Here is a 113,723-nt window from a genome sequence, read left to right on the forward strand (position 1 = left end):
ACCATTAATAAAACATATCTCAGGAGCAGCAGCCTGGCTCATCATTTCATTCTCACCACCCTGAAATTCACCTTTGCCTATTTATGTTCCCACCTCTGGCCTCACAGCCGCCCGTTAGGTAAACGCACTTTTAAAGTTGTAATGTCACTTGACAGTCCCGGAACACAGCCTGACGGGTCACATTGCTGGGTCATTAAAAGCAATTTTTGATTACGTGACGTTCCAGCCCTCACGAGACTGCAGTTCAAACACACCTTTGACACCGGGCACCACAGTGCGAGAACTGCCGTTGACAAAGATTGGCTGAATTAGCCTGTTTGATAGTCCCTTAGACAGCTTTTCCTCATTCATCAACAAATCATCCAACATAACAGACAAGGGTCAATGTGTCGGACATATCACAACATTTTTTTCTGTACCCCTGCGCAACACCGCACATTTGATAAACGGTCATCCACTGACGGCCCAACCGTAACCGATAGCCGTCAGCGGATCATACAAACACAGGCACGACAGACGACGGTATTGCCGACGATCACGCGTCAGCCTTGCTTCCAGGTCATTACGAAAACAAAGAGTCAATGTTCAGCACCGCGCACGCATCCAGCAATTACTGAAAGAGGCAAACCATTTACCGAGCGTCACCGATAGCAGACGATAACCGACCAATCAACCATTGTCATATCTCAAAAAATGCCTGACCCCAGCAGCACAACGCCGCCTGAACGAGCCCATGCCCACTGTTCTCCAACGGTGATACCCGGATTACGTCACATGAGCATTCTTTGAGGTTCATTTAACTCGCGAGCTTGGTCAACACAATATACACGATCAACGTAAATCTTCATTTTTTTCGAAAAAAATAATATGTATAGAGCAGAAGCATACCGCCAGCGAGTACGGTCATGGGGAAGATGCCGAAGATTACCGTCATTCTGGCCTGAAGAATACAATTGCAGTACAGCAGACCAGCAATCACGCTAGTCGTCATATTCACATACAGCAGCGTCATGGCTGACCGTGCCCCTAAGCTCAACAGCGTCGCCTCGTCGAGCGTTAAACAACTTTACCGATGAAAGAAATATGAAGTGTTGTCAGCGAGATCCAACGAGCCAGTTTGCAGAACAGGAATGGTTTCGACAGCGTATAGCAGGCCATATCAAAGCTCGGTCATTCCCTACCCAACCAGTCCAGCAACAACAGCCAGTCCGCTGTTTCATCGATCCGGTACTTCGAACATATTGGCAAATGCCAAGATTTATAATCAGGCGCGATCGCTGATGACGGTTGCCGGCAGTCCACAACGAAGCCAACACCCGCAACCGCAGCCGGGCCCGCTGACCCACGCAGCGACCAATCCCCGGTCACATCGTAACGGATAGCACCACCACGGCCGTCGATGGGACCTGGCGAGCAGGTCTCAAGCGAGCCACAACCAGAGATCCCACCACCATGCCGAGCAACCACATGGGTCAAACCCCATACTTTCTCATCTCACTGCTGATCATCTGTCGTTCAATCTCCACCATAAGCTCAATAAAGAGTTGCTGAAATCTGTTATCTATCCATCGTCTCAGTACAAAATCTTTCAAAACGTTAGCTATTGCAGGCCAGCCAGTCCCAATTGTCATCAATATCCACGTATCGAGAAGTTTCAATCTGGTCAGTCCCCATGACCACCTTTCATTTGATATCGGCCCAGCCTGAAGCCTGAACGCGATGGCTTGCAGTTCAGAGTGAAGCAAAACCACACCCTAATGAACCTGAGCTCAATACAACGAAGAATAAATGAACAGTCCAGATCCAAACCGTTGCGAGCCTGAGCGACGACTGAGGCCAAACAAGAAGGCTGAAGACATGCTGTGGCAGCACCACTGAACCTCTGTCCACCCATGTGGCCTTGAAGTTGTGTTGATTATTAATTTTTAAAAACATGCATCGGCAAACAGCATGAAGATCTTCCCGGCGACAGCTGTTATTCCACAACCCGCTTTGTATTAACAAACCAGCTGTTTACCGGTGTGACCATGTCCTCTCTTTCCATAAAGAGAGGTCTGGCGCGCAATACTGTTGGTCTAACAGCAGAATGCCATCGCCACCGCTGAGTGACGGGTTCACACGGCCCCGTGCCTGCGCCGAACAGCAATACGCTCCTCGCAGGCGTTCAAAACTTAATCTGTCGATCAACTATTGCAACGAATACAGCCGTAATCCCAGGCAGGCCATCCAGCCCATCAGGTTACCATGGGGCTCATAGAAAGATTATCGCCACACGCGCGCAACAACAGGGCAGAAGGAAGAATAGGCGGGTCCTCAGCCTGTCTTCTGTTTGAAAATGACGGAATGATGAGGTCCAGCTAGTTGGGAGCCTCAACAAAGCTTACACAGCCTCACGGTGCCAGCGCTGGAATACTGATGACAAACAGGTCCTCATCTAACTGGTCGGTCATCTACCCCGGCTCATTTCCTCACTCTCTCAATAACCCGGAAAATGGCGACTGCACTGGCTCAGCTCAAAAATTTCACCCATTTCACCTCAGAAACCCTCATTATTTTACTGGACAACATGAACACGAATATTTTGTCCATCGTCATCCGGGGCCAGTGGCCCGAGCCTCGATTCCTGCCGACTCTGGCAACTGCAAACAGCAGCCCTTCAACACAACGAACCTCAATACCCCCACACCCATATAGGGGTTGTGGTTATAACTAATTTTCATATCTACGATTATTTAGTCTATTAGTATCTGGCCTCTTACGTAGAGTAGTTGTATCTTTGCCAAAAAAATTAGTTCAAGTCTCAGCTCATTCAGAAAAAGAATACAGGGGAATTGAAATATTAACTCTCTATTTGTGTGTCCATGCATCTTCTTGATGTGATTTTTTCTTTTGTTAAAACATAAACCAGCTACCTTGCAATGAAAGAGTTGACATTTCATTCTTCAAATCAAAAGTGATGGTTAATATATACAAACCAACATAAAGATCCTTGTAATTATTTTTATTACTCCTTTCAAAGAAATAAACAAAAATAACGTAAACTAGAAAAAGATGGTAAAAAGTCAAATAAAAATTAAGTGGCATGTTGGTTTCGATTAAGACATGGGAAGCCTTTTCATTTATAGCTTGAACCCTTACCAAAATGAGTTGATTAGGGAAGGTCCTTGATGGGAAACAATTGAAGTATTATTTGTTTGTCTCTATGCAAACCAAAGAAAATAGGTAAGTCCTTGATGGAAATTAAAGTTATTAAATTTCCATCTTGCTTTCTTTTCAATATAAATTTTCATTATTTCTTTAGAAATTAACTCAATTTCAATAGTATATATAAAAGTGAATAACATTAAGGTACCCTCGTAAAAAATCATACCACTTGTATACTATTACAAATGCTTTATCTAAAAATAATTTATGCCTATTATCAAAAATATAGTTTGATTGAGACAAGGAGAGGCTTGAAGTTAATTTTTAATTGAAGTTGTATAAAAATAATTATAAATAATTTATAGAAGTATATCGATAAATATCAGTCCAAGCAACCAAAACAAAAGTAGACTATATAAATAATATATTATTTTTGAAGGCAAATATGGAAAGAGAAAGAGAGAACATCTACTTTGCCACCTTTCAATATTAAAATGGAGGTGATGTAATATTATTATAATAATTATTATTATTATTATATTTTTTACTTTTGTGTTTAACTTTGATCTATTTGTTTTGTTTTACTAGTTAGCTTTGTTTTTGTTATTTATTTGTTTGTTTTTTTTAATGGTTAACATGTTGCATTGCTTCAGCTTGCAGTCTGACATTGCCTACCCTTTCAGTATTATTTTTATTCATCATTCATCTTTCTTGTGTTGTTATTTTTTTAATGTGTCATTATTTTTGTGATATTGCTATTATAACTTTGGTTTTATGATTTGATTATATATACTCTTTCATATATATATATATATATATATATATATATATATATATAATTATTTGTGCATATAACCTAGAGTCAAAGATTCAACTTTTTTATCTTTTAATTTCTTTTTTCCAAAAAAATTTAAGTTGAATCTTGATTAACTATCAAAATATATAAACAAATATTTTTTCCATAACATAACCATCAACATTGACTTTTTCTGTAAATTTTGACACATGTAAACATTATTAAATTTGGTCTAAAAGACTTAAGTTTAGATAAAATCACTTGGTAAAAAAAATTTAATAAATTTATTTTGTTCATTTTAACATTAGTCTTGGGTGAACCAGTGGAAAATATGGTTGAATAAAAAAGGGGCTTTTGCAGGTGTACCCCTAAAAAATTTTGAAATTACATATTTGCCCCTGAATAAAAGTTAATTGCATACATACCCTTGAATAATATACATAATTGCGTATATACCCTTGGGATTCAAATTAGTTGAAAAACCATCTATTAACAAACAACAAATATATAAAATTACCATTATACCATTGCATATATACCCTTGAAAAGTTTTTTTTAAGTTGTACAAGGGTTATTTTGGACCTTTTGTATATCTTAATCCAAGTTATAACCATAGTTAATCAAGTTTGATTATCCGAATCTAACAGTAAGGGCATATCCGCAATTACCTATATTTTTCAGGGGTATATATACAATTATGTTTTTTCGGAGGATAAATATGCAATTATAGAACTTTTGAGGGGTTTATAACCAATTCTCCCAATAAAAAAGTAAATGGAGGTTAGAGAGTGGGTAAATGGTAAATAGTGGATAGATCTAGGGGGGAAGTTTGATGTGATAGTAAATGGACCCATAATGGCAAGTGGATTGGACCCAATAACCTACACCAAACCACCAAATCAACTTATTCAATACCCTAATCTCGTCTCCTTCTACCAACCTCTCATGCTCCAAATCCATCATTTCATATCAATAACTCACAGGGTGACATCTGTAAATTCTCTGTTTTTTTTCTTTTCCATATTTGCCCTTCAAAAATAATATATTATTTATATAGTCTACTTTTGTTTTGGTTGCTTGGACTGATATTTATCGATATACTTCTATAAATTATTTATAATTATTTTTATACAACTTCAATTAAAAATTAACTTCAAGCCTCTCCTTGTCTCAATCAAACTATATTTTTGATAATAGGCATAAATTATTTTTAGATAAAGCATTTTGTAATGGTATACAAGTGAGTATGATTTTTACGAGGGTACCTTAGTAATTATTCACTTTTTTTTGCTTTATATACTATTGAAATTGAGTTAATTTCTAAAGAAATAATGAAAATTTATATTGAAAAGAAAGCAAGATGGAAATTTTAATGCTTCTTTAATTTCCCATCAAGGACTTGCACCTATTTTTCTTTGGTTTGCATAGAGACAAACATAAATGTGCTTCAATTGTTTCCCATCAAGGACCTTCCCTAATCCAACTCATTTTGGTAAGGGGACAAACATAAATGAAAGGCTTCCCATGTCTTAATCAAAAGCCAACATACCCTTAATTTTTATTTGACTTTTTACCATCTTTTTCTAGTTTACGTTATTTTTTTATTTTATTTCTTTAGAAAGATATGTTAAAAATAATTACAAGGATCTTTATGTTGGTTTGTATATATTAACCATCCTCTTTGATTTAGAAGAAGAATGAAATATCAGCTCTTTCATTGCAAAGGTAGCTGGTTTATGTTTTTTTTTTAACAAAATAAAAAAATCACATCAAGAAGATGCATGGACACACAAATAGAGAGTTAATATTTCAATTCCCCTGTATTCTTTTTCTGAATGAGCTGAGACTTGAACTAATTTTTTTGGCAAAGATACAACTACTCTACGTAAGAGGCCAGATACTAATAGACTAAATAATCGTAGATATGGTTAGTTTATGTTATTTTTTTCTATTTTTTATATGGGTGTAAATTTATTGAGAGTTTTTCATTTAATATTTGAAAAAAAATAATATATATATATATTTTACAATTACCAAGTCAAACATTCAAGTGAGTTGTCAGTTTTTTCTTGGATGAACTTGATAGTTAAAATATTCATTTACTGTATTTCATAATTTATTATTAAAAATAATAAAATTTCTAAGGTAAAATTCTAAAATTAGAAATTTTTTGTAAACTGAATTAATTTGCAAATTAACAATCAAGGTATGAATTGAAATGAGAAAAAAAATTAAAAAGAAATAAATACCAGGAATGATTAGGTGGAGAAATGACCCATTGATTTAAGATGGGACCTATAACATCCAATCATGGTTGTTAACACAACCAGAGACATGACGTGAAGAAGGTGTCATAAACTTTTGTTGGGGGTCCAATGGCAAAAATACAAGTTTATTATCATCCGATTTCAGTCATTTTCCAAACCAAATTTAAGGTTTGGTTGCCCTTAAACAACCATACAACATGTTTAATCACTTATTAATAACTCCCCATTTTTTTAATAATCTTTCCTATATAAAATTTATAAATAACCAATCGATAGATATACTAATATACACAAGTTTTACAGTATATTCATTTTAATAAAAAAAAAATTATTGATCGATGGTGTGAGGGACCTACAAAAGAGTTTTGGACATATAAAATTTGAGAGCGTACATTGAGATTAATTATTTAATCTTCAATGTTTTGAATTGTTAATGTAGACCCATCCTTCAATGATTGGCATTGGACTAATACATTCTACTAATTTAAGTTAATAGTTGTTACTTGTCCTTAGATCTCTCTTTATAGAGAGAAAGAAAGAAAGAAAGAGGACATGATTCACACCTATGGAGATAAGCTAAGCTAGTTTCACTTTGTTAATACAAAGCTTTTAAGGTTCATGATTGGATGGCAAGCTTATAAGCATGTCCTTAATTGGGAGAAGGAGATCTTCATGTTGCTTGTTTGCATAGAATGCATGTTTTTTTAAAAAAAAATTAATAATCAAGCTTTTTGTTTAATTAACATGCACTTACCTACATGATGGGATGAGTTTGAATAATTACTACCTAGCATGCTCTTGTAACTACTACTTCTATTTTTTATTTTAAGCTTTACCTCAATCACATCCTTCAAACTCACTTTTTATCATAAAGTTTCTTTCTTCCTTTCTTTTAACAAGTTTGGATCTAAAGACTTGTTCATTTGTTCTTATTTTGTTGTGAAAGTTGCTTGTGAGTTGTAAAGTACTTCAAAGGTTCATTTAAAAGGACAATTAGTTAGATTTCTTTACTTCACATTATACACTCTCTATGACTATACTAAACCATCTTGTTTCAAACTTCAAACTTGATACATTATAAAAATAAAAAAGAATCTAAGTTGACTAGTCATAGGGACTATTAAACAAAATTAAAAACTTCTCAGTGTTCAATGGATAGTTAATTAATAATTAAGAGACTAGCTAGCTCTAGCTAGATACATACTTCTTGTTTGCTTTCATATGTTAAAGATTTTGTACTAGAGTGTGGATAGATATATAGGTTTGTAACTCTTTGTACTAAACTTATAGTAGAGAGGTAAACAATGAATGAATCAATAAATGAATTGAAAAAAATAGGGTTTATTACTCTATGTAGATCTACTCAACTTTCAAAACCTAACAAGGACACATAAAAGCAATGAAACAATAAGATACCTAACCATGTTGCTTAACAACCACTTAGAAAGGGATAGATATGCAATACCAAACCACCAAATTCCATATCAATGTTGCTTGGCTTCTAAATGGTGGTATATATCCATTACAATGTAATGCTTCCAAGAGCCTTATCTCTGTTAGGATTGATCCTTTCTCATCAATATTAGTCCTTGTTTTTATTTTAACTCTAGTTGATTAACTACTCAAGTGGTACTATATGTTTAACTTCATTGTGACTTCACCATGCAAGCTCAATCAAAGTCAAATACATGATCATACAATTATAAATCTTGTATTTATAATATATATTCAAGTGTTACGGATCGATAGAGATCTAGCACACGTTTGGGTTTGTATTTATTTATAAGATAAGATTTGGAGTATCTGAAGAATTTATTCCGAAACTTACAGTGTAATGCATATATACATATCAAAGTACATTTGCAGATCCTATTTCTGCAAACTTCAACTAATGCAGTAAAAATTTGGATCTCATACACTACAATGTACTTCACTTCATAACAAACTCATCAAGAACAGTGCAATCTAAAAATTTAATTTTATACGAATTAGCATTCAAATCTCCACTCGACAAGGAATAATATATAAGCCCGACGCTTTTATTATTGCCATCGGTATGTTGAACTAAAATTTTTGGGCCAATTTCATTATATTTATATATATATATATATATATGGAGATATGACATCTAACAAACTAAGGTTTGTGGTTTATATATGGTCCTACTGCAAGTACTACTAATTAAGGTGCTATTCTTGTTAAAGAATGTCACTTCAATCTTCAATCTTCAATCTTCATCTTCTTCCCCACTTGTTCGATGTGCCATTGTAGTCTCGTCTTTGAAGCTAATTATTGGTATAAGCTCTTATACAAAAATATACATATTAATTTTTTTTTTTCAAGAAAAGAAAATGAGATTTACATTGATCATTAAATATATTGTGTTAGCCAAAACCACTTAGTTAAAATGGTTAGTGGCACCAAAAATAAAAGTGTCCTCATGTGACGTGTGAGTGACTGAGCTGTTCAATCCTCATCGAGAAATCAACTTTACCGACGATGTCACAATTAACTCACGCGCCATAAAGACAGACGTTTGTCATTCAAGCAACATTAATTATATATCTTTAAAAATTCAAACTTAGCATTTTTTTTAAAGATAATAATAAGTTGGTATTGAAAATTCGAAGTTATATAATCAATCTACTATCAATTTTGTATAATTAAATAGGTTGTCTTTTCAAAATAATTAGTATTTACTTTGGTTACATTAAAAAAACTTTTGGTGCAATACTAATAAAACTTATTAACTATGTAGCTCCTTTTATTTTCATAATAATATAAACAAAACATGCTAATGGTCATCAACTACAATACAATCATCTGTTTTCATCTGTCAATATATATATTTGTATATTAATCCACTGTGAAAATAACTATCAATTCTGATTTGATGTATCAAGTGGATGTGAAAAAAGTACCATTTTTATATAAAATTAATGCAATGTTGCACCACATAAGAATTTTAAGAAAAAAAATAATATTTGTAATATATGGCACTAAGTAGTATCTCCATTTTTGTGTACTATTTATCACTGAAAATATATTTAAGATTAATTTCTTATGTTATTTTATTGAATGAAAAAAGAAACTATCTAAAAAGGTTCTCAAATGTTAGAGTACAAATCTATTAATCTTTTATCTTTGCTTGAATCTCATTGATCAAATACTTATTGCTTCACTATTAATTATTTATTTTAATTATATCTAAAAAATTAATATTTGACTCTGATCTCATGAATAAATTTATCCATATCAAAAATTACTTTTTTTAATATTATAATATATATTATCAAATATATTTATATTTCCGTTCTCAAATGACGCATTACAACTAAAATTAATTTCATTTGCTTAACACCACCACACCAAACATTCTTGGAGCAATAGCAATTAGAATGAACATAAGAGGCAGCTAATTGTAAACAAGATAAATAAAAATAAAAAAAATGTTAAATTTCAAAGGTATATTTAAAAATTAGAATGATAAAAACTAAACACTTTCTCACAAGGTAAATATTTTTATGAAAAATTCAAAAAGTATAAAAACCAAGAGAACAGCACAATAATTTTTTTAAAATAATAAAATAAAAGTTGGGCTTTTTGATTGGGCCCCAACTAGGCACATAACCAATCAATAGCCCATTACAATGTCTTCCAAGGCTCAAATCTTATAAACTACATATTATAATGTTTGTTTTGTTTTCTAGATTGTCATCTATTATATCGGAATTTTTAAAAAAAAATCTATAAATCTAGAGAACCTCACTCGTGTAGATTTAGAATTAACTTCAATTTTTTATATAAAATGAATTGTTTAATTGACTGTTGTCGGAGAAATTTCATTGAGAATTTATAAACTGCTCTATTAGATTAAACTAGATAATGACTCACAGAAAGTCGCATATGATAAGTGCTTTGAAAAAGTTAAACATCCTGGTTGCCCTGTAACTCAATCTTTTAAAAAAAATTAATTATTTTTATAAAACCACATTCATACCTTTCTTTCATCTCCTGTTACGCCCCAAAGACGACTCGCAGGACCTAGTGCATCGACAAATAGCGCGACACCCATAGTGCAAGACAGAATATATAATTTATCATAACTGTAAATTCTAGAAGTCAAAATCTGAAATATACAAAATTTACTAAATACAAGGTCAAAGTTTACAATAAAGGCAAAAATTAGAGCTCAAACAACACAAGGGGTAGATTTACTACTTGTTCACTCCTAATAAGCTATTATACTCCAAATCTGAAAAATATTAACAACCAGATTGGCTCGACAACCCAGTAAGTAACTCACTAAAAATATTAGGATCATGTAAAATTTCAAGAATTCAAAAACAGAAGCAAAAACACATCAGCTATACAAATATTTATCAAAATATAGTTCACAAAATCAAAGCTGTTCAACAAAATACAATTTAATAACAGACAAAAATATGTCTCCAAATCACTATAGCCAAAACAAAATATCAGAGATCATTTGTTTACCCTGTATGACCCGAGCCAAAATATCAGAGTTCATCTATTTACCCTAGATGACCCGAGCCAGAATATTAGAGGCCGTTATTCTCCAATGATGGGACGGTGCAAAACTATAGTTTCTTATCAGAGTCGGATGTTTATGTCGACATGGTCAGTATTTAACCAAAGTGATAGGGTTAGTGCCTAGTTAATTGGAGACTAAATGTATTTATATCAAAATAACCTTGTTATCTAAAAACCATACAAAATATCAGAATTTTCAGACAGATTATAATTTGTAGAATGGTTTGCCAAGAAAAACTATCAACATACGCTGATCCCATTTCTTTTATAATAAAAATAATCCAATTATATTCAAAATGATTTACAAACATAATAGTTCAAAGTGTAACTATATATGATCAAAATGTGGGAATTAATGTTTTCGAGGGAAAGAAAAAGTATATAAAAAATTTAATAATAAGTATATAATAACAAAAATTGAATCAAAGCCCAACAAACGTTTTAATATTATATAAGCAACCTATTAAAAAACAAAAAGCTTAATAAAATAAAGAAATAATTCACAATTGTCGATAATCGTAATATATGTATACATACATATATATATATATATATATATATATATATATATATATATATATATATATATATATATATATATATATATACATCTATATGTGATGTTACTTACTTGATTAATGGCCAAACCTCCAAATCCCACACTAAATCAAGTTCGTCAGAATACCCTATATTTAAGAATAAATTCCAAGGACATTAAAAACTCCCTCAACATAAGCATTACTTAAATCTATCTATTTTACACATTCGTAGTACTTAAAAAAAGAAAGGATTTCAAAAGGCCGGTGATTCTACAAAGGTTAAGAGGCTAATAACTAATAGTAATAGAGATTTCAGAAGGGTATAAGTGCAAAAATATAAAAGCTAATAGTCTACACTCCTAAATATTGATTCTCTGAGAAGTACAATAGCAATTATGCGCTCTAGAAGGCATATGAATAATTCCACCAAGACCATTGAGCACTAAACCCCTCATAATTTTACAAATACTATTCAAAGTCACAAATTTCAAGATTATGAGAAAAATAGACACATAAGACTATGACATATCCAAAATTCACCTTGCACTACTCAATTTAAAACATTTAATTGAATCTCCAACTATTTCTGCAGACTTGTAATTCAGACATATCCCTTTCAAATATGTATATCTCTCAATCTACAACTTCAATAGCGTGCCGCCAGATTAATGCATCACTTTATTATTTTACAATTTACCAGATACAACATCTAAGACCATGAAAATCACCAAACAAACTTCGGATTCTGCACTATAATATCATTTGGCACAACTACACTAATAATGCTATAACTTTTAAACTATGGATCTAAAGAATCTGAATTTTTGTAGGTATTTAGAGACCATCAAACTCTATAACTTTCATATTTCACTCTTTTCTAAATTCCACCTATAAGACCATGAAATTGTCTAACCAAACTTCATGCTTTCTCCAGAAATATCATTTGAATACAGGTATAGTAATGTGGCTATAACTCAACCATTACAAAAGCATAAATTCTGAAATTTTACAGATCCACTTATGATGTCAATTTCTACAACTTTTAATATAATTCAATATCTATTTCAAACTCTAAAGTCATAAAACAAATCAATAACTATTCAAGGTCTGCCCAAAAGTCTTATCCGAGGCACCTGAATTTAAAAGCTATAATTTATAGCATGCATATGCAGAAAATCTAAAATTTCGAAGTAAACTAGCAATGGGGGTGGGGCGGGGAATCCCCGTTTCCCGCGGGGTCCCGCCCCGACGGGGCGGAGATTCCCCGAACATCCTCTCGCGGGCGGAGCGGGGAAAATTCCTCCCCAGCGAGGCGGGCAGGGGGAATGGTCTCCCCGCCCCACGGGGATCCCGGCCCCACGGGGATCCCCGCCCCGCTCCCCGCGGGGAACCCCGTGGGGAATCCTCGCGGGGATTCCCCAAAAAAATATATTATATATTTTTAATATATTTATTAAAGATTATTTCAACATTAACATAATATTATATTATATATATATATAATCAATAAATATTTATTTGTTAATATTTTTAGTTATTATTATGGAACTCACAATTATTTCATACAACTTATTAACTATTTAAATTTATATATTTCATTAAAACATATTTATTTAATAAAATCTTAAATAATTTTAATAAAATTATTATATAATATATCTACAAAATTAAAATTCAAACTTCTAATTTTCAAATTTCTAATATTCATAAAAACTAATTATTTATTTAATTTAAAACGAATTGGATAATTAGGTAATTGTAATTTGTCTAGATATTCAAATATCCATGTGTTGCTACATATAAAGCATTATATTTTTTTATTTAAATATCCATTTGTCTCAGATTTTTTTCCCTCATACATTATATTTTTTTATTTTTCAATCAGATATAGGATCTTTAAGACGCAGTAATATAAACGCATTGAAATATTATAGTTATTTATAGTAAAAATTTTTATATTAATGTTTTGGGCGGGGCGGGGATTCCTCGTGGGACGGGGATCCCCGCGGGGGAGGATTTTTCCCCATGGGAATTTTTAACGGGAATCCCGCCCGTGGAGAGCGGGGATGGGGACGGGATCCCATTCCCCGCCCTCGCCCTGCCCCACCCCGCCCCCACCCCCATTCCTACAAGAAACTAATTAAGATCAAGATCTACAAATTTCGTGATTTTGATCTCCTCCAAATTTGGTCTCTAGGTCTTTCAAACTTAAAAGAGGGATCCCTCGCTATGCTAATGTAAATTTCTTAATCTTATCCTCAAATAAATCCAATCCTTCACATAAGAAGCATGGATGGTTCAAACATTTCCTCTAATCCGAGTTGATATCAATTTAAAAAAGATCAGACTAAAATCAGGGATCAAAATTTTTTTATAAAATTAACCTAAACTATGAGAGAAAGAGAGTCAAATCAAGAATATTCTCACCAAACCCTAACCCTATTAGCATCACATCAACGCCTAAAAAAACAACAAAGAGTGTAACAACCTACCGAATAACTCGTGACAAGAAGATCTTCTTGTCCTCACCATCGGCACCATCATTAATAAAGTAGAAGAAGTTAGGTTTTTGTCCTAAGTTTTTTTTAAACAACGTCGGGATTATGGGTAACGGGAGATTTGGTGACCACTGAGGATAAAAGCAAGATTTAAATAAATTTAGAATCAAAGGCTATGATTAAATATGACATCAACGGTTAGGATTAAACAAGGGTGGTTCTCCCATCTCCCTTCTCCATTCTCCTTCTTTTACTTGGGAGTACACCCCAATACGGATGGGTCACACGGACCGATGTGGGTTTGCTCTACCTTTCAGAGGTTCTCAATATATAAAACTTCAAATTATTGTGTTCATTTTTATATTTTCAAAAATATAATCATAAACTATTTTTATTTGTAAAATAATAGTTGAATTATCCCTGTTGTGCCTATAAAAAAAAATCATATATAAAAAATTAAAATGGAAAACATGTTAAGAAAGCAAAATAGAGAAATGACACTGGCAAGAATTATAAGCTAGCCAACAAACACTATTAATGTTGGAATGCCCCATATTGGAATGCCCCATATTAATGTTATACTTTTTAAAATATTTTTATATATTATTAAAAAATATATATTATATCAACAACTAGTATATACTACCTCCAATCCTATTTATTTCCCCTTCTAGAAGTTTTTTTATATGCCTATTTATAATATCTACGAAGTATTAAATAATTTGTTTTCTAAATTTATTCTTTACCTTTAATGTATTTGTTACATTTTTTTAATATTTTTTTAGAAAATATAAAACACTATGAAAGAGAGAATAAAATATATAATTAAAATGGAAAGAGAAATTAATGGAATTTAAATAACCATAATTTTGAAAAGCTGATATTATATATATATATATATATGTTTAAAGCTAACTACTAATTAATTTTAACCGATTATTTAATAATGACTAATTAGTTAAAATGAACATATAAGAGGATATCTTTTTCATTTTAGTTCATTTTAATAAAAAAAACTAATTTAAGTTATTAAATAATTGAGATTAATAAAGTTATTTTAATATGTATCATAAAAAAAAGTGGAAATTGCCAAAAAAACCCTACAACTTTGCTTAAATCGCCAAACAAACCCCCATAGTTTTGAATACCCAAAACCCCTTCATTTTCAACTCCATGATTTTTGAAACCCCCAAAGCACGTGAACGGCATTAAACGGAGTGTATTTAAAAATTTTATGGACGAAAATGCCCTTGTACGAAGTCGTGAGTCGCACCCATTTCGTGCGTGCGAGAGGAAGTGGGTGGGTTTTTTTCTTAGCATTACAAATGCTTGTCTTCTCTCAACTCACGACTACCAACTCGCTCGCCTTCGCCTCTTCTCTTCCCACCGCACTCTTCCCTTTCCACCGGCTGCCTCAAGAAGAAGTCCCTGCAAGTATTCTAAGATCGTCACTTTGCGCCCTAAGGTATTCATTATGGTTTTTGTTAACTATTCCGTTACGAAGAGACATTTTTTTCGCTTTTTGGTTTGTGATTTTGTTTTTGCTGGAAGACATCAAGCTTTCGTGGGGATTAATCGACCGGGGTTTTGTTAGTCTCGCAGGAGACTGTCTCTGCTAGGGTTTTTTGTTTTTTGCTTTTACATTTTCGCTCACGTATACGATCGAAATGGTTTTCCCATTGTTGTGCTTTGTGTAATGTTTATAATCTACGCCATCTGCTCGACTTGATATGGTTGCAGCTTGTAAAAAATGAGGTCTCCGCTTAAACAATAAGCTTTTACCGCTTAAGTTAGTTCGCCTCCGCTTAATTATTTGTATCTCTCGCTTAATAGTATACGCCATCGCTAAAAAAATGATATCGTTGTTTAAGAACCGAGTGTTTACCGCTTAACAAGTTACATTTCCGCTAACAATGTGCTATTATCGCCGCAGCTCGTGATTACGGGCGTCAATCTAGTTAATGGGCGATGCTACTGACACCGAGAGTGGAGACCGTGGGTCGAATTGAAAGTTCACATGATCCCTCGACATCGGGAGATCATCCGGCGACACCTGCTCACAAGATTTCATCGAGTTGGAAGTCAGATACCAAGAGCGGGCCCTTCGACTCTGCAGTAGATACGATAACCGCATCTAATAAATTCAGGATCGGGAAAGCATGCCGACTTTCGACTCAAGATGTGGCAATCGTTTCTGGCCTCAAGCTAGCGATGGGGGAGGCAACAGTGTTTCGAAAGAAGTAAAAACACGGTCACTTTCAAGAGAGTATTTATCGAAGACGTACGAGAGACACGTAGACTCCATCGAGCACTCTTCAAAGAACCTCGCTGGGACGAGGAGTGAAGAGGAGAATTTTGCAAAACCACTCGATGGTGTACTCTCCTCGGTACAATCCTCTTCCCAAATACCTCCCTCGCCGTTCCCTAAATCGGATCGCTGATTATGTCGACGATCTACCCGAATGGGGCGCCACGCATGGGCGCAAGCGACGCATTGCCGGCTTTATGGAGGACATACCACAAGCCGCTACCCGAGTGCAATCTAGATGCTGGGAAGCAGACTCAACACCGGTATGTTAAGGGTCAGCATCTGTAGCGCTTAACATCCGGGTTTTACGAAAGTCGACCCGGAACCGGAAAAGAAAGTCCGCTTTTGCAAGATCCCAAGGATGTCTGTCTACGGGAAAATACTTACCGAAGCAAGCGTACTGATAGAGACGAGTTTGTCATCTCTCGAAGGAAAAAGAGGTAATAATTCAAAAATATTTTTGTTTAACTCAGACGTTAACGCTTAACCATATCATTTACTCGCTTAACTTTTATTCATCTATCGCTTAAAAATTATAACTTTCACCGCTTAACTTTGTTCAACTACCGCTTAAACTTTTTAGTTTAATGTTTAATTTGTTTGTTTCATCGCTTTAACACAATAGGTTATAACGCTTTAAATATACGAGTTACATATGTAAATATAGTTTTAATTGTTTAAACTAAATAATTTTCGCTAAGATTGTTTGCTTTTACACATGCTAGTTTCTCGAAATGGGTTCCGCGAACGTCGATGAAGAAGTGATTTGTTCGCCAACCGCCTGTCGGATGCTATCGCTCCCTGAACCGCTGGCTCAAAGGCAAGATGAGAGGGCAACCTCTTCCCTTGCGCCTCGACGCCTGCTCTCCGCCTGTGTCAAAACGCATCTGCCGAGGCCGAGAAGCCCTCCCCACCCCGCCCGACCGTGGCTTCCCCGACCGTGTCGCCCTTCGAACGTGGCAGCCCCGCGCCAAGACTCAGGCGAGGATGTCACCGCAACTCTCACGCAGTCATGTATTTTTGACGACCGAGTTCCCGCTTTGTCGCCGTCAGTGAGGCATTGAAGGCCGGTCACAACACAATCGATCGCGCCTTCCCTTCAAACAAAATGAAGCACCCGGACGGATACGCCGCCGGAGTTCGACGACGAGGACATCATCGGGGTGGCCCTTCAAAGACGGCCCTCATTCAAGAAGCTTGCAAAAAGAGGAAAACAATAATGCTCTCCGTCTCCACCCGCGCTTACCGACGATGAAATAATAGCAAACGACTCATCGGCAGCAGCACTCATCGGGGCTACCGATGTTGTTAACGCTGATGACATGCCCATCACGCGGAGGAGATCAAGATGGCGCTCGAGTTTGCCGCGGTGGAAAAGATCGCCGACTGCTGTCGACGACATCACGCATACGGTGGAACCGCGCGCGATCAAGTGCATCAAAGATGGACACAATCCATGAAGAAGAACAACCGCATAACGCTGTGTCTCCCATCGATGCTCGCCGCCGTGGAACTCACTTGGTTGAGAAGGTCGCTGAGTCTATCCTCAACGAGTGGAATTCACTTGGAACTAACGGCCGACTCGCGCCGCATCGAGGCGCATACAATCCCACAAGAACAAGAAGTATGTAAAGAAGTGTCTCCCGCTGATGTCGCTGGCCGTGCCCCCATTAAAGGAAGCCAATAAAAAGTAGAAGAATCTCGAAAGTCTTCATTCAAGAAAAAATACGCTGGCCAATCCCTGCCTCAATAAGTACGAGCAGGAGTTGATAAGTGATCTTCCTCAACCGCCTCTATGGACAAGTAAGTTTGAAGTTTTTTTATGATATTGTTTAAACTGCTTTTTAGTTACCATTTAAGTAGGAGCGTTAACGCTTAAAAATTTACAGTATAACATTTAACTTATAAGTGATACCCTTTTAAATATTACTGCTATCAAGTTAACCATTCAATATAGAATTTAAAGTTTATACTTTAACGCTTAATTTTATACTTACAACATTGTTTTACATGTCTTTTGTTCCGCTCAACCACAAAGAGCCGCTGCAGTGGAAGAACGACTCGCCAAGACCACACGGGCCAATCTATTCGACCCGCCGAGGGAAGCGAGACGGTCACGCATTTACGTGATGGACGATTCAGCATGTATCTTGCAAAAAGACGCATGAGCGTAGTGCCATATCGTTATAAGAGGCGCGCCCATCACACGCGCCACCGGCCTTGTTCACTGCCAAAGCAGTGCTGACGACGCATACGAATCCACGACGGCTATGATCGAGATGCCGCCGAACTTGCATGAAGTGGACATCGCCATCCTCCCGATAATTATGAGTGGCCACTTCCATGTCGCCGCCCTCGACAATGAAAACAAGAATATAGTATTATTCTTCATGCCAAAGCGAAGAATACGATAAAAACGCTGCTAGAAATGGTAAGTGCTTTAATAATTTGTGTTTGTGTAATAGTGTCTCAGAATAATCTAAGATTCTAATATGAACTTGTATATCTCAACAATGAACCTATTCGACATCTCAGATCGACATGGAGTTGGGCGAGTCGGCGATCGCAGTACCCGCTTGTTCACCATTACATCGAAGCCCCACCTACGTAAAAAAGGAAGTGTCGACCGCAGCTGGCCTCATGTCATGCGGTTTATCGAGCGCCACTCACCGTGAGAAGCTACGGCACTCGCAGACCGACGTCCCCTTATCTCAGCGACAAGGTATGTTTCCCGTGATACTTAGGAGGGGAGGACACCCAAGCATCACACCAGAGGGGAGTCTTCGCAAGCTGTTCTTAGTCATTCTTTCTATATTTGTATACACCATTCTTTCTTTAATAATCCGTATTCATTGTTTAACATACACTTTCAGTTGTTTAAGCATATAGTTCATTGTGTAAATATCAACGTAATTAGTTTAAACTCCGCTTTTCACCGTAAAACGAACCGTAGGGGGAGTGTACGCAAGCTGGGTCATAGTCATCAGATAGGTGTAATAGTTTCAAATGTAAACCAGCTTTTAAATTCAATTCATCGTAAAAACATGACAAATTTTATCAATGTAAATGTACATGTATCTAAATTCAATTAAATTCATTCTGCTTCGCTTTGAGGTTCTCGTTTTCGTTGGATGATATTGTAGTCCGCAGTGGTACATTATCGGGTAGGGTTCTCGCTTTCATTTTCATTTTCATTATCTGGGCTAATATCAACATTCATTTTTAACAAAGATAATGATAACTTTTCGCCTCTTTAACTTTCGCTTTTCTCTCGCTTTTAAGTTTAGGTTTCTCCTGCTTAAATTTAATATTTTCTGCTTAAAAATATCCTTATTATTTAATAATATCAATGTAATTACAACAAAAATATACTTAATATTTTCTCGCTTAAAAATATCTTTATTACTTAATAATCTCTTATAGAGTGTAATGTAATGTTCCGATTTTTTTATGTGCGACGGGAGTGGAAACGCTGGGGAACCGAGCTGTATTAATTACGCTTGGGGAACCGCTTAGCACCATCTCGTTGTACATTTTTAAGCGGATACAAATTTATTTTAAACGATAAAAAATAATGAGCTAAACGTAGAATAAAAATATTTAAAACGTAAGAGATATATTTAAATATAAAGTTCAATATTTAAACAATAATAAGAAGTATATACACAATGCCTAGTCGAGCAATGTATTCATTCCACGATCCGCGATCATGACCAAACGCGGGCAATGGCTACAACGCAACTTCAGCGGACCTCTGACGCTCACGACTCGATCCTCTTCGCCTAGGACACCCAAAGTCGCCTTTCTCGTCACAAAGGTCGCAAAACGCAGTCATGATTTTCATCCATCGGCCTCGCTCATCGTCTCAGTATGGGGAATATAGCTTCCTTATACGCCATTTTTGAAGTCGAAGCTTCCTTCCACAACACCCTGTTTCTCGCTCTTCAAGAATTTGAAGTCAAAAATTCCTTTTGATCGCAAAAATTCCTAAGGGCGCCTCTCGAAATGTTCAACGCCTTCAAAACATTATCCAATATCCAACGACAACACTTCACCTTGATCGGATGAGGAAGGAAGGCACGCCACACCCTCAGCTCGCCATGATGTGGGAAATGTGTTACCGCCGATTCTCAATTCCCGCCAACACTTTAGTTTAAACGAACACCATCAATATTTAAACAGAGACACAAAAATATTTAAACGATAAACATAAATCTTAAACGTGAACATTAGCACTCGACACTGGAAATATCGAGACCCCATCGCCACATATTTCACCCTAACACTCGATTCCCAAGAAGTCGTCAGGAACATTAGCACTCGTCCCCTCCCCGTCAGATCTAGCAATAGCACAAAAACTTCCATAATTTAACTCCAAGAGCTAAAATTGAATACACCAAATGAGAAGAAGAAAAAGAAGAAGAAGAAGAACAAGAACAAGAACAAGAAGAACAAGATATGAGTCTTCTAAACTTTGTTTGAGAAAAAGCAAGCAGTGAGGCATTGAAAAACTATGCATAAAGAAAAGTTATGACTGGGCGCCATTTTTTTCCCACCTTTTCGCAAGGGCAAAAAGGAATTTCATATCGTGGACCCACTTCAACTTACCGCGGGGGTTAAAAAGGAATGTAAAATATAACCCTGAGGGTCAGTCCGAGTGTGCAAAAAGTCGAGGGGGTTTTTGGGAAGTTTTTGAAAATTACGACGGTGAACATGAATTTTCCCTATTATCTAAGATTTTCTCAAATGTTACACTGTGAAGAAATGAAATAATTTATATAAAAAAGTTTGTGAATGTCAAACCCAGAAAATTATATCATTAGCGCATAGTGCTTGTCCAACTGATCAAACGTGTATAACTAATAATTGTAAATATTTGTAGTTAGGAAAATTTTTAATTTATAAAATTATTTAAAAGTAATGAATAAAAGTTAAAATTTGTAATATTTAAATAATGAATAAAATCCATTTGGTAATTTTTATTATAACACATTTAATTTTTACATAAACATCAACAACATTCTTTTTCTACCTTTAGTCAAATTTGACATCGCTTAATGAATTGCTTTTATATATAATTAACCTTATCCATAAAAGGGGCAAACCATATTTGACTGGGTTTGTCAAACCAATTGTATATGACCTTCATTGAATTTATTATGTTAAATTTTTTTATTATAAATATATTCATTAATATATTTTTAATTATATAACCTATGGCGTGATCGCACCCAATAAACTCGGGCGCATTCGTGTCCAGCACCACGCGCCCTACGTGAGTTCGTAATTTCTAAACCACCTCCGAATCCAAACCCCCGAAATTTGCACCCCTCGCTACCGCTGAAGAGAGCATAACCACTAAAACAAACTTAAATGATAATGAATAGTACTATATATAAAGTGATGAATTCCTCAGTAGCTAAAAAGAATGCTAGATTAAACCTTTAGTATGAATGTTTCAAACAATATGGGCCTCAAAGAATATGGGCCCCTCAACAATCCCCCATTTCAAAAAAATATTCAGACAAGAGGAAAGAAACGAACAAAATGAAGATAATGCATCGTAACCAGTGCCTTGTGGGCTATAAACCAATTCCTAGAATATATAAGAAGCTGACTTTACGTGAACTTTGGTGAAATAAAATTTCTACGAACCAACATTCCTTGTTGTAAATCAATCGCCCTCATAAATCACATTACCTTCTTGAAAACCCGAAAGCAACTCTAATCGGGTTGGCACCTTTCGCCATGCGCCAAAAACCTCGAATTATAGTGCTCTAGAAAAACTTCGCTCTAAGTTTTTTTCATAGAAAGCGGTCCCACTTTCACACTTATATAGGTGAATCCATCGTGTGTAATATTACAATTAAATACACCATTCAAAAATTGAACTATGGAATTCATTAAGAATCAAATTCATCCTTTCTACATCTGCAATTACACTATACACCATAGGAAGGGATAAGAAATAAATAGTGTATCTCCAAACAACCAATGACTTGTTTTTACCCATATGAACCTATTTCTTGGATTTTACCAATCACACAGTTGGGTTACTATCATTGTTGAGTTTTTGTTATAGGCACAATCACATTCCCTCGATGTCTCACACACCAGCTTTTCACCTAGTGCTTTTAGTTAAAGGATCACCAGATTTACCTCCTCGATTTTACATAGCTTAGTGATATCACTCCATCTTCAAGCAATTGCCTAACAATATTATGTCTTAGACGATATGCCTACTCTTACCATTATATGACTTACCTTGGCTCCTACATAGCAGCCATGCTATCACAATGAATTGAAACCGAAGGGGTCGGTTTCTTCCAAAGGGGAACATCACGAGGAAATTCCTAATCCATTCTCGCTTTTAGTGCTCTGCTTTTCTCAAGTGCAACAAATTTCGACTCCATTGTTGATTTTGTTGTGCAAGTTTGTTTTTGAAGACTTCCAAGACACTCGCAGCCCTCCTAAAGTGAAAAATAAATCCACTTGTCGACTTTTGTTTCATCCTCGAATCAAAATCCAGCTTAGCATCACTATACCCTTTCAAGTATCGCAGATAACCGTAATACATTAGTCCAAAATCAATAGTTCCTTTCAAATATTTTAATATCCTCGATCAGTGGCAAATCCAATGATCCTTATTTGGACTATGTGTATATCTCGCTCAATCAGAAACCGCATAAGCAATGTCGTGATGAGTATAGCCCATCAAATACATTAAACTACCAATTACTTGTGCATATTCATTTTTGAGAAACACTAATCCCTTTATTCTTCCTTAAATGAAAAAGCACTATCATATGGAGTTGAGACAGACTTGCAATTAAATTGATTATATTTCTTTAATACCTTTTTCAACATAATTTTCTTTGTGAAAGCATTATTCCATCATCCGATGAAATTTTAATTCCAAGAATAAAATGTGCTTCACCCATGTCCTTCATGTCAAATTTAGATGCAAGAAAAATTCTTTTGTCTCAACTACTATTTCTAATCGTAGTACTCAAAAAATAAGCATGTCATCTACATATAAACAAATTATAACACCCATCATCGTTAGAAAATTTGTTGTAGATACATTTATCGATTCATTTATAAAAATAGCCATTGGAAACTAAAACATGATTAAATTTTTCATGCCATTGTTTTGGTGCTTGTTTGAGCCCATATAAAGATTTCATAAGTTTGCATACCTTATTCTTATTGTTAGAATCACATACCCTTCCGGGTTGATCCATAAAAAATTTCTTCTTCGAGATCTCCATTTAAGAAAGTCGCCTTAACATCCATTTGATGAATAATTAAATTGTTAATAGCAGACTAATGCAATTAAAAATTCAAATGGAAGAAATTCTAGTAACAGGAGCATAAGTATCAAAGTAGTCAATGTCTATCTTTTTGAGAATATCCTTTAGCTACTAATCTAGCTTTTTATATTTATCAATAGAGCCATCAGTTTAAGTTTTTTTCTTAAAAATCCATTTGCAACCTATAGTTTTTGAACCGGTGGAAGATCTACTAATTCCCAAGTATGATTAGATAAAATTGACTCTAATTCACTATTAATAGCTTCTTTTCCAAAACACAAAGATCAATAGAAGTGATAGCTTGAGAATAAGATTGAGGGTCATCCTCCACAAGAAATGTAATGAAGTCATTTCCAAAAACTATGTTCTTTCCTAGTCCTTTTACTCCTTCTTAATTCAAAAATCGTAGGCATTAACATTTACATCGAATCAAGATTAGAAGAAATATGAGGTGAATGTGCAATGTTATCAACACATGATTTCAAAGGAAAAATATGTTCGAAAAAATCTGCAATTTTAGATTCCATAATAGTATTAGGTTCCATAATATCACTCTTAACAACCATGAATCTATATGCAAAGACTATTTAGAGCATATCCAATTAACATACAATCAAAAAGTTTTGGGACCAATTTTCCTCTTTTTAGAATCGTAAAAGTACTTTTGCTAAGCAACCATAAACCTTAAGATATTTTTAAATTAGGTGCATATCCTTTCCATAATTCAAAAAGGAGTTTTACCGGTTTTCTTAAAAGGAATTCTATTTTTGAATATGACAAGTCGATAAAAATGGCTTCTCCCATAAATTATTAGGAGCGGCCCTGAACCAATTAACATAGCATTCATCATATCCTTAAGAGTTCTGCTTTTTCCTTTCAAATATTCCATTAGAAGCTGTGAGTAAGGTGAGTTATCTCATGTATTATACCATGGTTTTCACAAAAGGTTTTCAAAAATATTATCTTCATACTCTCCTCCTCTATCCGATCTAAGTCTTTTTGATTTTTCTTATTTAGTTGATTCTCAACTTCATTTTTATATTTCATAAACATTTCACATGCTTCATCTTTTGATCTAAGCAAGTATAAGACAAAGATATCTAGAGTAATCATCAACAAAGGTAATATAATATTTCTTTCCACCTCTAGTCATTGAATGTTTTAAATCACCTAAATCAGAATGAATTAAACCTATAATTAAGATTCCCTTCAATAGTCTTACAACATTTTTGGTAGATTTAGATTCTACACAAATCTCACATTTATCAATTTTTATTGAATTTGTCATGTTATGAATCAACCCTAGTTCTTTTCATTCTCTTGATGTATGAAAAATTCACATGTCCCAATCTAGCATGCCATAAATCAATTGAATTCACCATGTAAGCAGAAGAGGATGCTTTATTTCCATTGTTAACATTGAGTACATTGAGAATAAATAAACCTTGACTACAATACTCCCTTCCCAATGAAAAACCATTCTTAGACATTATTAATTTATCCGACTCAAAGGCCACTTTTTAATTCCAAACTTTTCCAAGCAAAGAGACGTATATTAGATTAGCACCAAGATCAGTGGGCATGCAACACATCATTCTAAATAAAGTCTTTCCTGAAGTAAGTTTTAGAAGTACCTTCCCTTTTCCAAGAACCGGAGAAGGAGATGAATCTCCCATGAATACTTGTTCCTCACCTTTGGCTAAAGGAATATAGGATTGGAAAAGCATTCCTATCGCCAGTAAATGTGCCTCGTGGCTCTGTAATCTACAATCCAGCCTTTTGCATCCGCCATCATAAGTGCTTTCGAGAAACAACACAAATGCTATGATATCATCATTGCTCCTTCCGTAGGTAGACTTTAGCAATTGTCTCCTTTGGTTCTTTTCTTGAAGTGACATCGAGATGCATAATGCCCTCGGTTTGCCACAAACATAACACGACCTTTCTTTTTGTTTGAAAAATTCGATTAAATTTGAAGCCATCCTTCTTGTCTCGTTGAATCTTTGCGCGAGCCTTTGAAATTATTTCTCGTTCCTTTGAATTTTTGGGATTCCCCGTTGAAATTTCGATTTTTGTTTTGATCCCCGCTTTCAATGAGATTCGCCTTTGATGAGAGTTCTTTAATCTTGTCTCGAGATTATCCCTTTGCCGATTCTTCTCTCGATCTCGGATATGTACAATGATGTCTTCAAGAGTCATGAGTTTCCTTTTATGCTTCATGTTGTTTTTGTAGTGCTTTCCAAGATCTCGGGAAGACGCTCAACGAGGAAGCTTCAAGAAATGAATGCATCGTGTAAGATGATTTCTTCATTCTTCGCATCATCGACCGTAATCACGATAATCATGAATTTGAGAAGATACATCCTTGTCTCTACCATTTGGAAATCGTAGAAATTTTCTATTACAGATTTCGATTCCCAGCATCTCAACCACGATTTCTTACGCAGTGAATCCCGCATTTCTTTTCACTGCCTTCGAGATCGCAGAGAGATGTCATACAATTCATTTCGAGAAAGTGCCGAGGATGGTATGACGATCTGCATCTTGTTTCCCTTTCTCAGATTGCAAGGTTTCCGTGATAAGCTTCCGGGCTGTCGGTCCGCTTTTGTCTCACCATGATACGATGCTAGGTTGAACATGTCTAGCGCCGAGAACACCTTCTCGCTACATCGCTCAAGAACGGCAAAATAATTGATCAATCTTCTAGACATCGTGAAGTGACTTAGCTGTGGTCATCGCATTATCCATAAATTGTTCTTAAGATTGTTGGAAATTATGATTTAATGTAAGTTACATATATGAATCTGGGAGCGGATCAGCACTCCAATAAACTGTGCATTCATGTCCGCACCATGCGCCGCACGTGAGTTCGTAATTTTCAAGCTAATTTCCAAATCCAAACCTCAAATTTGCACTCTCAACAGAAGAGAGCATAACTACTAAAGCAAGGTTAAAAGGATAATCGAATAAGACTATATATAAAGTGATGAATTCGTAGCTATAAAAGCAATGCGGGTACTAAAAACCTTTAGTAGGAATGTTTTTGAAACAATATGGGCCTAAAAGAATATGGGCCCTCCAACACATTTAAAAATTATTATTATTATTATTATTATTATTATTATTATTATTATTATTATTATTATTATTATTATGTTACTAGAATGGAAGAAATGAAACTATGTAAAAAATTAAAAACTAATTCAAAGTGACAATCTCCAAAACCATATTTTTCCAACTCTTATATTCTTTAATTAGGAATCATGAGTCCAAATGCTAATTGCATTTGGATCTCACAAGCTATTTGATAGAATGGCGATCCTTTGAGCAGCCCCTACTCCAAGAAGAGAGAGAAATAGGATAGAGGAAGAGAGAGAGAGAAATGAGAGAAGTTCACCAAATTCTTCCACGGGCTTTTTCATATTATAATATAGCTACTTTATATAACCACGCACATCACTCCTTTTGTATGCGTGCATGATTAAAGAGATTCTATGCATGATTTAAGGGATATCACTATTCTCCTTGATATGAGCACCGACGCCCCTTAATTTCCTACTCTTGCTTCTTTTAGTTGTTAACAAAGTTGTCATCCATCCATCTTGCTAGGCGCTTTTGTCCGAGTCGACCACCGAGAATGTTCTATGGCAGATAGTTTTCCCACGAACATCCCCTTCCTCTCTCGGAAAACCACCTTGTCCCTCAAGGTGAAATCGTAGAAAAATGAGCGGCGATAAGTTGGCAACTCTGCTCCTCATGTAGCATTCTGGCAGGTCACCGCTCACCCATCTGGACCAAAAAGTTGTTGTTCTGCAGTATTGCTATCACAGCGACAATATGGAACCCATGCAGGCCCACTTGTGTTGAAAGTGGTTTTCCATCTATGAATTCGCCGGCAAAGTCGGTAGTGATTCCGCTATATCACCTTGGTATGGTTTGAGCAAAGATATGAAAAATTGGGTGCAATTTGGCATGGTTTGGTAGTTGTAAATGGTATGCCACTTTGCCCACTTGTTTCAGCACCTTAAATGGCCCATAGTACCATTGTGCAAGTCTTTTGAGTTCACGATCGCATTCAAACGTAATGTTGCCGATATGGTTGCAATTTGAGCAAGACAAGAGCTCGCAATTGAATTCAAGTTCTCGACGCTTGGACCTAGTGTGCTGTAGCATCCTATGTTGCGCCCGCTCAATATTAAGTTTCAATTGTTTTCAATAGAGTGTCCCTATCATGTAAGAGATCTTCCAAGGTTTGGACTTTGCTGTGTCTTTTGGTATGGCGGAATGGTAGGGGAAGTCACTCATATAAGGCCCTCGAAATGGTGTCATCTTGATACTCGTCGGAATGTTGTGTTGATGTAGAATTCAGCCCAATGCAAGTAGGAATGCCATTTTGCCGGCCGGGAGTGTGTGAAGGATCGCAAATACTTGTTCCACCCCACAATAGACAACCTCGGTCTCGGCCTGGGCGTCCGCTTGTGGATGATATGTTGTGCTACACTTCAAAGTGGTGTCATAAGCATGAATAATTCGACCAAAAGTTGCTCATGAAGATTGGGTCGCAGTCCAAAACAATCGAGGCCAAAAACCCATGGAGCTTGACCACGATGTTGATAAAAACACATGTGCCTTTGGGGAGCCGTGGGCCCTATGTGAGCACCAAAGTGAGAGTATTTCGTCAATCTAGCTACACGCACCACCATGATTACCGAGCACCGCCGAGATCGTAGGCAACCCGTAATGAAATCCATCATGACATGCTCCCAAAACCATGGTGGTGAATAGGTAATGGTCTGTAGTCAGACCTGCGTCAGGCTGCGTGGAGTATTTGGTTATTTGACAAATATCGCATGATGCCACAAAGTTTTCAACATCCTTCCTCATGCCGCAATAAAAATTTGCCTGCGAAGACGGGTCGCTGTTCGCTTTTACACCATTGTGGCTTGCCATGGGGGTCGCATGAAATTCATGTAGAAGACGCCCTTTTGAGTGGTGAAAGAGAGCTAATGTAGAACCCATGTTGTGTAAGACAAACCTCATCCTTAGTGATAGATTTGGTGGCGATCGTTTCTCTCCTCGAAATCTCAAATACCATGCGGAGTTGTCAGAGATCGTAGCAGTGTTGTTTTCTTCATAAAGCTCATGGGCGTAGTGTAGGAATTGGTTGAGCATAAGCTGCGATGAACATGTCTCCTTCTCGTACTCATTGGTCTTGTCTTGATAGAGCATCGCCCACTTGTGCTTCTGTTTCCCCAAGTTTGAGTATTATATTGTGAATTGGTATCCCATCAACTTACGCATATTATTGTTGTTGCTCAAGTGGTCGATGAGCTGTCGCAACAACTCCTTAAGACTTCATCGATCCGCTCGGATAACAAAGGGTCGGCCCAAAAGATATTGTTCCATTTACGACTGCCCACCAACGATGGCAGGTATACAAAGTTCGGCGCATGCCGAGGTCGCTTTGCATTCTTGGTGCCACTGCCAGCGATGGGTTGCTTTCTCTGTGCATGAGTATATTCTATCCCAGTGCTGGATGGTCACTGGCGCCACAAATGGTTTGGTCAAGCAATGTGGATGGTGGCATCGTGACGCTTTGAGAGCTAGTAATGCTTTGTTCATTGCTTTCCAAACCATTGAATGAATCTTCTTCGGCAAGAGCTCACCCCAGGGGCTACACAGTTGTGCAGGTAATAAACCGCTCGTGTAGTAAACTCTAACGACCGTAAGTAACCCATGCGAGAAAATGGCTTCTCTGATGGTCGCGGCCATCGTCGCATTGGCGATGATTTTCTTCTCCCGAATCGCACTGGACGCCTGCCAAGATTCGAGTACGAGCATGCCCAAGATAGCCGATGGACGTCAAGAAAAGAACATTTAGTGAGCTTTGACATACATGTTTTTCCAACACATCAGCTGACGAGGTGGGCGTGTCGATGCAACCTCCACGTAAGTTGAACCAGACGTAGCAGGATATCGCCAGCAGTCACGACTGAATTTTCAGGTATGGTCCCAATATGCTGTATTCATCGAAGCTTGGAATGTGGATGGAGTATTGACAAACCAAACGGGCATAACAAGAAATCTCATAGTAGCGGCTCCTTAAGTGAGTCAAAAGCCGCTTTTGTAGACGTCTTTTCATGCATCCGGTGAAGTTGATGATATCCTCAAGGCTACAAGAACCAATTTGAGAAGCACGTGGCCATGCCGTAGTTCATCAGCAGTCCATCACCGTTGAATTTGAAAATGGTCACGGATTCTCGACTTGTTTACTGACTCCGATAATCAACACAAAAAGCCGATATGAGCCATCTTTTTGTCGATCAGTAAGCACGGAGGCAGCGCCTATCAAACGCGCATTGTCGCTGTATGATTTCTTTTGTTCTAACATTTCGACCGGATCTTCGCGACACGCCTTTTCCGATGGGGATACCGCAAGGGCCGGACGTTAACCGGTGAAGTTCCGAGTGAGGATGGATCCCGTGGTCAACATATCACGCCGAGGTGGGAGTCTTTTTGGTAAACGAAAGACTGGCCTTTCCTCGGTGTAGTACCTCCAATATTTGACGTGAAATATTGTCGTGAAAGTGTTGTTCGATTCGTGAGTAGGTGCGTGTGTCTTCTCGAAAAGCCGGAATGCCTCGATAACACATACACCCTCGGTGAGCTTGAAATAAAGGCACACACAGATGATCGAGCGAGATCTCAGCTTCGTGTGGCTAGTGACTTCCACCCTCGCAAGAAAATTTTTGTCCGATTCCAAGAGATCCATGTTCGACTAGCATTAGTCACGAGCGACTTTGCGCTAAGTAGTACTTGAAGCCACTGCACGCCAAGCACAATATCCGCCTATGAATAGGTAGCACACAAAGATCTATTGAGAATTTATGTGTCCGAAGTTCCAAAGGTGTATTATGGCAACATTATGGTGGCATGTGTCAAGGAATCTCCACCACCGATGTATACCCGAAATGGTTGCACTGAGTGGGTTGGTAGCTCGCAACCTTTTCTCGCTAGCGTGCTGGCTCTCGATGAAGCGTGAGTACTGCCATCCATCGACACACCGCACGTAACGTCCAAGGATAGCGCCCTCACAACTGAGAGCGAGGACTTCTCGCGCCACATAGTATTGAGACTTGAGATCACCCCGATACAATCGTGTCTTCTACTTCATCTTGGACGCAAGTTAGGATGGGATCATTTGGGTCGCCATCCCAGCCAAAACAACATAAGGAAACGACATTTATGATCGGTAGACCATTTTTATCGCGCTCTCTAACAAAGACCTTTGTTCTCTTTTCGCTTGCATCAGCTTTGGTGAAAGTTTCCAACGATGGGTAATGATGGTTGGGAAATATTTGGGTGGTCGAGCTGGATTGCGCGCGCGTGGCATTGCTGTGGGGTTGAAGTTGTAGTGTAGTGGGTGGTTGTGAGTTGGTGAATAGCCGGACCATAACGCGGACGCACATTTTGGAGGTATGGGCGTAGAAGAACCATGTGAAACCCTCGTGATTTCTACATATTTGGCTTCACATTCACGAGCTAATGCAAAAGCATCCGCCAAAATGATGAGGGTTTGACATTCGGAACTTTGACGCGAAATCCGGTTTCAATTCTTCGACGAACATGGAGATAAGCACCGTCTGGAATGCCGCCACCTTTGTTCAATAATTTTATAGTCACCATTGATAGGTACACATGTTGTCACCGGGTATATTTTTTGATAGTTGTCCGTGAAATCTTCAAAGTATTTATGATTGAAACGGTTTAACCCGCTTTGCACTCGGCCCATGAGCCAATAAATTGTTAGTTGAGTTATCCAAATAAACCACTCAAGTTCCCGGCCACAACCATGGCTGGAAACCAATCGGAGTTCGATCGTTTTGGCGGAGTGTGGTAAAAATCAAAATATTCTTGTACTTAGAAGAGCCACCCATTGAAGTATCTGATAAACTTTGAGGATCTACTTGATTCTGAATTTGCATGTAGGGCTGGCATCCGGCTCACCGGGCGCCGGGTTTGTGACGGTGGTGCCGTAACGCCCGGCGACGCTGGAGGTTGCTCGCTGCATGGGCGGACACGAAGCTTCAAGCTCTCCAATGGCCTGCGGATAACCCACGAAGGGTTCGCTGGATGGCCTCAAGGTAATTCGCATAGAATATAAGGTGTGTTGAACCCACGCTATGTTGGAGAGCATTGATAGGTGTCTCCCACTTCAGTTGATGTCTCGGCTGCATCATGGATTGGTGTGTCACCGGAGTCGCTGGGTGAGCTACGGTTCAAAAATGAAAGCACTGGGGCTGATAGAATGGCGATCCTCGAGCGGCCGCTTAGCTCAAGCAGAGAGAGGGAATAGGATAGAAGAGAGAGAGAAAGAGAGAAATGAGAGAAGTTCAGTCAAATTCTTCCATGCTTTTATATTATAATAGCTACTTATATAGCCACGATATCACTCCTTTTGTATTTACGTACCATTTAAGAGACCACATGATTTAAGGGATATCACTATTCTCCTTTGATAATAGCACCAATACCCTTATTCTCCTCTTGCTTCTTTAGTTGTAAACAAAGTCACATCCATCCATCTTGTCATGTTTTCCTAGTCAATGAATGTTCTATTGGCAGATATTCCCACAGAACACTCTTCAAGTTCACATGATCTACAAAAAATTTCATGTTAATTTAATACATTCTATCTCTTTAACTTTATTAAATAAGGGCCACTATAAATTCAACCTTCTAAAATTGCCAAAACCCTTTAAGCCAGGAATCACAAACACCCTCAAGGTTTTCAGAACTCTAAAACCTCCTTTTTAAAGTCTATGTTTTTCTAAACCCCCAAACCCTCAGAATGATGTGAACGGAGTGAGTTTCAAATTCTTGGACCTAAAATGCCCTTACATGGGGAGCCCAAATGCGATCCCCAAGTGATTCGAGAGGTGCTGGTTTTCTCAGGCAACCTGAGACCTAACTTATCGAGCTCGCTTAATTGTTTCTTTCTCAACTCACGCCTTCGCCTTTCCATTCGGTTGCCTCCTGTTGTTCTCACTCCCGAATTGCATTTCATCGCCTTTTCCTTCCACCCAGATCTCGATAGTCCCCCGCAAGAACTAGTCGGGTACTCTTTACCCGCTTGCAATCTAAGGTATTGAGTATGGTTTTACGTTAACCTGCTCGCTACAAAGAAAGATTTTTCGGGTTTGCTTTTGTGCCTCGCTTTTGTTGGAAGATATCGTCCCAGGGGATTTCTACTACCTTGTTATCCGCAGGAGATTTCGGCTAGTATTTTGTTATTTTTGTTTTGCGATTTTCAGATGTATACACCATCGAATGCTTTTTTCGATTGTTACGATTTGTGTATATTGTGAGAATGCATGATTTCGCTTCGTTTGAGCATGCATAGGCAGCCACAAACTAGAGGTTGATCGCCAAGAAACGAGATGTTGGCTAGTTTAACATTTGTTGTCCTGCTCAAGTATTCTCGCTCTCAGCTTTAACAAAATGGCCCCCGCTTAACATTTTATATCTCTTAATAACCTAGAGTTTACCGCTTAAAACCTTATATTTCCGCTTAAACTTTGTCATCATCGCATGTCAATGTTGTTATTGCAGTTTCAGACTACGCGTGTCAACCTAGTTAACGGGCGTTGCTATTTGACACCCGCTCATGGAGACTCTAGCCGAATTGAAAGTTACACGACCCCGACACCGAGATTATTCAAGGACACCGCTTGCGCTGGCTCATCGAAATCGAAGCCATATACCAAGAGTAGGCCCTTTCTGATTCTTTTTCTGCAGGTGCGACGGTGGTCGCACCAATAAATTCCGTGATCGGGAAAGCCCGACGAGTCTGCACCCTCAAGATGTGGCCTCGCTTCGTTCAAGGCTGATGGCGACGCAGCCGGTCTTTCGTAAGAAGAAAACCGTGTCGCCAAGGCGTTAGCATTCATCAAAGACCCACGAGACACAGAGACTCCATCAAGAGCGACTCGCGCAACTTTGTTCGGCTGTGAGGGAGAAGAAGATAATTTTGTCAAACTCCCACGGGCGACCTCACGGGGACGCCTCCCTCTTCCCAAATACATCATGCTCGGCCCGAACCGGATCGCTGATTACGCCGACGATCTACCGCCCATGCGGGCGATACGCATGCGCAGGCGACGCATATGCCGGCTTATGGAGATATTCCACCGAAGCGTCACGAGGCATAGATGCGCTCGGAAGCAAAGACCAACACAGGTACATTAAGGGTCACGGTGCGCTTAACGCCCTGGTTTTACGAAATGACCCTGAACGTGAAAGAAAGTCCGCTTTCGAAGATCCCAAGGATGTCAGCTATACGTGAAAGTACTTACCGAAGCGTGCACGCGAGTAGAAACGAGCCTGTCACGCCTTCATGGAAAAGAGGTAATAAATCATGGACAATGTCTAATACATAAGTCTTTAATGTTTAAACATGTAGCTGCTTAACTTTAGTATTTACCGCTTAACTATTATTAGCCAACCTGCTTTAAATATTCTCGCTCTCGCTTAATTATATTCCATAACGCTTAAATATATAGCTTTCGAGTCATGTTCCGCGACACGTCAAGAAGAAATATTTGTTGGCGCCAACCGACTGACGTGGACGCTATCGCTCGAAACACTCACTACAAGGTGACGTGAGTAGTGCATCGATCGCGCTGGCTGACGCCAAGGCTCTCCTACTTCCACCACCACGCCAAGACGCATTCCTCGACGGAGAAGCCCTCCCTTACTACAGATTGCAGAACAACCCCTCCCCACCACGGTGACACCGACAGGGCCCTCGACTCACGCGCCTCCCGACCGCTGCGAGGTACCACCTGCGATATCACGGAGATAAGTCACCGCGAATCCTCACGCAGCATGCGTGAGGCTGACGATCGAAGCCGGTTTTGCCGCCGTGCGGGAGGCACTGGAAGACGTTTGCCAACCGGTCAAGGCCATCCTCAAAGAACCGGCACCCGGACGAACGAGGCGGCCGGAATTCGACGACGACGATATCATCTGGAAGGTCATTCCAAGGGCCACATTCAAGAGACTCATGGAAGAGGAGAATATACGCCTCGCTCCACCGCCGACCGACGATGAAACAACAGCAACACCATCGGGCTACATGTCGCTATCGAGGTCCGCTCACGATACGGGCCACGACGGAGGACATCGAGATGATGTGGCGCTGCCGCCGCGAAGGTCGCTCGACTTTCTCGCTCGAACAGTCGACCCGCTGGAATCGTCCGCCGAGATTGCGTGCATCAAAGACTGGACACAATCAAGGTCAAGAACAAGTTAAGGAAGCGTCTGGCGCCGCCGTCATTGCCGTCTCAAGATCGGGCTGCGACACAATCCCACAACAAGAACAACAATGTAAGGACGTGCTCTCATAGCTGATGTTGTCGCCATCGTCCCCGCATCCAAGGAAGATGCCGAAGACCCCGGATCGAGCAACGAGAGAGACGATCAAGGCCAATCAAAAATCGACCATACGGTTTCTGGAAAAGCTTTTATTCAAGAAGAAGAAATGGGTTGGCCTCGAGTCGCCTTAACAAATACGAAAGCTAGAGTTGGATGAGGATCTCCTCAACCGCACTATGCGACCGTAAGCGTAACGCTTTTTACGATATTGTTTAAAGGGTTTCTTATAGTGTTTTAACTATTACCTAATAGTGTTTAATACCATTATGTTATCATTTAAGTTTTCGCCTACCGCTTAATTATATATAATATCATGTAACAATTCGATAATATCATTTAAATACTATCAACATGGTCTTCTAATATCCGTATCGCTTAACCTCGCGACCGCTCAGTGGAAGAACGACGATCGCCGCACCACACGCGATGTGTTATAGCCACCGCCGAGGGGAAGCGAGATGGTCACCGATGATGCGACGGACGCCAGATGCATAATACAAAAGTGCCGAGCAAAGAGCCATATCTCTACAAGAAGCGCTGCCCATCATCGACCGCTGGCGCTGCTTACAGCCGAGCAGTGACGACGACATGACCACACTCACGCTATGATCGATGCCAAGGCAACCTCGCATTTAAGTTCACAAATTGTCATCCTCCGATAATCACGAATGGCTACTCTATGTCGCCGTCTCCGGACAATGATAATCAAGAATACAGCATTATTCTTCATGTCCGGTACGATAGTGACGCTTGACATGGTAAGTTCTTAAATTACGTCCGATTAATATCCGTTGGTATTTAACTCCAGATTCTAATCTCGACTCCATATCTCGACAATGAATCTATCTCGACCTTTGTGTCGAGCATGAGAGTTAGCGCGAGTCGGCGCACTACAGCAAAGCTACCGCCAAAGACGGCTACGTAAAACCCCACGCTAAAACAAGGAAGCCGATTGCATCGCCCACGCTACGCGGTTTATCGAGCAACACTGTAGCGAGAAGTTACGGCTACCGCATGTACAGACGCTCCCTTACCCTCGACATTACAGATGTTACCCGTGATACTTAAGGAGGGGAGGCGCAGGCCCACGACAAAGAGGGTCATCACAAAGTGGTTAAATTGCTTTTTGAATAACATGTCTCAGATATCCGATCGTCAATTTTGTTTTCAAACGTAAACTCGACAAATTCAATTCATTGTTTTCTGTTCAAGAACACGACTAGACATACCTTTAATGTAAATTTTGTTTGTTTTGAATTGTAAAGCGGGTTAAATTCCATTCGGTTTTATTTCATTGCTTTAATTTACGCTGTGCTGTGTACATTTCACTTTCATTGTTTAAATATAGCATATATCGCTTAAACATCGGGCTTTAAATATTTCAAATTACGCGCACCCGCTTAAAATAACACTTTCTCCTCGCTTAAATGAACGCACTTATTGTTTAACCAAATATGGAAAGTCGCCCATCAATACACAATTCAATTCATCGCTTAAACATCAGCTTGAAATATTTCAAATTACAAAACAGTATCCGTTAAAATAACAACGCCTCCGTAAATACATTCAATTCGTTATAAATACACAATGTTTCCCCGTCATCGCTCGGTTTATTAACAATGCTTAGTCGGGCGACGCTTACTGCGGTAAGATCGCCGTATCGCGACCGTGATCCTCGCGCAGGGGTCGCGTAATGTAACTCATGGACATCAAACGCCATGCACTCATCCTCTTTTTCGCCTCAGCCGCCCAGTCGCCTTCTAGTCACAAAGGTCGCAAACTAAGCTCACGATTTCCGCCTCAAGGCCTGCACATCGCTTTGCATGGGAATATAGCTTCCTTTGTACGCCAGCTTTGTAATCTGCCGACGCTGAAGCACCACCATAAATCGATGTACGCTCAGTGTCCCTGTCGCATTGCTGCCAGCGAAGCATGTTTGCAGGGATACCATAAACTTGCCACCTTCGATACATGAACAAGTTCCGATGGCGAGATCCACGGAGTTGCCGTGATTGTCGATCATCAGAATCTATCATCGACACAACGCATCAACACGAAGATTTCGGCCGCCCTCAACAATGATTCTAACTTCGAATGTACGTTCTGGCATAAGTAGGTCTCCCATTTGGTCGCCGCTCACGCCTGCTACATAACATGCGCATCAACTCAACCCGCAAATAAGGTTAAACAAAGACAAAGTGATGGTTAAATAATTCTCAACATGTTTTAAACATTATCAGTAATTAAATAAACGAAATGATTAATATTTAAAGTCGAAAAAGTGTAATTAAACAAAGATTGAGAATGTTTAAAGGGTAATACAAAAATGTTAAGTGTAAATCAACATTCGCAGTACCTTACGGAGTCGCACCATTTTCACACCCTGTAAAGTTTGACGAGCTTCCTTGATCCAAGCATCAACGACTCAGCGACGCTCAATACATTCTCACCCCAACCATCACCTCCGAATGAGCATTCGACCAATGTGCCATATCTCGATTTATTAATCAACCAAATGATGACCAATATCCAACGACAACACTTTCGAATGATCCGACGAGAAGGAAGACATCCCACACCGCTCGTGGTCACCACGGGGACTGACTGGAGCACTGCAGAATCTAATTCCCTCGCCAACACTTTACCAAATGAAAAGATCAATATGTTAGCTTGAGAATACAATGTTTAAGCGATAATGACAATAGTTAAACGTTAAATTAAATACTTAAACAATTAACTAATAACGTAAAGGACTAGTACAATACGTTAACCAAAATGACTTTTGACATATTTAAACAATAATGACCCCTGCATAACCGAATAATTAAAAGATAAAGGAACTTACAAACGAGTAAACCTCGCTTTCATTAGGATTCGGACATAGCACATTTTCCGCTCTCGACGACAAGATCAACTACAAAGATATTCAAGACGGAGTGGACGCGACACATCCACTGAAGTCAACATCGCTTTCTATGGGCAAACCGCTTTTATATCCATCCGTGTGATGAACTTAACTCCCCGACAAGAGAAACTTCGAGACCCCATCGCCACATATCTCGCCTAACACCAATTCCCAAGAAGTCTCGAGCTGCAACATTAGCACTCTTCCCTCCCTCGTCAATCTAGCAATACCACAAAAACTCTCCATAATATACTCGATCGAAAACCAAATCGTACAAAAACCAAATGAAAAACGAACAAAACGAAGACGACGTAAGAAGAAGTAGAAGATGTAAAGAACAAACAGCTAATCGAATCGCAAACAAAAAGACGCACGCTTGTACTGACAGAGGTTAGACTAGACGTGATGTGATTGGGCTGTATTTTTCCCTCCATCCCAAGGGCAAAAAGGGGAAATATACGCTCATCGTCGCTGAGGAAGACATGTTGTCATCGCTCGAATGAAAGTTCTCAACTCAACACGAGTCTCTCGTAAACGCCAAGCTTTTTATGTTTAAATGTATACATATAGTGTTTAAAAATAACTTGTTAATCTGCTTAACTAAAAGTCTATATCATGTAAATAATATGTTATCGTTTAAAATCGAACGCTTTCACCGACATCGCTGCTTCAGATGGGTACTCTCCCGGTCACCGCTTAAACATATTTACGTATTTTCTTAAACAACGTTGGCATTGTTTAAAGAGTAACTCGAGTATTGTTTAACTTTTTCTATTGTTTACAACGACGCTTGTTTCCCACATTGCTTTTTACTAGGTCTCCTGCTTAAATTTCGTAAGTTCACAACAAATACGATTGTTTTCGCTTTTATTTATAAAATATTTACAACATTTACAACATTTTACAAAGATTTTACAACATTTACTAACATTTACAACGTCCGCTGGACTTCTGACACTCACGACTCGACCGTGATAATCGAAACAAGGTCTCAGACATTCGAACGCTCACACGGGCCAGATAACAAGCGATCAACTCTGAACCTCGCAAAACGCATCAACATTAAAAAGGTTAAACAACACACATTCATGAAAAACGACTATTAATCAACGTGTCATGGTAGGACTTAAACGACGATCCCGATAGTTAAACACGTAATCGTACATACCAGTACACCGACGTAATTTTCTTAAACGCTACTGTAAAGTCTCAGTGGTAAATGTCAACCCCGTCTTAAAGGATAGCTTTCACGATCTCCTCCTCTAGAGAATCCTCCGCAATCACGCAATACGTGAAAACTTTCTTTTCATACCCAAGTCGAAATGTTCTCTTTAATTGCTTTCCCGTCTATCCATCACTGGAGAATCCTCCGCATTCAGTGCAATTATGAGAGGACTTCGCTCAGGGCGAAAAAGATAGTTTAACTAGTTCGCGATCACGGCTAATCGATTCTCAAGATAAGGAAGAAGGCTCACGAAACATCCTTTCGAGATAGAGTGGTCATGTCATGGGAAGAGGAGGAAGAGGAGGAGGAGGAGGAGGAGGATGATGAGGACGACGAGGAGTGGTCGTCTCACATGGGGGGTTCTTCCCTGTTATTTATGGTGCGAAGTCCACAAGCAGTCGACTCTTCAGATCCGAGAAAAAGTTAAACGCATAGCTACGACATCGATCGATGAGAACGAACGGGTGTTCGTAGATTTGATATATCGCGCATAAGAATTAATGCCGCCATTAATTCTTACGCACGGATACCATAACCTTTGCACCGCCACGCGCCACACGCCAACAATTCAGATCAAACGAAAAAGATCACCGCTTTTACGCAGAGACTTTGAGAATTTACACGCTTATGAATAGTTATACATGTAAAGATAATGTTAAACTGAGATGGGAAGTATTAAACGGATATGATAATTATTAAACATATTAGTAAAAATATTTAAACTGATAATAGCAAATAGTTAAACATTATTTAAAAATATACAAATAGATAACCATAAACGAGAAGAACTTTACAACGAAACGAACTCGTCGAATTATCTGCTCTTCCTCGTCGTAATACAACTTTACAACCATAAACGAGGAAGACTGACTAACGGCAGTACACGCCTCGACTAATAAAATCGACTACACTCATTCGAAGATGAAGTGACTCGACCAATCCGATGGAAATCAATTTCATTTTCCGCTCGAGAAACCGATTTATATATTTCTGGTATGATAATGAGAGAACAACAAGATGTAATGTAACTCCTTGCCATTTTCTATCGAAACCAGCAGAAAGCTCTTCAAAAGGTCGAATACGATGTGATTTGGCGCTTTTCCTTTCCCACCATTTTCGGGGCCAAAAAATGAGATTTCACAACATGGACCCATTTGAAGTGAACTGTAGGGGGTAAAAGGGAAGTTAAACACTAACTGAAGAACGTCTCAGTGTAGTGTAAAAAGTAGGAGGGGTTTTTGGGAAGTTTTGAAAATTACTGAGGGTGAGCAATGAATTTTCCTTAAATTTACTTAAAATTTTAGATACTAGAATATTTTGAGAAAATGCCCAAAAATTATTATATATATAATTTAATTATTTTGATCTTAAATTTTATTTTACTTTAAATTTTAATTTATTTAATATTATAAATATAAAAATATTTTAAAAAAATTTAAATATATTACTAAGTTGAGTACTAACATGAGTTTTCAAATAAACATAACTATCACAAATTAACACAATATTTTTGAACATATAGTATTTTCGATTTTATTATTGTGTACCAAACTCCAAACCAAATGGAAATGGTATTGGAAAAGGAAAATAACAACAATGTAATTAATAATACCTTAAATTACAAATAACTTTTTGAAAAGAAAATACAAGGACAGAGTTGGTACAATAGTACATGGAGTTAAAAAAAGATCACTGGAAAACATATGAGATGTCCGAAAATGGTGGGCGATCTGAGGACAATGCAGGGAAGACCACCAAAACAGACATATATATGTTGGTCATGACGTCCATTCAAGTATGACATCTGTTTATTGTTTTTCCAAAAAGTTGCAAAATTTTTTATCTTTTTGTTTTGTCGCCAAAGATGGTGTTTTTCTATCTAAAAAAAATAAATAAATAAATAAATAAAATTATTTCCTCTTGCATGCCCCTCTAAAATTCAGAAAATCACTAATGCACACTTATAAAAATGGCATTTATATTTGTACAAATCATTATTATTTACGTATATATAAGTAGTAGCTCTGACTAACCGTCTAAGTGAAATCTTTTCATTATAAACATAGTCTTTTTTTTATAATGAGTGCGCATGGATCAGATATTCATCATCCAAGCCGTGCACAATTATCTAATAATGTAGAATTTCTAGCGACATAAAGCTTGGGCTATAAATTAACATCCATAATTAAGGACTCATTATCATTATTGGATCGAGTGAAATTTGAGCTTGAGTTAGAACTTCTCATATTATATTATTTAAAAAAAATAAATAAATGCTAAATGTTACATTAAAATAAAAAGAATTCCTAATTTAAGTGTTTGTTTCATTGAAGTATTAAAAATAGGTTAAAATATCAAAACTGATTCATTTATTTTTGCTGTTTCCGCCTTTTTAATTATTTTTAATATAAAAATCCGCCTTTTTTGCCTCAGATTTTCACATTTTTTGCCTTTTCGTACCCTCTAATCGATGAGATCCGCAGTCCTTCCAAATGATGAATTAAAGACGACAAAAACGATGAAAATGCCAGAAATACGGTAATAAAAAGAGTTTGGATTTTTACAATTAAAAAGATTTAAAACGCCGAAATATAAAAAGACTAAAAAAGAGTGATTTTATATTAGTAGACTAAAACGACTTTTGAAACGAAAAAAATAAAGGAACCATATTTATACCTTAAAAATAAGATTAAGCACTAATTTAAAAAAAAATAAAAAATCTAAAATACAAATTAAAAAAATTAATTAAAATATCATTGGCGCCTTTTTCTCTTGTTAAGGAACAAGAGAAGCATGACTAGTGATAATAGCATCATGGAGCTTCCGGCAATGGTGGGAGGAGTCATCGGCGGCAAAGGTATGCGCCTCCTCTTCTTCTTCTTCTGGCCCTTATCATCTCCATCTTCTCCTCCAACTCCAAGCCCTAGATCTAGGTCTGATCCATCCATTTGTGGGATTTCAATTTGATCGGTTGGTTCTTGCACTGATTTTGGTTCTGGGGTTTCAGTTGATTCTTTGATTTTTTGTGGTTCGGATTTCGGGATTTCGATTGGTTCTTCGATTTGTTTGGGTTCTGGCTCTTGGATTTGGATTGGTTCTTCGATTTGCTGTGGTTCTGGCTCTTGGATTTTGATCGGTTCTTCGATTAGTTGTGGTTCTGGTTCTTGGATTTGGATCGGTTCTTCAATTTGTTGTGGTTCCGGCTCTTGGATTTGAATTGGTTCTTCGATTTGTTGTGGTTCCGGCTCTTGGATTCGAATTGGTTCTTCGATTTGTTGTGGTTCTGGCTCTTGGATTTGGGTTGGTTCTTCGATTTTCTGTGGTTCTGGCTCCTGGATTTGGATTGGTTCTTCAATTTGTTGTGGTTCCGGCTCTTGGATTAAAAATTGGCTCTTCAATTGGTAGTGGTTCTGGTTCTGGGATTTCAACTGGTTCTTCAATTTGTTGTGGTTCTGGCTCTTGGATTTGGGTTGGTTCTTCGATTTTCTGTGGTTCCGGCTCCTGGATTTGGATTGGTTCTTCAATTTGTTGTGGTTCCGGCTCTTGGATTAAAATTGGCTCTTCAATTGGTAGTGGTTCTGGTTCTGGGATTTCAACTGGTTCTTCAATTTGTTGTGGTTCTGGCTCTTGGATTTGGGTTGGTTCTTCGATTTTCTGTGGTTCCGGCTCCTGGATTTGGATTGGTTCTTCAATTTGTTGTGGTTCCGGCTCTTGGATTAAAATTGGCTCTTCAATTGGTAGTGGTTCTGGTTCTGGGATTTCAACTGGTTCTTCAATTTGTTGTGGTTCTATTTCTGGAATTTCAATTGCATCTTCAATTTCTTGTGGTTCTGGTTCTGGGATTTCAATTGCATCTTCAATTTGTTGTGGTTCTATTTCTGGGATTTCAATTGCATCTTCAATTTCTTGTGGTTCTGGCTCTGAGATTATGATTAATTCTTCAATTTCTTGTGGTTCTGGTTCTGGAATTATGACTGGTTCTTCTTCAATTTCTTGTGGTTCAGGCTCCAGGATTTCTACTGGTTCTTCAATTGGTACTGGTTCTGGTTCTGGGATTTCAACTGGTTCTTCAATTTGTTGTGGTTCTGGTTCTGGGATTTCAATTAGTTCTTCAATTTGTTGTCGTTCTGGTTCTAAGATTTCAATTGGTTCTTCCATTTGTTCCGGTTCCGGCTCTGGCTCTGGCTCCCAAATTTGAACTGGTCCTTCTTCGATTTGCGGTAGTTCCGGCTCTCTGATTTCAACTGGTTCTTCAATTTCCTCTTCTTCTGGCTCTGAGATCTCAATCAATTTTTCCACATCCTCTGGTTCCAAAATTTCAATCTCTTCTTCCATTTGAATTCCAGGTAGCTCTTCTTCTCGAGTAGATTTAGGCATCAACACGATCAAAACCCCATTTTTCTCATGAAAAACCGCATGAATTCCATCCAAAACCACACCATCAGGGATTGCAAACACTTTCCAGAACCTTCCCATCGATACTTCCCTACTGATCACCAACCTCCTCGATATCACCACTTCCTGCGCCGATCTCGCTCTTCCTCCTCCCCTGATCCCTATCTCCTTCTCCTCATCATTCACCGCTATCTCGATCTCATGCTTCTTGAATCCTGGTTTCAAAATCCACAATCTAAGCATCAATCAATCCAAAAAAGAAAAGAAAAAGAAGAACAATGTGAGGAGAGAAATTGGGAACCTGGGAGATGAGCAGCGATGAGGAAAACAGCATCGGATTCAGTGGAGACGAAGGTTAGATTTCCGAGTATTCTTGCACTTCTTAACCCTAATTCCACTTCCATTTTTTCAATTTCGTCTTCTTCTCCATGGATTTCGCTTCTATGGAAGCGGATTCATGGCGGAAGTGTACCTTGAGATGCACGTATCCATTGCTTCCCGCGCTTTGTGAAGGTGGTGATGGCTTTTACATTAAAGTCCAGATTCTTTTATATTTTTGACTTACAACTTTTTACCTTAAATTTTTGCTTTTTCTTTTAAATTAAAGTTTAAGATAAAATTCCTTTTCTTTTGCTTTTTAACCCAAATTACTTTGAACTCCAAGCTTTTCTTTTATTCTTATATCTCTCAGTAGAACATATACCTAGCTTTTGCCTTTTGCCTGATATATATATATATATATTTGCCAATTTAAGTCATAACTCATAACCAGATAATTAACTTATATTTAAAAATATATTTTTTTAATAAATCATTTTTATTAACATACTTTTTTTAATTAAGTGAAATAATGACATTTTATTGAAAAAAAATTATATAAAAAATAAATTATATAACTCATGGCAAATGCTTCAACAACTGGCTATTGCTGCGGTGGTTAAGAAAACTTTTTTTTTTTTATTTATACTTCGGAAATAAATTAATTTGCACTTCAAATATATTTATGTAAGTGAATGAGCTTGTTATTTTAATTTCTTTCTTTCATTGGATAAAAGTTATACGCATGCTTTTTGGGTTTCCTTTGCTTGCATGATGTTTGTTAATTTGGTTATCTTGTTATTCTTTATCGTTAGAGCATTTGCATTTCTATTGCCAAGGAATCAAGATCCACCTTTTAGAAAATCATATAGACATGCATTTCTTTTGAAAAATCCATATATATTTATAAAGAGAGATATAACAACCATCATTGCAAGAAAGACTACCTAGTAAAGATAAAGATCATCATTCTCAAAGTTTGCAACTCATAAAACACAGATCAAACAATGTACAAACAAAAACAACAAGATAAGAAGAAGAAGTACTACAAAACCCAATCAATTAGTTTGTCAGAGAAGCAAAACTAGAAAAGAAGCCACCCCCATCTCATCTCATGTCCCAAACAATCACCACCACAAGCTCAAAGCAAAACACATGATGACATCCAGCCCAACCACCACCTCCATTTGAATCCGATCCTTCCACCCTAACCCCACCGCCTGTAAAGTCATATAAAAATTAAAATAAAAAAGAAAAACAAAAGAAGGGGAGAGAGAACACAGCATTGTGCAGACCTGGGTCCCATCACCAGACATAGGCAAGGGGCGAATAGTAGTTGTGTCAGTCTCCCCGGTTGGGATAGGAACAGCAGGGTTGCTGCTAATGAATGGGATCCCATCTTCTGAACTTGGGGAAGGAGAAGGTTCATTGTTTGTGGTTGTTGGAGATGTAGTAACCCACCCATCTGAAGGTAAAGAAGGCAAGTCCCCGCCGGAACTCGGTGGTGGCGCGGCTACCGGTGGAAAGGCTTTGCCGGTGGTGGTGATGGTGGTGGAAGAGCTTTCAAGAGTTCTTAGAACTTGTTGCTTGTGGTTGAACAACACTAGAGAGTCTGCAATGTGAAGGACTTGAGTTTGTATAGAATGTGAGTTTATGATGAAGAGATGGAGTATGAGAATGAAGAGTACACAAGAGAGAGGTCTTCCTCTTCCTCTCATTGTTTGTGTGTGTGTGTGTGTGTGTGTGTGTGTGTGTGAGCTGAAAGATGGAAGAAGGGGAGGTGAAGTGGGGATGGGATATGAAGTATCTATTGTTATAAAGGGGTTTGCTTTTAATCAAAATAAGAGTGATTTGAAAAGATGATTACTAAATGAGTGAGTGATTATTATTCCATTGTAAAAAAGTCATGGTCTTGGATACAGAGAAGGGAGACGGAAAAGGAGAGGGAGGTACAAAGCTAGGCGTGATGGGTGTTTTGTCTGGATGTACAAAGTGAATCTATTGGGACTTAAAAATTTAAAATCAGGCCATCAAAAGATCCATACACACAAAACAAGCAAACAAGTGTAGGGTAGTGTTTGTTACAATATAAACAATGACTTACTGTTTTGATTTCTTTGATTCTTTTGCTTGGAAAAAGCATGGATACAAGAACTAATGGGTAAAGGAATTGTTTATACAGGTTATTTGGATAGTAATTTGAAAAACCATACATATGAAGGCTGGTCAATGGAAGATGAATGCCTCTAGGATGCTCTACAAAGATTACTCTTTAGATAATGATTCCGCTTGGTTCATCCTAAGAATGTCTTCTTTGTGAAGCAAATGAAATGCTCTACAATTTGGCAGTTATCAACTCTGATTCTTCACTAATAACTGCCGGAAAGAAACCAACATGCTACTTTGTTTTACTTCAAAAAATTATAGTGTAGAATAATCACTACCATGTCGCCGAGCAAGTTCTCCGAAGAACTCGCTGTGGTTTCCTTTTCTCAGTGACTGGGATCAGATTCTTCATCAGCTGCACAGTGTTCATGCTATTATTAGCAAAACTCTAGAACAAGAGAATTTTTTTGTATAAGAACTAACAAAAAGTTACAGATAAATGTATAAAACCAAGATCTATTGCTAGCGAAGAGTTTGTTCCTTTAATTAAAAATGATACCCAAAATATATTGCATATGATGCTGTATGGCATTAAGAAGCCTAGACTTGCAGAGGTGCCCACAGCTCATGAAGCCAAGGCAAAATAAGTCAGCAAACTGACATTTATGACCTGGATATGCATCATTACACCAACTTTGCATCCCCCAACAGGTGCACCTAACAATCTTCATTTATAGAGATGGTCTGATGACTTGATCATATTATGATATAGTGGAATTTTAGATCTTCTGAAAATGTCCCCAATGTTGCATCAGGTGATAAGCTGATTTCTATCTTGAGTAAAGATGGAAACACACATCTGAAAGCTCTTAAACAATCAATCAAAGAATCAAACAATCAATCAATCAATCAATCGAATAAAAGGTCCTGCAATGATAACTTACAGACAACAAGAAACCCAGCTGCGAAAAAGGACAATGGTCCCAGACTCCCAAACAATGTTAGCCAAGCTAGTTTTCACCACAAGTGCAGCTGGATTGGAACTAACTCTATATCAAGTTATCAACAATGGTTTAAACAAGATTAAAGTGGGTGACAACTGACAAGATATAAGTGAAAATGTCTGGACTTCAGCAATAGACTGCACAGGGTAATGGTCACTGTGAGTGGTGGACCACAGACTTGCACAGCCTTGAAATGCCCCAAAGATCATGAATCATGTTTTTGATGTAATGGCATGATATGAACAGTATGACAGAAGAAACTAAACAACAAACGTACACCTGTGAAAATTTTACTCAATGCTAGAAAAAAAAAATGCACAACCAACAGCATGAACTATTAAGCATTCTACCAAGGAGATCTAGTTCAGATTAGGCACCAATTGCACATGTATTAGAAATTTATCTTGATAATAAGAAGGTTGATTGTTTAAAGGCCTCGGAGTATTGGTTATGGCCATTGTTAGCGACTTGGGAAGCATGAATTTCATGTAAGAAAACCGCTTCCTCAGCATGTAAGTTAATAATGACATTGTCGCTCAACCTTCTCCAATGGACTCACATTGGTGGGTATCTTATACGCTAAACCACCCTATGAAAGGGAAAAAAAAAAGCATAGAGAAACATGATATATTATATTCAATACAACTAGACATTTATAGTGGAAAAACTCAATTGTCTTGTAAAAGCAGATCATTTCACTAGCATATATTCTCACTGACAACTTATTAATTTCTTACTGATAACTTATTAGTTTAAATTGGAAAAGGAACAATATTGCACCACATTCTCAAAATGCAGTGGCTATTTCATATAATTTCCAGAGTAATATTTGATACAACACAATCAGCAAATCATAGATGGCCTTAAAACTATTAAATAATCATGGACACCTAGACATGGAGAAGAACCAAATAATGGTGCAGTTACCATAAATTGTCCCCAACTTTATCACCCAAAAAAAAAGTAACTCTCCATGTCTTTCCAAAAAGGAGATGTGCTCAAGCAATATCACTGTTCACCAGCACTAAAGGCTAACCATATCACTCCAAACAAACCAATAATGCAATGCCAACTATTCAGTTAGTAATATTGGTATCTTATGTGCGTATACCTTCTTTTAATCTTTCATGATGGTCCTCACATCTACTTTCACGGTAATATATATATATATATATATATATATATAAAATCAAGTTTAGTTGAAAGTTTCATGCCCCAAGTTCATCTAGACAAACCTCAAAAAATAATTATAACACCAATAATGTTAAGCACAAACAAAGAACTCATAAATAAGGAACTGAGGAAGCATACACAGAAATAATTTATGGAATGATCACATTTACTAATCTATGTGCCAAATGAGTGTCAGGCCAGCCATTATAAGTTATAACCCATTTAAACCTAGTCCCACAGTTTGATGTGAATAGGAACTCAATTGGCAAACCAAATAAAATAAAAGCATATTTTTCAAAAACACAACTGCAAGACTGCATCTACTATTAGACATTAAAAATCCCAAAATCATATATAGTAGACAAAGAATGACAACCTAGTCAAAGGATCATCCATACCAACAAATCAACAATAAACTAAAAGGCAAGAACATAAATTAGTATAAATCAATGTAATACACTAAACTGCTTGCTTAATTAACTAGATGAAATACTAGCTTTAAGTTCATACCTGCTGTAACCTCTCTCTATTCTGCTCCTCCTACATCAAATTCACAACAATATGATCAAAACTATCCCACATTAAACAATCAAACATCAAAATTAACAATAAAATCTTTCCTAATTCTCTTAAATCTAGAATCAATTAGGACATAAAAATCAATCACCTCACACTCTACAAGATCAATCAATCAATCACTTATAAATATATCAATCAATCAATCACTTATAAATCACAATGAACACTGAAATAACAAAATTTAAAGCTCATTAATTAAATCAGTACCAGTTCTTTCAAAAGCCTGCCATTTTCCTCCTCTAACTGTGTCACCAATGTTTCAAGCTCCAAAGTATACGCCTGCCCAAATTCTATTTCTATCAAATCAAAAATTCAAACTGTCATCAGTTCCTCACCTGCTTCCTCTCTCTGGATCTCGCCGCCGATTCCCGGTTCTTGATCATCCGCTTCTGGCGCTGCAACGTGGCCCGATCCACCGGATCCATGGCCGACCTCTTCCTCCCCCTCCCACCCTTCCCCAAATCTCCACCCTCCTCCACCCCATTACCAAACCCTAGCACCTGATTCTCAATCCCCAAACCCACCGAATCCACCCCAAACACCGACCCCGCCATCGCCCTCACATCCTCCTCCCTCACCGCCCCAGCCCGCGCCAAAAAATCCTCCAGCGTCATCTCCCCATCCTCTCCCCTCCGTCCACCAGACATCTCCCTCCACATCTCCTCCACCGTTCTCCCCTCCACCGCCGTATCACCATAGATGTTTCGGAGAAGCTCATCCACGCCGATGGATCCAACACCCTTCGCCATGTGATCAGAGGTTGCTGCCGAGGAGGAAGAGGCCACCACCCTTGTCGAAGCCATAGAGAACAGCACCGATTAGGGTTTCCCAAAAGCCATGAGAGCTTGAGAAGTAGTGAGCTTTCGAGAACGTCGTAGATGAGAGCTTTGGGATGTTGCTATAAATGGCAAACTCGTCGGGACCCGCCTCCGATCCGGTGTTGCCGTTTTGGGGTTGACTCGGTTTGCTCTACCTCTCCTCACCATTTTGGTGGGAATAAGTGACCTTTCACCTTCTCTTCACGAATTTTTTGCTTTTTCATCCCCCAAACCATTACTTAATTACATTTATATCCATACATACATACTCATATTATATATATATATATATTTAGAATTTGGATGGAGTGGACTCGGTTCTGAGATAACTACCGTAGTAGTGAAACCAAGATATGATTCATTTTTAACCATGAGTTTATAAATTTTATTATTTATTTATTATATAATTTAGAGATAGATTGATAATTACTTTTAAAAAATTCATGCGAACCATATTAATGGGATCAAATTATTATTATATTATTATATCAAATTTAAGGTTTTTAGGTGGGATTAAATTTATACAATAAAATTGGAATAATTTTAGAACCAGGTATTTAAAAAAATTAATTTTAAACTAGAAATGAATGGTTCATTGTGAGTGTATATAATGTCAAGTTACATAAATATTGAAGCAATAATACTAATGTAAATTTATGAGTTTATCAGGCATGTTCAAATTTATTACATTATTGTCATGTCATGACAAAAAAAATATAAATATCATATTAGAATTATAAAAAAAATGTGTATATTTTGAATAATAAGTTTTGACTTGATTTTTTTTTAAAATTTTAGAGACCGGACCAACCAATACCTCTGCTAATATTTTATTGTTGTCAGAAATAATTTTAATTTATCCACATTTAAAAAAAAATAATATATCAATGTCAAGCAATAAGCATTAAAAATTAGAAAGTATCAGCCAATAAGATAATTAAAAAAAAAAAACATGCCGGCAATTATTGATGTTTGAAACTCTTGCACTTGGTTTTCATGCACATTGCCGGCTTTGCACCATGTAGAAGGTGCATGCACTTAATTTAGTGTAAGGTTAGACATATGATTAAATTTTTCTTCAATATATTGAACTTTAATTAAATTAACGTGAGATTTTAACCTTAATTAAGAATCTAACTAAATTCTATCATGAGAAAAATAATGAGGTGAAGAAAATCAGAATTACAGACGATGCACGTTTGTAGTATGATGTTGAGTGTAAAGGACTTTGAAGCATAATACCTATGTATTTATAAAAATACTTCATAATTTATATGCATGTATCCCTACTATATATGATTCCTGTTGTACAAATTAAATACAAGAAGATTAATTATATATATACATATTTAATAAAATAGATAAATTACAACTTTACTTATTTATTCTAGATTTTAAAAAAAAAAATTGAAGATTTTATTAAAAATAAATAAATAAATAAACTAGAGATCTCTGTATCCAACTATACTAAATACAACTATGGATTATGTTGATTGAGTTTATTGCCTTTTTGATGATATTTTTATTGCATGACCTTATGTATTTTGTTTTTTTTTTATTTTTGTAAATGTTCAATTAATTTTTGTAAAAAAAAATAGATAAATCACATTCATTGCAAAGTAAATGTTCAATTAATCACTTTTTGGTGGTTAAATGATTTATCATTTTTTTTTAAATAAATCCAACAACATCATGTTTGAAACTAATTAATCAATGTTTCATGAAACATCTTCACTTGCTTGATTACTGTCTCAATACATTGCTTTTCAACACTATCAACCAAACAGAACCAACAAAATACAAATTATAAACTAGCTATGAGAATTACTACTGCAAAATTTGGTTGGAAATATTTAATTTGTTTATTTCATATATAATATTAAAAATATTTCATGGTTCTATGAATTTAGAACTTAAATTTATGTAACTTAAATAAAGTAAATACATAGATGAAGAGATGAAAAATCTGAAATCATGATTTTAACTATATTTTTAGAAACCTAAAAAACATGTATGAGTTACAAGAATATTATAAAATATAGCACCCATAAATATATTAAAATTAAATAGCATGCCGGCAAGCAATTAATTGATGCCTTGAAACTTTTGCACTTGATTTTTTCATGCCCATTAGGGACTCTTTGTCAATCTAGATAATAAACACAATTAACTAATAGTTAGATAACAGATTAATTAACTTATCTGAATAGTATCTTTCTTGAAAGAATATATGATTTATTTTATTACTTGGCAATGTAACATCTGATTGTTGTTCCTGTCTTAATATTTTCAACACAACTAGTTTCCTTTATTTTGCCCAAAACTAATTTAGGACAAATGTTATACTAATTTGGCATGCATTTTATCAACTTTATTCATTTTATTAAAAAAAAAAAAACTAATTTGGCATGTACTAATTTGTCATATACTAATTTGGCATGCGCTAATTTGGTTTATTCACTTTATATATTTTTTTAAAAAAAAAACCTAATTTGGCATGCACAAACTGAACAATATGATCCAAAATTATTTTTTTAATATCATTAACTTTTCTTCTTGGAGTTGATATTATTGTCATCTTCGCTTCCAAGACTAACATTACATTTTATTTAAAAAAACATATATATATATATGATAATCAAAAGTGGAAATTGCCAAAAACACCTTGTAAGTTTGCAATATTGCTAAAAACACGATTAGTTTTTGCACTCCTCAAAAACCCCTTCCTTTTGAATACTGATGATTTTTTTTAAACCCCCAAACATCTAATAGTGATTGATAGAGTTAATTTGGAATTTTTTTGGACTGAAATTGTCCCTTGCGTGGGAAGTTGTGGCAAGTGTGACGAGGGTTTGACTATAATGCCCTTTAGGGTCTGATGAGTTTTATTTGAAAATAAAAGCTTCATTTAAAATATGAGGTATGAGGTTCTTTTTTTAAAAAAATGAGTTTCCTGTTTAAAAAAATGAGTTTTCTATTTAAAAAATGAGTTTTTTTGTTTAAAAAAATTGAGTTTTTCGTTTAAGGAATGAGTTTTTCGTTTAAGAAATGAGGGTTTTCGTTTAAAAAAATGAGTTTTTCGTTTAAGAAAATGAGGTTTTTTGTTTAAAAAAATGAGGTCTCTGTTTAAGAAATGAGTTTTTTTGTGGTGTATTTATCACCCCAAAAATCATTTATTGCGGTTGAGGTTTGGGCCGATGAGACAAAGCATGCGGCTCACAATCAGCGATCACGTTGCATGAAAAAAATGGGATTTCAAGTTCGAGAGAAAAAGGTCGCAACCTTTCGATGCCTTCGCTCGATGACGAGGAGCATGCGGTCTTCCCGAGGTCGGCGGCGAAGAAGATGAAAAGAGATGAGGTCGACGGCGGGGAAGGCGATGAAGGCGAAGACGAAGGCGGCGAGATCGAGCGCTCATCGGCAGCCGCCCTCCCTCCGTTCTCGTCGCCGACTTAGGCACCATGGATCGAAACCCGGAATGATTCCTAACCCTAACCCTATTGCTATCCATGTTGCGGTCTCCGCGATCGAGAATGGTTCCGTTCAAGTTCGACCCGTCTTATCCGAGCGTCGCCACGAAGACCTCACCACTCCGACCGCGAGGAGCGTCGCCAGCCGGATCGCCCGATCTGCGATAAAGATTTCTCCTTTAAGACCCCACACGAGCGAGGCCACGCCGAGATCGCTCGCGGGATCTGGAGCTCGGCACTCAGCGTTCGCGCGAGATCGTGACGATGAGATACTCGATGTCCCTACTCGATGAGGGTCTGCTTTTAAAAAAATAAGCTCTCTGTTTAAGAAATGAGTTCTCTGTTTAAGAAATGAGTTCTCTGTTTATATGCTTGTTTGTCTTTGTTTAACTATCGATGTTTCTATTTAATATATTGCGTTTATGTTTAAAAAAGTGCTTAAATATCGTTGTTTCTATTTAAATATGTACGAGTGCAACCTTTCGATGCCTTCGCTCGACGACGAGGGAGCATCGCGGTCTTCCCGAGGTCGACGAGCGAAGAAGATAAAAGAGATGAGGTCGACGGCGGGGAAGGCGATGAAGGCGAAGGCGAAGGCGGCGAGATCGAACCCTCATCGGCTCCACTTCCTCTCTCCGTTCCGTCGCGACTTAGGCGCCATGGATCGAAACCCCGGAATGATCCCTAACCCTAACCCTATTGCTATCCATGTTGCGGTCTCCGCGATCGAGAATGGTTCAGTTCAAGTTCGACCCGTCTTATCCGGCGTCGCCATCGAAGACCTCACCACTCCGACCGCCGAGGAACGTCGCCAGACCGGATCGCCAGCGCCTGATAAAGATTTCTCCTTTAAGACCCCACACGAGCATGTCAGCTCGAGATCGCTCGCCCGGGATCTGGAGCTCGGCGCTCAGCGTTCGGCGAGATCGTGACGATGAGATACTCGATGTCCCTACTCAATGAGGGTTTCTGTTTAAAAAAATGAGGTCTTTGTTTAAAAAATTAGCTCTCTGTTTAAGAAATGAGTTCTCTGTTTATATGCTTGTTTGTCTTTGTTTAACTATCGATGTTTCTGTTTAATATATTGCGTTTACGTTTAAAAAAGTGCTTAAATATCGTTGTTTCTATTTAAATATGTACGAGTGGCCAAGATTAATTGGTTTTATATCCAGGATTAATTTATCACGTAAATATTTGTTTTTCTGTTTAAATATTAATGTTTTTGTTTAAAAAATGAGTTTTATGTTTAAAAAATGAGTTTCTGTTTAAGAAATGAGTTTTTTGTTTAAGAAATGAGGTTTCTGTTTAAGAAATGAACTCTCTGTTTAAAAAAATGAGCTCTCTGTTTAAGAAATGAGTACATACAAAAAGGAATGCAAAAAAGAATGAAAAAAATGTATGCAAAAAGGTTTAAGGGCAATGATGGAATTTCATAATGCAGGGGGTAAAAAGGAAGTGAAACAATAAAGGAAGGGTTGTCTGAGGTATGCAAAACTCACAGGGGCTGTTTGGGAAGTTTTGAAATTATCGAGGGGTAAACAGTAATTTTCCCTAATCAAAATCATATACTTATTATATATATATATATTTAAAAATTAGATAAATCATAAATTTATTTTTTTAAAAAAACAATATAAACAGTAACAAACAAATGAAAGATAAAGCAGAAGGCTCTCACCAGAGGTGAGGCTTAGAATAACCAGAAAAAGTAAACCAACAGAAACAAAAGTCACCAACCTAGTTGACGAAAGCCACCGTCTGGGAGCACAAGCCTACTCAGGCTGACAGGAGGAGTAACCAGTTATGGCACAAACATAATACTAATCTATACATACTATTAAAGTAGATGTATAATCTACTCCGAGAGCGTTTCAAAAAATAATTTTAATTTTTTTATAATATTTAAGTTTTTATTTATATTACTTATAATATTAATTTTTGAAAAACATTAATTAAACCTAATTATTTATGCAATAAATGTTCATAAGGCTTTTGAAATTCAAAGTATAAAAAAGTTTCAAAACTCCTCACAAAATTTTAAAAACTCCGATGCAAACCTCACTTCGGAGGACCAAACACACCCTAAACCAAAGTTGAAGGCTAATGAATAATGGCATATATAAGATGGGTGAAGTCCTTGCAAATAGGCAATACGGTATCAAACTAAATATGAATGTTTTGAAACGTCAGATGGGCCCAATATACATGGGCCACTAACAGCTTGCACTTGAATCACTTGAAGTTGCTAATAAGCTTCACAAGCCCTACAATGACTTCCAAACGTACATCCCCTTCTTCTTCTTCTGTAAATTTAAATAGACAACAATCTTATTAGAAAATCTTTGGTCAGCTTTAAAACTTAGCATGTGTTTTCAAAATGAGTTTAGGCACTATGTATCAACAGAACAAGTGTGTGAATGAAGATATATTATTATTGTTGGAGAGATAAAATGAGCTTTTATATAGCGTTAGTGAAAATAATTTTTACTTAAATTTTTTGTGTATTCATCGCAGAGCTAGCTATTTCAAGTTTCTTAAATATACTGGTTGGAGATAAACAAGAAATCTCTACCAGTGCATTAGCAGCTAGGTATTATTGAAAATTGATTGAAGATACAGGTTGAAAAGAATCGGAAGCAGTGAAGTGAAGATTTGGATGTCTGAAGCTAAGAAATGAGACAATTCTGTTAACTGTGTTTTGTTCTGCTGCTTTAGTTTGATCAGAAGGGTAATGGAGTCATTTCCTGTGTTTGAAAAACTAGTACTATCGTTGGCTATTAGGTGGAAAGTAAATGAATGGTGCAGATATGATCTGTCAAGATCTTTGGTATAAGTTCGAGGCAATTCAGGCTTGAGTGGTGAATGTGGTCAAGTGCAGACGCGTGTGTTATGGCTCAGCCAATGTATCACATTGGATACTGAAGTTTGTGTGTAAAATATAAAATTAAGAACTGATGTTATGTTTTCTAAAGTGATGGTTTTTTTTTTTTTTTTTTCTGAAACTCTTTTGTACCTCTGTGTAATGAATATTTAATCACAACAGGCTATGGATCAACAAGGAACAATCAAAATAGCAAAAACAATGCATAGATCCAATAATTTTCTGGATTTCCCCTATCATTGCTCAACTAAATTCAATTCATTCATTCTTCTTAAGCAATTAAAAACCTCAATCCTTTAGATCTATATCTCCAAGTCAGTAAACAACAGCAGCAATAATTATCCAAGAAAATAACAAGCAAATACTAAAAGAGCTTCCATAGATCAGTGAGTTTTAGATTCAAAACAATCTCATAAGATCATACATTTATTTGCAATTAAAATAAGAAGATAACCATCTGAAGATACAATTGGTTGTTTGTTCCTTCTTTATACATATTTGATACCAAATGATGCTCCAATATTTGGGCTTGGCTAAGGTGCTCAACCCCTTAAATTACTCCTGTGACATCTAGGATGAATGATCATTTTTTATGATTATTTTCTGAAGGTAGGGTGACTGGTACTTGCTATTTGTCTACTATTGTTTTTTTTATATAGTGCTCATAGATTTAAATCTATGACTAAGTATGGGATATATATTATTATTTGTTAATGACAGGTGTTGCCATGTTTATGTTTTGGTTTTAGTTTGATCAATATTTTATTTTTTTATTTAAATCTTATTACTTACTCTGATATTAATATTTACGTAAATAAACCTCCACAAAGCAATTGACATATGCTAGATTTTTTTGTCAACCTGTGATCTATTCTATACTTTTCAAAAGATTTTGATACTAATGCATTTTAGAAAAAAATGGGGCTTCTTAATTTCCATCCTTCTTTCCTTTCCAATCAACTACCCTCTAATATAAACAGACTTCTAGTATAAACTTGTGTTAGTTTATATAGCAATCAAGCTTTAGTATTTTTTTCTTTTTTTTATAAAAAAATTAGGTTCAGGTTCATATACTCCACTGACTTTCCTGAAATAAATCAAGTGCCATTCAACCCCATGCATTGACTTTAAAATATTTTACAAACAATGCACAAGCTTTATTAGGTTGCTGTTCTTGAAAGAAGATCTGCATTAAATACAGACTATTTAATTATCAAAATAAAATCACACCACCATCACAACAAGATCTAGCAAAACATAAAATTGATATACAAAAATAATAATAATAGTCTAATCCATTGAAGACTTTTTTTGCCAAGCCTTAGTCATCCACAAGAATATATATATTAATAAAGATTTGGCTTGGAATTCCTCATTTTCAAAACAAAGAAAAACATGGATCAAGATAACAAGTTTGAAGATGAAAAGGATATGATCCATGAAGTGGTGATAATTGGAGCAGGGATTGCAGGACTTGCAGCTGCCTTAGCACTAAAGAGAGTGGGAATCAAGAGCCTAGTTTTAGAGAGATCCAGTGAACTTAGAGCTTTTGGCACTGCCCTTCATATCTTTCAAAATGGATGGAGAGCACTTGAAGTTCTTGGAGTTGCTGATAAGCTTGACAAAACCTACAATGATTTCTTAACGTATAACACCACTGCTTTCTTTATTTCTATGTATAGTATATATATATATATATATATATATATATATATATATATATATATATATTCATCTTGTTAGTTATTTTAAATGGTTTCATTGCAGAAATATGGCAAGTGTTTCAAATACAGAGACTGGGAGTAGACAGTATGTTTCTTCTTCTGGTGCAGGAGCAGATAGGTGTGTATGTATACATAATACATCTGTGGATATTGTATATATTCCATTAATTTTTAGGCTGATTTTTTTATTTATTTATCTTTTTGGGAAAGTTTAGTTCGGTGACGTTGAGGATAAGACCTATACATAGGAAGTTATTGTTGGAGACTCTTGCTGAAGAATTGCCACCAGAAAGCATTAAATTTCTTTGCAAGCTCTTGAAGATAAGATCTGAAGTTTTGGAAGACTCTTCCACTATTTATGTTCTTTATTTAGAGGATGGTTCTGTTATTAAAGCGAAGGTAAGAGTCTCTTTGTTATGATTTTTTTTTTTCTTAATTTTATTTTTATAAAATATTTTCTATATTTATGAAAACATATTTGTTAGTGCTAATTGTTATGGAAACTAAGTTTGAGAAATAAACACATAAACATATTTGTTATAAAATATTGATGATCAAAGAATTAATTAATAGTTATTCACATATTTTTTTTTTAATAAAATAGGTAAATTATAATTTTATTGAGAAAAAGCAGATTGTTATATTCAAATATTAATTAAACAATTTTAAAAATAAAATATATAATTTACTAAAATAATTTATGTAAGGATAAAAACATTTGAGTTGCCTATATATTATTTTATTTTATTTTATTTTTTTACAAAGTGGATAAGACATTTGAGGCATATGCACTATTGAGAATTGATTGTCCATCTCGTGTGCAATATATATATATTATTTTAATCAACTTATAATTTAAATATATGACATTAATTTTGATAAATTTTATAAAAATAAAAATCAACTACTTATTGTTGTATAATGATTAAATAAAAAAAAATTAAAAGTCATGATTTTTATTAAAATCAATGATTTCTTGATCTATTGATATCAAATCCTTTGTATAAAGTATTCGTGTTTTTACCAAAAAAGTGGATTTAAACTTCAGTTCATGCAGGATAATTGCATAAGTGTGTTAAAGTAGTATAAAAAAATTATTTAATAAAATAAAAAACATTCTACATCGATAATTTATGGTGTTTCTTAAACATATGAGTTTCTAATTAAAATGTGTATCCAAAATAGTCTCCCTTTTTTTAATTTTAATTAAAAAAAAAATGTATAACAAACCAATCCTAATTATTTATACTTGTTCCAATTTAGGTAATTGACTTTCACACAATATTTTATATGTATTATATATGTGATATAAATAATACACAGGTAGTGATTGGTTGTGAAGGTGTGAATTCAGTGGTGGCACAGTGGTTGGGACTCAAACCACCAATTAGTTCAGGGAGGTCAGCTGTCCGTGGAGTAGGCCTATATCCACAAGGACATGACTTTAAGAAGGAACACCAGCAATTTGTTGGAAATGGAATGAAGGCTGGCTTTATTCCTATTAGCAACACTGAAATCTATTGGTATCTCAACAAAGCCTCCACCTCACAAGGTAGTCTCATACATGCATATAATAAATAAATCTCTTTTCCATCAATTTATTCATATAATGTTAAATATAACAATTATTTCATGTCTTTACAACAGACCAAGAGATGGCAAGAGTTCCAGAGATGATAAAAAGTGAAGTAATGGAGACAACCAAAGAGTTCCCACTAGAGTACAAGCAAGTAGTCAGCCACACTGATCTATCCACACTAACCATAGCACCATTGTTGTTCAGAGTTCCATGGGACATTGTCTTCGGGCCGAGCCACCGTGACTGTGTCACGGTCACCGGCGATGCCTTCCATCCAATGACACCGGACATCGCGCAAGGTGGCTGTTGTGCACTAGAGGATGCAGTTGTTCTTGCTAGAAATATCGCAAACACGCGACACAATGTGAGTCATGGCATCGAGATGTATGTGAAGGAACGGCGGTGGCGCGCGGCGAGGTTGGTTGCTGGTTCGTATATTGCCGGCATGCTTGGACATTGCAAAGCTAGTGGAATGCTTGGTTCGGTGTTGGAGAGTTTCAGGAACTCTGTGTTCAATTGGATTTTGCATTCCAAGTATGGTAGCCTCAACTATGACTGTGGGGCCTTGCCTGTTGCTGCTAATAGCAACCTTGAAGCAAAGTTCTAGTCTGAACCTAGTTAATTAGGAAATACATGATTAATAACTGTTCTAAGAATAAGGTTTAAAACCATGGTGTTAATTTGTTGTATGGGTCCTCCTGCCAAAGTGTCATGTACTGATAATTAAATACTCACTTATCATGATTGATTTTATATTAATATTTGATCATCAGTAGTTATCTTATTCTCAGTCTCCTCAGCTAGCACACCAAAATTGACCAACAAAAAATAAAATACAAAATCATTGATCACCCATAATAGCAACTTAATTAGTCATATGTATAAATTGGCCAGCAAGAAAGCCAACACCTTCCAAGAAACATAGTCTTAATTTGCCAGCCATCAAGCTTTAAAAAAACCACTACCATTTTACTGATAATTTAATAACACTCCATGTGTGTATGTATATATATAAAGCAAGAACTTCAACCTTATTGACTCAACAGCAACAAGAAGAACAATGGAGGAGCATGATGTAGTGATAATCGGAGCTGGAATTGCCGGACTAGCAACTGCTCTAGCACTGAAAAAGATCGGCATGCAAAGCATAGTGCTCGAGAGATCACATGATCTTCGCACTACCGGCGCGGCGCTCACCCTCTCGTCCAATGCTTGGCGAGCTCTTGATGCTCTTGGTGTTGCTAACAAGCTCGCATCCCTCTATCAAGCCTTTCAATTGTATGGCTTATTAATTCTAAATCCTGAAAACTGAACCCATTTAATTACATGATATGCCTTGTTTTTCAATTCAATCTTTTTATTTCAGAGGACATGTCACAAATCTCATCAATGGAACAACCCAAGTTATGTCCTTCACTGGAACCATTGACAGGTAAATATATATATATATACATATTGCTGCTATTCTTTTAGCTCAAATTATACAATCTATCAATATAACTGAAAAGAGATCATTGTTTAAAATTTAATTTTCAGTGGAGATATGGGAGTAAGACCACTTCACAGGAAAGTATTACTAGAAACTCTTGCTAATGAACTCCCACCAAACACTATCAAGTTCTCCACCAATATCACTTCAATCAAAAGCCAAGACCAAGACATCACAGTGCTGCACTTGCAGGATGGAAGTGTTATTAAAACCAAAGCCTTGATCGGTTGTGATGGCGTGCATTCGGTGGTGGCGCAGTGGCTCGGGCTCGCAGCGCCGGTTAACTCCGGCCGATCAGCAGTCCGTGGTTTGGCCGTGTTCCCTGCTGGTCATGGTTTCAAACATGAAGTTCAGCAATTTGTTGGAAATGGTATCAGAGCTGGTTTTGTGCCAATCAATGATACTGAAATTTATTGGTTCATCACTTCATGTTTCACTCCAAGAGGTTATTAATTATTACCATAATTTAATCTTTTCCATTTCAACAACTGTTCAAAACAAACAATAGCTCACATTTCAAATTTTTATTTAACTTTTTTTTTGCTGTTTAATTAAATATATAGAACCAGAGATGGCAAGAAAGCCAGAGCTAATCTTAAAGGAAGTAACAGAGCACTTGGCAAAAGACTGTCCAAAAAACTTCCATAACGTGGTCCAGCACTCGGAACTCTCAACGGTAACATGGGCACCATTGATGTTTCGCGTCCCATGGAACGTGCTCTTCGGACCGGCGTACGGCAGGGCGATCACGGTGGCCGGAGATGCTTTCCATCCAATGACACCTGACTTGGGACAGGGTGGTGGTGCGGCACTGGAGGATGCTGTTGTGCTCGGCCGGTGCTTGGCGAGCTCGCCGGGAAACATGTCGAGTGGCATGGAGAGGTACGTGAAGGAGAGACGGTGGAGGGTGGCCGGACTGATCACCGGCGCGTTCCTGTCCGGGTGGGTGCAGCAGGGTGGGAGTGGGTGGAGTGGTTGGATGGTGAAACTCTTTAGAGACCATTTGTTTTATAGGTTTGTTCAGCCAAGGATTGTGAATGCTGTTCACTTTGTTTGTGGGGTTTTGCCGGAAAAGAGTTAGTGAGGAAGATGGAGATTTCTTTGTTTACTTTGTTGTTTTTTTTTTATCTATTTGTTTGGAAACTTTTGATTGCATTCAGGTGTTTGATGAGATGAATATCAGAAAGTCAAAGCTTTTATGTTTATATATATAATTAAAAAAAAAGCAATAAGTGATTTTTTTCATAAATGTTTAAATAAATATATCTTTCTACTGCCTTTGACCATATGGTTTGACTTTGTTAAATAGTTCCCTAAGCACATCTAAGTTGACCACAGCATCAGAATCTATCAAACTTTCTGAAAAACATAAAAGAAACAAAAGCAAAAATTGTTAGCACTACCAATTTCGTCAAGAATTGAACTTGAATTTTCCAACAGGAAAACCTATCTCTCAAGAAAAACATATTATAGTCATAACATTGCAAACCATTACAGGTCAAAAAGTTTGAATTGAACATGAAAAGTTTATATAAATCATAAAGCAATTTAACTACAGATGAAGAAGAAGAATAAAAAAAAAACAATGGGGGAAGTGCATGAGGTAGTGATCATCGGAGCAGGGATTGCCGGACTAGCAACTGCAATTGCATTAAAAAAAGTAGGCATTCAAAGCATAGTTCTAGAGAGATCACATGAGCTCCGTGCCGCCGGCGCCGCCATCACCCTCTACCCAAACGCATGGCGAGCTCTCAACGTTCTTGGCATTGCCAAACAAGCTCACATCCATCTATAAAACTTTTGAAACGGTACTTCACTCTGAAACTAATTAAACTTTAAACACATGAATTCATTTTTCAAAACAATTTTCCTTCAATGTATGTATATATGTGCAGGGGCTATGTGACAAACCTCATCACCGGAGCAACCCAAGAGATGTTCTTCAAAAGAAAAATTGATAGGTATATATATATACACACATGTATATTATTGCTATATGGTTTTAGCTCAAACCATGCAATCAATTAAATGTGATGGAAATTATAAAGAGTTAATTTGTTTGATATTGTCAGTGGAGATATGGGAAGTAGATCAGTTCATAGAAAAGTATTACTAGAAACTCTTGCTAATGAACTCCCAGAAAACACCATCAAGTTCTCCATCAACATCACTTCAATCAAAAGCCAAGGACAAGATATCACAGTATTACATTTGGAGGATGGAAGTGTCATTAGAACCAAAGCATTGATCGGTTGTGACGGAGTGCATTCGGTGGTGGCGCAGTGGCTCGGGCTCACAGCACCGGTTGACACCGGCCGGTCAGCTGTCCGTGGTTTAGCCGTGTTCTCTGGTGGTCATGGTTTCAAGCATGAAGTTCAGCAATTCATTGGAGATGGTGTTAGAGCTGCTTTCTTAGCTATGAATGAGACTGATGTTTTTTGGGGCATTACCACCAGTCTTACTGCCAGAGGTTCATTCTTAGTCTTCATCTCAACATATAATCTATGTTTTATACAATTAATAATTAAAATATTATTATTTTTTCTCTCCGAAATTAAATACAGATGAAAAGATGGCAAGAAAGCCAGAGCTAATCTCGAAGGAAGTAACAGAGCACTTAGCCAAAGACTGTCCCGCAGAGTACCTTAACGTGGTCCAGCACTCAGAGCTCTCAACGGTAACATGGGCGCCGCTTATGTTCCGTGTCCCTTGGGACGTGCTGTTTGGCAGGACGCACTGCGGTGCTGTCACGGTGGCCGGTGATGCATTCCACCCAATGACGCCGGACCTTGGACAAGGTGGCTGCGCCGCCCTCGAGGACGCGGTGGTGCTCGCACGTTGCTTGGCGAACTCGCGGCACAGCATGGCTAGTGGCATGGAGATGTACGTGAAGGAGAGGAGGTGGAGGGTGGCAGGGTTGATCACCGGTGCGTTCCTTTCAGGGTGGGTGCAACAAGGTTGGAGTGGATGGAGTGGGTGGATGGTGAAGCTGTTTAGAGACCATTTGTTCTACCGGTTTGTTTGGCCGAGGATTGTCAATGTTGTTCATTATGATTGTGGGGTTTTGCCGGAGAAGGAGAAGACTTCTTGAATTTGATGATGGAGATCTCTTTGTTTTAAGCTGAAAGGTTTTGGACCTGTGATTTGTTTGTATTTGATGTCTTGCTCTAGTTTGTGATTGATCTTTTAAGCATGTTTGGTACATGATGTATAATATACTTTGAAGGTTCATATAAAGATATAGTTTTAATTGAGAAAAAAAAAATTGAAATATGCAATCTTCTTCTTTTAATTGCAAAAGTCATTTTGGTAATTCAACAAAAGAAATAATGGCCAAGAGTATAGCCATGTGGTTAGGTACATTTTTGCCCATGCGAAGACATTTATCTTTTAATTCCAATCCAAAGCATGGTAAATAGGGTCTCCTGTAATAAGTGCCGACAGTAAATTTTTTGTGCACAAAATAAGGCTGCATAATATATTTAACACACTCGCACATAATGTTTTTACTGACTTATCCGTCACTTAGTTAAAAAATAAAAATAAAAATAAAAAAATGGTTCTCAGTTAGAGTATAATTAATAAGTTCCTAAATGTTCGATAAATTGCAATACAAAATTCTACATTTATTATTCAAGTAATAATAATTTAATTGTATATTGTTAATAGTCATTATTAAACTATTGCTAATTAATAGTTTTTTTAATAAAGAGACAAATCATTGTCTTATTAAAGAAAAAACATTATTAATTAATAATATATAAATATATTGGTTCATATAAATATAAATATAAATATATTTAATAATATAATTATTAGTACATCAATCATGTTTATTGTATTTAACAGTATATATACGATAATATCAATATTTAATTATATCAAATATTATGTAAATTATAGTAATTAATAGTCATTGCTCTTAAACTCATTACTATATAATATATTATATAGTTATCTAGTATCAAGAGTATATACAATAGTATATTTAATATTAATAGGTATAATATTAATATACTAATTTTTTGGTATATATATATATATATATATATATATATTAATAAGTATCTATTTATACTATTAATATTCATACATTTAATAAAACAATCATTAATATGATATATATATATATGGGGGAAAACTTTAATTACTGATATGGAATCGTTCATTGTGCACTGTTCATAAGTACAGTAAATATCATTCATTTAGATACGGAATCATTTATTGTGTAATTTTTTTTTAATAAAAATAGATAGATCATATGAATATCCGTAGATTTTAAATCTAGGCACATTCTGTTATTTTTTTAATAAATTATGATCTATCTATTTTTATTAAAAAAAAATTACACCCAACCAGAGATAAACAAATGTTGTATCCAAAACATTTCTTGAATATATATATATATATATATAAAGTCAATCATACAACCAACAATCTTTGGTTTGTTCTGTTATTTTATTTTAAATTATGATCTATCAATTTGTATTAAAAAAAAATTACAACCGACCAGAGATAAACAAATGTTGTATCCAAAGATTCCAAACCATTTCTTGAACTTTCTTTGTGGTTTCTATTTCAATGGTCAAGGTCTTTGTTTTCTATTCTAATTTCTAAGAACAAACAAACCCTGAAATTAAGCACAATAGTTAATGTACCTGATTTGTTGGCTTCCCTTCATGGATTTCTTGGATGATCACAAGACAAAGATTGAAGGGACACATCCACATGCTTAGTAATTTCTTGCTCCTGCTCAAATATTCATAATATAATTAAAATTATAAAAATCAACAGGTTGCCAGATCCCTCTGAATTTTAAACCAGGACTTTTATTGCATGTCATATTCTGCCTTAAAGTCTTCCAATTGCCTGGCCGCCAAGAAAGAAAAGATAAGTCAAAAACTATATATATATATATATATACTTAACATGTTCAAAACTAAAAATCTAATTAAGTAACCAAAAAGCAATTTCCATAATAAAAAAGAAAGGAAAAAAAAATGGAGGAGATCCATGAAGTAGTAATAGTTGGAGCAGGTATCGCCGGAGTAGCAACAGCACTCGCACTCCAAAAAGTCGGAATTCAAAGCATAGTTCTTGAGAGATCACATGAACTTCGCACCACCGGCTCCGCCCTCACCCTCAGCCCCAACGCTTGGCGAGCTCTTGACGTTCTTGGCGTTGGGACCAAGCTCAAATCCATCTATCATATCATTGAAATGTTTGTCTTAATATATATATATATATATATATATATATATATATTCTTTATGAGTTTTATTAATTAATTATCTAATTTATTTTTCATTGTTTGTTTGTTTAATTAATATATCAGGTTGCATGTGACAAACCTCATCACCGGAACAACTCAAGCAACGTCATTCATTAACAGGTAATATATACAGTTAGTAAAATTTTTAATTAGCTCAAATTATATATACAATTCTATTAACTGTATTAATTGTAAAGAGATCGAATTAATATTGTTTGATATATTTTCAGTGGAGATATGGGACCAAGATCAGTACATAGAAAAGTATTACTAGAAACTCTTGCTAATGAACTCCCAGAAAACACCATCAAGTTCTCAACCAACATCACTTCAATCAAAAGAAGTCAAGGCCAAGACATCACAGTGCTGCACTTGGAGGATGGAAGTGTTATTAAAACCAAAGCCTTGATTGGTTGTGATGGTTTGCACTCGGTGGTGGCACAGTGGCTCGGGCTCAGTTCGCCGGTTGACTCCGGCCGGTCGGCTGTCCGTGGTTTGGCCGTGTTCCCTGCTGGTCATGGTTTCAAACATGAAGTTCACCAGTTTGTTGGTAATGGTGTTAGAGCTGGTCTTGTGCCCATGAATGACACTGAGGTTTATTGGTTCTTCTCTGGATCTCTAAATATAAAAGGTTATATATTTAAATTTTTCCTTTTTTTTTAATTTATTTTAATCTATTTAATCTAATATTATTTATTTATTTATATAAATAGATGAAGAAATTAAAAGAAATCAAGAGAAAATTAAAAGGGAAGTAATAGAACAGTGGGCTAAAGACTTCCCAAGTGATTACCTTAACGTGGTCCAGCACTCAGAGCTGTCGACGATAACATGGGCGCCATTGATGTTCCGTGTCCCGTGGGATGTTTTGTTCGGCAAGACGCACAACGGTGCTGTCACGGTGGCCGGAGATGCTTTCCACCCAATGACGCCTGACCTGGCACAAGGTGGGTGTGCGGCGCTGGAGGATTCGGTGGTACTGGCACGGTGTTTGGCGACATCGGTGGGAAGCGTGGCGAAGGATTTGGAGAGGTATGTGAAGGAGAGGAGGTGGAGGGTGGCTGGATTGATTACGGGTGCGTTTGTCTCCGGGTGGGTGCAGCAAAGTGGGTCTGGGTGGAGTTGGTGGCTGGTGAAGCTCTTTCGAGACAATGTGTTTTACCGGTTTGTTTTCCCAAGGCTTGTGAATGTTGTGAACTATGATTGTGGGGTTTTGCCGGAGAAGAAGGAGAAGAGTTCATGAGGATGATATGCATGATGGAGATCTCTTTGTTTGCTTTGAGCTTAGTTGTTTGTTAGTGTTTGATGAAATGCTTGTGAGAAGAGTCAAAGTTCATATGTATATATATATATATATACATACATAAAGGTGTTTGATGAAATGCTTGTTGAGAAGAGTCAAAGTTCATATGTATGTATATATATATATACATAAAGGTGTTTGATGAAATGCTTGTGAGAAGAGTCAAAGTTCATATGTATATATATATATATATGTTAAAAATATATGTTATAAATATAAAGATAGTGATAGAAAGCCAAAGTATTTACCAAACACCCAAAACCCTGAAGAATTAGCTTCTTCTTCTTTCTTCTTTTATTTCTCTCTTTTCTTTCTCTTCTCTTTTCTATATCTCAAAAATATACTAAAATGAGGGGTATTTATAGGTTACTAAGAGTTGAATGAGCGGCAGGGATCGATTCGATCCGACGGTCCAAAAATACTCAGTCGGGTGGAATAGTAGCGATCTGCGAGCGCTACGAGTACCACATGGGCGGGTCGCTACGGTGTTGCTTCTGCTACTGATGATATCTAGAAGTTACTATAGTAATGCCTAGCTGTCGAGTGAAATTGCTACGATGGGCATCCATTAAAAATATTTGTTTATAACACTCCCCTTGGATGCCTACGACCAAAGGATATGCCTCGTTAAAACCTTGCCGGGGAAAAAAACCCGATGGGATAAAAAAACCTAGCTAAGGAAAAAAAGAGTACACTATCCTTGGTACATTTGAGGGTTACTGTCTCATTAAAAAAACCTTGCCTCGGAAAAAAACCCATTGGGACAAAAAAACCTGGCGAAGGGAAAAAAATCGAGTCTCCCCTCAAATAAATAACTTTTTAATTTATATCGAAGTACTTACATCCTTAAGTCTTCTCATCCCGATTTTTGTATATAAGTCTTTGGTGAATGCACTTAGGAAGTGATTTTGTGAATAGATCGACTAATTCTCACTTTGGATTGAATCTTTTGAACTTCTATAACGCCTTCTTTCTACGGAGATCATGAGTGTAGAAAAAAATTTTTGGTGATATATGTTTTCGATTCGTCACCTTTAATATAACCTCCTTGTATTTGAGAAATACAAGCACTCGTTGTCTTCATAAATTCTTGTAGCATTTGTTATTCTTGATGGTAATTTGCGGGATGATCTGTATATGCCCAATCATAGATCGTAACCATTGGCATTCACGACTTGCTTCATGGAGAGCTAGAATTTCGACATGATTTGATGAAGTAGTCGTAAGAGTTTGTTTTGTGGAACGCCATGAGATAGTCTGTACCATTGTAAGAAAAACATGTATCCGATCTCGAGATCGCCCTTTGTGAGGATCGAGACGGATACCAAACGATCGACAAAACACGTGAGGTTGGATGAAGATTCTTGTCGATAGAATAAACCTAGATCCGTAGTTCCTCGTAAAATAACGTGAGTACATCTTTTACTCCTTTCCGAGTGTCTTTGTGTCGATGTAGAAGCGTATCTTGCTAGAAGATTTCTTGCAAAAAGCTATATCCGGTGCAGTATTATTTGCAAGGTACATTAATGCACCGATTGCACTTAAATATGGAGTTTCGGACCAAGAATGATCTCTCCTTCTTCCGGTGGGCGAAATGGATCTTCTCGAACATCAAGAGTTCGGACGACCATTAGGGCGTACTCGAGTGGATAAGCCTTCTCCATATTAAATCTCTTGACGACCTTTTTACGTATAGGGTTGATTGATGCACAAATATTCACGAGGATAAGTGCTCGATTTGTATACCTAGGCGAATTTGGTCTTTCCCAAATCTTTCATTTCAAATTCTTTTTTTCAAATATGATCTTTGCGATTCTGATTTTCAAAAGGAGTGCCTACAAGATTTAAATCATACACATATACTGCTATCACAACAAAACCGTTAGTATAACTTTTAATAAACACACATGGACATATACTATCATTTTGGTATCCTTCTTTTATAAGATATTCACTGAGACGGTTATACCACATCCGTCTAGATTGTTTTAACCCATAAAGAGATCTCTGTAATTTAATAGAGTATAAATGATGATTATTTGTAATATTTGTTTTTCTATATCTTTCAGGGATTTTCATATATATGTCATTTTCAAGTAATCCATACGGATATCTTTGTGACAACATCCATCAATCTGCATATCTAATTTATTACTACTGCCATGGCAATTAAAAAAATCTAAAAAGTAATTCCATCAATTACGGAGAGTATGTCTCTTCATAATCAATACCGAGCATTTGAGAAAAAAACCTTGAGCAACCAGGTCTTGCTTTGTATCTCATAATTTGATTATTTTTCATTTCTTTTTCTCACAAACACCCATTTATAACCGACTGGTTTTATCCCTTTTGGTGTGGGCACTATCATTTCCCAAACACCTCACGTTTTGATAGGGAATTTAGCTCGACTGGATAGCTTCTTTCCATTTTGGCCAATCATTTCTTTGTCGACATTCTTCAATGGATCGTGGCTCTGGATCATTATCAGTATTTATTTCTATATCTGTAGCCACATTGTAGATGAATATATCATTTATTTCGGTCTCATGCCGATTCAATCTTTGACCATCATCTACATAGCAAATTGAATTTTCAACATTTTCAGAAATATCATCCCCCATTGATTCTTCATTAACTTGTTCTGAGGGTTTTATAATTTCCTCTCCCTTTTCACATGGGAGATCCTTATCTTTATTTTTCTGCTTCCTTTTTCTAGGAGCTGAATCTTTGGCACCAATTGGTCTTCCACGTTTTTGTCGTGGTTTATTTTCTACTTGATTTTCTTTCAATGGATTCTTAGGAATCTCAATTCTTGCAGGAGCATTAGCAGCTGGTATATATGATTTGGTTACCATTTTAGTATCAGTGAATGCATCAGGTATTTCATTTGCAATATTTTGCAATTTAATGATCCTTTGAACTTCAAGTTCACATTCATTGGTACGAGGATCATATGTATGTAATCGTGATGCATTCCAATCAATTTCTTTTGGCTCATTTTGAGTAATCATTTCTCCCCCTAATGCAGGGAAGACAGATTCATCAAAATGACAATCTGCAAATCTTGCAGTAAATACATCCCCTGTTAATGGTTCTAAATATCGTATAATTGAAGGGGAATCATAACCAACATATATACCAAGTCTGCGTTGTGGACCCATTTTTGTACGATTTGGTGGTGGTATTGGCACATATACTGCACAACCAAATATTCTTATATATGAAATATCAGGCTCTTTACCCATAACAAGTTGGTGTGGTGAATATGAATTACATGCGAGTGGGTCGGGATCCGTATTAAAAGCTGCGAGCATGCAAAAATAGCATGACCCTCACGCACTTGTAGGCGGTTTCGTCCTTAATAACATTGGACGGGCAATAATCTGAGTCTTTTAATTAATGACTCCGCCAGACCCATTTTGGGTATGCACATGAGCTACTTGGATGCTCAACATGTATTCCAACTGCCATACAATAATCATAAAATGATTTTTGATGAAAAATTCACCGACGATTATCAAGACGAATTGTCTTTTATGGGATAATCTGGAAATTGTGCTTTAAGCCCCGATAATTTGTGCCAATAACCTTGCAAATGCTACATTCCTTGTGAGCAGCGATGAAACATGGGACCATCTAGTCGATGCATCGATTAAAACCATAAAAATACCTAAATGGTCCACATGACGGATGTATTGGTCCACAAATGTCTCCTTGTATTCTTTCTAAAAAATTTAGGAGATTCACCGATCACCTTTGTTATAGAAGGTGCGGTTATTAGCTTTCCCATTGAACATCTCTGAACATGCATATTCATTATGTGTTAGGATTTTATAATCCTTCAGTGGGTGTCCATGAGAACTAGTAATAATCCGGCACAACATAATAGCACCCGGATGTCCAAGTCTTTCATGCCATATTTTAAATATCTCGGGTCATTAACCTTCCGGGTTAATACCGTATGTGATTCCATCACTTTAATACGTGTAAAATATAATCCTGAGGATATACATGGAAAGCTTTCAAGTACACGTTTTTGGCATGAAATGACTTGTGTAATATAAAGATATTATTTTCCTTCCTTATCAACCGTCTCTAAATGATATCCATTGAGACGTATATCTTTTAAAGCTTAAAAAGGTTCCTCCTAGACTTAGGGGAATAGAGAGCATTTTTTTCATCCGCAAGGATGTTCCATTTAGCAACATCAATGCTCGCTTCTCCAGAACCTTCAACCAGGTCTGATGACCCTGCTATTGTGGCTATATATGCCTTTCTCATTGATAAGGATATAAAATATATTTTTCTTGTCAAAAATAGTATGCGTTGTCCCCTGAATCAATAATGCATTCATCATCAGCCATATTCTAACAAAACAAAAAGAAAAAAACATAATTTAATAAAAACATAAAGACATATTACAAACTAGTCTATAAGGAAATCGACATATCTAAATATGTATTTTTCGAGTTACATTTAAATTATTTATGGAATTATCCTCAATTGGATCAACTATGGGGTTGTCGAGCAAAAATTTGTCTCAATATCTTTACCTTTCTTGTTTTTTTAAGTGATTCTTGGTAAAGATGGACAAAAATGTTTTGGGGTCCCTGCAAATTCGGACCAATGACCTTCCAGGCCACAACGATAGCATGTATCTTTCTTTGTCTCTAACCCCATCTTGTGGCTTTGTTGCTTCTGTTGATGTACATCAATTCAGAGAATTTTGTAAAATTCTTTTCTCTATATTGTTGTTGTAATATAACATTTCGTGCGTGAAATGTTGTAAATGTTTTCTCGAGCATCATTCCTTCCATCACATGTTTCTCCACGAGAGGCAATCTTGAAACAATTTTAAAGCACTCGGAATTATATTCTTGCACGCTTTTAAAAATCTTGAAACCCCGAGGCTTGACCAATCATTGCGTGCTTTGGGCAAGTAGACCATTCCGAGATGTTCAAATCTCTCTTTCGGGGATAACCACAATTCCTGTGGATCCTCGATGGTCAAGTATTCATTCTTCGAGGCCATCATCGATATGATGCCTTATAAATATTAAGGCCTTCGCCTTATTATCACTAGGCTCATTGTTATTAGCCTCAATAGTTTTACTCAGGTTTCTTGCTTTCAGATGAAGCTAGATATCAAGGCTCCATGATATATAATTGCTCCCCGAGATTTGAAGGGCCTCGAATTCTCTTTTTGCAATATTTGCCATTTTTCTTCAAAAATAATAATATAGCATGTAATTAGAATAGAGAGTATAGAATAAAAATATAAAAGCATCTATACTTTGTTCATGTATACGAGTCTTGTTCATGTATAACACTATTCATATATACGGCAATATTCATGTATACGGATCTTGTTACATACAGCTGCAATTATTACGAGCATTGGGAATTAAAAATTTGTTTGAAAGTGATTATAAGTTAAAAAGGGAAGAAGAAGTAAAAATAGTGGAGAGAAGAAAATAGGGGGCCGACGGAGAAAAGTCGGCCGAGTTGCCGACGGAGAAAAGCCGGCCGAGTTGCCGACGGAGAAACCGGCGGAGTAGAGAGAAGGGCGACGGAGAAAAAGGGGCGGCGAGGTTTTTACCGATTTTTGTCAACGATCGCGGGATCGGAGGGTCGCCCTGAAGAAGATGATGCTTGCTAATTTGGATTTGATGGAAAAACCTCATTGTAATAATAATATTATTGTTTTTTTCTTGTTTATTTTTAAAAAGATCTTGCAATATTAGCCTTAGTGGCTTTAGTACTGTATGTTTTTTATGTATGCTTCTAAGAAAATCTTATGTATTGTTGACTGAATAAAATGTATGGTTTGCTAGTATTATATTACCTGTCGATCCTTCCTGCATTCAGTGTTAGAAATGGATTCCACATATATAACATATATATTAGATGAGTCAAAGAAAATTAAAATCATATGAGCAAATTCGTGCTGATAACGTGTTAAAAATATATGTTATAAATATAAATATAGTGATAGAAAGCCAAAGTATTTACCAAACACCCAAAACCCTGAAGAATTAGCTTCTTCTTCTTTCTTCTTTTATTTCTCTCTTTTCTTTCTCTTCTCTTTTCTATATCTCAAAATATACAAAATGAGGGGGTATTTATAGGGTTACAAGAGTTGAATGAACGGCCAAGATCGATTCGATCCGAGCGGTCCAAAAATACCCTCAGTTGGTAGAATAATGCTGATCTTGGTCAGCATACTGACTACACATGGGCAGGCTGCTACGAGTGTTGCACTGCTACATGATGATATCTAGAAGTTACTATAGTAATGCCTACTGCTACTGGTGAAATTACTACAGATGAGCATCCATTAAAAATATTTGTTTATAACAATATATATATATAAAGGTGTTTGATGAAATGCGTGTGAGAAGACTTGGGGCTTATATTGTAATGAAATGCTTGTATCCCGGTTTATTAAGTGTTTGATGAAATGCTTGTCAGAAGAGAGTCAAACTTCATATGTATATATATATATATACATAAAGGTGTTTGATGAAATGCGTTTGAGAAGACTTGGGGCTTATATATTGTAATGAAATGCTTGTATCCTGGTTTCTTAAGTGTTTGATGAAATGCTTGTGAGTAGAGTCAAGTTCATATTATATATATATACATAAAGATGTTTGATGGAATGCTTGTGAGAAGACTTGGCTTATATATTGTTATGAAATGCTTGTATCCTGGTTGCTTAAAGTGTTTTATGAAATGACACTGAAAAAACAACGCATGCTTATATAATAAGTAATCAGTTACAAGGTTAAGTATTGGTTTTTGACACTTATATATATATATATATGTTGGGGTTTATCCGGTTTTTGGAACAATGAAAATCTGCGGAAGTTACTATAGTAATGCTACTGTTCACCGGCACGGTAGCACTATTACTGTTCACATGCGGCCGGTATGCGGCGCACACTTTCCCGTGAACCTCACTGGTGAATCTATGCGGGCGCAAGCTTGCCCGTGAGCCTTGCTGTCTACCGGGTTACTGTAGTAAAGTTACTGTTCACTGTTCATGTGCGGGTCTCATGCGGCCGCAAAACACCCGTGAGCTTCACTGGCGACCTTGTGCGGCCAGTATGCAGCCCGCATAAGCTGCAAAAAATCTTGTAGAGCTTCCTTGAGTCTTCAAATGTATTCTCAAGTCTTCTACAACACTTTAATGCTTCAAAACAAGCATAAAACACTACCAAACCCATCAATTCTTGTTAGAATGGGATGAACAAACATACAACAATGCAAAACACAATTTTAGCGTGGAAAACCCTACGAATCGAGGGAAAAACCATGGGACTCCTTAGAGCCTCTTAAACATGCATCCACTATGTCAACAATGGGTTACAATGGTTCCTCTCTAGCTAACTAGAGGTTTACATGCATGAGGGCAACAAAATTCATAAGAAAGGATTTGTATGACATTACCACCATCATCATGAACAAGGATGGATAACAAACAACAAGCAGAGGTGAAGAAAGGATCAAACCTAATCAATAGGTTGAGCTTCTTGCAAGGAATCTCCTCCCGGAGTTTGAGTGAGATCCGGCGATGTTTGGCCGTCCGATCTCCTTGCCCTAGCTCCCTCTCTTCTCTTTCTCCACTCTTGGTTTCTTGGTGGTAGCTTCCTCTCTGTCTCTCTCACATGTTGCACATAGCCCCTTTCTCCAAGAATGACTCATTCTCATTCACAAAAGAATGAGAGAATTTAATCTGTGAAATTACCTTGTTGCCATCCACTTCTTCATTATTGACATAGCTTCATTTTTTTCTTTTTCATTTTTATCTTGAGCCAAGCTCAAGCTTTATTTCTTCTTTGTTGGTAGCCCACCAAATGAGCTGAAACCCAACAATATATATATAAATGGGTCTAGCTCTAATCAAATATTGTAAATCCAAGAAATTAATCAAAGATGTATGCAAGACATGCATGAATAAGTATTTTCGTTTTTTTTTTTCTAAAGAAAAAATATGGATAAAATACTTAAATTAAAATAAAATATAAAATACAATAAAAAACTGCATAAAATAAATAAATAAATAATGAGTTGACAACAGAGATAGAATTCACTAGTTGTAGACTATGAACCCAGACTAACCTCGACACACAAATGAAAAAAAAAATCCCAATTTATTAATTTGTATTATAGTTTTGAGAGTACGTTATGCTTGATATATTCATCAAAGTTCTTTGTTGATTATTTAAATAAAATCAAAATTAAAAAAATTATGGAAAAATGTGCTGTATTTTTTTTTTTTTGATAAAAATAGATAAATTATAGTTTTATTGAAATAAAAAATAGACCAAACACAAATGCTCTGTATTTTGAATTATGAATTTTACTTTATTTTGAGAAGAGTTGATCCAAAATTAAGAAATAAAGAATTATTTTTCCCAAAATGTCTTTCTTGTTTGAATTACGTGGAAGAGAATTGTGTACCTTCAAGTCTCTGACCATTCTTAGGTAAATCTCATCAAAATTGGCCACTAGAAGCTAACAAAACAAGAAACAGAACCAAAGTTAGACTTGAACCCTTGGAGATACCACATTCATGGTCAAACCCAATAAAGGCCAAATCTTTAATTCCAAGAGACAAAGTCCTCCAAATATGATATCCTCCTTGATAGCTAGCTCAAAACATTTTAATTCAACATTAAAATTTTATATAAAGCAATATACTCCTTGTAAAAGAAAAATAATTATTCAACAATTATTTTTTCCCAAAAAAATAAAAAAAAATGAAGGTGGTGCATGAAGTAGTAATAGTTGGAGCTGGTATCGCCGGACTTGCAACAACCCTGGCACTCAACAAGACAGGCATTCAAATCATAGTCCTAGAAAAAGCACATGAACTTTGCGCCACCGGCGCCGCCATCCCTCTCTCTCCCAACGCATGGTGAGCTCTCAATGCTCTCCGCGTTGCCACCAAACTCACATCCATCTATCAACCCTTTCAACTGTAATTAACCTTACAGAATTCTAAACATGATTATAATTAGACAACATTTTATTTTTACTGATCATTAATATTGTCTTAATTTAATATGCAGGGGCCATGTGACAAACCTCATCACCGGTGCAACCCAAGTGATTAACTTCACTGGAACAATTAACAGGTATATATATGTTATTGATATTGTTTTGTAAGCTCAAACCATGCAATCTAATAATGCAAATATTTACAGTGGGGATATTGGAGCAAGAGCAGTTCATAGAAAAGTATTACTAGAAACTCTTGCTAATGAACTCCCAGAAAATACAATCAAGTTCTCAATCAACATGTCACGCCCCAGCCCCACAAGCCGGGTCCATTGACAGATCGGCCGCACCCAATGGGATTGGACCCACTAGGTGCAAGGCCTCAGAATTGACCTGGTAAGAGTCAACCCTAACAGGCAGAACAGAAACAACAATATAGGCCACAAATAGAGTCACAGAAATAGAGATAATAAGATACGGACTAAGACAGTCCTACAGAGTACACACGTAGTTTACAAGCCAAATAATACAAATAAGATACAAGTCTCACTCATACAGAATAAAAATAACACCCAAGTTTCACAACCTCAAGAACAGATGTTTGACAAGTCCACAATTACAGAAGGAGCCCCAGAACAACCCACGGATCCTACGCTTGATTTTCTCCTGTGAAAGGAAAAATTCACATAGTACATGAGCCACAAGAGCCTAGTAGGATCGCAGAAAATAACAAAATAATACAGATATAGCAGAATAATTAATAATTCAGACAGAATATAGAAATAATCAGAAATACAGAAAACATGCAGAAAACAGACATGCACATCTCCCTGATTGATAACAGAAATCAACAACACGAAGCTGGATCATCGACTGTGAAGTCGGAACTAAATAGAATATCAACAGCCGGAGCTGGATCTTCGACCGCAGTCGGAACGGACACACACACATGGCTAGGACTTGCTCCTCCTAGCTGGGTGAGCCAGAAATGGAGATGCACTAAAAATCCGCAAAAATTCAAAATACAGACAACAGAGATACTGAATAAATAATGCAATAATAAAATAAATAATAAATGAAATTATTACACAATGCAGTAATTAAAATAAATAATTATTGCCAGAAATACGGAATTATACAGTGCGAGAGCCTACCTGGCTCCGAGCTACACTGTCGGGTTCACCAAGTCCCACGCACAAAGATTCTCTACCGAATCTAACCCAACAAAACAAGCTAACTTAGATTTTGCAAGACTTGGGCTGGGTTTTAACTTACAAATAAAAAGGAAAAAAACAAGCATTAAAATAATAATGATAATATTACAACCATTCACAAAACCCACAATAATAATTAAAACACCAACCAAATAAAAAAGAACAACAAGTACTCTAAGACCAAAATTACCAGGATACCAGGAAAAATTCCAAAATGAAGAATCAAGTCTAAGATTTCATGCAATTTAAAAAAACACAGAATCACAAAAAATGCACTAATGCACGGGTTCCAAGAGATATGGCCTTCAAAGAATTTACACAATTCTAATGAAAGGCAAAAACAACTTGCTAATTAGACATCACCTTAAACATGGTTTTAAACCCAACAAAAATAGAACATGCTATGCAACTAAAATTCTCCATGAAAGCTATAAAAATAAAAACCAGAACAAAACTTTCCACTAACCCAAGATTCAGAATGAATATATTTAAATATATATGCATACACAAACATAAAATAATATTAAAATAAATCAACTAAATTATAACCTTGCTGCATACTCACTAATTCAAATTACAAACATGCAAACCTATAACCAAATAATTTAACTCATGAATGTATTGGTAGGAATATACATATTTATACATATAGATATCCGTACAAAATACATAAATAATACAATAATTCACTTAAGATAATATGCTTACTCCAAGCCATAACTTAAGATAAAACATAATTCAATAATTCCATAACAAATTAAATTTCAGAACATCAAGATGCATATAAATAAACAAAATATAAATCTAAAAAGAATTAATGAAACCATGCTTTGAAGGCTTTAGATTACCAACATCATACAATACACACACACATGCAGAATCCTAACAATCATATACGAGCATAAATACATAAATATTATCCATACAAAAGCACAAAACACCAGATCAGGCTTCAAGGTTGCAGGTTCACAAGAAGATCAAAGCTACACTTATGCATACAAAGATAATTAAGACAAGCTAAAGAAATAAATAAAAAAAAAAAGGCATGGATCTAACCTCCAACCAAAGAGGAAGCAAGATCCCAGGACTGCAACTATGGCCACCAAGAAAACCTCAAGCTCAAGAGTTGAAGTGCTTCTAAAGGCAAGCACACACACCCACTCTCAGAATTCTAAACCAACACCAAGCTCTCCTCTTAAAAGCAAAGCGTTGATCGGTTGTGATGGCGTGCACTCGGTGGTGGCGCAGTGGCTTGGGCTCACAGCACCGGTGCTTTCCAACCGCTCGGCGATCCGTGGCTTGGCCGTGTTCCCTTCTGGTCATGATTTCAAGCATGAAGTTCACCAGTTGGTTGGAGATGGTATAAGAGCTGGTTTTGTTCCTGTTAATGATACTGATGTTTACTAGGGCTTCACCTCCCATCTAATTCCTCAAGGTTAATTATATTATATTTAATTAATCAATTAAATTTTACATTTTATAATTTTTAAGCTATAAATATTGATTTATTTATTATTTATTATTTATATTTTAGATATGACAACAAAGCCTGAGCTAATACAAAAGGAACTAATAGAGCACTTGGCTAAAGATTGCACCAAGGACCAGGGACGGAACCAAAGGGGGGCTAGCAGGGGCTTCAGCCCCCCCTCGGCACCAGTAAGGTTTTTTTTTTTGTTTGGCCGGAAACATAGAAGTTATAGAACCATGCAAACCAGCCCCCCTTCGGCCATGCCAGCCCTACTAGCAGCCTCTCATCCGCCTTGATAATCACTACATAGATACTAAAGACCATGAGGAAGAACTTTTGTATTCAACTCGACCTCAGAAAATGTTTGTACAAGTCGGGATAATTCATGGAATATGAGATGTTCAAAGGAAAACAGAAAAAACCAGCCAAGTTTGAAATATGCTTTTATAATTTACAGAAACTTCAGTAACTGAAATGAAACTGGTGCATTGAGAGCATGAGTCAATTGCATTCTGGTTAAACCAAACCAACTAATATTGCCTTGAACTAATGTGCATCCATTTGATGATCTCATCCTGGCCGTTCATTGGGAAACCAATCTTGACTCTTAAGGTTGCCTCGAACTTAAACCAATCATTTTGATGAAATTAATCTCAGCCGTTCATTCTTTCCTTCTCAAAACTAACCAACATTCAAACATTTGAAAGATCAGTTTTACCCTTTAATCAAAATCTATTTCCAGGTTTCAAAATATTCAAAATTCCAGCTTTGCTGCTTTTTCAACCTGGCTGCTTCTACACTGTATCCACTCTACTTTTCACTGAGTATGTATATTTTATTATTTATTTTTTTTAATTATTGGATCATACAATCAATGTTCAAGTATTACTTCTTATTGAAAATGAGAGAATGAATGTATTAAATTTATGGGTGAAATAAATATAACATGAATGATAAACTTCATTTTTATAAATATGCCTACAATGTGTTTGATTAAATGCCTTGATGAGTTAAAATATTGAAAATATCAAATATCAAATAGTAATATGTATCATAATGTATATATGTATAAGTAAATAATGTTTAGTGTTGAGAGGGCATTTTCGGTGATGAATATTGTGAAAATTGACTTGCGCAACAAAATGGGAGACGAGTGGATGAACGATAGCATGATTGTCTATATTGAGAAAGAGGTTTTTGCAACTATTGACAATGAGGCGATTCTACAATGTTTTCAAAAAATGCAAACTCATCGTATTCAGTTACCTTCTCTGAGTAGCATGCGTCACACAGATGACAATTCTAGCTCTAGTGTGCATAGATAAATGGTTTATGTTTTTTTTGTGATTTTATTAATTAAATGTCACAATATCGCACTATTTTGTTTTGAATACAATTTATGTTAACTAAATTTTTTTTTTAACATTTTGCCCTCAGCCCCCCCCCCAATCAATAAATCCTGGTTCCGTCCCTGCCAAGGACTATCTTAACGTGATCAAACACTTAGAACTCTCAACAATCACATGGGGACAGTTGCTGTTCTGAGTACCATGTGATGTTCTCTTCGGTAGGACACACAACGGTGTTGTCACGGTGGCCGGCGACGCGTTTCACCCAATGACACCGGACCTGGGACAAGGTGGCTGCACTGCACTTGAGGATGCTGTTGTGCTGGCTCGGTGCATGGCAAACTCGCCTGACAGCATGTCAAGTGGCATGGAGATGTACGTGAAGGAAATGAGGTGGAGGGTGGCCGGAATAATCACCTGAGCGTTCTTGTCAGGGTGGGTGCAACAAAGTGGAACTGGGTGGAGTTGGTGGCTGGTAAAGTTGTTTAGAGACCATTTGTTTTACAGGTTTGTTCAGCCGAGGATTGCAAATATTGTGCACTATGATTGTGGAGTTTTGCCGGAGAAGACTTGTTGAGGATGATGGAGATGTGTTTCTTAGCTTGTTTTGTTTATATATATGTTTGTGTGGATGATTTTGGATTGCATTTGGGTGTCTGATCAAATGATTGTGTAAAACTCAAAGCTTGTAAACATATGTTTTTTTTTTATTTGATTAGTACGCCTATGAGAATATTTGATGAGATTCATGTTTATTTATTTATTTATTTTTAGCAAATTAAAGTGACAAAGGAAAAAAAAAGACAGATAGGTGCTTACGTAAACGGTGTAATGAATTATACTATAGGTGTAAAGTTTTGAATGCTTTACTCTTTTTGAGTATTTTATGGTGAATTGCTACTAGGCCATTAGTGAATTCTCAAACACCTACAACAAAACTCAGGTTTATATCGACAAACTAAACAATAAGTCTCATTACATGTAACATATTTTAGCAATCGTAGATCGCTTTTCTATATATACATTTTGAAAATGGATAAACAAATCAAATTGAATTAAAAAGGGAGTTACAGAAATTACAAAGATGGAAAAAAGAGAGTAAATAGAATCTAGTAGTATTAGACATATATACAATGGTGCAAAAACTCTATTAGATATGGTATTATTAATCTCAACTTCACATCTTTTCCATTAGAGATGTTCTTCGTTAGAGGTGAAAGAAAAGAGTTTTGAAATGGTTTTTTACATTCTGAATGTTAACTTTGGTCTTTATGGACTTTCAATTGCGCAATGCATAAAAAAAAAATTGGTACGCATTCCAACACAACTTACACCATTCTATCCTAAAAGATAAAACAAAAGACACAGATGCCACTAAAGTCACATTCATTACAAACTCTTAACATTAAAAAGGGCACTTCAATATATACCAGGTTTCTCCATTGGTGCTTCAAGTTATCTTCATTAGACGTTGGTCAAAATATTCTCTTCTTTTTTTCATTGGTCAAGGCCATGTGAAGCTTCCAATCACTCTCAACAAGAGAAGGTTAAGACTTCTATAATATATATACATGGATGGAACTAACAAATTTAAAAATATCTTAAAAATAAAATTATGATATTTTGAAAATTCTAATTTTTAAATATTTCTAGCAATAAACCCTTTTTGTCCCCAAAGTTGAGATTGCAAAGTTCAATATTCAATGCAGTGGAGATGATGCAGTGATGAGAAAAAAACTCATACCAAATTAATGTTTTTTTTATAAATATAAACAAAAACATAACCCTCAACCATCATTTTTTTAGAAAATTAGTTTTTCAATCTCTCATTTAGCAAATCACTTAGTTTTATTATGCAAAATCTGGAAGGTCATTCCATTATAAATATCTTTAAGGCCTATCAAAATTGACCACTGCATGAGAACTTTCTAAAGAGGACAAGAAACAAAAAAAGCAAAGTTCTAAGCACCACTAACTTTGAAGTCTTATAGGTAGATTTTTCTATCAAGAAACCAGGCTTACAAAGAAAACCACAATTCCATCATATGCTGCAAAACAATTACAGGTCAAGTTTGAAGTTTGAATTCAACATTAAAAATATATATAAATCACATAACAATACAAACTTCATCAAAGAAAAAGGAAATTAAGGTCAAGTTTATAAGTAATCCAACAAGAAGTAAAGTTAGTAAACCAGACCCCCAAAATTATGGAGGAGGTCCATGAAGCAGTGATAGTAGGTGCAGGAATCGCCGGACTAGCAACAGCAATAGCACTTAAAAAAGTAGGCATTCAAAGCATAGTCCTAGAAAAATCTCATCAACTTCGCGCCACCGGCGCCGCCATCACCCTCGCCCCCAACGCATGGCGAGCTCTAGACGCTCTCGGCGTTGCCACCAAGCTCACCTCCATCTACCGAACTTTTGAACGGTACGTTGAGTATGTGTTTAATTTTTTTCTCTTAAATCTTAAAATTAATACATGAATTTATTTTTAAACATGCAATTAATTGGATCCTTTCAATATGCAGAGGATATGTGACAAACCTCATCACTGGTGCAACACAAGAGCAGTCCTTCAAAGGAACAAATACTGACAGGTATATATATATATATATATATATTTAGATTTGTATACTTTACAATATAGTAATGTTTGATAATTTCAGTGGAGATGAAGATATGGGAGTGAGATCAGTACATAGAAAAGTATTACTAGAAACTCTTGCTAATGAACTCCCACCAAACACCATCAAGTTCTCCATCAAAATCACTTCAATCAAAAGCCAAGAAGAAGAAGATGTAACAGTGTTGCAGTTGGAGGATGGGAGCGTTATTAGAACTAAAGTGTTGATCGGTTGTGACGGTGTGCACTCAGTGGTGGCACAGTGGCTCGGGCTTACAACGCCGGTTGACTCCGGTCGGTCGGCGGTTCGTGGTTTGAGCGTGTTCCCTGCCGGTCATGGTCTCAAGCATCAACTTCACCAGTTCGTTGGAAATGATGCTAGATGTGCTTTCGTAGCTATGAATGAAACTGATGTTTTTTGGGGCATTACCACCACAGGTTTATTTAATATTCATTTTAATATATGTTTTTTTTTTCTTATTTAATAATTAATTTTTTTGGGCCATTACCACCAGAGGTTTAATTTATTTAATATTCATTTTAATATATAATTTTTTTCTTAATTTTTAATTAAATTAAACCACCACCGGTTAGTTTAGTGGTCAGTTACAAATTATTGCTTAGGCAAGACGTATGGCAATGATGCAGTATACTGTATTAGTTTTGTTTATACAGTGTTTCGGGCTCAAATACTGTGTTATTTAGTTTGAATGGGTTCCCTACAAAAAATGGTGTATTCTTACCCTTTAAAATTGCATGATAGGAAAATCTTATTTATGATACACCAAAAGTTGTTAAGTCATCTTAACTTATTGTATTTTTTTTTTGTTTATCTTTTAATAGCAGTGTTTTCGGTTCATGTTTGTTTATGTTACGTTACATGTTCAGTGGACTTTGTTTTGTTTTGCTTATTGTTTTAGCTTGTTCTTGTCTCCCGTAAGAGGCCTTATTGTTGGCGATTTTTTTGTAGGCTCTACTGTTTTTTTATTTGCGCTGCTTTTTAATTAACGTGGTTTATCCACCTTATAAAATATATATATATATATTTATTTATTTATTTAATTATTTTTATAGATGGAAGGATGATGTCGAGAGAGCCAGAGTTAATCAAGAAGGAAGTAACGGAACACTTGGCGAAAGACTGTCCCGCAGAGTACCTTAACGTGATCCAGCGCGCAGAGCTCTCGACAATAACATGGGCGCCGCTTATGTACCGCGTCCCATGGGACGTGCTCTTCGGCAAGACGCATCGAGGTGGTGTCACGGTTGCCGGCGATGCTTTCCACCCAATGACGCCTGATTTGGGACAAGGCGGCTGTACAGCGCTGGAGGACGCGGTGGTGCTCGCACGGTGCTTGGCGAACTCGCGTGGTAACGTGTCAAGTGGCATGGAGATGTATGTGAAGGAAAGGCGGTGGAGAGTGGCTGGGATAATCACCGGTGCGTTCTTGTCCGGGTGGGTGCAGCAAGGTGGGACTGGGTGGAGGTGGTGGTTGGTGAAGCTCTTTAGAGATCATTTGTTCTATCGGTTTGTTTTTCCGAGGATTGTGAATGCTGTGAGCTATGATTGTGGGGTTTTGCCGGAAAAGGAGAAGACTTTGTGAGCACCGCCATGTCTACGTCTCTGCTTTCTAACTTGCATTTCAGGTGTTTGATGAAATGCCTTTAATAAATAAGAGGGAACTCTTTTTGTATTATTTTATTATTTGTTTTGAAATTATTTCAGAAATGTATTATGTCTATATTTTTATTATTATATAATAATTATATTATTTATTTATTTTTCTATAATCTTGTTATGTCTCTGCCTGTGGATTCATTCTGAGTTAATCATGTTGTTTATTTTATACTTAATGGCAAATTACATTTGAGAAGACTTAGGCTTGTATCAATGTGTTTGATGAAATGCCTCACAGAAGACTTAGGCTTACATTTATGTGTTTGATGAAATGCCTCAAAGAAGACATAGGCTTACATTTATGTGTTTATGATGAAATGCCTCAAAGAAGACTCAGGCTTTATTATTGATTCAATTTATCTGAAATCTAGCAGAAAGAACAAGGAAGACAAACAAAAGTAAGTAAAGCAACACAGAGCTTGTTTTTAGTTTTTCCTATCTAAAGTGATTCACCAAAGGCTCACGAAAAGGCAAACAAGAAACCAGATATATAAACATATATATATATATATATATATATATGCTGTGCAAAAACTCAAGAGATATGAATGAAGATGATGAGATGAGCTGTGATGATAAGAAAGACAAACATGATACGTGCTGTCTCTCACTAGTTCAATCGTCTACGCTTTCAATCCAAATCCCTATTTGAGACACAAACACTGTATATATGCAGTTAGCTAGACCCAAGAATCATGCAGTTACCCAAATATATATATATATATATATATATATATCAAAATAGGAACATATAGAGCATAGTTTTAGATAGTATTTGAGGATAAAAAGAAGGAACTGAATTAATGCAGCTGAAATCATGGAAAAAAGGTGGTAACCTCCAATGATGTCCAACTTGGAAGGAAACAAGAGTTCCTACTCCTTCCATTACTATCACGGCTCACCATTTCTTTGCGTGGGTGTATTATGGATTAAACATGCATGATAATATTACTATTAATAATTAGATTTAGAGACTTCAAAATTGAAAACATGCCAGACTATGAAAGGGAAATTATACGATGTTTAAGGTACTAATTAGAGTTGTATAAACTTTACAAACCAGTTGGAGTGGCAAAGGTATATTGAGAGTTGTGGATAAAGCCATTAAACAAGTGGCGTATAACACTGTATATATATATATATAGAAACCGCCTTACTGTGGCTATAAAAAGGATTGGTGGCTCAATATGCGGCAGTGGGTAGGGATGTGGACTAAGTGGAGGAGACCTTCAAGGAAAAACAAAGGCATGCAGGCTTATTTATTTTGATTGTTTTAATTTTTAATTTATTATTATTATTACTATTTTAGGGTAGACATGGACACTTTTGTATGGATATTAATTATTAAATATTGGAATTTCTCTTTTAAAAGCAAAAAAAAAAAACAAAAGAGTTGCGGTGAGCGTGGATCGAACACGCGACCTTCAGATCTTCAGTCTGACGCTCTCCCAACTGAGCTATCCCCGCTTGTTGTTTTTGGTTTGAAACTTTAATTGATATACTAATAAAGTTTTTCTTGATTTGAATTTTCAGGGGAGGAGAAGTTCGTATCATGCATTCACAAAAGCTTCAATGTCAATGAAGAGTACCAGAGAGCACTAAGGACACACTCATATGATGAATTATTATCCAAAGCTCAATTCCTTGTATCCTATCACACAAGCATTGCTACTTATACAACTACAAATAGTAGTAATCCAGAGTGCACTAACAACAACATGCTACTCCAACCAGAGCAACACACTGTGCCTTCTATCCTTGATTCAATCCTCTTCCCAAAAGCAATGCAAGATCTAAAGCTCCTCATGCTCACCTACTTTGAAACCAGTGCAGAAGCCTCAAGACTTTGCAGCCATCTCTTGTCAAGCATCAATCAGGCTCACTATGATTTCCACTTCATCAAGGAAGCTCTTGAAAAAATCAATGATGGCTCTTCAATTCAAGAAACAAACCTAGCAGTCTCTCAACTTGTTTCCTTCACTCTCTCTGACAATCCACTCTCCAACACTGATCAACATGAATTCAAACTAATGCAAGATAGGTATACTGCCATTTTGCACCAACTTAAAAGCAAGAAGAAGAAGGTGACAAGAAGAATGAAGTTCATACATGGTTTAAAGACGGTTGCCGGTGTTTGCCTTATAGTGGCTTGCAGTGTGCTCGCTTTGGTTGCAGTCGTCATCGCCGTGCATTCACTCTCCGGTCTGCTCATGGGGCCAGCTTTGCTAGGATGTACACCATTTGTTCAGCTCAAGAAGAAGTTCAGCATGTTTAGACTGTTTAGAAGTAGGTTTCTACGAAGACTAATGGAACAGCTTGATGCTGCTGCAAAAGGGACTTATATTCTTAACCGGGATTTCGATACAGTAAGCCGATTAGTTTCTCGGCTTCACGATGAGTTTGAGCACAATAAAATGATGATTAAGTTTTGCCTTGAGAGGAGAAACGATCGGGTTCTGATCGAAGAAGTTGTGAAGGAGTTGAAGAAGTGTGGTAGAGGACTTGAACAACAGATTGAAGAGCTTGAAGAACATGTCTTCTTATGCCTTGTGACTATTAATAGAGCCAGGCTTTTAGTCATCAATGAAATTTCTAAACCACAACCATAATATTAATTCTTTTGTATATAAATATATACACACACCAATAAATGAAGTTTTATTTATATATCTTCTTGATTGTACAATCAGGTTCCTTTCTTCAAGAGTTTTATCCCCTTCCATTTTGACTCCATGCATGAAGTATGAACTGTAATTTTGGGCATATACTCCACATTTGAAGTAATGAAACACACCTCCATGATCGAGTACATTTAGCTTAAGTTTTCTATCTATGTAAACACTAACAACACTTGCAATCACATCATGGATAACATTCACTTGAAACCATGCATTTATCGTATATTTTGTCGTCGATGAGCGTAGAATTGTAGTACATAAGTGCACCATTGTAGACATGAAGCATCAGAGTGGTGGGTCTAGAAGTGGCACCAAATACTTGCATGATAGATACACCTGAAGTTCCTCCTGGAACATATGCATGGCCTTCAAATTGCCATACTCCCCAATTGTAATCATATCCCTGAGTGTAATTAAGGATCAAAATTAACTTTAATTAGTACCACATTAAAAGAATCAAAATTAAACATAAGGAAATTAAAGAAAAAATGTACATGTATTCGAATTTCGGTTCGAGGAGAAGTGAGGCTCAATGGAGAATGAGGTTTATCAGAAGATAAGACCCACATCTTGTGAATGCCATCGACGAAACTATATCGATCAGAGACTGATAAATCATAAGGACTTCGGATAATAAAGTTGGAACTATTGAGAGGAATGTTAAGAAAACCTTGTGTTGGATCATCATTAATCTTTGTTGATTCTGAAATAGCTCTGTGGACATGGACATTGAGGGGAAGGAAAACAGAAACTAGTAAGTAGAAGAAATAGGAAGCCATTTTCTAGTTTTATGATTAGTGTTGATATGTTTGATAGGAATTCGATCATATGCATGACTCTCTAGTCTCTATATAGAGTGATTTCCTGATTGTTAATTAATTAAACTACTTAATTGCACTCACTGGCATTTGGAGATGAACTTGATTACACTTAAAAGCCAGATGTTGAGCACCTAAACTTTTTTGTCTTGTTAATTAATTAATTAATTAAAACATGGATTAGGTGCTAATTAATTGCTATATTGAAGGTCTAGCTAATTGGCATCACGGATTAAGCTAAGCATGCAGGTAGTCATTAATTCATAGCATAGCGTCAACAGTTTAATTTTCTGCCATACATATGTCTTAACTCCATTTATTTGAACTTATCCTTGCTTACAAAAGCAAACCTTCTTAATTAAGTTCACATGCTTCCCATTGACTAATTGTTCAATCAACAAAGCAAGACATTAATGTATGAAAAAGAATACAAAGAAAGCTTATTAATTAATTTCGTGATTAACTGAACTTTGAGATAATTAATACATACTCTTGATCTCAAACAAGTAATTAATTACTTCATGAACCCTTCCACTTGGACTCCATGAAGGATGAACTGAACTTCTGCATGTATATAAACACCAAACTTGAAAGAATACTAATTAATTATCACCTCTAATTAAGCTACCTCACATCCAACTTCAGTACATTATTGTGGTATATATATCTGGTTTGCAAGTTGGCTTTCTATTGAAGAAGTATATATAAATTAAGTTTTAAGACTCTTGTGATCAGTTGTTAAGCCAGACCATATATATTATATATCTAACTTCCTTAAAATTTGTTTTGTGTGTTTTAGAGGTTTTTTTTCCCATTTAATAATAATAATAATAGTTATTATTATTTAATAATCTTTAAGTATATATATATATTCATATTGAACTAGAGTTTTTTTTGTTATTTACAAATATAGTTACCCTTTTTATTATGGTTCAGTGTAATAATGAAAGTCCAAGGGCATTCTTATTAATATAGCTATATATATAAACAGTAAAAACTGTCCGGATGTATTTTGATTTATTTGTAATTAATTATGATCATTTATGTGAACTTATTTATGATTAGATCTTATCATTTATTGGAAGTTGTTTAATAATTAATTTATTGTACAGTACTCCTCACCAATCAAATCAAAATTCATCTCTCACCCAATATACGCTTGTTGCATTAAAAAACAATAAAATCATCTCCGTGATATAAATTAAACATCAGCAGCTAGCATTATATCATATATGAGAAAAGCAATGAATTAAGTAACTCCACAAATAAATAACATAAATAAATAACAGCAACAAGCTGCAGCAAGATACATATAACAAAGATCAAGAACAAGATACAACAGACCTTATTAGGAATAAACTACACAAGCATACATACATAATGCCAAACATACAACAAAAGGAGAAGTAGTGTGTATATATATATATATATATATATATGATAATATATAATATAGATGACAGTTTATTATAAAGAAGAAGAAGAAGAAGGATGATTATATATATATATATATATATATATTCATCCAAAGAAGTGGTGCTTCTTCTTGCCCTCAGCCTCTTCAGCATCCTCCTTGGCTTCTTTCTTCTCATGATGCTCATGGAATGCATAACCTCCACTGCCAACTCCCACAGCTGCTGCTACCTCCTCCTCTATCTTGTGCCTGTGTGCATGCTCTGGATCCTTCTTTGCCTCATGCTTCTCATACTGCATGCATTAATTTTCATTTTATTGAATATATTAATTAACTTCTCATTCCATATATATACATCCATAATTAATCTTTCTTTTCAGAGTGTTAATTTCCTAGTTGTCTATAGAAGTATATATGCACAATTTTTTTTAAAGACATTTAACATAAAATATTATATTTTAATGATTTATGGTAGGGTACAAGGCATATATTCAAGCAAATTAATTTTTAAGGACAAACATGACATTTTGTTTTTTAAGGGTATTTCATATATCTCCGGATTCAAATCCTACTCAAGTCCACAATTCTCAATAATAATAATAAATAAAATAAAAGAGTACACACATGCTAGGAGAATTCTCATGGAAATACAAGCCAAAAAAAAAATCATGCATATATGGGTTTTTTTTTACTAGCATACTTCTGAATAAGTGAGAATTTATTCACATACATCAACATATTATTCTTGTTTTTTTTATGTAGCGTACTATTAATAATTAATTAAAAAAATCTTATACAAATACTAAATTATCATTCACTTTATTAATTCTACCCTAACAATTTAACAAAAATCACTCCATATTTTTATAATATTTATAATTTAATTTTCATCCATTTTACTAGGGATATAACCAATGTAATATTAACTTAAATTTTAAAACTCACCAAACCTTAGTTCACTGAATTTAGTAAAAGAATAATTATTATGTTTTCTTTTTCTAAAAACAGAAAAAAAAAAAAAAAGATTTTTTTATTTTTTAAAAGTCAACGTTTCCAGTGAACAGCCGGAGCATGATAAGAAAGGCGGGAAAAGTGAATTGAACGGCTAAGATTTCATCAAGCGGGTCTTACCAGAGCGAAAGCACCGGCTGCGACGGCGCCCATCTCACCGAGGTGCTCCTTGTGCTTATGGTGCTTCTCCTCCTTCTTATACTTCTCCCGCTCCTCCTCCTTATTGTACTCCTCCCCGGTATACTTACCTTCTCCGGATCCATACTCAGGGTTCGCGTAACCGGAGTTATAATCACCGTCACCTCCTTCCCCGCTCGAGTACTTGGTCTCTGTCCCACCATACTCACCGGTATACTCACCACCCCCAGTCGAGTACTTCGACTGAGTGTTACCGTACCCTTCGGTGAACTCACCGCCTTCAGTGGAGTACTTCGACTGCGTGTTAGCGTAACCTTCGGTGTAGTCACCGCCCCCGCTCGAGTACTTTGATTGTGTGTCACCGTACCCACCGGTGTACTCACCGCCACCGTAACCCGTCTCCTCCGCCGGTTTCTCGTCTTTGTGGCGGTGAAAGAGGTGGTGGTGGTGTTCCTTCTCGCCGTCCATCTGATCTGAATCCAACGGTCAGAAACGAAGATCTTTGTTTTCTTGTTATCTTGATGGATGGAATAGGAGGGAAAGTGGGGGTTTATTTATAGTGGGAGATGGGGATAAAGGAACGGCTGAGATTTGTTTGGATGGGCGTTATGGGCTTTGGATGGTTTATGGCCGTTTGATTTAGATCAGATGGTGGGATTATGGTGTTGGGTTTATGATGACTTAGTGTGCACTTATCTGGATGAAGATGGTGGGACCCAATTTGAGATGGTGGTTGGAATTATTGCAAGTGTGTCGGCAAGGGGATTTTTATGAGAATATCCGGATATTTTTTTTATCTTAATTTTTTTTTTTTACTTTAACCTTGTTATAAATTATTCCTAATTTTATATTATATATGAGGGCAAGTATCCTATGTTTTTTTTTTATTTTTTTAGATTTTATCTCTATGAACTATGATTTTTTTTTTATCGTTACATTAAAATCCATTCAGCACAATATTTCAATAAATCAGAATCATTTATTCTTGTTACTACTATATCTATAGAAAAAAAATATTAAAAAAAAAAATAAACAACACATTTACCCATTGTTTTATCCTTGCCTCTCTCTTTTATGTCACAATTCTCATCTGTGGATGTTTAGAAACGTTCGCAACATACTTATTATCATTATGTATGTATATATATATTATTACTAGATTAATTTATGTTAATTCAGATGAAATATTCCTTGTATGGAAATAAAATTATTTCAATATTATTATTATTATTTGATAAATCAAAGACAAGTTATTTAAAAAAATTAAAGGTGGTGGGGGTGCACAAATAAAGAATTAGTATCTATATGTACTTGTGTCTTCACCCTGTGAAATCGAACTCTTGTCAATTGCAAAAGAACCTCGCGAGGAGATCTAAGTGCTAATTAACCCGGATGCAATTAGCCAAAAATATTAAATTCATTTTACATACCCTTCAAGTTTTATATATTTAAATAAATCAATATCACTGATTTAGTTTACTCCCATATTTTTTTTTTATATTTTTAAAGTTAATAAGTAAGTTTAATGATATGATGTGAAATGGGGATGCCAGTTTTCGAAGTCTAAACATGAGTGTAGATCTTCTGTTTTAATTTATTATTTTTATTTTTATTTTTAAATAGAACTTAAACATAAAAAGAATTAATTGAATAAGAGGAGTAGTTATGCTAAACTAAGGAATATGGATGGTTTATTCTTTATAGTGATTTTAATTGATTACAAATCTAGAAAGATGTCAACTTTATTATTGTAAGAAATAATGTTTCCTTAGATGACAAGTAAAGGGGCTCTTAGGAGGGACACCTTTGATTTTTTATTAATTGCTTGATCGTGACCGTTGGAATAAGGTGAACCAGAATAAACGGCTGTGATTTTAAAGAGAGAAGACCTTGTTAATATGATAATATCTTTGTTAATGGGTAGAGGTAGAGTAGGGCCCACAAAGTTGTCCGTGTGGATAAGAATTTGGATTGGTATGGGCCCCACTTTGGACGGTGGGACACGTGTCAATCCGTGAGTCCATCAAGAGGCACGTGATTGACTGTCGGCTTTAGGGAATGAACCTCCCCCGCATAATTTGGAAGGTTTATTTGCTTAAAAAACCCTGAAGAATTTTTTTTATTTATTTTGACTACTTGGCACAAACTGGTTCAGAAAGTTGGCTGATATTTTTCTATATTTTATTTAACTGATTGATTATTTAATTGGTTACAAGGGAATAACTAACACAGCTGTGGGCATTCTTTATTTTGCCAAACTAATCGTAATAAATAACAGCGAAAATCGTCGGCAAATGTTTAAAGCTTTGACCAATAATTATCCTCCACTAATAAAGTTTTTGTGGGGCTTAACAATCAGCGTGATACTCACAAAAGAAGGAATAATATCTGCAGACAGAAGTGTTTGATAAACAAAGTTTCAAAAGATAATACATATAAATTTTATTATTATGTGTTGGATTTACAAACAGAGATAGAGTACAATATAAATTATGGAATCTTCACTGATCACTACCGATCTGTTTTTGGTATTTCTTTGCAAATTTTTTTCTCCTGAACTGGCATTTTCTTTCTGAATATAAGGAAAGAATTGATCTCTCCCAGCTTGAACTTCCTTTCACTACTGAAGAAATTAAACAAGCTGTTTTTGGCCTTAACCCTGACAAAGCACTTGGCCCGGATGGCTTCCCTATTTTCTTCTTTCAAAAACATTGGACCATTCTCCAAGACACTCTTGTTAAGCTTTGCGAGGATTTTTTCGAAGGCACCATCAACCTCGAGCGTATCAACTGGATACATATTACTCTTATTGCAAAAAATAACACGCCAGGTGATGTGATGGACTTTCGCCCCATCAGCCTTATCAATTCCACCTGTAAAATTATTTCCAAAATCCTCGCCGACCGTCTCAATGTTGTTATCAGTTTGCTAGTTGACGAATCACAATCCGGATTTATTAAAGGCAGATGTATTGCGGACAATATTGTCAGTGCACAAGAAATCATTTTCAATTTACAAAAACGTAAACGCCTTGGTCACATCTTTAAAGTGGATTTTGCAAAAGCTTTCGACTCTCTTGATTGGAATTTTCTGCTTGAAATTCTTGCTGCTAGAGGCTTTGGACCTAAATGGATCTCCTGGGTTCACTCCATTCTCAGTACTGCCAAGGCTCAATTCATTATCAACGGAACGACTCAGGGTTACATCCGATGCAAAAGAGGCCTGAGGCAAGGCGATCCCCTTTCACCATTGCTCTTCGCCCTTGCCGCTGATGTTTTGAGCGCTATATTCTTCCACGCTCTCAAATCCAAAGTCTTGGTGGGTGTTCCCTTGAATCATACCGATAACACTTGTCACTTCCAATATGCTGACGACCTTCTTATTCTCTACTGGAGGACAAGAAGATCTTCATATCATTAAACTAATCATGTATCTTTATGAGGGGTCCTTTGGCTTAACCATTAATTATTCGAAAAGCTGCCTGTACTCCTCTAACTACGGCTTCCAACCTCATCATTCCTCAGCTAGAATCCTAAACTGCTCCCGAAGCTGTCTCCCAATCACCTACTTAGGAGTGCCTCTTTTTGGTCACAGACCCAAACAAAATAACTGGGCAAAACTCATTGACATGGTTTGCTCTAGACTCACTTCTTGGAAAGCAAATTACTTATCACTTGGTGGACGCTTAACGCTCATTAATTCTGTCCTCTCCACTGTTCCTGTTTACTGGATGTCAGTTTTCAAGCTCCCTGCTTGGGTGATTAAAGAAATTGATAAAATTCGGAGAGATTTTCTTTGGAAAAGCCCTGATCTGAGACCCAAAGGAGTCAGGTTGATAGCCTGGAACAGGATTACTAGACCGCGGGAAATGGGAGGATGGGGAATCCTTAACCTCCAGACCTTTAACAGCGTTTTACTAGGAAAGTGGTGGTGGAAATTATCCTGCAATCCAAACAGCAACTGGTCCAAAATCATCCACGCTAATTACTCTATAAATGACACTAATGGAATCCTATCCCACACTCCAACCAGAAAAAAAATCCTTTTTTTGGGCATGAGTGACTTCCACTTTACTCTCCTTCCGATCATGTATTATGAAAACTATCAAAAGTGACTCTAACACTTCACTATGGTCTGATCGTTGGCACGCTGGAATCCTACTTAAAGACTGTTGGCCCGATCTCTTCAGTGATTGTACCGTCCCTTGGATTACCATCAGGCAATTCTCCCAGTTTCTAAACAATCCCGAGCTTTTATTTCCCACGTCCACCCCCGATATGTTATCTGCTCTTCTTGAAATTATCCCTGATTGCTCCCATACTCAAGATGATATTCACACTTGGACCCTTGAAAAAAGTGGCACGTTCACAGTCAAATCCTTTTATAAATTTCTCACTGATGGTGGAATACGCAGCTCGCTTTACCCCCTTTTCTGGAAAAATCGTTGTCCAAGCAAAATCACTCTTTTCTGCTGGCTTGCTGGGGAGGACAAAATCCTCACTCTAGCAAATCTTTTCAAGAAAGGTTACAATTTTCAAAACTCCACCGATACATGTGTCCTTTGCCACAATGCCTCTGAGAATCTTCAACATCTCTTCATCGACTGTGTTTTTTCCAAACGCATCTGGGCATTTTTTTTTCTCAAATTTTAGAATTAAACTCTCTTCCACAGACAATTCCCTTACTGTGGACCAATTGGATACCATCCTTAGTCCCTCAACACCGAATCCTCTGGGACCTCACTTCTCGAGCAATCTTGTGGAATATTTGGCTCGAAAGAAACAATCGCATCTTTCAATTGACTGCATCATCGCATCTTAATATTATTTATAAAACTGCTAATATGCTTCTTTCTTGGTTCTCAACAGCTGCTGATAGATATCAACAAAACCTCAATGAAGCATCACATAAAATCAAGCACTCACTCAACTTCTACAGCGCTAAAACCTCAAATCCTACTAGCGATTCCGACCACAATGCAGATCAGGAGTAGTTGCTCCTTCGACATTTCTAGACAGACTTGAGATGCCAGACGATATCTCCCGCCTGCTTAGACTCTTATCTACTTTCTGCTTATCTGTTTTATTAGCTGTACTTTGTCCCCTTACTTCTGGTGAGAGGATTTAACTCTTTGTACTTTTGTCTTTCCTATCAATAAATCAGTTGTTTATCCACTTTTTCTGATAAAATCACAGTATAAAAAATTATCAAAATATATGGTAATATAAAGACAAAATTATCTCTGTTTAAAATTAAAAATTACACTACTATACAAAGATGATTTTATTTATTTATCTATTTATTTATTTAATTAATTCTCTATATATCTGTTTGATTTTTAAAATTAAAATTTTAATGAAAATTCATTTGTTGTGGTGGATTGAAAAATTTTAAAATTATGTTATATTTGATCTAAACCTACTTAATTGATTTTCTAACTTATTGCTATGTTATTGGTCCTCATTTTCTTATAGAATTTGATTAAATTTTCATAAAAATATTGTTGTGCTTTTTTTTTTTTATTGTAATATAAATATAGAATAGTAAAAAAATATTATTGTAATTTTACTATTTTGTGTTTCGTATTTATGCAAATCAAATATTAAATAACCAAAAAAAAATTGTGCTGTCCAATAAAAATCAAATGTAGAACAGGCACTTGTGATATATTTTAACTGTTGTATTATACTCGTTCACGAATCGAACAGACCTGAACGAATCAAACAGACTTGAGTTTACCTCTGCTGAAGTTTGAACAAATCCTGAGCAGTTGAGCTGTAAATGCCATTGAATGAGAATACATTGACGGTAAATCAAACTTGTATTTCACTGTAGCAAATGAATTTACCATTGTCTTCAATAGTTATTTGAGACATTGTGAATTTAAAAAAAAAAAAAAATAGAGATAATCAGAAGAGTTGTAGAATGTAGATGTTTAAATACAGACATGAAGCAAGTATTATCCAGTTGCAATGTATCTGAATGATATAATTGGGATTTTCTACTCACTGGATATCCAACATCTGGAGATTTTGATAACAACCTCTAATTCACATCTGCCAGGCAAAAATTAAGGAAGGAAAAAAAAAAGGTCTTGAGTAAACTAAGCTTTAGTTGTTTCATGGACTTGAGATGTTATAAAAGGCTCACCAGAAAGACTATTTGGAGACGCTTAATGCATTCTCAATCCACTGGATGAGCTTCTCAGGAGGCATTGCTCCTTCCTGAATGAAAATTAACAGGGAAAAGAAGCATAAATTTATTGGCCAAATTAGGATGACAATGTCATTATCTATGTACTGAAAATGGTGTCTCAAAACTTACAAAGCGGTCATAGGGTTTCCCATCCCTGAAAAGTATAAATGTGGGAAGTGCTTCTATTCTATAGTCACCTGCAATCTTTGTATACTTCTCCGTGTCAATTTTCACCACTTGGATTTTGTCTTTCAAAGCCTCACTAACTTTTTCAAGAACAGGAACCATCATCTGACAAGGACCACACCTAGAAATGGAAGCATGGGAGTTATTATTGTTTGAACACTTAAACCAAAAAATCAGCCACCGCACACTATAAAACATACGGCAACATAAATCTCAATTAAAATGAACTAATGAAACAAAATGAACAAAAGAACATGAAAACATGTACTCTGTGATATCATAAAGGAAATTCTTTGATTAGAAACTATAGAAGAAAGATAAGAGCCAAGTTTGCTACTGTTCATTTGAAAACTATAGGAATAAAGCATTATTTCTTACCCAGACGCAACAAACGAAAAGGATATCAAGACTGCAGGAGAAGATTCAGTAGCCATGTTTACTTTTGTTGCTTAAATTGCTCAAATTAAAAAAAAAGATCCAAGCAGGCTTAGTGCAGGCATGCCCACAATTACAGGTTCTAGCACATATAATAAAAAGGTCCCAAACCCATCCTAAAGGATGAAACCATCCAAAAGGATTAAGAATAGACCATGGGATAATTCAAGAAGCCATTATATTGAGTTATGATAAAATGAAATTCTCTCACCAAGTTGCATAAAAATCTACCAGCACAGGCTTATCAGACTTTTCCAACAACTCATCAAATGAAGAAAAGGTTTGCTTCATTGCTTGTACCTGTAGAAAAAGCGCAAATGAATGATGAATCATATTTCAAAACCATCCAAAATAAATCAATCCATCAACTTCATGCATTTTATAGTAAAGTGAACAAAGTTTGAAAAAAAGGGAAAACAATTCCCCTCACTACACAAAGTCCAAAATTCAAACACAGTTTAATTAAAGAACCACTAAATCCAGAGGTAGTATGTTTCCCCTATCATGGAAGGAACTGAATTTTGACACAGTCTAAAAATTTGAGAGCATCCACCATCCAAAACCAAGCCATCGGAATTCAAAAGGCAGTGATTAAAAAATAATATTGTGTTAGTGTAGAACCAATAACCACAATTACTAGAATAAATTTGCAAAACCCTTGGTTCCACAGAGCAACACATCATAAAAAAGCACTGGCAATTCTACAAACAAACCCCACGCCAAGAAATTTTGGCTCTTCCTATTCTGAGTTTGCAAATAAAAACTAGAGCTTGAAAGTTTAAAATTTGTCATCCATGGTCAAGCATTCTACACATAATTGAAATTAAACACTTCTGCTTGTAATCTTTCATTTCAGTCAGTTAGTTGTCCATTTCTCTCAAAACTTGTGCCTCTTTTTATCAAGAACATCCTTAAAGTTACATTTTTTGTGATACTGGAATTGAAATATCGAAATTATTCACTCTCGATTCTTAAAACCCTAATCTTGCACAGATATTTAACTTCTAAAAATCAAAACAAAACAAAATGTCAAGATTTTATTAAATCAGTGAATTACTAACCAAACGAACCCATCAAAATCATCCTTTCAGAAATCAAATTCAAACAATTCAACAACCAGTAAACTCGTGAACAAACCCAACAATTCATCGAACAATGGGAGCAATAGAAAGAAAGAAAAAAGGATAATTAATCACCCGCGGAGTGAGCTGGCGCTGAGGAATCGTCGAGAGCCGCTGGAAACCTCGCGAAAGGCGATGATGGGTCGGTGGGCATCGCACCGGCAAGGCGGAGAAGTTGGATGCATCGATGGAGATCGAAGGGCGAAAGCTACACGACAAGAAAGGCGTGGAGGAAACCGCCATTGCTAGGGTTTCTTGGAGATTGCGGGAAGCCGGGAAGGGATGAGCCCTTTCGTCTGGTGTTTGCTTCTAAGAAACTCCGACAATTATATATATATATATATATATATTAAAAAATTATTAATTTTTTTAATTAATTAATATTTTACATAAAACATAAGAAAAAGAATTTCATTGAAGTTTCCAATCAATACTTGCATTTTTTTAAAAAAAATATTTTTAATGTGTTTATTTTTTCCCTATATATTGAATTTAATAATACTCCTTCTAATCCTTTTTAACTTTTTTCATTTTTAGAGTTTTTCTTTAATTTTTTTACTTATTTATTTAGAATATTTATGATACATTAAATATTATTTTTAATTTTTTTTTAATATTAAATGTATCTCTACAACTTTTAATAAATTATATTTTTGGGTGATAGCAATTCTGTTCGGTTCAAAATCATTACTTTCAATTATAACTATAGTGGTGGTTTGATAACTTTATTGCACACTACCATAAGAAAAAAAATACTTCTTTTAGAATGGCATTCTAAAGTGTTACGAGGCTTTTCTTGTCAATATTAATTCTATTGTCAAGGATGGGGAAGATACCTCTTTTTGGGTAGACCATTGGTTGGAAAGTAGTACCCTTAAAGACAAGTGGCCGGATCGCTATTCTAGTTGTCGCGATCTTCTCAAATCGGTACCAAATTTTCTCACTCGCCACAGGACACATTCCTAGAGGATCTATCTCTATTACGACAGTCTTTGATCATCAACCCTTCCCAAGGTAGGGACTCCAAAATTTGGAGATGGGTTCACAAGGGATTTTTGGCTAAATACTTCTTTACCTTTTTCAATGATAGTGGGACTCATTGTACCTACGGAAAATCCCTTTGGAAAGGATCTTGCCCTCTCAAAGTGAAAGTTTTTTTTTCTAATTAGTCCTCCACAATAAAATTCTTTCCCAAGTTAACTTGGCAAGACGAAGGTGTAATAGAATCTTCACTTGCACTTCCATTCTTTGTAATGCGACAGAGGAAGAGGCTGACCATCTATTATTTTAGTTGCCCCTTTTCTATTAGAATCTGGACACATTTTGCTGCTCTATTCCAGACAGAAGTCCCTAATAAACTGCTGGAAGCCTGGATTTCTGGGGTTAAAAAGCACTCTTAATTCTAAACCTTTGGGTTTTATCCTTATTAGGGCTATCGGTTGGACAATCTGTGCCTAGAGCAATAGACGTATTTTCTCTTTTATTTTTTTAGATGAGCATTCTATTATTAGCAAAATTCAACTTATGCTCATCGATTGGTTTATTGTAGCTCCTGCCTCGATCAGTGCCCAGCTCGAGGAGTCACTTTCCAAGATTCGTCGTAGTCTTGCTTTTGTGAGTTCGAAAAGTCCCGACCTACTTGTTCAGCCAACTCCAGCAAGCGAGCTTGAGGACCCAACTCTAGATAGCGCCAATCTAATTTGATGTTGGTTGTTGCTCCCCTTTTTTTTTGTTTGTACTTTGTTTTTCTTTTCTCATGTTCTCGCGGGTTTCACTTCTGGTGACTCACTTTTTGTTTCCATTGTTTTCTTGCGGTTTTTTATGTTTTTTGTTTTTTTGAATGAAATCTGTGGTTTATTCACTTTAATAAAAAAAATAATAACAATAATTAATAAATTATATCTAAATACATATCTTTTAAAGCATATTTTAAATAAAAATAATTTTAGAAAATTAATATAATTTTTTATAAAATTTAAATTATCAATTAATTTCAACCGATTTACTTAAATTATGTGAATTAGGTAAATAGACAAATAAAAATAACCTGAGTAATTTTGATTGGATGGTTATTTTCACTTTACTAATAAATTAATGTTATTAGAGTTGTTTTTAGTTTTAATTTTTTTAAGGGTTTTAAGTTTTCGTCATATAATTTGTTTTTAAAACTTGAAAAATCGGATATTAAATAGTGGAAATTGCCAAAAAAACCCTTTAAGTTTGTAAAATTGCCAAAAACACCCCGTTAGTTTTGCAATCCCCAAAAACCCCCTCCTTTTAAAGTCTATGTTTTTCAAACCCCCAAACCCTGTAACGGATGTGAACGGAGTGAGTTTCAAATTTTTTTGGACGAAAATGCCCTTGCATGGGGGAGTCGTGGGCTGCAGACCATCTCGGCGATTTGAGAGGAAGTGGGGGTTTTCAGTAGGGTAACCCTGAGAGGCAATTTATTGGGCCGTTTAATTGCTTTTTCTCAACTCACGTCTTGACTTTTCCATTTCGAGCTGTCTCGAAAGTTGTCTCTCCGTGAAGCCTCTGTAATTGGCATTTCATCGACTTTTTCCCTTTCCACGGTATCTCGAAGGAGAAGTCCCCATGCGACTAGTTGGCATTTCATCGAGTTTCTGATCTAAGGTATTGAGTATGGTTTTATGTTAAGCTGTTACATTCTAAAGAAAGATTTTTTTCGGTTTTTGTTTTGTGCTCCTGTTCTTGTTGGAAGATATTGAAAGTCTGCAGGGGGATTTCTCATCTGGGGTTTTGTTAGTCTGAGGGAGATTTCTCGGCTAGGGGTTTTGTTTTGTTTTTGCATTTTCAGTATGTATACACTATCGAAATAGTTTTTCGATTGTTATGATTTGTGTAATATTTATAATGTACATTTCCGTTTCGTTTGATATGGTTGCGATTTTACAAATGAGGGTTGACGTTTAAGAAATGAGATGTTACAGTTTAACATTTGTTGTCTCTGTTTAAAGTATTATCGTCTCTGTTTAACAAAAATGGGTCTCTGTTTAACATTTTATATCTACATTTAATAAGCGAGAGTTCTACCGTTTAAAAACCCTATATTTCCGCTTAAACTTTTGTCAATCTGCGAGGCTTGTGATTATGGCGGTCGACCCTAGTTAATGGGGCGTTGCTATTTGACACCGTTGTGGAGACCTTAGTTTGAATTGAAAGTTAACATGACCCCTCGACAATCGGGAGATTATTGAAGGACACCGTTTGCGTGCGTTCACTAAAGTTTGGAAGCCATATACCAAGAGAGGGCCCTTCTTGATTCTCTTTTGCAAAGGTACGATGGTCGCATCAATAAATTCGAGGATCGGGGAAAAGCTCGCTGAGTTTCGGACCTCAAGATGTGGCCCTCGTTCTTGAGTACTGCGTTGCGATGGCGGCGAGTGGTCTTTCGAAGAAGAAAACCGGTCGGGCGTCGAAGGGCGGTATCTATCAGAGACCTACGAGAGCACGGAGACTCCATCAAGAGCACTGCAGTGCGACTTGTTCGACGGAGGGAGAAGAAGATAATTTTGTCAAACTCGATGGTGTACCTCATGGGGACGATCCCTCTTCCCAAATACATCATGCTCGGTTCGAGCCCTGGATCGTTGATTACGTCGATGATCTACCGACCCAGTGGGGAACGTCGCGTAGGCGCGAGGCGGCGCCTGAAGTGGCTTATGGAGGATATTCCACAGCGGCCGCTCGAGTGCAAGATAGATCGCTGGGGAAGAAGACCAACACGAGGGTACGTTAAGGGTTTGCTCGGTCGCTTAACGTCTCGGTTTTCACGAGTGGCCGGAGCAGGGGAAGAAAGTCCGTTTCAGCAGATCCCAAGGATCTTTGTGCTACGGTGAAAAGTACTTACGGAGCGAGCGACGGTGAAAGCTGAGCTTGTCGTCGCTCGATGGAAAAGAGGTAATAAATCATGGACAGATGTCTAACATAAGTCTTTAATGTTTAAACATTTTATTTAGCGTTTAACTTTAGTATTCTGAGTTTTAACTATTATTACATAACCGTTTAAATATTTTTGTTCTCCGTTTAATTATATTCTATAACGTTTAAATATATAGTTTTTATAGTTTAAAATGAATGATCTCATTTGAAATTGTTTGGTTTACATATGTTAGTTTCACGAGTGGTTCCGTGAATCTTTGAAGAAAGAAATATTTGTTAGGCGCAATCGAGCGGATGGATGCCGATTGCTCGGAACCACTTGCTCGAAGGCGGGGATGAGAGGCGGCCTTCTATCGTGCTTGCTGGATGCCGTTCTCCTACTTCCACCCCACCGCGCACGCATTCCTCGGCCCGGAGAAGCCCTCCCCTACCCCGGCGGTTGCAGCAACCCCCTACCACGACAGCAGCGGTCCCCCGACTATGGCGTACCCCTCCGGCCAGTGGCGGCCCCGGGTGACATTGGGCGAAGATGTCACCGCAACTCTTATCGCGAGCATGCGGATATTGATGACCGGAGTTTCCTTGGCTTGTCGCTCGTGTGAGGCGTTGGAAGGGCGTTCGTGACCCATTGCGCCGTCCCTCGAAAGACCCGAAAGCACCCGGGGACGAGCGAGGCGTCGAGGTTGGCGAGCAGCGACATCATCGGGAAGAGTCGTTCCAAAGGCGGCCACATTCGAAGAGACTTGCGAAAAAGAGGAGAACAATCATCGCCTCTGTCTCCAGCCGGTGACGATGAAACAATATGAACACCATCGGTGGTGATCTTTATTCTTGAGTCTGTCGGCCGATTGATGACATGGCCGTGGCGGTGGAGGACATCGTAGATGATGTGGCCGTTGCCGTGTTGAGGAAAGGTCGTTGACTCTCTTCTCGATGAAATCGTCGACCGGTGGAGCCATTTGCAGAGATGCGGCGTCAGATGGACACGATCCACGAAGGTCAGAGAACAAGTTAAGGGTGTGTCTCCCAGTGATCTTGTTGTCGTGGCCACGGTTGAGAAGATCGTCGAATCCGTTCAGTGGCCGTGGCCCGGCGATAGCATGACCCAAGCGGGGACACAATCCCACCACAGCAGAACCATGTAAGGAAGTGTCTGCGGTTGATCTTTCGTCGCCATCGTCCCGCGTCGAAGGAAGATCGTGATGAAGACCCCAGAGCCGAGCGAGGAGAGATGATCAAGGCCCGATCAAAAATTGGACGAGGGCGGCTCGGAAAGCTTTTATTCGAAGAAGAAGAAATGGGTTGGCTTTCGAGTCGTCTTAACAAATCTGAGCGAGGGAGTTGATGAGGATCTTCCTCAGTCGCTTTCTATGGACGGAGTAAGTGTAACGTTTTTATGATATTGTTTAAAGGGTTTCTTATAGTGTTTAACTATTACCTAATAGTGTTTAATACCATTATGTTATCATTTAAGTTTTTCGCCTTACCGTTTAATTATATATAATATCATGTAACAATTGATAATATCATTTAAATATTTCTGATATGGTCTTCTAATATACATTATCGTTTAACCTCAGCACTATGCGTGTGGAAGAATGACGTTGTCGACTCTCACGCAGACGGGTTATACACTGCCTTGAGGGGAAGGGAGATGGTCACTGATGATGTGATGGGCGCTTTCGTATGCATGTACAAAAGTCGCTGAGCAAAGAGCCATATCCTTACAAGAAGCGCCTCCATCATCGGACCGCTTGCATCTGTTTATGTCAAGCGGGGACGGCGCGCATGACACAATTATGGCTATGATCGGGGATGTCTGTCATGACACTGCATAAAGTTCAAATTGTCATCCTCCCGATAATCATGAATGACCACTTCCATGTCGTCGTCCTGGACAATGATAAACAAGAATACAGGCATTATTCTTCATATGCAGGAGTACGATAAGGACGCGATGGACATGGTAAGTTCTTTAATTATGTCCGATTAATATCTATTTGGTATTTAAATCGGTATTCTAATCTCGACTTGCGTATCTCGGCAGTGAATCTATTCGACCTTTGTGCCGATATGGAGTTAAGCGGTCGGCGACGACAAAGTACCCAGCTGCGTGCGACGCACGAAAACCCCACGCCAAAAACAAGGAAGCGTCGATTGCGCACGTCTACGTCATGCGGTTTATCGAGCAGTGCGTGGGGTGAGAAGTTACGGACTCACGCAGACGGGACGTTCCTTACCTCGGGATTCACGGTATGTTACCCGCATACTTAAGGAGGGAGGCGTCGGCGTCCGAGCTGACAAAGGGGTCGTCGCAGGCGGGTTAAATTGCATTTTTTTGAATAACATGTCTTGTATATCGATTTGTCAATTTTGTTTTCAAATGTAAATCTGGACAAATTCAATTCATTGTTTTTCGTGTTCGAAGAACATGACTTGTATATCTTAATGTAAAATTTTTGTTTGTTTTGAATTGTAAAAGCGGGTTAAATTCCATTCGGTTTTTATTTCATTGTTTAATTTACGTTGTAATTGTGTACATTTCACTTTCATTGTTTAAATATAGTATATATCGTTTAAACATCAGTTTTAAATATTTCAAATTCACGGTGTACCCGTTTAAAAACAACACTTTCTCTGTTTAAATAAATGCACTTATTGTTTAACTAAATATGGAAAGTTGCCCATCAATACACAATTCAATTCATTGTTTTTTTGTTTTCGAAGAACATGACTTGTATATCTCAATGTAAATTTTGTTTGTTTTTCAATTGTAAAAGGCGGGTTAAATTTCATTCGGTTTCATTTCATTGTTTAATTTTACGTTGTAGTTGTGTACATTTCCGTTTCATTGTTTAAATATACCATATATCGTTTAAACATCGGTTGAAATATTTCAAATTACAGATGTATCCGTTTAAAAATAACAATGTCTCCGTGTAAATACATTCAATTCGTTGTAAATACACAATGTTTCCACGTCAAATACGTCGGTTTATTAACAATGCCTAGTCGTGACGGTTTTCATTGCAAGATGCGTCGATTGTGGCCGGATCCTTGGCGGTAGGCTGCAATGTAACTTCGCGGACATCAAAGCGCTTGCGACTCGATCCTCTTTCGTCTAGGCCGCCCGGTCGCCTTCTAGTCGCGGTGATGCATGAGCGAAGCTCACGATTTCAGATCTGAAGGCGTCGTCGTCGGGTATGGGGAATATAGCTTCCTTGTATGCCGGTTTGTAATTATCGGCGGTGAAGTACCCGCTAATAAATCGATGTCGTTGGTGTCATGCTGCATTATTGCTGCGCAAAGCATGTTTTGCAAGGGATACCATAAACTTGCCACCTCCGACGTGAACAAGTTCGATGGCGAGATCCAGCGAGAGATTCTTTCGCGTTTGAGTCGATCGCCCGTACTTGATCATCGACACATGACGACCAACACGAAGATTTCAATTTATTCTCAACAATGATCTCTAACCCAGATGTATGTCGGGGCGTAAGTAGGTCTCCCATTTGAGTCGCTTGCTCACCTTGGGTTACATAACATGCGCATCGAGCTTGAACGCAGCAAATAAGGTTAAACAAAGGCGAGTGATGGTTAAATAATTCGATCGACATGTTTAAACATTATTGTAATTAAATAAAAGCGAAATGATTAATATTTAAAAGTCGAGAAAAAGTGTAATTAAACAAAGATTGAGAATGTTTAAAGGGTAATACTAAATGTTAAGTGTAAATCAACATTCGCGAGACCTTATGGAGTCGACCATTTTTCGTCAGCGGTAAATGACGAGCTTCCTTGATCCAAGCATTGAGCGACTCCGTGACGTTCGAATACATCTCACCCCAACGATCACCTCGAGCAGGATAATTCGACCAATGTGCCATATCCGATTTATTAATCAACCGGTGATGAGCTTGGGTGATATGGCCTGCGGTTCATTCACGGTATCGTCGAAATCTTTTGGCAGTGGATGCTCACGCAGATCTGGAAGCATATAGACCGAGCACTCCTCCCTCGATGCCTTCCCAAGTCCGACATTGGCTTTTCATAAAATTGGCCTCCAAATGTCGAAGACGATGCGCATGTGGCGAAGAAGGGAAGACTCTGCAATTGCGCTCACAAGGCCCTTGGACTGTCCAAGCACGAAGGTGATTATCTCATGATAATCTCCACCCTCGTATAAGGCATCGCCCAGACTTAGATATGAACCAAGTCGATTGGCATCGGTCTCGTTGTCGACTATACGAAGGCGGCGTGGAAAAAAACCATTGTTACCATTTTTCCTGTGGCGCGATGAGTGTACCCGATATTTTTCCAAGGAGGTGGGTACCATCGAGAAAGCAATGACTGCAAGCCCTCTTGAATCCCGACAACACTGTTGCAAAAGAAAAAGAATGCAGCGTTTAAAGCGATCGCAGTCTCTCTCACGATCGCATCGCTACTGCAGGGATTTGTCTCGACCACCTTATCCACATACCAAAGCAACGATCATGGCTGGAGATGTCGGCTGCTGATCGAGGACCACCCGGGCATGCTCTTTTCCCAACCAAGCTGCTTGTATGGTATGTGGACACCATGTTCCCTAACATGTCCTACGAATGTCGATGGCCTTGTCTGAGGGCGGTCCCTGAGCTCACGAATCACTCGAAATGCGCTAACCCATTTTTGGGACGCTTTTCGGATGTGGCCAGCGAACCTATGCCACCACCGCAAGTGTGTGACGGGTTGATTGTCTTGATTACGAAAAGTATTTTTGTTATACTCTTTTGATGCGTGAAGGCGCCAGCGACAACCATCGGCGTAGCATTCCACGATCGCCCGATGTTTTCGTTCTTTATGAATTTGAAGTCAAAATTCCTTTTGATTGCATGATTTGAAAGTACATCCTGAAATGTTCGACACCGTCAAAAGCGTTGACCAATATCCAACGACAACACTGCGAATGATCGGCGAGGAAGGAAGACATCCCACAGCGTCGAGAGTCGCCATAGGGGATGAATGGGAGCACTCGCGAGAATCGAATTCACCTGACACTTCGATCGAATGAAAAGATCAATATGTTAAGCGGAGAATATAATGTTTAGCGATAATGACAATAGTTAAAGCGTTAAATTAAATACTTAAACAATTAACTAATAACGTAAAGGACTAGTACTGATATGTTAACCGATTTGACGGACGTATTTAAACAATAATGACCCCAGACAACTGGAATAATTAAAAGAAAAGGAACTTCTGACGAGTAAACCTCGTTTTTCGTTAGGATTCGACAATGGCACATTTTACGTCTCGGCGACAAGATCAACTACTGAGCACATTTGAAGATGGAGTGGACGTGACACATCCATTGGAAGTCGACATCCGTTTTCTATTAGGGCGAAACCGTTTTTATATCCATCCGGTGTGATGAACTTAACACGACGAGAGAAACTTGAGACCCCATCGCTCACGTATCTCGATTAACACCGATTCCCAAGAAGTGCGAGCCGTGAACATTAGCACTCTTCCCTCCCGTTGAATCTAGCAATACCACAAAAACTCTCCATAATATATCGGTCGAAAACCAGATCAGTACAAACCAAAATGAAATGAAGAACAAAAGCGAAGGCGACGACAAGAAGTAGAAGATGTAAAAAGAACAAAGCGAGTCGAGCGCAAACAAAAAAAGTCTGCAGTTGTATGCATAGAGGTTAGACTAGGCGTGATGTGATTGGGCGGTATTTTTCCCTCCATCCCAAGGGCAAAAAGGGAAATATATGTCATTGTCGCGAGGAAGACATATTGTCATCGTTCGAATGAAAGTTCTCAACTCAACATGAGTCTACGTGTAAAGCGTCAAGCTTTTTTTATGTTTAAGCAGATACATATAGTGTTTAAAATAACGGTTAACTGTTTAACTAAAAGTCTATATCATGTAAATAATATGTTATTGTTTAAATTGAATGCTTTTCAGCTGACATCAGCGTTGCTAGATGGGTACTCTCACGAGTCATCTGTTTAAACATATTTACGTATTTTCTTAAACACCGTTGTCGTTGTTTAAAGAGTAACTTGAGTATTGTTTAACTTTTTTCTATTGTTTACAATGACGTTTTTGTTTCCCACATTGTTTTTACTAGGTCTCTGTTTAAATTTCGAAGTTCAGCGATCGAAATCGATTGTTTCGTTTTATTTATAAAAGATTTACAACATTTACAACATTTACAAAGATTTACAACATTTACTGACGTCCGCTCGGACTTTGGGACACTCACGACTCGACCCTCGTATACCTGAAAACAAGTGTCCATACATTCGAATGCTCACAGCGGTTGCATAACAAGCGCATCAACTTGAACACTGCAAAAGCGTACAACATTAAAAAGGTTAAACAACACACATTCATGAAAAGCGACTATTAATCGATGTGTCGTGGTAGGACTTAAAGCGAGCGATCACGATAGTTAAACACGAGAGCGTAACGAGTTGTACTGACGGCGTCATTTTCTTAAGCGTTAACGAGAAAGTCTCAGTGGTAAATGTCGACCCGTCTTAAAGGATGTTTAGTGATCTCACTCCTCTAGAGAATCCTCCGCAATCACGCAATACGTGAAAACTTTCTTTTTCTTACCCAAGTCGAAATGCTCTCTTAATTGCTTTCCCGTAGTCCATCACTGGAGAATCCTCTGCGATTCGAGGCGATTATGAGGAGGATTTCGGCAAGCTGAAAAAGATAGTTTAACTAGTTCGAGTGATTACGGCTAATTGATTCTCAAGATAAGGAAGAAGGCTCACGAAACATCCTTTCGAGATAGAGTGGTTGTCCATGGGAAGAGGAGGAAGAGGAGGAGGAGGAGGAGGAGGATGATGAGGACGACGAGGAGTGGTTAGTCCCGTGGGGAGGGTTCTTCCAGTTATTTATGGTGTGAAGTCCACGGCGGTGACTCTTTCGTGTCCGAGAAAAAGTTAAAGCGTACGATGGTCGACATTGATCGATGAGAGCGAACGTGTGTTCGGGAAATTTATGTTCACGTGCGTAAGAATTAATGCCGTCATTAATTCTTACGCACGGGATACCATAACCTTGCCACCTGCCACGTGCCACATGCCAACAATTCGGATCAAAGCGAAAAGATCACCGTTTCTGCGAGACTTTGAGAATTTGCACGTTTATGAATAGTTATACATGTAAAGATAATGTTAAGCGGAGATGGGAAGTATTAAAGCGGATATGACAATTATTAAACATATTAGTAAAAATATTTAAAGCGGATAATAGCAAATAGTTAAACATTATTTAAAAATATACAAATAGATAACCATAAAGCGAGAAGAACTTTACAGACGAAATGAACTCGTCGTAATTCATCGTTCTTCTCGTCAGTAATACTAACTTACAACCATAAAGCGAGAAGAGCGACAATGGCACATGCTCGCCTCGACAATAAAAATCGACTACGACTCATTTGAAGATGAAGTGCACTTGACCCGATCCGATGGAAATCGATTTCATTTACGTTAGAAACCGAGTTTATATATTTCGGGTATGATAATGAGGAGAACAACAAGATGTAATGCAACTCCTTGGCATTGTCTATCGAAACCAAGCGAAAGCCCTCAGAGGTTGAACATGATGTGATTTGGCGCTTTCCTTTCACCATTTTCGGTAAAAATGGGATTTCACAACATGGACCCATTTGAAGTGAACGGTAGGGGGTAAAAGGGAAGTTAAACACTAACGGAAGGGTTGTCCGTGGTGTGTAAAAGTAGGAGGGGGTTTTTGGGAAGTTTTGAAAATTACGAGGGGTGAACAGTAATTTTCCCTATTAAATATGGTTTAAAATTATTAATTAAAATTTTATATATAATATTAAAAAGAAAAGCCCAAAATGGCTGGAGAAGGGCTTCACGAGCAATAGATAAAGAGAAACCCTAACCCTAAATTCAAAACCCTAATCCCCACTTCATCTCCATCTCCATCTCCATCCCCACTTTCAACCAAAAGGAAACCCTAGTGCGGAGCATCCGAGATGCAGCACGACGAATTGATATGGCAAGTTATCAGGCACAATCACTGCAGCTTCATGGCCAAGTACCACCAATCAACTCTCATCCTTTGCGGCTTCGCTTCAAATCCATGAATTTTTTTTCCTAGTTTCTGAAAGATTGAAGCTTTTGTGTTCGTTTGCAGGATCACGACGGGGAATTTTTGTAAGAATCCGTATAATGCCACGGGCATCTGCAATCGAAGCTCTTGCCCACTTGCCAACAGCCGTTACGCCACCATCCGCGACCACGAAGGTCTGCAATCCCTCTTTGTTGTTTTCTTGAGCTTGATGTTACTGTTTTGTTTACTTTTGAGATCTTTGATTGGAGTTTAGCATCATTGGCACTGAAGATTTGAATTTCATATGCTTTTACATGATTTGAATGTCTTATAATTTTGGTCATGTCTTGACAAAGAGGACAGTGAGGATGTTGTTTGTTGGATTTAGATTGGAGGATGATTTGTGTAGTTAGTTATATTTTCCAAATTAGTTTCTGTGAAGAATTCAAAACACAGTAGCATGTTTCTGAATGCTGTGAGAGATGGGAACGGTGGTGAAGTTAAACAGAGCTTTTGGTTTGCATTGATAGAGGATTAGAGAATGGAGAAAAGTGTATTTCATATGAACTCTTTAACAAAGCAGGTGTAAATTGTAGAAGGTTAAGTATCTGAAGTGCTTGTATTTGGTTGTTAACCATAGCATCGACAAGGATGGGTTGTAGTCCTTGAGCTGTGGGAGTATTCATATATTGGATCTCAGATAGTTGTTATATACTTATATGGTAGAATGTTAGGCTCCTTTATTAGTTTGGTTGTTGTTTATATTTTCTGGATTAAAGAATACACTCAAATTCTTCTTTTACCTGCCTTTGCTATTCTTTGAAATATGATAACATCGCATATTCCATTTTGGTACTTTTTGCAGGGGTGTTTTACTTGTACATGAAAACTATTGAAAGGGCTCATATGCCAAATAAACTATGGGAAAGAGTTAAACTACCAAGGAATTATGAGAAGGCACTAGAAACTATTGATAAGCATCTGGTATACTATTATTCTTTACCATGTTACTTTGTGGTTTATGTGTGTTCTTTTACCTTGGAAATCAAATTTTTTGTGTATTGCATTCAACAGGAATACTGGCCTAAATTGCTTGTGCACAAAATCAAACAGCGTTTAACTAAAATGACACAGTATCGGATTCGCATGAGGAAACTTGAATTGAAAGTGAGGTGTGTGATTCTGCCTTTAGCATCATATTTATCAATGTTGTTATGGTAGGGATCGTATATGAAGTTCATTTCATGTGAATAATTGGGACATATCACCCATTAAAATTGTCTATAGTACAGTTTCTAGCGTTTTGATCAAATTAAATCAATAGTAGGCTATAACGGTTAATACTGATTAAATTATAACAATGTTCTACTATTATCATTTAATAATGGATCAACCTTTCCACACTGCTAGAGTTTGATTACACATATCTCAATAGACTAGGTGTGATCCTGCAAGTGCCTTTCTCGCTTTTGATATGTAGTATCATTTATTGAACTTCAAAAACAAGGTGTAAATTATTCTTCTAATTCTTATTGCTGTTATTTCCACCTTCACCTGCTAAATGATTGAATAATTTGTTTGATTAGTTCCTATATCTGGGTTCTTTAAATGTGAGAGTCGGATCATGTTTATGTGCCTCATCACTTGGCCTGGTTTTGGATCACTGATCAATTTCATTTAATAGTTCAGTTCTTGATATTATTTCATTTGCTGCTACTAATTTTGAACTTTACAATAATCTGGTTTGCTGCTGATTCTGGGTATTATATGATACTGGATACTATGATAAAAATTTTCTGATCGCTAAATGCTAATACATATAATGTTCTGTTACAGGGAGAAGATCATGACGGTGCCTCGGAAAGTGAAGAAGAGAGAGGCTAGGAGGGAGGAGAAGGCTGAAAAGGCTGCAATTCTAGATAAGGTTGTGCTTTTAAGCCTTAAACATAAATCAGCATTTTGTTCTCATTTTACTCTTTGAGCTATGGACAGTAAACACTGTTGGATATTTTGCAGAGTATTGAGAAGGAATTGTTAGAACGGTTAAAGAAAGGTGTTTATGGTGACATTTACAATTATCCTGTTCAAGCATACACTAATGTCCTCGAAATGGAGGGGCTACAACCATCTGCCGAAGAAGAAAAAGAAGATGAAGAAGTAGGGGTTTGAAGGGTTAATATATTTTTAGTGATTCAGTTTCCCTAGTACATATGGCCAGGATTAAAATTTTTTCTTCCAGGAACCTGAGATAGAGTATGTTGAAGGTTATGATGAACTTGAAGAGGAAGAGGACATGGAAGATTTCGGCCGTTTTGTAGAGGATGATGATTATGGTAAATACTGTATAAATTATTCTGATATTTATCTTTATCGTCTTTTTGTTTCTTATTAATTTTGCTCTCTTACTGGCATAGACATGAATGAGGATGATGACGACGATGACGATGAGATGGATAAATCAGACCAGCCGGTTCTGAAGAAAATGCGACAAGGAAACAATGATAATGACCTTGCTGGCAAAAAATCGAAGAAAAAGGGGAAAGTACTCATTGAGGTAAACCCAGGCTTAACTTGCTCATACCTCCTATGTTTATCTTTGAATACTTATCTTATATTTCATATCGTCGTGGTGACAGGTTGAGCATGACGATGACATGGCATCTCGGCAAAAAAGTCTTATGTGAGATTGAGGTGAAAAGCCTTATGATCCATCCATTTTTGACTTCGGCCTGATTTGTTTCGACGGAAGCTTGCTTGCCTGCTCTTGGAGAGTATATATGCTCCACCATCCTTCTTCAACCTTAAATTTTTAGGATTAATTGGATTTAGCATATTGAAGGTTTGATGTAGTGTATGTTGGCAATAGTAATCTGTTTCTTATGTATTCAATTTATTTTCATTTCCAAATTTTTTACAGAGAATATTTGGTTGTTTGAATGACGAGGTAAAACATTCAAAGTTGCAAACTTTTACTTTTTTTTTTAGTTATTAAAATTAATGGAATTTATGTATTTTTGTCCCTTTTATCAGTTGATATCTCAGCTACTATCTATAAGACAGGCAAATGGTTGGGTTTTTTTATTATTATTTATTTATTTATTTATTATTATTAGTATTATTATTATTAATGCACTTTTTGTTCAGTAAACTAAGAATGAAAGCGGTGTTTGGTTGGGGGAATGAACCTGATTTTCTATTTTAAGAATTTTCTCACCAAATTTTATTACATAATAATGTTTACTTATGTAAGTACATTTAATAAGAGAAAGTTAAAATCTGCGGTTTGTTACTTAATA

The 113,723-nt window shown here is 36.8% G+C and overlaps 13 protein-coding genes and 1 non-coding gene across 19 annotated transcripts; 8 read left to right on the forward strand and 6 right to left on the reverse strand.

Moving 5' to 3' along the window:
• Positions 1 to 42,266: 42,266 nt before the first annotated feature.
• On the reverse strand, positions 42,267 to 43,906 carry LOC120270467 (probable serine/threonine-protein kinase kinX). 2 transcript variants are annotated; one of them, XM_039277486.1, is made up of 3 exons: positions 43,682 to 43,906; positions 42,763 to 43,595; positions 42,267 to 42,594 (listed from the first exon to the last, which is right to left on the reverse strand). In XM_039277486.1, exons 1-3 carry the CDS (start codon positions 43,782 to 43,784, stop codon positions 42,337 to 42,339), a joined length of 1,194 nt encoding a protein of 397 aa, XP_039133420.1. In that variant the 5' UTR covers positions 43,785 to 43,906; the 3' UTR covers positions 42,267 to 42,336. The 2 variants fall into 2 exon arrangements, with proteins under 2 accessions (XP_039133420.1, XP_039133418.1); XM_039277484.1 differs by having other exon boundaries at positions 42,267 to 43,595; positions 43,682 to 43,905.
• Positions 43,907 to 44,599: 693 nt separating this feature from the next.
• On the reverse strand, positions 44,600 to 49,553 carry LOC120270468 (bZIP transcription factor 12-like). 3 transcript variants are annotated; one of them, XM_039277488.1, is made up of 6 exons: positions 48,896 to 49,548; positions 48,768 to 48,839; positions 48,492 to 48,521; positions 46,143 to 46,219; positions 44,994 to 45,310; positions 44,600 to 44,918 (listed from the first exon to the last, which is right to left on the reverse strand). In XM_039277488.1, coding segments are annotated over exons 1-5 (648 nt in total). In that variant the 5' UTR covers positions 49,364 to 49,548; the 3' UTR covers positions 44,600 to 44,918; positions 44,994 to 45,309. The 3 variants fall into 3 exon arrangements, with proteins under 3 accessions (XP_039133422.1, XP_039133421.1, XP_039133423.1); XM_039277487.1 differs by having other exon boundaries at positions 44,994 to 46,219; XM_039277489.1 differs by lacking the exon at positions 48,492 to 48,521 and having other exon boundaries at positions 44,994 to 46,219; positions 48,896 to 49,553.
• A 7,571-nt stretch (positions 49,554 to 57,124) lies between these two features.
• On the forward strand, positions 57,125 to 59,715 carry LOC120270733 (monooxygenase 3-like). Its single transcript, XM_039277806.1, has 5 exons — positions 57,125 to 57,375; positions 57,497 to 57,571; positions 57,669 to 57,852; positions 58,777 to 59,005; positions 59,101 to 59,715. Exons 1-5 carry the CDS (start codon positions 57,125 to 57,127, stop codon positions 59,637 to 59,639), a joined length of 1,278 nt encoding a protein of 425 aa, XP_039133740.1. The 3' UTR covers positions 59,640 to 59,715.
• Positions 59,716 to 60,058: 343 nt separating this feature from the next.
• Positions 60,059 to 61,629, forward strand: LOC120270690 (monooxygenase 2-like). Its single transcript, XM_039277762.1, has 4 exons — positions 60,059 to 60,310; positions 60,399 to 60,464; positions 60,569 to 60,966; positions 61,085 to 61,629. Exons 1-4 carry the CDS (start codon positions 60,093 to 60,095, stop codon positions 61,600 to 61,602), a joined length of 1,200 nt encoding a protein of 399 aa, XP_039133696.1. The 5' UTR covers positions 60,059 to 60,092; the 3' UTR covers positions 61,603 to 61,629.
• Positions 61,630 to 62,600: 971 nt separating this feature from the next.
• Positions 62,601 to 63,634, forward strand: LOC120270734 (monooxygenase 2-like). Its single transcript, XM_039277807.1, has 2 exons — positions 62,601 to 62,991; positions 63,086 to 63,634. The coding sequence occupies exons 1-2, from the start codon at positions 62,601 to 62,603 to the stop codon at positions 63,610 to 63,612; spliced, it is 918 nt and encodes a 305-aa protein (XP_039133741.1). The 3' UTR covers positions 63,613 to 63,634.
• Positions 63,635 to 65,468: 1,834 nt separating this feature from the next.
• On the forward strand, positions 65,469 to 67,248 carry LOC120270123 (monooxygenase 2-like). 2 transcript variants are annotated; one of them, XR_005539567.1, is made up of 5 exons: positions 65,469 to 65,742; positions 65,857 to 65,913; positions 66,024 to 66,424; positions 66,507 to 67,144; positions 67,225 to 67,248. XR_005539567.1 is itself a non-coding variant. In XM_039277141.1 (4 exons), exons 1-4 carry the CDS (start codon positions 65,522 to 65,524, stop codon positions 67,034 to 67,036), a joined length of 1,209 nt encoding a protein of 402 aa, XP_039133075.1. In that variant the 5' UTR covers positions 65,469 to 65,521; the 3' UTR covers positions 67,037 to 67,185. The 2 variants fall into 2 exon arrangements, 1 of the variants encoding a protein (XP_039133075.1); XM_039277141.1 differs by lacking the exon at positions 67,225 to 67,248 and having other exon boundaries at positions 66,507 to 67,185.
• An 8,613-nt stretch (positions 67,249 to 75,861) lies between these two features.
• LOC120270735 (monooxygenase 2-like) lies at positions 75,862 to 80,557 on the forward strand. Its single transcript, XM_039277808.1, has 6 exons — positions 75,862 to 76,019; positions 76,174 to 76,239; positions 76,309 to 76,429; positions 78,484 to 78,714; positions 79,530 to 79,588; positions 80,359 to 80,557. Exons 1-6 carry the CDS (start codon positions 75,862 to 75,864, stop codon positions 80,555 to 80,557), a joined length of 834 nt encoding a protein of 277 aa, XP_039133742.1.
• Positions 80,558 to 82,345: 1,788 nt separating this feature from the next.
• Positions 82,346 to 84,493, forward strand: LOC120270696 (monooxygenase 3-like). The gene is made up of 4 exons (XM_039277770.1): positions 82,346 to 82,566; positions 82,667 to 82,735; positions 82,805 to 83,199; positions 83,836 to 84,493. The coding sequence occupies exons 1-4, from the start codon at positions 82,346 to 82,348 to the stop codon at positions 84,363 to 84,365; spliced, it is 1,215 nt and encodes a 404-aa protein (XP_039133704.1). The 3' UTR covers positions 84,366 to 84,493.
• Positions 84,494 to 85,833: 1,340 nt separating this feature from the next.
• Positions 85,834 to 85,906, reverse strand: TRNAF-GAA. The gene has a single exon. It is a non-coding gene; the product is annotated as a tRNA-Phe (tRNA).
• A 235-nt stretch (positions 85,907 to 86,141) lies between these two features.
• On the forward strand, positions 86,142 to 87,048 carry LOC120270737 (UPF0496 protein At1g20180-like). Its single transcript, XM_039277810.1, has one exon. It carries the CDS (start codon positions 86,158 to 86,160, stop codon positions 87,046 to 87,048), a length of 891 nt encoding a protein of 296 aa, XP_039133744.1. The 5' UTR covers positions 86,142 to 86,157.
• A 70-nt stretch (positions 87,049 to 87,118) lies between these two features.
• On the reverse strand, positions 87,119 to 88,011 carry LOC120270954 (citrate-binding protein-like). Its single transcript, XM_039278041.1, is given in 4 exon segments — positions 87,119 to 87,182; positions 87,184 to 87,336; positions 87,338 to 87,520; positions 87,612 to 88,011. Coding segments are annotated over 4 exon segments (678 nt in total). The 5' UTR covers positions 87,897 to 88,011; the 3' UTR covers positions 87,119 to 87,125.
• A 1,173-nt stretch (positions 88,012 to 89,184) lies between these two features.
• Positions 89,185 to 91,043, reverse strand: LOC120270852 (keratin, type I cytoskeletal 9-like). The gene is made up of 2 exons (XM_039277918.1): positions 90,481 to 91,043; positions 89,185 to 89,642 (listed from the first exon to the last, which is right to left on the reverse strand). Exons 1-2 carry the CDS (start codon positions 90,964 to 90,966, stop codon positions 89,457 to 89,459), a joined length of 672 nt encoding a protein of 223 aa, XP_039133852.1. The 5' UTR covers positions 90,967 to 91,043; the 3' UTR covers positions 89,185 to 89,456.
• Positions 91,044 to 96,164: 5,121 nt separating this feature from the next.
• Positions 96,165 to 98,739, reverse strand: LOC120270051 (thioredoxin-like protein slr0233). 2 transcript variants are annotated; one of them, XR_005539552.1, is made up of 6 exons: positions 98,511 to 98,739; positions 97,526 to 97,614; positions 96,823 to 97,000; positions 96,649 to 96,722; positions 96,508 to 96,554; positions 96,165 to 96,327 (listed from the first exon to the last, which is right to left on the reverse strand). XR_005539552.1 is itself a non-coding variant. In XM_039277052.1 (5 exons), the coding sequence occupies exons 1-4, from the start codon at positions 98,676 to 98,678 to the stop codon at positions 96,657 to 96,659; spliced, it is 501 nt and encodes a 166-aa protein (XP_039132986.1). In that variant the 5' UTR covers positions 98,679 to 98,739; the 3' UTR covers positions 96,389 to 96,554; positions 96,649 to 96,656. The 2 variants fall into 2 exon arrangements, 1 of the variants encoding a protein (XP_039132986.1); XM_039277052.1 differs by lacking the exon at positions 96,165 to 96,327 and having other exon boundaries at positions 96,389 to 96,554.
• Positions 98,740 to 110,221: 11,482 nt separating this feature from the next.
• On the forward strand, positions 110,222 to 113,453 carry LOC120270071 (protein MAK16 homolog). Its single transcript, XM_039277069.1, has 9 exons — positions 110,222 to 110,412; positions 110,512 to 110,621; positions 111,293 to 111,411; positions 111,502 to 111,599; positions 112,264 to 112,351; positions 112,444 to 112,584; positions 112,667 to 112,760; positions 112,842 to 112,981; positions 113,064 to 113,453. The coding sequence occupies exons 1-9, from the start codon at positions 110,351 to 110,353 to the stop codon at positions 113,109 to 113,111; spliced, it is 900 nt and encodes a 299-aa protein (XP_039133003.1). The 5' UTR covers positions 110,222 to 110,350; the 3' UTR covers positions 113,112 to 113,453.
• Positions 113,454 to 113,723: the final 270 nt, after the last annotated feature.

This window comes from Dioscorea cayenensis, chromosome 10 (genome assembly GCF_009730915.1).
Source record: "Dioscorea cayenensis subsp. rotundata cultivar TDr96_F1 chromosome 10, TDr96_F1_v2_PseudoChromosome.rev07_lg8_w22 25.fasta, whole genome shotgun sequence".
Taxonomy (NCBI): Eukaryota; Viridiplantae; Streptophyta; class Magnoliopsida; order Dioscoreales; family Dioscoreaceae; genus Dioscorea; species Dioscorea cayenensis.

What these genes read in the sequence shown, in the direction of transcription:
- LOC120270852 (XM_039277918.1), bottom strand. Translation starts at nt 90,966, where the DNA reads ATGGACGGCGAGAAGGAACACCACCACCACCTCTTTCACCGCCACAAA. An exon ending in CAGCCGGTGCTTTCGCTCTG is followed by an intron (nt 89,643 to 90,480) that starts GTAAGACCCGCT and finishes TAATGCATGCAG; the next exon opens with TATGAGAAGCATGAGGCAAA.
- LOC120270071 (XM_039277069.1), top strand. Translation starts at nt 110,351, where the DNA reads ATGCAGCACGACGAATTGATATGGCAAGTTATCAGGCACAATCACTGC. An exon ending in AAGAAAAAGAAGATGAAGAA is followed by an intron (nt 112,585 to 112,666) that starts GTAGGGGTTTGA and finishes TTTTTCTTCCAG; the next exon opens with GAACCTGAGATAGAGTATGT. An exon ending in TGTAGAGGATGATGATTATG is followed by an intron (nt 112,761 to 112,841) that starts GTAAATACTGTA and finishes TTACTGGCATAG; the next exon opens with ACATGAATGAGGATGATGAC.
- LOC120270690 (XM_039277762.1), top strand. Translation starts at nt 60,093, where the DNA reads ATGGAGGAGCATGATGTAGTGATAATCGGAGCTGGAATTGCCGGACTA. An exon ending in CTCTATCAAGCCTTTCAATT is followed by an intron (nt 60,311 to 60,398) that starts GTATGGCTTATT and finishes TTTTTATTTCAG; the next exon opens with AGGACATGTCACAAATCTCA. An exon ending in TTCACTGGAACCATTGACAG is followed by an intron (nt 60,465 to 60,568) that starts GTAAATATATAT and finishes TTTAATTTTCAG; the next exon opens with TGGAGATATGGGAGTAAGAC.
- LOC120270733 (XM_039277806.1), top strand. Translation starts at nt 57,125, where the DNA reads ATGGATCAAGATAACAAGTTTGAAGATGAAAAGGATATGATCCATGAA. An exon ending in ACCTACAATGATTTCTTAAC is followed by an intron (nt 57,376 to 57,496) that starts GTATAACACCAC and finishes GTTTCATTGCAG; the next exon opens with AAATATGGCAAGTGTTTCAA. An exon ending in GTTCTGTTATTAAAGCGAAG is followed by an intron (nt 57,853 to 58,776) that starts GTAAGAGTCTCT and finishes AATAATACACAG; the next exon opens with GTAGTGATTGGTTGTGAAGG.
- LOC120270123 (XM_039277141.1), top strand. Translation starts at nt 65,522, where the DNA reads ATGGAGGAGATCCATGAAGTAGTAATAGTTGGAGCAGGTATCGCCGGA. An exon ending in GCAACGTCATTCATTAACAG is followed by an intron (nt 65,914 to 66,023) that starts GTAATATATACA and finishes ATATATTTTCAG; the next exon opens with TGGAGATATGGGACCAAGAT. An exon ending in TGGATCTCTAAATATAAAAG is followed by an intron (nt 66,425 to 66,506) that starts GTTATATATTTA and finishes TTATATAAATAG; the next exon opens with ATGAAGAAATTAAAAGAAAT.
- LOC120270735 (XM_039277808.1), top strand. Translation starts at nt 75,862, where the DNA reads ATGAAGGTGGTGCATGAAGTAGTAATAGTTGGAGCTGGTATCGCCGGA. An exon ending in CCTCTCTCTCCCAACGCATG is followed by an intron (nt 76,020 to 76,173) that starts GTGAGCTCTCAA and finishes TTTAATATGCAG; the next exon opens with GGGCCATGTGACAAACCTCA. An exon ending in GCCCCAGCCCCACAAGCCGG is followed by an intron (nt 76,430 to 78,483) that starts GTCCATTGACAG and finishes ACCCACTCTCAG; the next exon opens with AATTCTAAACCAACACCAAG.
- LOC120270696 (XM_039277770.1), top strand. Translation starts at nt 82,346, where the DNA reads ATGGAGGAGGTCCATGAAGCAGTGATAGTAGGTGCAGGAATCGCCGGA. An exon ending in ATCTACCGAACTTTTGAACG is followed by an intron (nt 82,567 to 82,666) that starts GTACGTTGAGTA and finishes TTCAATATGCAG; the next exon opens with AGGATATGTGACAAACCTCA. An exon ending in AAAGGAACAAATACTGACAG is followed by an intron (nt 82,736 to 82,804) that starts GTATATATATAT and finishes TGATAATTTCAG; the next exon opens with TGGAGATGAAGATATGGGAG.
- LOC120270467 (XM_039277484.1), bottom strand. Translation starts at nt 43,784, where the DNA reads ATGGAAGTGGAATTAGGGTTAAGAAGTGCAAGAATACTCGGAAATCTA. An exon ending in CATCGCTGCTCATCTCCCAG is followed by an intron (nt 43,596 to 43,681) that starts GTTCCCAATTTC and finishes TTTTGAAACCAG; the next exon opens with GATTCAAGAAGCATGAGATC.
- LOC120270734 (XM_039277807.1), top strand. Translation starts at nt 62,601, where the DNA reads ATGGGAAGTAGATCAGTTCATAGAAAAGTATTACTAGAAACTCTTGCT. An exon ending in CACCAGTCTTACTGCCAGAG is followed by an intron (nt 62,992 to 63,085) that starts GTTCATTCTTAG and finishes AATTAAATACAG; the next exon opens with ATGAAAAGATGGCAAGAAAG.
- LOC120270468 (XM_039277487.1), bottom strand. Translation starts at nt 49,363, where the DNA reads ATGGCTTCGACAAGGGTGGTGGCCTCTTCCTCCTCGGCAGCAACCTCT. An exon ending in GATCCAGAGAGAGGAAGCAG is followed by an intron (nt 48,840 to 48,895) that starts GTGAGGAACTGA and finishes GAATTTGGGCAG; the next exon opens with GCGTATACTTTGGAGCTTGA. An exon ending in ATAGAGAGAGGTTACAGCAG is followed by an intron (nt 46,220 to 48,491) that starts GTATGAACTTAA and finishes AACACTGTGCAG; the next exon opens with CTGATGAAGAATCTGATCCC.
- LOC120270051 (XM_039277052.1), bottom strand. Translation starts at nt 98,678, where the DNA reads ATGGCGGTTTCCTCCACGCCTTTCTTGTCGTGTAGCTTTCGCCCTTCG. An exon ending in GTAGATTTTTATGCAACTTG is followed by an intron (nt 97,001 to 97,525) that starts GTGAGAGAATTT and finishes TTCCATTTCTAG; the next exon opens with GTGTGGTCCTTGTCAGATGA. An exon ending in GGAAACCCTATGACCGCTTT is followed by an intron (nt 96,723 to 96,822) that starts GTAAGTTTTGAG and finishes ATTTTCATTCAG; the next exon opens with GAAGGAGCAATGCCTCCTGA.
- LOC120270737 (XM_039277810.1), top strand. Translation starts at nt 86,158, where the DNA reads ATGCTACTCCAACCAGAGCAACACACTGTGCCTTCTATCCTTGATTCA.